This window comes from Sinohyriopsis cumingii, chromosome 14, assembly GCF_028554795.1.
Source record: "Sinohyriopsis cumingii isolate HCF-2022 chromosome 14, ASM2855479v2, whole genome shotgun sequence".
NCBI lineage: Eukaryota > Metazoa > Mollusca > Bivalvia > Unionida > Unionidae > Sinohyriopsis > Sinohyriopsis cumingii.
Window position 1 is genome coordinate 40,726,252 of NC_142974.1, and position 144,179 is coordinate 40,870,430.

A 144,179-nucleotide genomic window follows, 5' to 3' on the forward strand; every position below is an offset into this window, starting at 1 on the left:
AGGCGCGACTATTTCAGCCATTTATTTAATTTCCTTCGTCGTGTAGGTTTAAATTCAAGCCAGTTTCAGAAATCAAATATTTCTCAAAATTGTAGGAGCCGGTGGTGATCATTGTGTTTCAGGTCTAGTTCAACTTAATTTGAAAATAGCAGGAATACGCTTCTATCATTCATTCTATGTTGTGCCGGATTTACAACATTCAGTAATTTTGGGTATAGATTTTTTTATTAAATACAAAGCTGTCGTGAATCTAGATACACAAACACTCTCCTTGCTAGACGATTCAGTAACTATAATTTAATCCAAAATCAGACTGGTCTAGCACGCACCACGAAATTTGCGATCATTCAGCCTAACTCAATATGCACAATGGCAGTACGTATAAGTAAGATCCCAAAAGGAACATGTTTTACTTGAACCGTCTTGCACCATGCTAAACTCTACAATTCTTCCAGCTAGAACAATTTTGACAGTTGCCAAAAAGAACTTTGTACAAATAGTTAACCCTAGTCCAATGGTTATGCAAGTACGTGCCAATACCGTATTAGCATGTGTTGACGTTCTACACCCACAAACAATATTTAACATCAATGAGGACACTCTTGACAGGAATGACACACCTAACCTCAGGAATACACAATCTAGTCAACCACAAGAACCAATTAATTTTAATTTAAACTCTTCAGATTTGACAGAAAACCAAACACAGGAACTTCATTCATTTTTGAATCAACATAGGGATGCTTTTGCTGTTAACGTAGAGGAATTGGGAAGTACCACTTTATTCACCCATCGAATACAAACAGATGATCCCTTGCCGATTCGTTGTCAACCTTACCGTGCACACCGCATATCAATAAGGAAATTGATAAACAGGTAGTGGAATTATTAGAACATCAACTAATTGAATACAGTTCATGATATCTAGTTATCCATCCCCAGTCGTATTGGTCAAAAAGAAAAATGGTGACTATCGTTTTGCTATTGACTATAGGAAGCTTAATCCCACTCACGAAACATAAGAGCTCATTTATAACATCACGTGGTCTTTAGCAATGGAATGTAATGCTGTATGGACTTAGAAATGTACCCGCCACTTATTGTGTTCTTTTAAGTCATATTCTTAGGGATATACCATGATGACATTATCACTTTTTCCAATCCATTTGAAGACCACCTTAAACATCTTGAACTCATCTTTGATCGTTTACGTCAAACAAACTTAACACTCAAACCTTCAAAATGTGTATTTTCAGCATCAGAAGTTGTTTGTCTTGGTCATAAATTTTCAACAGAAGGAATCAAAGTAGATGAATTCAAAATAAATACAGTTACACAATTTCATGTTCCTAAAACACAGAAAGATGTCAGGAGTTTTCTAGGTTTGTGCAATTTATTACAGGAAATTTGTTCACGGTTATTCTACTATAGCAACACCATTTAATATATTGTTGAACAAAGACAGTTCATTCCTTTGGACTGATAAGTATCAAGAGGCATTTGAAACTCTTAAGACAGCTCTGACCTCATCACCTATTTTGGCTTATCCTGATTTTAACAAAACATTTTGGCTCAAATAAGATGCTAGTGGCACCGCTCTAGGGTATATTCTGTCTCAAATAGAGACAGATGACAAGGAACATGTGATTGCTAATGCTGGAAGAGCTTTAACAAACAATGAAAAGCATTGGTCAGTTACTGAACAAGAATGTTTAGCTGTTTTGGAGGGTATCCGAACATATAATGTTTACCTATCACATCAGAAATGACTGTCGTTACAGATCACAAAGTACTAGTGTGGCGTTAGACAGTTAAGTACACTTCAGATAGATTAATTCGTTGGTCACTTCGTTTGCAAGAATACGATTTCGAAATCGTATACACTCCGGGACATAGAACACAAATGCTGATGCACTTTCACGTCGACACTACGAACAAACTGATTACACCCACAGTGAAGCGGAGAAATCTCTAGATTACATAGACACGCATACCACTCAATCAGAGCCAGCTGCTCAGTCTAAAGGAAAAGAATTAACAGACATTACATTATACTACATTTGCGAAGATATCCAAATCATATATGTAGTACACACTAATGATATCAAATTCAGTGATCCTTCTTTAGAACTACCAGATATCGCTCAATATCAGCGTGAGTGCCTTGATTTCAAGGACATGTATGTTTACTTAGAGTAACGAATATTACCAGCAGAAGCTATTCCATATGAAGCAAGTCAGTATGAACGAATCAATGGTGTCTAACATCATTTTTTCTCCAGGACATAAAAACACAAATGATGATGCACTTTCACGTCGACACTATGAACAAACTGATTACACCCACAGTGAAGCGGAGAAATCCCCAGATTATATAGACACACAGACCACTCAATTAGAGCCAGTTGTTCAGGCTATAGGAAAAGAATTAACATAAATTACGTTATACTACACTAATGAAGATATCCAAATCCTATCTGCAGTATACACTAATGATATCACATTCAGTGATCCTTCTTTAGAACTACCAGATATCGTCTAACAGGCATTAAAAGAAGCATTTCACAGAACACGCAAACAATCGAATTCACGTCGCAAACGACTAGGTCGAATATTTCGTCATTGAATTCAATACGAAATTCAGAAGGGGAATTTCTTCGTAATTGGGAGAGATAATTCTGGTCCTTTCCGCCAATCCGTCAATTCCTCGTGCCTTCTATTTCTTTTTTCTTCTCTTTTCGACATATTTCAGACCTCTTTCTTTTTCTTTAAGGTATGGGTGGAGTGTGGATTTGGGTCGATGGGCTGCTTCTCCTGACTCTGAATTCAGGGTCTGCAGTGGACGAGCAAAGATTGAACAATGGAGTTATCTTCCAGTCTCTCCCACCCGTATATTGTTCAGCCGATCCGTTCATCCACACTTTTCAAATACGGCTTCCAGAGAACATTTCAGTCGAACATATAGAATATTGTGTTAAAGATGTAAATTATACCTACAAAAATTCCCTTCTTCAGCAATTAAATGCAATACGTCTTACAACGAATGCACAGTTTGACACAAAAATCTCCTTAATTAATGAGTTAATACCAGAAGGTGTTTTTCAACCTTCCAATGTGTCAAAAAGAGCAATTTTGCCTTTCATTGGTGAAATTGGTAAAAACCTATTTGGGTTGGTCACAACGGGAGACGTTGCCACATTAGCAAGTCACATACATATGCTGATGAGACAGAATAATAAAATTATAGGTGCTCTTGCTCGACATGGATGTGACTTTCCTCCTATATCTCACAATTCGATAATCGATTTAATATGTTAACAGCGATTGGTCGAAACTCGAAAACTCTTCCCCTCTTAGAGAAAGCGATGATTGAAAATGAAGAAAATATACGTCAATATGTAACTTAGGGGTATGTAATGGTCAACATGTCTTGCATACATAGATGAGATCATTTTTTTTCCAGGGCATTTGAAGACCACCTTAAACATCTTGAATTCATCTTTGATCGTTTACGTAAAGAAAAAAAAATTGACACGCAAACTTTCACAATGTGTATTTCCAGCATCTGAAGTTGTTTATCTTGGTCATAAATTTTCAACAGAAGGAATCAAAGTAGATGAATTCAAAATAAATACAGTTACACAATTACCTGTTCCTAAAACACAGAAAGATAGTCTCCTAGGGTTGTGCAATTATTACAGGAAATTTGTTCACGGTTATTCTACAATAGCAACACCATTAAATAAATTGTTGAACAAAGACAGTTCATTCCTTTGGACTGATAAGTGTCAAGAGGCATTTGAAACTCTTAAGACAGCTCTGACCGCATCACCTATTTTGGCTTATCCTGATTTTAACAAACCATTTAGTCTCACTTGTGATGCTAGCGGCACCGCTCTAGGGTATATTCTGTCTCAAATAGGGACAGATGACAAGGAACATGTGATTGCTAATGCTGGAAGAGCTTTAACAAACAATGAAAAGCATTGGTCAGTTACTGAACAAGAATGTTTAGCTGTTTTGGAGGGTATCTGAACATATAATGTTACCTATTACATCAGAAATGTACTGTCATTACAGATCACAAAGCACTAGTGTGGCTTAAGACAGTTAAACACGCTTCAAATAGATTAATTCGTTGGTCACTTCGTTTGCAAGAATACGATTTCGAAATCGTATACACTCCGAGACAACACAAATGCTGATGCACTTTCACGTCGACACTACGAACAAACTGATTACACCCACAGTGAAGCGGAGAAATCTCTAGATTACATAGACACGCATACCACTCAATCAGAGCCAGCTGTTCAGTCTATAGGAAAAGAATTAACAGACATTACATTATACTACATTTGCGAAGATATCCAAATCATATATGTAGTACACACTAATGATATCAAATTCAGTGATCCTTCTTTAGAACTACCAGATATCGCTCAATATCAGCGTGAGTGCCTTGATTTCAAGGACATGTATGTTTACTTAGAGTAAGGAATATTACCAGCAAAAGCTATTCCGTATGAAGCAAGTCAGTATGAACGAATCAATGGTGTCTTACATCATTTTTTCCAGCCTCGGACAAAACACAAAACTTCATCAGATCAACTCATAAAACAAGTTGCTCTACCAACAAACTTAAGACACGATGTCCTTCTGTCTTATCACACTTCAACGGCAGGTGGTTGTCATTTACGTGCCCAAAGAACATATCAAGCTATTAAGCAAAAATACTTTTGGCCTAAAATGTATCAAAATGTGTATAACTACATTATATAATGCTCTCAATGTCAACTCATTAAACGAGACTAAAATGCTCGAAAGGCCCCATTGCACCCATTTAAGATGTATTTTCTCGGTGGCACATTGACATTTTGTGCATGCCAACAAATAATGAAGGTTATCTTATTGGTGACAGACAGTTTGTCACATTGATGTGAAGCCTTTCCCTTGCGTTCTCAGACAACAACGGAAATAGCCACTGTTTTAAACAACGAAATGTCTCTATCCAATAATTTCATCAGAGCATCTTCTTATTTTTTTATTCCAGAGAAAATGATCACTTGAATTAAAAAAATTAAAGAAAAAAGATTTCATCCCGAAATAATACTGGATACAACATATAATACAACTTGATTGTTCTAGAACTTAACGCAAGAATGCAAAATCATTTCAATAGAAAAATTATATAGTTCTCTACTTGACTGAAGGTCACGATTAGCATTTTCTATATATATAAAAAAACACATATTACCGAGTATAAAATAACCCTTTGGAATGATCCTGATGTTCGCAAAATAAAAATATTAGTTATTATTAGAAACCTAATGCCGAAATTAATATAGAACCTGGACTATTTCAAGTACTCATAGAAATTTTAAAAACATTGACCCATACCAAAATAAACATGTTTACTTCTTCTTTTAATAGCGATTCTGATATTAAGCCGATACACAGAGAAAATATGTTAGCTCTGTATTAGTTACTTTCAAAAATAAAAATAAAAACAATTAATTCATGTCAAGTAGAAATGAACAAGGTCAATTGAAACACAATATTACATTACATTAGCTTGTAATGAAATTAATATTTCAAAGACCGAAACTAACAAACAATGCAAATTAAATATAAATTAAAAGAGGAGAGTCAGCAGGTGTTGACCACATACCAGCAGAGCTCATTCATGAAGGTGAACATATAGTCACAGTCCTAACAAAAACCAGCAACAAGATATGACAGACAGGGGAAATGCCCCACCACATGGACTTAATCTTTGATCACCATGTTCCCCAAGACATAGAACATCCAGCTGTGCCAAAACTACATAACCATCAGTCTGATCAGCCACCAAAGACTAAAGACTCAGACAGAGACATTATTGCTGAAGAGTAAGGCAGGTTTCCGAGCAAGAAGGAGCACCACATAACAAATCTTCAATATCAGAATTCTTTGCGAGAAATACCGTCAGCATTAGCAAAATCTCTACTGTTTCATTATAGATTTCGAGAAGGCATTTTATACGGCATGACATGCAACATTATTATCAGCAACGAGGAAGTACAATATCAGGTCAGTCATGTTGCGCGTTGATAGAACACCTCTTTGACAAACCACCAGTACTGTTCTCGTGAATGGCAGCAGACGTGATTGGTTCCAAAAAACAGTTGGAGCCAAACAGGGATGTATACTGTCACCTACACTCTTCAACACTTTCCTGGAAAGGCTCATGGGGGATGCCTTACAAGACCAAGAAGGCACTGTCAGTATCGAAGAAAGAATAATGAAGAACCTTCGTTTCTTTGGTTATATTGATGGCTTAGCATGAGATGAAAAAGAACTGGCTGCCTTGGTTGAGCGCCACGAATCAACCTCCACATCAAACGGTATGGAGATTAAAAACAATTTGATGTCAAACAACTCCAGTGGCACTAGTGCAGAAATAAAGATCTGTGGACGGAAGCTGGAAACAGTCACAAGCTTCAAGTACTTGGGATAAAATATCACAGGCGAGGGCACCTCTCGGATTTGTGAAAAAATAAACAACAACGCAAACTGAAGTAGTACGGTCAAGTCTCAAGATCATCTTCACTGTATATACATTATGATGATGCCTAATCATGATTTTGTATTATAATTTAAACGCGCACGATATTTATACATATCACTGTTCAAGTGGACATATCGATCTTATTACCAATATTTTGATCCATATAATGAAAATAGTCTAAAAAGATGGTATATGTCTCTGTTGTATGTTTATGTTTTGTTGTTCGTGATTGTATATTTTAAGAGTCATCTTTTCTTCTTCTAGGTAGTCTCTCGAGCCGAGGAAGACAATTTATGCGTTCTCATAGACGGTGAACGCGAATGTAGCTCCGAGGTCAAAAGTCTGATGCACAAAGGTGGTTGTAGGTGTGGAATGGGACACCGGTGGTTGGGGGTGGCTGTGATACAGCTCTGTGGAGTCTCTCACGAGCTGCAGTAAGACGCTGCCGGCGGTCAACCTCGAAGATGGAACAGGCTTTTGCTGGTCAGGCCTCGCCAGTGGCTAGTGACTGAGGCAGCGAGCTCGAGCTGGTGGGTTGATGGCCTGTTGGTCTGTCCATTTGATGTGCATCTTGAGATTGTATTTGTACCTCTTGCTAGGGCGGCCTTGATTTAAGTTGCCCTGAGCAAGCTCGCCAAAGAACAGTTGCTTTGGGATTCTTTTTTGATCCATGCGGCTGACATAGCCAGTCCACTGAGCCTGGGCCTGGATTACTTTGGCTTCGATGCTTGCTGTGATGGCTCTTTCAAGGACTTTCTGGTAAGTGATCCGCATGATGGATCTCAGAAAGTGCTGGTGGAATTCCTCCAACTGACTGAAATGCCTTCGGTAGATAGTCCAAGTATCACAGCCATACAAAAGATACGTGGAGACAACTGCATTGGACACTTTAATCTTTGTTGACAGGCGTACATCCTTGTGCTGCAAGACCTTAGATCGGAGTTGTACGAGTGCTTAAATGGCATTTTGGATCATCGCAGTGATCTCTTTGTCCAGGGAGCCATCACTGATAATTTTGCTGCCAAGGTATTTGAAACTGTCTACATTCTTCAGCTGAATTTCGCTAATGGTTATGCAGTGTGGTGAAGGAACATTGTTTGGGGCGGGCTGGAAGAGGACTTTTGTCTTTTCCAGCCTAATTGTGAGCCCAAATAGGTTGGAGGCTGGATAGAAAGTGTTCATGATTGCCTATATGTGAGTCTGTTCATGGGCCATCCGCTTTCCTTTCCCACCAAAGGTCATACATCTTGATGATTGTTCCTCTGAGCCTCAGTTTGATAGGATTTGAAGCGGTCTTTATTGGGGATGGGTTGTTTGTCATTATGCCAGTTCATGAATGAGTTGTTCTTTCAGGCAAACAGATCTTCAATGGCACCATTGTTCACGTCGAACCAGTCTTGATGGGTTGGCTTCTTGGGGCCCAGATTCGCCATAGCTGTTTCTCTTATCATGTCCCTGAGCTTGTTCCATTTCTTAGAGGTATTGCCACGTATAAGTTCATTGGTGGACAGCTTGTCATCTAGGCTCTTCTGGAAATTGAGCTGGGTGGAAGGCTGCTGAAGTTTGACAATGCTGAATGGTGTGCGCACAAGCTTAGGACGCCTTGGATGACGTGGGGCAATGCGCACCTTTAAGGTAGTTCGAACAAGTCTTTGATTTGTTCAGCATTCTGATTCTCGCATGGCCTTGATTATGAGGCCATCCTGGGCATCGCGCTGGCGGACTATTACATAGTCGATTAAGTGCCATTGGCGAGATCTGGTGTGCATTCATATGTTCCTGTGTTTGTTTGCCATTCTGAACAGTGGGTTTGTGAATAGGAGGTCAAATTCTTCGCATCTGCTGAGTAGAAGCAGGTTGTTGTTGTTCATCTTGCCGACACCGTGTTTTCGAAGCACACCTTTCCATCAACCATAATCGCATCCAACACAGGCGTTGGAGTATCCCAGTACTATGATCTTGTCGTCAGCTAGAACTGAGCTAAGTACAAAGCTGAGGTCCGTATAGAACTGCGCATGGTTTCCGCTGAGCTCGAGAGGGTTGGGGCGTATGTGCTTATGCTTGTTGCGTGGTGTTTGTGGTTGATAGGTAGTCGCAGTTTCATTATCCTCTCATTAATACCAAAAGGCAGGCCTGGAAGCTGATTCAGATGACTTGATTTGATAGCCAGGCCGATTATCCTCGTTTTGGGCTTTTCGTTTCCAGAAGAAGGTATAGCCGCTTGCTAGCTCAGTCAGAGAACACTCCTCTGCGAACATGGTTTCACTTAAGGATGCAATGTTGATTTTGGAGCGTAAAATCTCCTTAGCAACTATAGTCTGATAATACAAACCCGTTTGTTTGTATCCCCCCCCCCCGATTTAAATAATGGAAACGTTTAATGTGATAAAAAGTGCAAGGAACTTAGTCAATTCATTCACTGATTTATAGTTTTTAACCTGACTCTGAGTAGAGTGGACCTAACACCCCATCTTACGCGCGTTTCATGCTTAACGGAAGTTTTCAGTGTAATAGACGGACATGCTCGGATCCATTTCCAGTTTCTGGACAATTCCATTTTCAGCAAAGGGGTGTAATACGACTATAGATGTATGTATATAAATCGTCTGCTTCCGATATTTACAGTGTCGAATCAAGCAATGGAAAATAATGGCAACTACAAATTTGCTTTCATTGTGGATTTAACAAGCGGTTTAATTTATATGCTCATATATGCAGAGGGATATAATTCCAAATTCTCAACGTTATGTAACTTACGCAATTATTCTGCAGTTACTGAACATGATGAACTACGTCATTGTGTTGTCTGATGGAAATAAACTAGCCTATAGTGTACGCAGTATGGCGCCGTGTTAGTATGGAAAGTACGTTAAGCATGAAATGGTGCAAGGGATGCCAGCATTAATCCATTCTGCTCACAGTCAGGTTAGAAATTATAAATCAATGGTTCAATTGACTTAGTTCTGTGCACTTTTTTTATCACATTAAACGTTTTCGTTTTTGAAATCGGTGGGGGGGGGGTACAAGCAAACGGAAATGTAGAGTCAGACTATAGGGCTGTTCTCCTGTGAGGTCATGCTATGCTCTCTTTGTCCATGAGAGAACGGATATTCCATGCTCAAAAAGGAAGCATTTTCTTCGATAGTTTCTACCGTAGATATGGATGCTCTTGGCAGCCGTGGATAGCTGGCTAGATTTTGATAGGCAAACTATTTTTATGCCTCCTTTTCTATGCCCCTCCCTATGCTGGGTGAGTAGCGCTGTCCTGAGTCGCCCTGGATGCTGCCGAACTGATCTGTCTCCCTGGGTACAGAACAGAGCAACCACTTGTTCAAGGGCCGCCTACGCGCAAGTCTCTGACTACAACTTCTAGTGATCATCTCCACATATTGAGTCGCCAGTTGCCCATCGCCTTAGGACTTTGGTAGGGGCAGTTAAGGAACGACGAGTGTGATGATGACGAATGACAGGTGTTCAAGATAACCTGTGCGTGAAGGAGATTAAAGTGAAACAGCCTTTGCACAGAGACATACTCACTCTCTCATCCTTGGTAGTTGGAACTCAGTGGTACGAAGATTCGTCACGGTTGGGAACTACTTCGGCTGCATTGGATGGCCATGACGACTTCAGTGCCGTGTCATGCATTACAATCTCCACTAACCATTTGCAGATTTGCCTTCGTGGCCGTTGGTTCACTCATTTGATCTCTTCCGCCTAGTCAGTCGAAGCTGGCTTCAGATGAAAGGATAGACAAACTCCTAAGTCACCGAGGGTTTGAGGTGCGTCGGCTACCCTCAACCTGGTTTAGTCGGCCAGTCGACGCCTCTTGCTACAGCTGCTTGGAGCCACAGGTGAGAGCTGAGCGCCTGGTGGTGACCAAAGGTGGACAAGCTTCTCCCGAAGGAGCATGACATGCCCCCTTACCATATGTACTACACCTCCCAGAGCACCCGGAACACCACAGACATCTTGTCAACAGTATATTAAATAACTAAGTGTTTATCTTTCTATATTATATTTACAGATAATGTGTATACACGTGTACTTGGATCTGAGTTTAGGACATTGGTTTACCGCTCCGGAATTCATGGTCTACCTGATGTTTACCTTATTCTTTACTACACTTTAAGTGAAAGAATTGGATTTATTTATAACTTAGATTGTTCTTGAAATTAACCTTTGATCCTCATACTGGCCCTGGTCCTCTTATTGTGTCTTAGGTTTCTTAGTGTTTAACATTTTTTAACGTTATCGTGAATGTTTTTTCTTGTCTTAAGATCTGAAATGGAATCAGACGATTAGTTGTGTTCAGTTTTAATGTAAGATGATTCATTTATTGAAATTATTCATTGGAATTACAAAGTGCTCATTAATACCTTCGGACCAAATCAATATTTAATTATTGATAATTCGTTTAGAGACATTTTGGATTATATTATTGTGAAATATTAATACTGTTAAGCAGTACCACTATCCCGGGATATTGGTACAGCAATACATTCAAGATTGCAATTCATTCTGAACACTACTTTAATTAATTCAGAATACTCTACACTTTTGGACAAGTGATACAACTTTAAGGACTGTTTAAGGATTGAATTCACAATGCTGTAAGATCTTTTTAATTTTTACTTTGTATTGAAGGGTGTGTGTATGTGATTTGGGTTTTAACGTAGCTTTAACAATTTTTCAGTCATATCGCTACGATGTCTACAGTGTGGGGCAGTTCACAGTGATGCTTAGCATGACCTCCCGCAACCGAGGATTAAAGGGAAAAGATTACTTGTTGAAGTTTTCAAAACGTGTTGGTATTCGCTCTTTTCCGTTACTTAGTTTAATACCAAAGAATCGTAACGCAAGTTATCAAAGGACTGGACATATTAACATGAACAACAGATACCAAACGGATGATGTTACAAATGATATTACAGGCAAAATCTGGACAGGAAATAAGTAATGATAAAAGCTGGGTTTTTCAACTGAGTAAACCATTGACTACTAAGCGTGGATAGATATATTATCCCTTTAAACTCTGACTCATATTGACTAATTAGATTACGTAAACGCTACAACAAACCTGAAATAAGATCAAAAATAGAGTATACAAATGTATTTCTGTTGGAAATGTAAATAGTAGTACAGCACGAAATCCAACTTTGTAAAATACTCATATTGGTTTATTCTATGCCAAATTTAGAAAAGATATGTTGATAATTTTGAAGGTGATATATATGTGTGTGTGTGTGTGTGTGTGTGTGTATATATATATATATATATATATATATATATATATATATATATATATATATATCGCATTTATATTAAGGATCCACCAATTTAATATTTTAATTCTCTTTGGCAGAAGCCTGACACATTTTTGGTTAATTTCCTTCTTAAAATATCTTGCTCTGATTTATACCAAGATCACACCATATTTTGAGATCAAAAGAAAATCAGGTGACTAAGCAAAATCATAGACCTGTCCACTCTACACTCATTTAAATTACCAGTACCTTATACTAAATTACTAAATGAATTTGTTATGTATGCTTTAATTGTTTCATACGTCGTACTCTAAAAGCTGTAAGTAAAGTGTAATGATTTAGCTTATACTATCGGTGATATCTTGAAAAGCATCGTCTTGATAAAAATAGGAAGGGTTGATAATAAAGACAAATTTCATACGGAAAACAAGTGCGCCAATTAAAATAGCAGGATGATTCGCATTCTTATAAAGGAATACACATACTTAACACATATACTAGTAAGTAACTCAAGCGTGATATGGGGGGGGGGGAGTCGATTTTTTTTGTCGATACAGTTGCATTTGGCCGAATATGTTTTACAACACCGCATTTGGCCACCTCGAGTTGGCACACGTGGCACGAGGAAAACATACCATTAAAGGATCCTAAATATAGTTAATATTCACCATGAAATTGCGAACGATACGACATTTGCATATACAGATGTGTGTCTGTTAATATTATTAAGTCGTAACAAAGGTTCATATGGAATTTACGTATATTCCCCATTGACGGAAAGTACAAACGTATCGGTACAGGTAAAAAGTACCCTGGTACGTACCACCTGAAAAATAAAAAATTAAATAACGTTTGCGGGAAACGGGTACATCGTAATACTGAGCCCCCTGTGTGTGTGTGTGTGTGTGTGTGATTTAAATTCTGACGTATAAACTGTGATATATAATATTTCTTCGCGACCATTAGAGACCCTAAGTCGTCACATTTTGGAAGGTTTGGCTTTAAAATAAAAAAGTTACGAACGGAAATCCCTCTGATTGGACAGCTTCATATGCGGTTTCCGTTTATTGATTTTCTGTTTCATAACCATCAATTGTGTAATACTTTTGGTTTGATTCACGTATCCTAGCATTAATAACTAAAATATATCGTGGACACACATACTGCCAACATTAAACATATTCTTCAATTCTAAGTAAACCATAAGAATAACATGAAAAGAAGCAGAATTTACCGAAAATTGTTACAGTAAATATGGTACTGAATTATATAACCTCCATTCCGAGATAAAATAATTTTGATAAATTATGCAATATCAACGAGTTGTGCCCCCTGTTCCAGGCTGGTTCATCACTAACCAAATAAAAATGTTCTGATTTCCTAAAATGTTACTGAACCTTCTATAGCAGACGGTTCATAATGGCGAGCTCTAGAGGTGATCTTGAAGAGGAAGAGGAGCATTTTCGCTTCATCAATGAAAGAACCGTTGATGATATCTCCCTAGAAATTTTCTACAAACCCCACACTATCACTCTCCTGACAGTTTCTGTTCTTGGATTGCTGTACCTGGCTTTTACAAGGTAAACACCACATTTTCTCACAAGCACGTGACTTGTTATGATAAAGCGTCAATCAATCGATTATCTGGGTTTTTATTTGCATTGTTAGTTTAAATGTATTTCAGGATGTTGCTAGCAAGTGGCAGTATGTCTACAGCTATATATGTCATTTGTTGTTGCATTACATTTTGTAGAACAAGATATCAAGATAAAACTTAGGCTCTTAAAAGGCATGATGCCATTGAAATCAGCTGTGACCTCTGATTTACTGGCATAATGCTTTGACAGAGCTTATGCTTGTTTGGAGCGGTGGGGGGGGGGGGAGTTCTCAATGATTTTGAAAACATAAGAACATGACCTAATATTGCCCCCAAAATAAAACTTACATTTATTATTATTATTTTTATTTATTTATTTATTTTTGTTTTGTTTTTTATTTGGTGACTGGAATTTGAAAACGTAAAATAATAATAATAATAATGAGGACTTTCTGTAGCGCCTAATCTTTAGAAGCTCTAAGCGCTTTACAACATTAGACAACACCTATAACATAAAAAACATATAATGATATGATTACAAGAAACAAACGCAATGAAATTAGAAAACATTAAAAAACATGCTGAGAATAATTAAGGTAGGATACATTATTAGGTCTTTAAGTTTGTTCTTGCAGTCGAAATAAGTGAGTTTTGATAGCCCTCTTGAATGTGATCACTGTGTCTTGGTGTCTAAGTTCACAAGGCAATTCATTCCACATTGCTGGGCCCTGGTATGCAAAAGAATGCTGTCCATATGACTTTGTTTTCATACTTGGAATAATGAGTATATGATTGTTAGAAGAGGAGCGTAAGTATCTTGCTGGTGTGTAGACATGGGTGAGGTCGGATAGGTATGTTATTATAGAGTCCGACAGTGAAATGTAGTACAGAGAACAAATTTTGTGTTTGATTCTGGATCGAATGGATAGCCAGTTTAGGGTACAGAGCAGCGGGGAGGTGTGCTCTGATCGCGGTACTCTAAGTATGATCCAATCAGCTGTGTTTTGAAGTTTCTGGAGCAGATATTGAGATGAACCAGACGGAATTGAGTTACAATAGTCCAGTTTTGAAAGTACTAATGAACACACAAGTGTTTTAGTGGCATCAACTGAAAGATGTTTGCAAATTGAGCTGATGCGTCTCAGCTCAAGATATGCAGCCTTGCATATGTTCATGACATGTTGGTGCAATGTGAGAGTGCTGTCCAGAGTAACACCTATGTTTCGTACTGATTGTGTGAATTGAATGTTGGCTTTGCTAATATTTATTGTTTGAGGTAAACGATGTAAATGAGAATGTCTTTGTATTGTGCTCAGAATGGCCTCAGTTTTATCATCATTCATCTGCAGCTTGTTACATGTCATCCATGATTTCACATCAAAAATGCACTTCTCTACACCTTGGATGGTAGCATCAACTTCAGTTGGGTGGCTAGATTTGTATATTAGGGTGTCATCAGCATACAGTTGGTGAGACACTGGATGATGATCTATGACACTTGAGAGCGACTGAGTGTACAGAATGAAGAGAACATGTCCAACAACAGACCCCTGTGGAACACCACAACACAGATCAACTGGGCTGGAGTGTATTCCATTTGCAGATAACATTTGTGTCCTGTTGACCAAGTAGGACTTGAACCACGGTAAGGCTGTATCATGAATGCCAAATGCATGCTGGAGATGGTGAAGTAATATATCATGGTCTGTTGTGTGAAATGCATCAGACAAATCAAGGAGGGTGAGGACTGTAATCTTTCTGCTATTCAACGCAGAGAGAATGTCATTAACTACTTTTATAAGAGTAGTTTCAGTACTGTGGCAAGGGCGATATGCAGATTGTACATTGCTAAAAAGACTATTTGAATTTAGATGAGATACAAGCTGGGATAGAACAACCTTTTCTAAGATTTTTTATGTGAATGGGAGATTAAAAACTGGGCGGTAGTTCTTTAAATCTTTATGGTCTAGTGTTGGTTTCTTTAGCAGAGGCTTTACAGTGGCAGTTTTGAAAAATGATGGGAATTCCCCGGATGAGAGAGAGGTATTAATAACATCAGTTAGTGAAGGCAATACTGGATCTAAGCACTCAAGCAGCAGTGATGTTGGAATTGAATCAAGTTCATATGACTTTGGTGCACTCTTCATCAGGATTGTACGTACGAAATCCATAGAGACAGGTTCAAGTGCTGCTAATGGTTGCCGCTCAAATTCTGTATCCCAACTGTGTGGTGACGACGAGTCAATTGAAATTGTGGTGTCAAGCTTATCTCTAATGGTTTGTACTTTGTCACGGAAGAAATTTGCAAACATGTCCGGAAGGTCGACTGGAGAGAAGGTAGATGGAAGTGGTTTAGATTTGTTCCTTGACATTAGGTAATATTAATCTCGAAGAGCTCTTTGCAGCTGGAACTTTTCATGATCTTAGTAGTGTAGTGGGCTGATTTCGCTGCATGGACTAAATTTGTGACATTCTTCTTAGTGGCTTCATAGATATGCTTATAAATAGTGAGTCTGGTGGTAAACCAAAGCCTCTCAGCTTTACGGCTGTCTCTTTTAGCAGTGCGAAGCTGGTCCTTAATACTGCTATACCATGGAGAACACTTGATACTCTGCACTTGGTAGCTGGGGCATGTTTGTCAAGCAATGAACTGAGGCAGTTATCGAGTTGTTCAGCGGTAGAAGGTAAGTAAGTTATCTTGGATGTCGTGCATTAGTTTGGTTCTATTTATCATATGAAGGTTTCTCTTAGTAGCAGATAAAGGTGGAGGGTTAGGGACTGATTCATCAAGATGGCATATAATGCAGAGGTGATCTGATGCAAGGTCATGGGATACCAGGGAGGACCGTAGAATGTTATCATCAGGTCTATGAAGAATCCAGTCTAAAATGTGACCGTGTTTATGGGTGGGTTGGTTAACTGACTGTTTCAGGTTGAAAACATCAAAATGGTCCCCATCCCTAGCCTCAGAGCTTAGAGCTTCTGTAGATTAGGCACTATACAAAGTCCTCATTATTATTATTATTATTATTATGTCCCCCCCCCCATTTATACCTATGAACCATTATGGGATGTGGTGCCTTCCACCTCATTGACTTTGGTCTATTATGGCCCTATGGACTACTGGACCTTGCCATACCAATCAAAATGATGCTGCGGCTCGTGTCCCACCATCACCTCGCCAAGTGGTTTCCTTTCAGAAGGCTACAAGTGATACATCATTGGTGGTAGTCAGATGTTCCCATCTCCCCTGTGAGCCTCCTGACCAAACAGGGGCTGCAACACATGTTACTTTTATGTTCCACCATCAAGAGACATATCCTGCCACTTTCCAACTCAGATTGTCCTTGACTATGAGGTTGATGATTCTCTCTCAATCCTCGTTGACATGTTTGAGACAGAAGCTGTGGTAATGACACCTTCTCTCAGGCCCACTTCCTTGTCTCAGGTGGATTAGGAAGAAGAGGAGGTCTGGTCTTTAGATAAGGCAGTAAACAAGGTTTACCATTTGTTACACCCCCACCCACTCCTACTTGTGCCCCAGACCATGTGGCACACGGTACAAAAAGATCCTTTCCAATTTGGAAAGACCTCTGGGATATCACCGCAACCAGACCGATAAAATTTCCCTTCATCTACAATTGAGGAAATATCAAGCCGGTTTTTTCACAAGGCCAAAATGTTGCTCAACAACATAGTTGCTCAGTGTAGTAGTTCAAGCTTATAACAATGTAGTAGTTCAAGCTTATACCAATGTAGTAGTTCAAGCTAAAGCCATGGTAGTAGTTCAAGCTTATACCAATGTAATAGTTCAAGCTTATACCAGTGTAGTAGTTCAAGCTTATACCAATTTAGTAGTTCAAGCTTATACCATTGTAGTAGTTCAAGCTCATACCAATGTAGTAGTTCAAGCTTATACAGATAGTAATTCAAGCTTATACCAATGCAGTAGTTCAAGCTTATGACATTGTAGTAGTTCAAGCTGATACCAATGTAGTAGTTCAAGCTTATGACATTGTAGTAGTTCAAGCTTATACCAATGTAGTAGTTCAATCTTATACCAATGTAGTAGTTCCAGCTTATACCAATGTAGTAGTTCAAGCTAAAGCCATGGTAGTAGTTCAAGCTTATACCAATGCAGTAGTTCAAGCTTATGACATTGTAGTAGTTCAAGCTGATACCAATGTAGTAGTTCAAGCTTATGACATTGTAGTAGTTCAAGCTTATACCAATGTAGTAGTTCAATCTTATACCAATGTAGTAGTTCAAGCTTATACCAATGTAGTAGTTCAAGCTAAAGCCATGGTAGTAGTTCAAGCTTATACCAATGTAGTAGTTCAAGCTAAAGCCATGGTAGTAGTTCAAGCTTATACCAATGTAGTAGTTCAAGCTTATACCAATGTAGTAGTTCAAGCTTATACCAATGTAGTAGTTCAGGCTTATGACATTGTAGTAGTTCAAGCTCATACCAATGTAGTAGTTCAAGCTTATACCAAGCTAGTAGTTCAAGCTTATACCAGTGTAGTAGTTCAAGCTAATGCCATGGTAGTAGTTCAAGCTTATACCAATGTATTAGTTCAAGCTTATACCAATGCAGTAGTTCAAGCTTATGACATTGTAGTAGTTCAAGCTGATACCAATGTAGTAGTTCAAGCTTATACCAAGCTAGTAGTTCAAGCTTATACCAAAGTAGTAGTTCAAGCTAAAGCCATGGTAGTAGTTCAAGCTTATACCAATGTAGTAGTTCAAGCTTACACCAATGTAGTAGTTCAAGCTTACACCAATGTAGTAGTTCAAGCTTCATACCATTGTAGTAGTTCAAGCTTATACAGATAGTAGTTCAAGCTTATACCAATGCAGTAGTTCAAACTTATACCAAGCTAGTAGTTCAAGCTTACACCAATGTAGTAGTTCAAGCTTCATACCATTGTAGTAGTTCAAGCTGATACCATGGTAGTAGTTCAAGCTTATACCAGTGTAGTAGTTCAAGCTGATACCAATGTAGTAGTTCAAGCTTATACCAAGCTAGTAGTTCAAGCTTATAGCAATGTAGTAGTTCAAGCTTATACTAATTTAGTAGATCAAGCTTACACCAATGTAGTAGTTCAAGCTTATACCAATGTAGTAGTTCAAGCTGATACCAATGTAGTAGTTCAAGCTTATACCAATGTAGTAGTTCAAGCTTATACCAGTGTAGTAGTTCAAGCTTATGACATTGTAGTAGTTCAAGCTGATACCATTGTAGTAGTTCAAGCTTATACCAAGCTAGTAGTTCAAGCTTATACCAATGTAGTAGTTAAAGCTTCATACCATTGTAGTAGTTCAAGCTAATACCATGGTAGTAGTTCAAGCTTATACCAATGTAGTAGTTCAAGCTGATACCAGTGTAGTAGTTCAAGCTTATACCAATGTAGTAGTTCAAGCTTCATACCATTGTAGTAGTTCAAGCTAATACCATGGTAGTAGTTCAAGCTTATACCAGTGTAGTAGTTCAAGCTGATACCAGTGTAGTAGTTCAAGCTTATACCAATTTAGTAGATCAAGCTTATACCAATGTAGTAGTTCAGGCTTATACCAATATAGTAGTTCAAGCTGATACCAATGTAGTAGCTCAAGCTTATACCAATGTACTAGTTCAAGCTAATACCAGTGTAGTAGTTCAAGCTTATACCAATGTAGTAGTTCAAGCTGATACCAATGTAGTAGTTCAAGCTGATACCAATGTAGTAGTTCAAGCTTATACCAGTGTAGTAGTTCAAGCATATACCATTATGGTAGTTCAAGCTGATACCAAGGTTGTAGTTGAAGTTTATACCAATATAGTTGTTCAAGCTTATACCAGTGTAGTAATTCAACCTTATATCAAGCTAGTAGTTCAAGCTTATATCATTGTGGTAGTTTAGGCTGATAACAATGTAGTAGTTCAAGCTTATACCAAGGTAGTAGTTCAAGCTTATACCATTGTAGTAGTTCAAGCTTCTACCAAGGTAGTAGTTCAGGCTTATAACATTGTAGTAGTTCAAGCTTATACCAAGGTAGTACTTGATGCTTATACCAATGTGGTAGTTCAACCTTATACCAATGTAGTAGTTCAAGCTAATACCACTGTAGTAGTTTAAGCTTATACCAGTGTAGTAGTTCAAGCTTATACCAATGTAGTAGTTCAAGCTTATACCAATGTAGTACTTGATGCTTATACCAATGTGGTAGTTCAACCTTATACCAATGTAGTAGTTCAAGCTGATACCATGGTAGTTGTTCAAGCTTATACCAATGTAGTAGTTCAAGCTTATTGTGTTGTAGTAGTTCAGGCTCATACAATTGTAGTTAAAGCTTATACCAGTGTAGTAGTTCAAGCTTATAGCAATGTAGTAGTTGAATCTTATACCATTGTAGTAGTTCAAGCTGATACCATGTTAGTTGTTCAAGCTTATACCAGTGTAGTAGTTCAAGCTTATAGCATTGTAGTAGTTCAGGCTCATACATTTGTACTTAAAGCTTACATCAATGTAGTAGTTCAAGCTTATACCAAGCAGAGATCATGGAAATGCCTAATTACGCTTATTTGGCTGCCAATTTTTGATCTGGGATGCATAAAATCAGTGATGCGGGAGTCCTCCTTATGCATGTAATATGTGTGCGGCAAAATTCAAAGACTTGCCAGTCCTGCTTTGTGGGAAAATGTGTTGATCAGTTAGCTGTGCTGAACATTTAGAATGACAGAATTCAGTGACTGAAAGACCCCTTGATACATACATGTTGCCATTATAAGAGTAAATAAAAAGAACATGATGCAATAGCTGGGCAGCCAGTTCAAAGGCTTTGACTGGCGGCCAGGTGGGAAAATGTGCTGATATTTACAGTGATTGAATTCAGAGTTAGAAAGACCCAGAGACGTACATGTGGTCATTCATAAAAGTACATAAAATAAACAACTTTAGCTTTCGTTATTGTGTTCATTTCTGAATATATCGGAAAAAGTAGTGCACGAGAATCAAGACATGTTGAGACTTTAGACAAAATGCCATTCGAAAATTTGGAAAAATATTTTGGGGTTAAATGGCTAACTTACGAAGATTGTAACGAGGTTCAGAAGAGTGCTAAAGCTGCTAGAATTGATAGTTCAGATAGGACAGTAGCTAAGTGTAAGAAAGTATGTGATGCCTAGCTTAGTGTTTGGAATAAATCCTTACTGAGATTGACAAAATTCAGCATGACTCTGATGGACGAACGAGAGCTATTTAAGAGGTACATTGACTGACCATATTTTTTTTTAATGTCCATTGCCTTAACCCGGTTAGGTCTAGTGTTGTAGTGAAATGTATTCATCAAGGCATCATTAGCCAGGCCTATTTTTAATATCAATTACATTGACAAACAAACTCTTGCCCATTCACGAGCATTACCTTTTGATAGCTGATTGACCATTAACCCTTTTCCGAGTAAGGTAGCAACTATCAGTATCCTGCATGCTATCCTTTGATGATAAAACATACAAACATGTTTTTTTTTTAAGATCAGAATCAGTGATCTGGATATATATTAACTGCCTCTTATACACTATTTTGTCATAAAATTAGTTTTAAACTGTAAGTGAACCAGTAGACCTTACGGGAAATAATGGCGGACTTTGCTAAGTCTGGGATGTACCAGTTTATTAGATTGTCTGTTTTTATACATCATCGGGCAAATATTTTCAGAAAAATATACAAATCATTGAAAGCAAAGCCACGGTATTATTTTATTAAAGATTTAACTTTAAACTGCAAATTATGTAGGTCAGAAACATAGAGGACAATGCTATGTTGTGGAATTAGTGAGATGCACTTAAGATCTAAGCTGTTTTTCGACCTGACACGTATTTGCGAAATTACGGGTTAAAAACAGCAAATCAGATACTATTTAACCATTGCCTAAAATTACTACAAGGACGTAGATACATAAATAAACCATAAATTTGCAATCCTGTCAATGACTGTTGTAATGAAGCTATATTGAAATGAGTGATTACATTACGGAAACCTCTCCATCTAAAAATAGATGCACAAACGTCTGTGTTGATTCTATAGAAAAGAAGGGACTGCAACTTTTGATGGTGGGACTCCTATTTTTACCAAACTGGGAGTCCTGTACTCCATGTTTTAAAATCCTAGCGAGATGTCTTCCAAGGTAAAAGTTCAAGCTTATACCAATGTAGTAGTTCAAGCTTATACCAAGGTAGTGGTTTAAGCTTATACCAATGTAGTAGTTCAAGCTTATACCAAGCTAGTAGTTCAAGCTTATACCAAGCTAGTAGTTCAAGCTTATACCAAGCTAGTAGTTCAAGCTTATACCAATGTAGTAGTTCAAGCTAATACCATGGTAGTAGTTCAAGCTTATACCATGGTAGTAGTTCAAGCTTATACCAATGTAGTAGTTCAAGCTTATACCAAGCTAGTAGTTCAAGCTTATACCAATGTAGTAGTTCAAGCTTATACCAATGCAGTAGTTCAGGCTTATACCAATGTAGTAGTTTAAGCTTATACCAAGGTAGTGGTTCAGTCTCTTCACAATTGTTCATTTATACAACTCTATTTTTTAAAAACACTTCAGAAATGTTGTATTAGTACAAAAAGAAGTTACATCAGAATTGTTATATTTATACAACACTTAATAAACACTTAAGAATTGTTCTGTTTATACTACACTATTAATAAGCACTTTTCAGAATTGTTGTCTATGTAACACTGTTAACACATTAACCCCTTTAGCTTTTTGTCATTTTTGCCTGAAAATCTAGTAGGAAACACATTTTTGAAAGCTATTTCTGAATATACTCGAAACACCAAATACCCGGTCATCTTTCAATAACATACTGCCTAGTTGTGTTAGAAACAGTTTTTCGTTGGCTATTTGACTCGCGCATGATTAGAAGGGTAAGAGTTGAATTTTTTAATATTTTTTGCCTTTATTTTTGTATGGAGACCACTCTTTATTCCAAATGCCCATCTTATCCTACTTTTTGTAAAGGCTCATCTGTCTGTTTGCAGTTCATACCAGTTTGCCTTAGATCTCTGACCAAAAAGTCGAAAATCCATATACAAAATCGGATTCCAACCACGGGCGAATTTTGGGTAAAAAAAAGTCAGGTCCAAAAAGTGAGGTTTTTCTATCTGTATTTTGTAGTGCAACCAGATATTCCAGATTATTTGGTATCATTGTAGAGCTACATCTGTCTACCTTTCTATAATACCACCCACTTTAGTGTATCATGCATGACCATGATGTTACAGAGCTCGGCAGTATGCTACTACCTCCTGCCCCGTAAAGTCGTCACTTGGGGTTAATGTGTTAATAAACACTCTTCAGAATTGTTCCATTTATACAACACTTAAAAAACACTTTGTAATTTGTTTATTATTTATAGCCACTGCAACAATTTAATTTGAACTGAGGGCATTGTGAAATCAATTTATCCCATTGTAAAATAGCATGCTCTTTTCACTGGTTAACTTTGGGTCAGGCAATTCCTTGTAGTACTGTGTAGCTACTGGTAGCTCTATATGGATTTTCTGATAAAGTCACAAGGTTGATGATTAAGTTTGGTTCCAGCTGCTGCTTAGTTGTACATGTACCTTCATGCAATATTTAAGGTAATACCATGCCTAGACTTGGCCATCATCTGCATTGTCATCACACGGAATAACAGAATTGTTTCTTTTGTATGTGCATATACAAGGTTGGGGGACAAGATGAAAATTATCAGACAGAAACTGTTGGTTATCAAAGGTATTTTGTATAGGCCATGTCTGGTACATATATTTACAGTGATGAATTGCAGCAAAATTCCTCAAGATGTAGATACACTATGTGCCTGATGCTGTTTAAGACAATTCACCAAAATTAATGGACAGGTATTCTTTGAAAAATTTTGTGTTGTGTTTTGTTTTCAGCACTCATTAAGGCAAAATTAGTGCAGTTTTTGATCATGCATTGCTTGTTACAATTTAGTATTTTCATCAAATAGCTACTTTATAATTTACACTGTATTAAGCAGTTATGGTCAATAGGAAATTTGGGTAATTGCAAATGTGATCATTTGAACTAAATAGTTAAGGGAAGTTAAAATGTGTTTTTTAAAAGTATTCATTGTGACCAATATTCTTAAGTCACATGTTTGCTATGGGGATTTCTTTTTTGTTATACATGTAGTTTTTATTATATACTCATTTTTTTCTCCATTAACTTTACATTGTCAGAATTGTTCATTATTTTGTGATACTGAACACCTTAATAGTGCACACATGTGTGTCTAAAAATAGTATAGTATATTAGGAGCTACTTTGTAAACAAAACAGGTACACTGATGTAGTAGATGCTTTTGGTGTTAGTTTATTCAGTTTGTTTGTAGATGAACTCAGAAGCTGTTTCATCTGTTTGAAAGTAGAGATGATAAAGTGAACAATGTGGACAAGTTTACTGATTCACAAGTGAAACTTTTAAAGAAGCAAATGAATGAACATGATATTTGCAATGTCATCAACAAACGTGAGAGACACAGTATTGAAAATACCATTTTGGTCATTTAAATAGTTATCTAAGAGAAAGTTTGTAACTTTTCTTAAATGGAATGGTTCTGACTATGACCTGCCAGTGCTCTCTGGGGTATATAAAAATAACATAGAAATGAATATTGAGGTCAATGGCTGTCAGATATCTATCGGATACGTATCATAAGTAAAAGTACTAAATTTGAGGAAACAAAATGCAACTAAAGGTTTTGTAGAAAAGTAAGGGTCTTGGAGCCAATAAGCCAAAATGATGAAAATTCTTATTTCTGCTGGTCGAATGGTCTGTTGTACACCAGCTGCTTTGCAGTTTTCCATATTAACTCTTTTTTTTATTATATAGTGTTGTGGATTTGGGCTAGCGATAAATGCCATACATGCTATAACACAGCCGGAGTCTCAGCAAGCGATAAATGCCATACATGCTATATCACAGCCAGAGTCTCAGCAAGTGATAAATGCCATACATGCTATATCACAGCCGGAGTCTCAGCAAGCGATAAATGCCATACATGCTATATCACAGCCGGAGTCTCAGCAAGCGATAAATGCCATACATGCTATATCACAGCCAGAGTCTCAGCAAGCGATAAATGCCATACATGCTATATCACAGCCAGAGTCTCAGCAAGCAATAAATGCCATACATGCTATATCACAGCCAGAATCTCAGCAAGCGATAAATGCCATACATGCTATATCACAACCAGAGTCTCAGCAAGCGATAAATGCCATACATGCTATATCACAGCCAGAGTCTCAGCAAGCGATAAATGCCATACATGCTATATCACAGCCAGTCTCAGCAAGCAATAAATGCCATACATGCTATATCACAGCCAGAATCTCAGCAAGCGATAAATGCCATACATGCTATATCACAGCCAGAGTCTCAGCAAGCGATAAATGCCATACATGCTATATCACAGCCAGAGTCTCAGCAAGTGATAATGCTTATAATCTTCTTTAGCTGGTAATAAGAATGACAAATATGTACTTTTATTTTTGCATCTTGAATTTCCTCAAAATGTACATTTTCGGTTTTGGAAATTCAGATTACATGAGTTGTCTCACTTGTTCTAAAACTTGATTACATGCATGAAATTGTACCATAATTTTGACTACATTTCCAACTGCAATAACATTCTCCTAACTGCACACAAAATGAAATGAACGCAACATTCCATATTGTCTTTTTGGTAATTTAAATTGAAAGAGTTCATATTTTTTACATGTTATGATTCCAAACATTTAGTGACAATAGCCGATAAATAAATGACTTCAGGTTAATCTTGCAGTTTCTTTTATAAGACAACTGGATTTTATTGGCAATATAAACCATTGACCCAAATCACTACATGACAGTATCTCAGTATATAGTGTGTCATATTGCAATAAAATTAACACAGTGAAATAAATAAACAAAATCAATGGATCAAACATTCATCATTCATAATATAAATATATGTACTATAATAAGATGAAACACGTTGCAGATAAGATCCCAATGGCAGGGGGACACTGTGCCCCCCCCCCCCCCAACTTTGGGGTACAATTGCCACATTATGATTGTTTGCTTCAGTGTAAAATAATCTTTCTTGGACAGTTACATTAATGCAGTGTTTTGTCAAGTCTCAAGGGGCCCCGAGTGGCCAAGTGGTCTAAAGCGCTCACCGTTCCGGATCACTGCCATCTCACCTCTGTCTGCGTGGGTTCGAGTCCAAGGCTCGGCTAGCGTAGGTATGTGGGAAAGCCTGCCAGTAGCTTCTCGTGGGTCGGTGGTTCTTACCTGGGTTTTCCAGGGTTCTTCCTCCACCAGTTATACTGGCCGCCATGTATAGCCTATCTTGTGCTAACAAATGGCGTTAAACCCTAGAACAATAGAACAATCAAGTCTCAAGGAACTCTTGAATCATGTTTGAATATCTGGTTAACCTGAAATGAGCTGTCTTTTTCCATTCTTGATCATGTTCTCATTTCACTTTAGTGTGCATTCATCATCTACCATCATTTAACTTTAGAGTGCATTCATTATCTACCATCATTTAACTTAGTGTACATTCATTATCTACCATCATTTAACTTAGTGTGCATTCATTATCTACCATCGTTTAACTTTAGGGTGCATTCATTATCTACCATCGTTTAACTTTAGTGTGCATTCATTATCTACCATCATTTAACTTTAGTGTGCATTCATTTTCTTCCATCGTTTATTGTTAAATGCCTGTGTGTTCTAAATTACATTTCATTCCAAATCATTAAATGACAGTGTGTCTCTTAATCTTCAAAATAAATTGCACCTTCCTTGCCATAGGGTTGGAGATGTTACACTGATGCCCATCAGCCATGTAACACTTTACATTGCAACTTGGCCAACTACGATAAACTGAATATTTTCATCTGTCACACATTGTTTTAAAATAAATATTTATTTACAAGCATCAACAGAGACATGGATTAACATCCACTATGAAAGCTTTATGCATATTTTTCTTCTTTTTTTTTGTTTTCTTCTTTCTGATCAAATGCATATCGAGGGTGCTTTGGTTCAAGATGTGGGGGACACCATGATCTTACACTCATTGTGCAACACTGAAAACAGGAATAACATCAGCTGGAAGTGATATTATATACAGAGAAAACTCATTTGATACTTCTAATATATCCTGACAAACTTTCTCGTTAGAGAAGGCCACCTTCATTTGATCTACCACATAATTAACATTGCTTGAAAAATGGAACTTTTTTAACAATTGTCGGTAAACATAACAGACACATAGCTTACAAGTATTATTGCAGATGCTCATAATCCTGAGTTGGTCTTGTCTCAAGTAAAATTGGTTTCATTCTGCATGATTACAGTTAAAGAAATCATACCACATGTACTTTATTGCATAAAATTTGAAACCATCAGGTTAGATTGAATCTAAGCAGATCATGTTGGAATGAAATGTTTGAAGTAAATTTGAGCCGATCATGTTATTGGGATTAAATCTAAGCAGATCATTTTGGGAAAACAATATATATAGTTTGTATGGAAATAAACTTTTCAAGATAAGATTGTCCAAGTTTTTAAAATAAAGCCTACATGCACACTATGGTAAAGTGTCCCTTTAGAAAACAGGTTTTAATAACATCACTACATTACCTGCTACTAATGCATTGCTTTCCTTTTTTGGGACACTACTAGTCCCCAATCCATGGTAATATTCCCTCCTCCAATTAGTAATTGTTTGCCAGGAATTGAACAGAACGTGATACTAGTCCCACACCTTAGTCGTATCCAGCATACAAAATAAACTTTCTTTTTCCATGCACTGGTCATGTGACTTAGTAGCGAGGACAACTCCAGTGATTGCAAGGATGTTGTTGTTAAATATATGTTCAGTCACTCATTGACCTTTTTGAATTGCCTGTTTAGTCACTCTTTAACCTTTTTTGAATTTGTTGAATTAGTTTCTCCCCAGGCCTTGCATAATTGAGTCTTGTCTTGTGTTTTTCTTTTAGTATTTTGTGTTTTAGTGACTTGCTTAGTGAAGTAGTTCTTCTGTTATTTAATCCCCTTCTTAGTGTCAGGTTAAGTATCATATACCTTTTACTTGTTCTGGTTGTTTTATATTTTATGTTCTTTTATTTACCCTGTTGGATACTCAGCCCATCTTCCTAATGGAATACGTCTGTTAAAAAAATGTAGTGTGTGTATGGCTAATACTCATTTTAATTGGTTACAAGGATTTCCCTCCAGGTATGATGTCCTGTAGTCTTGGTAAAACTCAAAAGAGTAGGGGTTTGTTGGCTATGCCTGGTACGTTTCCCTTTGTGCCACATCACTGCACCTTTTCATTCAATGAAAGCAGCTCATATAAAAGGTAGCCACTTGAAATGTTGGAAACAAGAAGTAAACAATGTAACAATCAATTTTTTATCAAAAATTGATGCATGTGAAGAACAAGTTGGCATTATGAATTATTTTACAAAATGTAGGTGTCGTTGCGGGCCAAAGGGCAAAACTTAATGGGCTGCATACGGCCTGCTGGACATGTGTCAGATACCCCTAGACTATGTAGTCAGAATGGTATTATGTTCTGTTCAGTTCTGGGCCTCCAGTTACTAATTGAAAGAGGGAATATTAGCTTGGAATGAGGGCGTAGCTTCCCAACAAACAAACAAAAAGCAATGCAAAAGTACCTCTCCACCAACAAAACTACATATGTTTGTCAAATTTTAAGGGTCCATTTTCAACATGGCTACAAAGAATTCCTTGCCTGTAGTCAATTGGACCCTTGATAATAGTGTCCTGTAAATATTTATATGCAACATTCTTACATATTGCTTGACCGCTCTGGTGGCCTAGTGGTTAGAGTGTCCGCCTCGGATGCAGGATGTCGTGGGTTTGATCCCTGGCCAAGTCATACCAAAAACTTATTAAAATGGTACTAACAGCTGCCTCGCTTGGTGCTCAGCACTAGGAGGTTAGTGTTAGGACTGGTCGGCCAAGGCGTCAGGATAATGTGACTGGGTGGGTCATTATGCTACATGTCTGCGGAATGATGCCCCAGTGATAGTCATCACTATGAACTGCCATGCTGCAGTCATTGTAGCAGTATGAAATCTTTTTAAAGTGTCATTAAAAATCCAAACCACATAAACACACACAAATGAAACCTAGAGTCATATCAGCATATCCGCCTCAGTGTTTTTTTTTCTTCCCAGACATGGAATTTGTCAGAAGTTCACAAGTCTGGCAGCAAAGATTTGAATAACTACATACCATTATCTATCTTTGAGCTCTGTTCAAACTAAATGTACTTGAAAAACATGTTCTTGACAACTAAACTATAACTTAATTCATCAAAACCAATCCAGGTTCGTAGAAAACCACTCCTGTAAGACAGCCGGGATCTCCATGCTAGTTGATCTTACAAAAACTTTTGACCTTGTTGATTATGATCATGACCTTGCTGATCATGATATTCTTATTAATAAATTCAATATTTATCAGTGTATGATTCAATTATTGATTGCTTTTCATCATATCTAACAGTGAGAGAACAATTTGTCAAAATAAAGAAGAAACAATTAATTTATACATTGAGTACCACAGACATCAAATCTTGGGCCTATTTCTCATTTTTACTAATGATCTGCCACTGTATTTCATCTGTTGACTTGTATACAGATGAGAGTACTCTGTCAGATTTCAAACATCTACTGACTTGTATACAGATGACTGTACTCTGTCAGATTTCAAACATCTACTGACTTGTATACAGATGAGAGTACTCTCAGATTTCAAACATCTACTGACTTGTTTACAGATGACTGTACTCTGTCAGATTTCAAACATCTACTGACTTGTTTACAGATGACAGTACTCTGTCAGATTTCAAACATCTACTGACTTGTATACAGATGACAGTACTCTGTCAGATTTCAAACATCTATTGATTTCAAACAGCAAAAATCAGACCTAGAGGTTTCTTTTTAGATAGCCTTAGATTCCTGGCATAAGGAAAATAGCACGAAGATTAACACTGACAAGATGGACATATTAAAGATTAATACCCAGCGAAAGATAGGAATATTGGAAAATAACTTTTGGAATATTAGACAGAATAAAGTTTGTCTACAAATGATTTTACCATGGTAAAATCCTTGAGGTGATGGGTGACAACAATTTGCAATGGAGTGAATATATTCAAGTCATGTCTTAAAATCAGTTCATTTATGTGGTTATTTAGCTAGATAATGACACATCTACCAATTAAACATGGGTTAATATATTACAAAAGCACCATACACCCTTACCTAGACTATTATAATGTTATCTGGAGCTTGCATACTATCATGCAAGAAAATGCTGAAAACATATCCCAGATGTAATGAATGATATTAAAATGGGGACAAAAAGTGAATGAATATTTTTTTAGATGGCTAGACTGAGTGTCAGTATAGCTCATTGTATCTCAGGGATGCTAGGCAACCAGAAACACTCTGAATTTAAGATCAGTTTCAGCTAACCAGCATTCCATTTCAAAACCGAACAGAGAGCTCTTTGAGAACAGTTTTCAATATTTGGGGTCACAAATTTGGAACCGAATCCCGCAGGAAATGAGAATTCAAATTACAAATATAAATGTGTTTAATTATCATATTTATTGTATGAATAGTTGAACCTGTTTGATTTGACAAATATATTAGGCAAAACAAAAAGTGTTTCCTATTGCACTGGTTTTAAAGTTAGGGTAGGTAAGATTTTTTAAACATTGTATAAATTATAATGATTAGTATTAATGTGCTAAAGCCTTTAAGTACTGGGCAAAACCGGCCCAGTTAAGATGCAAACATTAATTTCAGGATTTTTCTTTTTATTTTAATTAAAATTTTAAAATTTTGTTTTTTACCCTGGGGGATAAAAGTGCATGTGTGTGAAGAAAAACAGGGATGGTCAGCCGACCAGAAACAATTTTATTTAAAGCACAAATTCCCAAAACTACTACTTCGTTGTCTTAATACATGTAGTATGAGCATTTTCTTTACATGTACAGTAGCTTTTTATTAATGCCTAATTATTATTATTATTATTATTATTATTATTACTTTATGGAGATATGGTATCCACACAATGGCTTAAATGAGGTAAAATTTAGCTTAGATCCCATCAGGATGGATAATGTTCACTCCCCCATGTGTGCACCCCATCTAGAAACTTATTGTCATCTTCCTATATATGTTTTCTCATTGTTCCAACCCTTAAAATGAATCAATACTTTCTACATAGCTTGGCTTGGGTATGCAAATAAACTGGATGTTCATTTGCATACCCAAGCCAAGCTATGTAGAAAGTATTGCCCATAGATCTTAGACACAATCACACTGATCTCATTCAAGAGTGCTATTAATTCATTCGGCCCCGGAGACTTTTTCACCAGCAATGGGGGTAGGAAACACATTTGGGGGGTTAATTCTTAATACATCCAATACATTGCTTCTAAAAGTTTTTCACTTACGCTGATGCCAAGTTGTGTTAGAAACGTTTTTCATTGGCTGTTTGATTTGCACATGTGCAGAAGGGTAAAAGTTGGAGTTCTATTTTTTTTAATTTTTTTTTTTGTCATTTATTTTTCTTTCTTACTGGACCCATCATTTTCGACTCCTGACCACTTACTCCCAACCCCCAACTTATCCTACTTTTTGCAAAGGTTCACCTGTCTTTGTGCAGTTCAGACCGGTCTGCCTTAGATCACAGGCCAGAAAGTCCAAAGGTACCAAGTCCATGTTATTATTATTATTATTATTATTATTATTCCACATATGCCACAGGGCCTGAAAATAGCATTTATCTGAGGTCGGGGATCTGCAGTTTTCTCTGTTGGACCCAAGAGATAAATTTATCAAGTCTGTTGAACCTACCACTTTTCCCAAAAATGGAAACCAAAAGTATTCCTCAGCAGTCTTATCTCACAACATATAGTACTCATGCTAGATGTAAGTATAAGCGGATTACGATATAACAATGTACTGTTAAGATGATTTGTCAATATGAACAAATAATTTGTTTATTTAACAATAGCTAAATTTCAGAACATTTTATATAAAGTTTGCAGCTTCCTTTCATGGGGCCTCTGAATTTCTCCACTCCAAACCAATGGATGTATAAACATATTTAAACAGTCAACAATCTTGCCAATAAAAAAATTGCCAAATGGTATATTTTGCTGCCAATAAGAAAAAAAATTGTAATTTGCGGCACTGGCGAAGCCCTGCATGATCCGCGAATAAACTTTTTACACGTTATTTTTTTGTACTTTTAAGAAGAAAAAACTATTGTTTTCATGTACGAGAAAAATTCGTAAAATTTAAGGAGTCATGCCATGATCGTCTTGTATTATTCTATTGATCTCTTCCCCAAAATGATAATAAACTTTTGACGTTTCTTTTGTACTTTTAAGAAAGAATTTTTTCGTGTACAAGAAAAATGCATGTTTATGAAATTTCAGGAGCCAATTGCCATGACCATGTTATATAAGAATTTGTGTTATAACGGAGCGTGTTATAGCAGGGTCACTATATATATATATATATATATATATATATATATATATATATATATATATATATATATATATATATAATATAGAGAGAGAGACAGAGAGAGAGAATACATGTAGATGAGAAAGGGTATGCAGATAAAGTTAGAAAAGCAAACACAGATATGAACATGGATAAATGGAATGGAAATAGAAAAGGGTTTCGAAATAGCTAGATGTTTAGGTAAAGGACCTTGAAATGAAAAATTAGACAACCAATAATGGCAGTGGTAATTTAATTTTAATTAAGTTTTAATTTAAAACTTATTTTTCCACTTAAGTTCACATGACAAAGTTTTATGTATCAATCCAACAAAAACAAACAAGGTAAAAACGAGTCCATCACTAAAACGTGTTATCGGTATTAATGATTTCCCATTGTTTTTTCTTCTCTGTGTTGCTGTGTTCACTTGCACCTGCTTTTGCTTCCACACTATCAATTTCCATCTTGTCATCATCAACTCAGGGAACATGTATCAAAATATTAGACATTACAAGCCTTCATTTGAAAGTGATTTGAGAACACTTGTTATACCTGTTTTGACATACTTAAGTCTTGCATAAAAGGTGCTCAGAAAATGGTATAAAACTTTTAACTTGTGTACAAAAGTAAAAACAATAACAAAAATAAACATGAAATGACCCTTTTCCAACACTGAGTTTAGTTGCATAGATTAGCAGGGGTAGGGAGCAAGAGGTGCATCTTGCACAGGCAGGTCTGGTTTTTGTTGTGTTTTTTTTTTTTCATAGATGTATGTTAGTGTTGTTAATCTGATCCCTAACATACAGCATAGATGCAAAACAAAAAACATCAATTTTGTGTCCTTTTTATTTGGCAATCTAATCCCTGATCTGGAATGATCGAGCTAGGAAAACAGCATCAGTCATTTGAAGTAGAAAGGAATATTTTTCACAGCAAGTCAGAATATCTTATTACACATTGTTTTCAGGCAGCAGTTCAATCAATATTTACCAAGTACAGCTGTGAAGATGTTCCCTCTAAACCTATCAAAAAATATTTGCTATGAACAGTCTAATTATATTCCTTTGAGAACATACTTACTTTGCCATAGCAAGAGCCTGGTCGATAAAGAGTGTAGATTGGGTAGTAGTTTGGCTGCTGGTGGTAAGTCATTCTTATGGACAAGATAATATTACAAATTTCAAGGCATCTGCTGGATATTGGTTTTCTTGTGGTTTTGTAGACTTAATGCCATTTTTCAGCACACTGTAGGCAATACCTGGTGACCAGTATATCTGCTAGGGAAATAACCAGAGCATAAACCCCAGGAAAAACCACCAACCTACAGGATTCTACTGGCAGCACATCAAAAGACGTGAGATGTCAGTGATCTGGAAAGGCAAGTGCCTTAGACAACTTGGTCACCCTAGGTCTTCTGTTGAATGTAATAGAGCTGGCCAAGCAAATCATGTATGTACATGTATGGTCTTGTATATTTTCACACCTATAATTTCTAGGTTTGGTACAGTTTGGTGTTTTGCATCACAGCAGTCATAAAGGTTATTGAGTGCCTGTCAGTTGGAGTTAAGTGACTTGCCCAATGAGAGCTGCAAACCTGAGTAATCCAATGGTAGGATTTGAACTCACATAGTTTTGGGTCACAAATCTAGCACACAAACCACTTTGCAACCATGGCTTGCATTAAAGTTTACAAATAAAAAGAATATATTTATCACTTGCCTGGTAATTAGCACAATTTTTTTTTACTGGTAACTTTTTAAATTATTTGACTGAGTTTAAATAAAATATAGTAGGGACTTTTTCTATGATTTAACTGTTTTCCAGTTTTCTAGTCTTGTACATCATAAGTCATATTAAATAGAATCCATATCTTCCAAAACGATACAAGCAGAATCTTTACAGCACACTCACCCCATGGTCTTATGGATATTAATAATAATAATAATAATAATAATAATAATAATGAGGACTTTGTATAGTGCCTATCCTTTAGAAGCACTAAGCTCTTTACACCATTAGACAACACCTATAAGATAAAAAACATATAATGATATGATTACAAAAACAAACACCTTGAAATTAGAAAACATTAAAAAAAAACATGCTGAGAATATATAAGGTAGGAAACATTATTAGATCTTAGTTTGTTCTTGCAGTCGAAATAAGTGAGTTTTAAGAGCCCTCTTGAATGTGATCACTGTGTCTTGGTGTCTAAGTTCAGTAGACAATTCATTCCACGTTGCTGGGCCCTGGTATGCAAAAGAACGCTGTCCATATGACTTTTGTTTTCATAGTGGGAATAATGAGTGTACGATTGTCAGAAGAGGAGCATAAGTATTTTGCTGGTGTGTACACACGGGTGAGGTCAGATAGGTATGTTGGACTAGAGTCCGACAGTGAAATGTAGCACAGAACAAATTTTGTGTTTGATTCTGGATTGAATGGATAGCCATTGTAGGGTACAGAGCAGCTGGGAGGTGTGCTCTGATCATGGTACTCTAAGTATGATCCGAGCAGCTGTGTTTTGAAGTTTCTGGACCAGATATTGAGATGAACCAGACAGAATTGAGTTACAATAATACAGTCTTGAAAGTACTAATGAACACACAAGTGTTTTAGTGCCATCAGCTGAAAGATATTTGTGAACTGAGTTGATGCCTCTCAGCTCAAGATATGCAGCCTTGCATATGTTCATGACATGTTGGTGCAATGTGAGAGTACTGTCCAGAGTAACACCTAGGTTTCATACTGATTGTGTGAATTTAATGTTGGTGCTGCTGATATTTATTGTTTGAGGTAAAGGATGTGAATGAGAAAGTCTTTGTGTTGTGATCAGAATGGCCTCAGTTTTATCATCATTCATCTGCAGCTTGTTACATGTCATCCATGATTTCACATCAGAAATGCACCTCTCTACACCTTGGATGGTAGCATCAACTTCAGTTGAGTGGCTAGATTTGTATATGTGGTGTCATTGGCGTACAATTGGTGAGACACCGGATAATGATCTATGACACCTGAGAGCGACTGAGTGTACAGAATGAAGAGAACAGCTCCAAGAACAGACCCCTGTGGAACATCACAACATTGATCAACTGGGCTGGAGTGTATTCCATTTGCAGATACAATTTGTGTCCTGTTGACCAAGTAGGGCTTGAACCACAGTAAGGCTGTATCATGAATGCCAAATGCATGCTGGAGACGGTGAAGTAATATATCATGGTCTATTGTGTCAAATGCTGCAGACAAATCAAGGAGGGTGAGGACTGTAATTTTTCCCCTATCCAACGCAGAGAGAATGTCATTAACTGCTCTTAGAAGAGTAGTTTCAGTACTGTGGCAAGGGCAATATGCAGATTGTACATTGCTGAAAAGACTGTTTGAATTTAGATGAGATACAAGCTGGGATAGAACAACCGTTTCTAAGATTTTTGATATGAATGGGAGATTAGAAACTGGGCGGTAGTTGTTTAAATCATTATGGTCTAGTGGTGGTTTCTTCAGCAGAGGCTTTACAGTGGCAGTTTTGAAAAATGATGGGAATTCCCCGGATGAGAGATAGGTATTAATAACATCAGTTAGTGAAGGCAATACTGGATCTTAGCACTCAGGCAGCACTGATCTTGGAAATGGATAAAGTTCACTTCACTTTGGTGCACTCTTCATCACGACTGTACATACTCAATCCATAGAGATAGATTCAAGTGCTGCTAATGCTTGCCAGTGAAATTCTATATCACAACTGTATGGTGGCATAAATTTTTAACAAAAATAATTTATTTGTGCATCTAATTGAGCTAGTTTATTTAGCCAAGTAACTGAAGTGCTTGTTAAAAAAAAATACCTACCTGCCTACCCTAATTTTAAAATGAGTGCAATTAAAAATACAGAAACAATTTTAAAACATTGTTGGCCTAACACAGCTTCTATGGCCACAATTTTCACCCATAGATAAAATGGCCCAAGAATATATTGGAGACTGAACTTTCTTTTAAGGCTCCCAAATGAAGTAGGATGAGAATATATCAAGGAGTTTAGGAAATGAAATTTCATGCAAATGAAATTCCCTATCAAACTCTTGATACAGCTGTCATCAGAAAAGTTACTGCTAAAATGAACCTGACAATAAAATTGGACTATTATTAAACTGTGAAAAAGACAAGGGCTGCCTGTATCATCCATCTTTCTTCATCTACAGTCGGATCTAACAGACAGCTCTAAACCACAAGAATCGTTTTTGACAGCGGAATGGAAAATTTAGCACCAGTGAGGTTTGAATGAAATCCTTGATCTCTCTCTGACTGCTTACTTTTGTCAAATCAAAATTCCATAAGTCAAATTATAAATTCAATACTCTTTAGAGTAATTGTAATGGCAATAGATTATACTTAGTAACTGTATCAAAACACAGAATAATTGGTTACCATTTATACTCACCTATAAGTTAGGTCCAACTATATAAACTGTATCTACTTGTACCTGCTGTCACACAATACACTGTATCTACTTGTATCTGCTGTCACACACAATGCACCTGCAGATATAGTCAATGCCTTTTTTTAGGAATAAAGAGTAGAACAAACAACACAGACCCTGATATTTTGGAATCTAAAATCAGGGTCTATAATGTTAGTCGTTATACCAGACTTATATGCCAGTATAGACATCAGCAGTTCATTCAATTGATCAGTAACCACTCAGGCGGCCTTGTAGTTAGAGCATCCGCCTCAGATGGGGGAAGTCATGGGTATGATCTCTGGCCAAGTCATGCCAAAGACTTACAAAAATGTTATTAACAGATGCCTTGCTTGGCACAATGCATCAAGAGGTTAGCGTTAGGACTGGTCGACCTGGTGTCGGGATAATGCGACTGGGTGGAACATCATGCTACGTGTCTGTGGCATGATGCCCCAGTGCTAGACATCATTATAAACTGTCACACTATAAATAACATAGGGATATGACTGAAAAATTGTTAAAGCTACGTTAAAAATCCAAATCACACATACACACGCAATTGATCAGGGCTCAGAAAGGAAGCGAGCAGGAATTTCGCTAGTTACAATTCAGAAATTGCTAGTAAAAAGAAACATTTTTTGTGAATGATATTTTATGCCCAAAAAAATTCAGAAAAAGACATATGCCAGTAGACACTGAAAATAGCCCAATATTTCAAGTTGAAAATATTGTAATTATCAAGATGCTGTCAGTAGTGATAAAAGTTAAATGAGATAGAATATAGTAGTGGTTAAAACAATGAAAAAAGTATGTCAGGCTGGATGCATATATGAAGTGTTAAATTTTGTCATTTCCATGTTTTTGTTGTAGCTGTGTGGGGTGGGTGACAGCTTAACATTGAGGAATTTGCTGGTAGAGCAAACAAACATCTAGGTTACATATTTTTTTAATTCAGAAAGCCCTCTCTAACCCTTTTCTGCCTCTGTATATATATCAGCCTAGCAGGCGCAGGAGACATCTTGATTCATATTTCTATAACTGGCTTGATTGTTTCTGGTACATAAATCTGTGTTTCCTACTTTAAACTAAATATTTGATATCTCAATAATGAGTTGTCTAGAAGTTGATTTAAAACATATAAATGATTATAATTTATCTAATCAGACTCACACTCACTTTCAACCTCTTCCTCAAAATATAAATGTTAAATATATGTAGTTTATGTGTAAGGGTTGGCAAAGAATGTCACAGTTCAAATTATAAATTATCTGTTTCTTTAAAATCTATATATATGATACTCTTGCTAATTAGAGAGACTTATTCTACTATCTTGTCTCTAATATCATCAGCATTTTCAAAATCTAAAACTAATTATAAGTCCTTTAAATAATCATTTAATTCATTTGCATAAACACAAATGACTGTTCTCACTTACATAGACCATAGAGCTAGGCCTGTTAAACCAAATGATAAAAGTTGGGATACAGAATTTGAGCGGCAACCATTAGCAGCATTTGAACCTGTCTCTGTGGACTTCGTACATACAATCCTGATGAGGAGTGCACCAAAGGCAAAATATGAACTTGTTTTTTCTCTTAAATAGTGCACTCCATAAGATCGTACCATATTTTAGAGAAAAACTTGTTCATATTTTTCCATACAAATGCAGTAGCCTAAAAATACATGGGATGGTTCATTATGAACCTAGATGAATTCATTGGGTCACATAGATGCATTGGCTTTGTGATCAGCTTTTTTTTAATTCCCTTATAGTTTCTATTTCCTGGACGGATTTTTGTCATGCTTTGGATAAATTATTATGAAGCTATGTCAATTAATGTGGTAACATGCATGCATATACTTTTGATCTTGAAGTCAAGGTCACAGTTGTGATTGAATCAGGTGATAAAGACAGCACAGTGTTTATAAGAGAACAATGTGCTCAACAATTGGGTCTTTCTTTTGTTTTCGGTGCAAGTGGCAAAAGAGTGACAGATTTTTTTTCTTTAAATATTTTCATATGGTGTTAATTGAAAGAACTGTGCCTGAAACTAAAAACTAAGAAGCAAAATGTAATAAGTATGAGAGAGGACATTGAAAGGAGAGAGACAGCTTGAGGTATGGTTAATGTCCAAGTTGTGTGATGTTTGTCTTTGTGCAAATCATAACTGCTTTTTCACATACCAACAATAAGCAATTTCAGAACTAGTAGAATATAATGACCATATAATATATACCGTAAGCTGTATTCAGCTCAAGGATTTTCTTGTCACTTCTGTCAAAGTCATTGGGATAAGAGAATCACACAGACAAAAGATTTGTATAGCTTTTATATATGCATGGTTTTAGTTGGTTATGAGGAAAATAATGTTCCAAAATAACAATTGGCCCATATCCTCAAACCATCAACTAAAAGTTATCATTTGTCTGTAGCATCATCAGGCTGTGGTAGTTAGGCCCCCGCCCCCAAACCAACCTGCAGTAGTGACACTCTGACCTAGGCAGCATAGTGGGTCAGTACAGATCTGGTAATTTAAGAACTTATGGGTTTCCATTTGCCTATATTTCCAAATCCCATGATGAATTTTATTAATACATTTAGTTGGGGTGAATCATTTTGAAACAAAAACAGTGCATTCTGACATGGACACCTTTGATTTTGGAGTCAAGATCACAGCTAGATCAAGTTTGCATTAGGTGTTGGTCAGTGTTTTTAAATTATTTGTATTTCTTAAACGCCATGATGATTGTATTTGATATGTATATGGAATGAATCATTATGAATCTTAAAGATTTTATTTTATATGTATATGGAATGAATCATTATGAATCTTCAGAATTTAATTTTTTATGTATATGGAATGAATCATTATGACCCTACAACATTTCATTCTGTATCAATGATCAGTCAGAGTCACACACATAATGATCATGTGTTCATTTCCATAAGGTCATCAAACAATCTAGGAAGTAGTTGCAGCCATACATATCAATATGATGTGTTTGGTGACTCACCTGTGGCAGAGCACACCACACATGTTATGACAGCAATGGTCAACTGTTACTTTGTCTCCTTCCACCACCATATTGTTTCACATGATTGAAAGTAGTTTGGAATATAGTTGTAAATGGTGACAAATTACATCATGTGTTATGCTGTGCTGATCCATCAACACAATTTCTTTCCCAATTCGTAGATTCCTATTTGTCTAGATAGTGAATTTTTCTTTAATTTAATTATTTATCCATATTTTTATGTATATTTAATTTGTATTTGTTATTTTTTTCTCAACGATTGTGCATAATTGTATTTTGGACTTGACCTTGTCCAAAATCAAGTTTTTGTTGTTCCTGACTAGAGACATTGATTATTTTTATTTTGGTAAACATAGTTAGTATTTCCCTTTGAGTGTGGGTAACAATATTAGGATCATTATCTTGGTCTGGGTCAAGGAATTTATGTTTATCATGTAATTTATTATAATTTGAGTAACAGACCTTGTCTAATTATAACTTGTATTGTTCTAGAAATAAACTTTCATTCAACAGTCTTCTGTCTTTTGTGTCAGTGTTTTATGTAATCTTATTAACTTGAAATTTATTTATTTTCTGCAGTAACATCTGAAGCAGAAATCAATCTTACTGTTGTGCTCAGTATTTCATTTTGGGTGGAATTTGTTTATTCAGATTATTTGTTCACTGGAAATACAAAGTGCTCTTAAATAATATTCTTTGACAAAAACATTAATTTTGAGTTGTAGTGAATTCAGACATGGTCATGGAATATATTATGATTAATTGGAAGACTGTTAGCACATCATCCTACTTTAGGGTACTGGTACATTAGTACATTCAAGACTGCAGGCACATCAGCATCTTCAGCGCTTGATCTTATTTTCGAACATCTTTGAAATTCAGTTAAATCAAATGGCAATAGCAGCTGCCTCACTCGGCACTCAACATTAAGACGATAGCATTAGGGCTGGTCAGCCTGATGTCAGGATAATGTGACTGGGTGGGACATCATACTACATGTCTGCGGCCTGATGCCCCAGTGCTAAGACATCACTATAAACTGGCACACTGCAGACATCATAGCAATATCACTGAAAAATTGTTAAAGCTATGCTAAAAATCCAAATCGCATTTTCAAATTTCCATACGAGTCGATACAGTACAGAGCAATGATAGGTTGTCATATACTATAAGATTGTAATATTTATCTTTATCAGTTTATTATCATGCTAATTCAGCCTTATTATGATTATTCTTTCCCCTTCCTCACCACCACCCACTTGACTGATTGGGCACTGTAATATGTACTTGTTTCTTTTCTTATTAGCCTGCACATCATGTGAAAGTCTTTATGCCTACAAAATGTAATGTGTGCAATTTTTTCCTTTCAGGGATGATGATGTTCAGGAAGACAATATCTGGACTGGAATGTGTCTAGTGGTCTTCTTCTTCTTGATCATCAGCATACTCGCATTTCCTAATGGTAAGAAGGAGTCCAGTTCCAAAGTATTATTGATTCTACTGAACATAGGACAACCATCAGAGATGAGAGGTTTATATGTAGCAATATTTTTCGTAACATAACTCTAGGAGTCTGAGTTTCCACTAACCCTTGCCACCCCATTTTTTATATTTGACATTTATGTTTGGGTGTAGCATCAGACTCAATTCCCTATCGAAAAGTTGGAATTCACCGACACCACTTGGTGTCGGCATAGGGTAGCCACTTACTAGCCGGTCTAGCAAACTAAAACGACCTTTCATCGAGATATACCAAGCATGAAATCAATATGAATATGATTTATTTTCTCAAAAATAGCGAATATAGCATTTGTTATATCTTTAATCCATTCAAAGATGAGATGAAATTTGTTCTGGAACTTGCCATTTGCATTCTGAGTCACATGACTACACAAATCTCACAACCTACATGTCAGTGACATCAGAGGTCTAATAACCTGACATAGAGCGTAGCGTTGATAGACAAGAAACTATTAATATTACTTGTCCGTTTACTGAACATATCATTTATATAGTTCGGCACAGAACCACTAGAAACTTTATACATAAATTTTGCCTTTCTTAAGCATATTCTTTTTTAGATAGTCATCATCTTCAAATCCTTCATACATTCATGACAACTTTTTTCTCATGGATAATTTTGATGGCTCATATTTTTGAAGTCTTTCCACTTTTAACAAATTTGTTTTAAAAGCATTACCCAGTATGGTGTTGCACTAGTCCAGAAGAGTTTGAATTTGCGTTTGTATAAACGTTTTAAGAAACTCTTATTATTAGAACTAAAACAAAATCAAGATACTCCATATCTGAAATGTAATTTAGAATTATAGGCCAGAAGAGCTTATGGGATAGTGCCTTGTTCTTTGTCCATCATGCGTCTATTAGCACAAGTTTATAACTGCTACTCCTCCTAAACTACTTAGAGAAGTGCCATGAAACTTAATTCACATTCATCCCAAGTTGGGCCTGAAAGAAAATTCTCTTACAGAAACATTCAGTATCTTCTCACTACAACTCCTGAATTAAATGACCGTATAGGCATGGGGTTATCACTAAAATGTTTATTATGGTGTCTAGTTTGTCCTAAGTCATCATTGTCATAATGGTGCTTATCTGACCTCAGATATGGTTGCCATGGTAGCCACCTTGAAATCTTACTATCACTACTTAACCAAGATGTATGATCATATCAATATGGGGTTTTCACCAAAGTATTTGTTATGGTGTCTGGCTGGTCTTAAATGACAAAGGATTTGTTATGGTGTCTGGTTGGTCCTAAATGACAAAGGACTTGTTATGGTATCTGGCTGGTCCTAATAATAATAATAATAATAATAATGACCTTATTTAAAAAGGGTAACACAATTAGCTAAAAACTAATCTACCTTGAGACCCTCATACAAAGGAATTTATTTATTTAAGCTGCATCTCTGAAGCCACTGGATATATTGGGTTTGGAAGAAGGAAATAGAGTGGGCATTTCTAATCTCAACTGGAATACTATTCCAGAGCAGAGTTCCAGAGTATTGGAAACTTTTTTTAAAATAACTCCTTATTTGGTTTGGGAATTTTATACTGTTTGGTAGACATGGATCGCAGGTTGGGAGTATTACCAGGTAGCCTATACTGGAATAGTGATTGTAAATATTCAGGAGCACTATTATGAGATATCCTGTACATTAATTTGGCTTTTCTCAAACAGATTCGGTCTTTAATAGGTAATACTTTTAACCTACCAGCTAAACTTTCCTTGCTTTCTTTCTGGATTGATATTAGCCCAAATGTTCTTTTTTGAAGATGTGCCAGCTTTGCTATGTTTTTATCATTTGAATTACCCCATACTGTACTACAGTAGTCCAAATAGGGTTGTATGTAACTGTTATAAAATAGTTTTTTGTGCCTATTAGGGAGAAAATGTCTTATCCTACTGAGAAGCCATAAACTTGAATTGACTTTTTTACTGATATGTTTGATATGTTCAGTCCATAATAGGTTATTATCTACCAGAACACTAAGTAGTCTATCATGAAAAACCATTTGCAGATTTGTATCCTTCCATGTCAGACATAGTTCATCACTATCAAGATTTGTCCATCTTTGCCGTGTTGAGATAAGTAATATTTTAGTTTTACCAGTATTTACCACCATGCCATTACATGTGCACCAGTTTTCCAGTTTGTTTAGGGCATTCTGTAAAGAAATTTCGAGTTCATGCTTTGTGTTTTGGATGTCTGACAGTGTTGTGTCATCTGCCTAGAGGTCTGTAGTAAAAGTGGTCGGTCATTAATAAATAAAATGAATAGTAATGGATCTAGAATTGAGCCTTGTGGTACTCCATATCTAATTGTTTCAGGTTCAGACAGAACATTATTTATGTAAACATGTTGTGTTCTCTCATTTAAGTAAGAAGTAAACCATCTAATTGTTCTTTCATCGCACTGGTAGATTTTCAGTTTCTTCAAAAGGATTTCATGATCCACCATGTCAAAAGCTTTCCTGAAATCTACAAATACAGTTCCTATTATTCTACCTTGGTCAAGTGCTTGAAGCCATTTATCAGTTAGGGAGATCAAGGCAGTCTCACAGGAATGGTTCTGTCTAAAGCCTGATTAATTAGGGTGTAACAGCAAGTGTTTGGTTAAATGTGACATGAATGAGTCATGGACATGTTTTTCAATCAATTTTGACAAGTTTGGTAGTATTGAGATTGGTCGGTAGTTATCAGCATCATCCTTAGAACCAGATTTGTGAATAGGAGTTACTTTTGCAGTTTTCCATATTTTGGGGACAGATGAGGTTGCAATACTTAAATTAATTATGAATGTTATGCTATCTACAATAGCAGAGGCAGAAAATTTAATGAGTTGTGGACCAATCTGATCAAGTCCTGTAGCTTTCTTGGTATCAAGTTCACTGAGACATTTTTTAACAAAGTTTTTTGACACTGGTGGGATAGAGAAACATACCTCCTTAGAGATTTTGCTGCTGCAGAACTTTTTCAGTTCATTAAAGTTGTTTTCTATCACTGGTTCTTTTAACTTTGTGGTAATGTTGGTGAAAAAATCATTGAAAACATTTGCAATGTCAGTTTCATCAGTGACTATGGCGTCATTTACCAGAAGTGAGTGAATTTTATTTGTCTGTTTTTTTGTGCATTCCTCCAGTGAGTTCATTGAAGATTTTCCAAATGGAGTTTGTGTTGTTCTTTTTGTTTTCAAGCAATGATTGATAATAAGTTTTTTTAGCTTTTTTAATCATACTTGTTATTTTATTTCTCCATACTTTATATTGTGCATGGTTTTCCATAGCCTTGAATTTGTCTTGTGTTTTCATAGCATCTAGGATTTCAGTAGTAAGCCAATTAGGTTGAATTTCAGTCTTTACTCGATGTACTTTCAGTGGTGCATGCCTAGATACTACATCCATGAATAAGTCAGTCCACACCCTCAGAGCTTCATCTATGTCATCCAAATTTTGAATCATATTCCATGGAATTTTATATAGGTCATTGAGAAATTGTTCTTCATTAAAAAATTTGAACGATCTGTAAGTGATCGTTTTATGTGTATTTTTCTTATTTTTCTTGCATTTAACCTTTCTTGTCAAAAAAGTAGGATAGTGGTCACTAAGACCAACATTCGGTACATTAACATAAGCGACATTGTCTGGTAGGTTGGTATAAATGTGATCAATAAGAGTGCTCGATTTTTCTGTTACCCTTGTAGGTTCATTTACCAGCTGGTCTAGGCCTAATGATTCAATAAATTCCATCCAGTTGTTCCTTATTTGAGTATTGAGAAGGTCCTTATTTATATCTCCGAGTATATATGTTTCTTTCTCCTGTGCAAGAACATTTTCCATTTGTTTCAAAAAGTTATCATTCCAAAATGCTTTGGAGGAAGGTGGCCTATAAATGAAACTAGCTAGGAATGATTTTGCATTATTTTGAAAAATTTCCACCCAGATACTCTCAATTTCATGTGACCCCAAGTCAAGCCGCCTTTTTACATTTACATCTTCCCTAATGTATACAACAAGACCCCCCCGCTGTCTCTCTGTCCCTACATAATGGTTTATTGTAGCCTTGACAGTGAAATAGATCATCATTGTGGTTAGCATTTAATTTGGTTTCAGTGAGTCCTAAAACATGTATATTATTTTCCTTGGAAGACAACATTAACTTAATCTGGTCTATCTTTCCCACTATACCTTGTACATTTAAGTGACCTTTGTTAAAATCTTTTTTATTTAGTTTCATATCAATTATATGTATGTCATCATGCAATGGGGTACTCACTGAGATTGTCTCCATACTACTTTTATCATTCTTACATCCTATTTCTATATTTAAATGTTCATATATATTAGCATCTTCAAAGTCACATAAAAACCCTGAAAATCCATTTACATTTGCATCTACAATAGTGTGCATTGCATAGTTAGAGTCAAGAGTCCCACTGTGTACATTTAGATTTTTTGTAAATGAAGCATTGGCATTCTCCTCTTTGCCAGCTTCCTAATATGTATACATTGATGGACAAAGTCTTTGTTTGTGTCCATATTTATGGCACCTGAAACACTTGATCTGTTTGCCATGATGGCATACCTGTGTCATGTGCCCAGTTTCTCCACAGTAGAGACAGCACTCTTCATTAAAGTGCCTGAAAATGGGGGCATACATGTTAATATTTTTCAGTAGTTGAGAGGTTCCTTTCCTGCTTAAATTAATTTTGTCTCTGTGGTAGAGACTTAGGTTGACATCCTGGTTCTGAAGAAAGAAAGACATGTATTGTGGAATGTACTGTAGGTTGAAGTCTTCACATAGGTCAATTATCAGATCATTGATTTCTTTGGCCTTGGTGTCCACACGAGGAGGTAGTCCTGATATCATTATTTTACATGTATTTGGGCCGCAATACCTAGCAGCATACAATAAACTTTCAAAATCTGTTCTGATTTGATTTAGTGACCTTCCCTCACAGGCATCATTTCCACCTACTAAAATAATTTGTTTGTATTTGGTTAGGTGACTGTTCATTATTCTGTCTGTGATGTTGTTGATTTTTGCACCTCTTAAGTCTGTACATCTGTTTTAAAAAGTCTTCTTGGTATTATACTTTTCAAAATTGAGGAGCCATTTAGAGTCCTATCTTTTCTGGCTTGTGATGTCGTGTGTTAGACTCTGGATTGTATTTCAGACACATATCTTGGAGGAAGGGATGCTGAAATTGGTGTTTCAGTTGTGTGAACCACTCATGTTGATTTTGACACATTTGTCTGAGCACTGGGAAATGCAGTTGTTGGTGAAGGTAACAGACTTGTCTGAACTGCGGTACATGGATGTACACGTATTGCTGCTGTTGCAGGTGCGACACATGACTGAGAGGTGGGTACTGTTGTTTGCAATGCAGGATTACTTTGGGCATCAGTTTTTATTTGCATGGTTATTTTACATTTTCTTTTGGCTGGTACTGGGATTGTGTGTCTGAGCATCTGATACTGTTGATATTTGGGAGTCTGTCTGAATTGCTGTTTCACATGAGGTTACTTGCTCATTAACCCTTCTCTGTGCTGATTTAATAGCATGTAACTGTAGTTTTAATTCTTTGATTTGGGCCTCCATATTCCTAATTGTTTTTTGATGTTCACACATGAAGAAATCATTAAGGTTTAAGCCATCACTGCTATGGTCATGATTTATGGAGTGTGTAATTGCCTGACACTCTAGAGGGGTGTTAATTTTATTGCCTGAGTCATTTAGGTCAAAGACTTTAGGAGCTGTTTCATGTTTGGTACTACATCTAGTTACTGGTGTAGATGTCAGCATATAACTGCCTTTAGCATGGGTATTCTCATCCTGTCTACATTTACAGATAATATGATCTAACCATGTGAGACTGATCAGCCCCTGTATATGTAAGACACATGTTGTTTTATACAATGTAGCTGTCACAGTGTTTTTCTCTTGTGTTCTATAGATAATACCATTTTGTACACTTGAACTGCATGAAGTCATGCAAGGTTCTGAATCCAGTATCTGTTTTATTAACTCCAACTTTTGTGGATCTATATTCACAGTGATACTATATTTATTATGTTTGACCCTCAGGAATTCTGGATAAATGTCAGCCATATTGGATAACTCCAAATCATCATCTGCACCATTGTTTTCATTTTTATTCTGAACATGACTTTCCTGTATGGGATTATCTGTGTGGCTCTGATCTTCAGGTATATCAGACATACTAAAGCCAGAGAATGATGCAGAAATGGTTGAGCTGAGTGTGTTGAGTAAGGAACCTACAAGGCTGGTATTTAAGTATGTTTCCATGATTCTGATATTTTCAGCTTGTTCATAACAGTGATAGCAAGTAAATCAAATCCTTATTTATGACTAGCACATATCCATAAACTTTTGAATGAAACTTGCATAATGTGTTTGAGTTGGTATCAACTGAAGTTCAGATATGGTAGGTGTAGTTCAGTTTCAAGTATATCCACTTTGGTAGCCATCTTGGATAACCAAAAATCCTTTGTTTTGAACGGGTTTCGAAATTCACTTAATACATGAACATGTGCACATAAAATTTCACTTACACTAACTTAATATTGTCATAAATCCACAGTATAAATTATGGCAACTGGTATTAGCATATTTAACACCAGTTTTTACACCAAGTTCATTGAATTGAGTAGAGCTGTGTTAAGACCAGATATACATGGCAGCCATCTTCGTCCTAAATGAATATAATGCCTATCTGGAATCCAGGATCACTCCACTGACAGCTTTCTTTATAATCTGGCATCCATTCATATGACAGTTTTCTGTATAATCTGGCATCCACTCCCATGACAGCTTTCTGTATAATCTGGCTTCCAGTATCACTCCCATGACAGCTTTCTGTATAATCTGGCATCCAGGATCACTCCCATGACGGCTTTCTTTATAATCTGGCATCCAGTATCACTCCCATGACAGCTTTCTGTATAATCTGGCATCAACTTCCCATGAAAGCTTTCTGTATAATCTGGCATCCACTCCGATGACAGCTTTCTGTATAATCTGGCATCCACTCTGATGACAGCTTTCTGTATAATCTTGCTGATAATACGGCTACTATTTCCTAAACCAAATGTCGTATTGACAAGGTATTTTCCACAAGGAACTTCTAGATTAAAATGCTGCAAATCTATTAGCCAATATGATACCATGAAAACCATCTTGAAAGCCTTAACACTACTTCTTTGTGGAACATGACGTTAGCAAGAGGTTTTCACCTGAACATTTTGTATAATATCTTGCTGGACCTGAATGAAAATGATGTAAATCCTATGTCCAGTATGGCTGCCATGACAGCCATCTTGAAAATAGCATAACAACCATCTTGACAATTTTGTAATTACTACTACCCCAGAATAAATGGATGTAATACAATTAATTTCCTATAGAAATTATAAGGGACTGTTTTGTGACAGGGAACTGTAATAAAGTGGAGTAGAATTTTCATTCTGAGTTAAAAAAAAATTAATTCGTGAAAGCTTTGAGTTTCTTTGACCAGAGTTTATTTATATGGTGTTCTGTCTGCCATCAATTACATATGCTTGTTCACACAACCATCTTAAAGTGTGTAAGCATTTCGTTTGCAGCTTGACATAGTCACAGTCCTGTAATGTTCACATTGTAAAAGAGGCCAAAAGTTAAATTCTGTGTTAATTTTTATTTTCTGCAAGTTATTTTTTGTTTCTTTAAGTTATTGCATATCAGTATGCCATTTTTCTACCTGTTTGAAATTATGTTGAAAGCCTTATCAAAATCTAGCTGAATTGTGCAGATTTCTAATCATAATCAGGCTTCCATCAAGTTTTAGCTCATCTGGGCCACAAACCAAGAGATCATATGGTAGTGCTGTTATTCTTGATAATCAAGCATCACTCATTCAGCCAGTTTGATTGATTAATCGAGTGTGACTTTTCATGATAGACTTTCCTTGCGTTACTGATACATTTATTAAATTATTCATTACTATTGAGTTGAAATAGCCCCCAAATATATCAGTTTAATAATACAGTTCTAGAAATGACACTATATAGACCATGCAAAAATTTTAACAATACAAAGAGTATTTAGTTTGATTGGTACTTTTTATCCACTTTTGAGACATATTGTAGCTTTGATATAACCAACCCGCTTTTTAATTGGCAAGCAGAAGTGAAAGTGAACATTTTGAATTTCCTGGAAGAAATGATAAAAGTGTGGGCTTACTTTGGCTTCCAGAAAAAGGGAGACAATCCAAACCTGTTAGAAGTGATTTGCAAGTTGTACAAAAAAGAAAATACATTGAATTTCATTGGTTAGTAAAAGACATGTTTTTACAATCTTGAACAAAAGTATTTTTATTTTTATTTTTTAATCTTTTCCTGGTGACTGCTCTGGTGGTCTAGTGGTTAGAGCATCACCTCAGATGGGGGAGGTCACAGGTTCGATCACAGGCTAAGTCATACCAAAAACTTATAAAATTGGTACTGACAGCTACCTTGCTTGGCATTCAGCATTAAGAGGTTAGTGTTAGGACTGGTCGACCTGGTGTCTAGATAATGTGACTGGGTGGGACATCTTGCTACGTGTCTGCAGCATGATGCCCCAGTGCTAGGCATCACTATAAAATGCCACATTGCAGACATCATAGCAATATGACTGAAACATTGTTAAAGCTACGTTAAAAATCCAAATCACATTTTCCTGGTGAGTATTGCCATATTATTTATTAAAAAGCAACAACATATATATAAATATTGTTTTGTATTATTGGCCACAAGTGTCAATCACAACACATTTACTTGCATTTTGATAAAGTGCCAACAGGAAGTGGAAGGGAAATTGAAACCGACATGTGTGTCGACAAAACATGGAGAATGCTTTGCCAAACTAATTAACTTGGTGTGGATTTACCATGATAAGTTTTTCAAGAAGATAATAATTTTCACAAAAAAATCAAGAAATTGTTGATTTGCACATCTAATCAAGCTGCTTTAGTGGTTTAGCCCAGTACTTGAAGTGCTTAGTAATATATATATATATATATATATATATATATATATATATATATATATATATATATATATATATACCTTCCCTAATTTTAAAAACAATGCATATTTTGTATGGCAAGCCATTTTAACTTTTTTTTGTGTGCACAGCTCCCCTCATTATAACTTGATTCTGGATATAACATGCTTCTGGATATAAAATGGTACTGATGTGGAATGCATGACCAAAATTAAATCATTATTATTATTTGAATTGGTTTATCAAATGTGTGACAAAATGGGTTGAAAGAAACAACATGGAGCTCAGTTCATTGTTGAAACATTTTCAAACAAGATTTGATGGTTCATTTTCTGTATTGTAGTTTAGTACAAACATGGTTTTCACTGCACACATTTGTGCAGAACAGTATTATATAATGAATCACAGTACAGTGAGAAATTTGTATGCATCAAACTATGGTATAGCAGGAATCCTTAAATTTTGTTCAACAGTGGATACACAAGGAAATAGTCACACTACTAAGATTCACACAGAACAGCTGCCATATATGTGAAGAAGAATTTCACATGTAAAATAATTTTGACTCGATTCTTTTATGTAAAAGAAACTGTATGTATGTTAATTAGTTTTCAAGATACATGAAAAAAATTATTTCCGTTTTATAATAAATTTCACATGTGAAAATTAATTTAACGTTACATGACGACAATAATGTGCACTATTACAAGCAAACACAATCTTTTTTTCACAATCTGTTATATATTTTACATTGGCTGTTGTACACCATAACGACAATAATGTGCACTATTACAAGCAAACAATCCTTTTTTCACAATCTGTTATATATTTTACATTGGCCGTTGTACACCATAACGACAATAATGTGCACTATTACAAGCAAACACAATCCTTTTTTCACAATCTGTTATATATTTTACATTGGCCATTGTACATATATTTAATGTCACAAAAAAACAATGGAAATCTGAAGGGATGAGCTTGAAAAAATACAGTGGTTATTGTTTTGCTTTAGTTTTAAATGTTTGCATGTACTGATTTACGCTTTTAGAATGTAACCATAACCATTTGTATGGCTGCTGGCCAAACGATGATGACCAGGGGATGACCAAGCAAGGCAGCATAACAGCCAGTAACTTTTAACGATATCAACCGTGCAACTGATGAAGAATTCACTGGCTGAGGACTGGTAGGAACATGGTGCTTGTATGAGAAGTTCAACATTCCTTTCCTATTCATTGTGTAATAGCTACATAAAATGATGATACAGGTCCAGGATGCATACCATCATTATCACGCAGCTTTTATTTCTACAACATACCTTCTTAAAGTGAAACAATTGTTGACGAACATCAAAACAGGCAGCTGAATTCTACAGTTTATTAGTTTCATGGTCAAAAGGTCAAAAGTTGTGATCAAGGTCACTGAAGAAAGAAAAATGGTTTCTGCAGATGAGAGGAGTCCTCATTCCGCAGTTACCAAACTTTGCGGATGGCTTGCACTAGGAACAAGGAAGAACAGTACTGATTTTGAGGTCAAAGGATTAAAGATCAGGGTCACTGGTTGAAAGAAGAAAATGGTTTCTGGACATTGCATTCTACATCACAAATGGGGAGGGAACTTGGTGGATTAATTGCAACTGCAGTAAGGTTGACACCTATTGAGTTTTGGGGTCAAAAGCAATGGTCATGGTCAGTGTGGCTGATAGAAGGAAAATCGTTACGCATGCTAACATCAGGTCTAAACCACAACCCTTTGCTAAACTTTATGGAGGGCTTGCATATATGATATGGAATAAGTCTCTTGATTTGGAAGTCAAAAGATAATTCTGTGTTAAAATAAAATGGGTTTTGCTGAATAACATTTATACGTGAGTAAGATCCTTGTTGAATAACATTTATACTTGAGTAAGATCCTTGACCCAACTTTATATGTGGCTTGCCCTTAGGGTCACATAACAACCTATAGATTGTTCGGTATTGAAGTTAGAAGTCCTGGTTATTGTGAGTCTAAATGGGATAAAATGGTTCTGAACAGTTACTTTAAAAGACTGCTTGCCTTGACCAGAGGTCAAGGTCATTGAGATATATTGGTCTGTAGTCCCCAGAGTTAACCATGCCCTACTAATTCCCTCATGGAGGACCATCATACAGGTGGTGGCTGTACAATGTGTCATTCATGGTAATGTTGATAATGTGGGTGAAAATTTTCTGAACTTGGTAATTCTTAATCTATAAATATATCATTTATTTTTGACAGATTATAAAAATTATTGTACATTGTAAAATAAAATTATTTCTAAGAAGAAGAAAAATTTGAATGTGGAAAAAAGAATTTCATGTACTGGGTAAAATATGTGGAAAAAAAATAATGTTAAAACAGTTTGCCACAGGCATGTGTCTGATTGACAGATTATTCATAAAGACATAAAGATAGACATATTTTGAAATATTAGTTCATTTGAAAGCAGAATATATAATTATTAATAAATATAAAGATATAATTTACTTTTATTTTCCTAGTGTTTCTTACTGAGGATTGTTACAGATTTAGTGTCCAATGTCAGCAAGCCTGAAACATTAACAGACACCATACATTTATTTTGAGTATTAAGGGGCATATTTACAGGGAGTTAACAGCAAAAGGACACAAAAGGCTGCTTGTAGCGAGCATTTCTTTGGGCCTAGAGTAAAATGAGTTATGGATTCATGCTTATATATTTCTGCTTTCAGGGCCATTCACCCGACCACATCCAGCAATATGGAGGATGGTGTTTGGTAAGCAAACTTCTAATGCTTATAAAAGTAAGTAGGGCTCCCCACCCAACCCCTCTCCACCCAGTCAACCACGTCAAGATATGGGAGCCCAGTACTAATCACTTTTTCTGTCTGACCATTGCATTAAAGTAAATATATGAATTTAGTTTTTAAAGTTACACCCCACATGGAATTCAAGTTATAGTGTGTTTGGCAGGGATGCATTTTAGTGACTTATCCCTATTCAACCCATCACTTCTTGAAAGCTACATGTAAAGTGTTTACAGAGTAACTGAGGATCTTCTACTGTGCTGTGTTTTATATTTATTACTAAAACTAATTTTGTAAGAATATGAAAAAGATTGACTTGATTCACATTCCATTAATACATTTTCTGCAGTGATATTTTTGTGTATTCAGTAATTGTATTTCAAAAGATGTGAATATTCTCAGGGACCCCGAGTGGCTGAGTGGTATAAAGCACTCACTGTTATGGATCACTGCCATCTCACCTCGTCTGCTTGGGTTTGAGTCTCAAAATTTCAGCCAATGTGGGTATGTGAGAAAACTTGCCAATAGTTTCTTGTGGGTTGGTGGTTCTTTCTGAGGTTTTCCTGGGTTCTTCCTCCACCACTGATACTGACTACAACAATGTGAATATTCTCCATGTATACTGACTGACTGCAGCAATAACATGAATATTCTCCATGTATACTGACTGACTGCAACAACAGCATGAATATTCTCCATGGATACTGACTGACTGCAACAACATGAATATTCTCCATGTATACTGACTGCAACAACAGTGTGAATATTCTCCATGGATACTGACTGACTGCAACAACATGATTAGTCTCCATGGATACTGACTGACTGCAACAACAATGTGAATATTCTCCATGGATACTGACTGACTACAACAATGTGAATATTCTCCATGGATACTGACTGACTGCAACAACAACATGATTAGTCTCCATGGATACTGACTGACTGCAACAACAACGTGAATATTCTCCGTGGACTGACTACAACAACATGAATATTCTCCATGGATACTGACTGAAAGTACTCAAAAATTAGGATAACAAATATTACATTTCATTGTATTCTTTATTGAGACTAACCTGATGTATATGGTCAAACAGTTACAGCCTCATTTTCACAAGAAGATTCAGGTTTAATAAATACCATCTGTACCTGCTTACAAGTCAAGTCCAGCTGCATATGGACCCTGATCTACTGTCACTGGTACATCAGGTTCTGTGTTGTTTGTATTATTACATCTGACAAATTGCATAGACTCAGATCCCAGGAACATTATGCGACAGCAGGCCTGGACCTGTGCAATTTGCAGTCAGACCTGACCTAAAAGTGAGTATGTACAGTAACGAAATAGAAATGTATCGAATATCTCAATCCCTTTCAAATCACAGCTGGCACTTTCCAAATAAATCAAGTCATTTGTGTCATGGAATAAAAGGAAGGAAAAGAAAGTTAATTAAATGTAACTAATATACTGATGACTGAATTGGTCCCTGAAATTTTGTAAAATACAATTATGATACAAATAAGAATCAAAATGACTGAATTGGTTTCGGAATTTGTAAAATATAATAATGCTAGGATTAAAATCAAGATGACTGAATTGGTTAATACAATAATGCCTTGAATAAAAAAGCAAAACGCAGTGAGCAGATGCAGTTTATTTTCATTAAATGATTTTGTTCTTTATATGTATTGGTTTTATATTATTAGTTCTTTATATGTATTGGTTTTATATTAATGGTTATTTATATAGATGTATTGGTTTTACATCATTGGTTCTTTATATGTATTGGTTTTACATGTTTTGTTTCTTTATATGTCTTGGTTTTAAATTATTGGTTCCTTATATGTATTGTTTTTATATTATAAATTTATTGGTTCTTTATATATATTGGTTTTACATGTATTGGTTCTTTATATGTATTGGTGTTACATGTTTTGATTCTTTATATGTATTGGTTTTACATGTTCTTTGCATGTATTGGTACTTTATATTATTGGTTTTACATTATTGATTCTTTATATGTAATAGTTCTTTTGACTGAGGTGGATACGAGTCGACAGCAACAAAATGCTAATGCCGCAGTGTAACATTTTGAAATATTTTAAGATTGGTTTTTAGAAACAAGCAACCTTGTTCCATAACAATATTTTGAACACAAGTTGTCCATGCAAGATATAGAATCTATCAAGATATCAATGTGGAGCAAGCCTGCTAAGTTTATAGTACAGCTCATGTGAGTGCTTGATTCTCCATGGTGGAGGTTGAGAAAGTGGAAAGGATTAAAGCTAAACCCTCTCCATCTCACAGTGGATACTGATGAAGTTGGTAGGGTTTCTTGCAGAAAAAAAGCTCTACCCACCATGCTTTCTTCTTAAATAAACTGGGATAAACACAATACTGCCGTACATATTAATACGGATGAATGGTAAGGCCATGTCCAGCTTTATCATCTGGGATCCAAATATAGTAGTTTGAATAATAATTTATTCTTTAATCATTTTTCCTACAAATGTTGTGGACATATTGAAACCCTTTCTGTTAAAATGTCAACAATGTACAACTCTAAAACAGCATGTTCTTTTCACCTTAATATTTCAACTTACAATCAAGACAGTATTTTTGGGCAGTTCCACGTACACTGATGAAATTAATATGCATATATTTAAGGCAGTATGGACCTTCATTAAATCATTCAAATGTTTTTCAGATTATTTCTCAGATCACAACCACACTTATCTTTTCTAAATTATCTCTCTGTTATGATCTCTGCAATAATTATTTATAATCAAATTAATTACATAAATATTGATATTTCATTATGAACTACCTTTGTGCTGTAAGTAGACAAATATTGATGGTTAGACTGCAGTTTTTAATAAACTTCAGCTTTCAACTGAAATCCTCTGATATTGCGTTGCTATGAATTATATGGGAAGATATTTTCTTGAATAGAGATTGTATATTAACAAACAGACATTCAAAGCTTTTTTCCCAGTCCTCTGTTCTGAATCAGGTACACACACACCTGCTCTCTTGTGAAATATGGACACCAAGTCAATACGTTATAGTAATCAGTTGCACCTAACATAAGAAACATTTGTAGTTCTACTGACTTTTAGTATGGCCACAATGGCCGCCATCTTGAAAATAGCAATAGCTGATTCGGAATGGTGACTTGATGTACACATTTATCCCATGGTCTACTTGGTACTAAATAAAAATGTTGCTGCTCAAACATCCAGTATGGTTGCCACAGAGGCCATCTTGAGGATCTTGTTATCTTTGCTTCTTCTGAATGGATCCTCATATCACTATGGGGTTTTCACTGAAAAAATCTGATGTCTTGATGGTCCTAAATGGAACTTTGCTTATCTGACACCCAGTTTGATTGCCACAATGGCTGTTCCTGAATAATAGGTGACAAAGTTATTACTACTCCTCCATAACTACTTGGAGGATTGCCATGAAACTTTACATACACATTCATCCCATGGTCCACTTGGTCCTGAATGAAAATGTTGCTACTTGGACATTCAATATGGTCACCACAGTGGCCATATTGAAAATAATGTTATTGCTACTCCTTCTACACCTTATCAACATAGGGTTGTCATTATAAAGAAATCCTTCTTGTGATGTTTTTGTGTGGTCCTAAATGAAACTTGTGCCAATCAGACATCATTATGGCCACAGTGGCTGCTATCTTGAAAATTGTTATGGCTGTTCCTGAATGGATGGTCAGACAAGTTTGTTATCACTACTCCTCCGTAACTACATGGAGGATTGCCATGAAACTTTACATACACAATCATCCCATGGACCACTTGGTCCAAAATGAAAATGTTCTGCTTGGACGTGCAGTATGGTCACCACATTGGCCATCATAAAAATCTTGTAACTGCTTCTTTAGAATGGATGTTCATAGCAACATGGGGTGGCCGAGTGGTCTAAAGCGCTCTCTGTTACGGATCACTGTCATCTCACCTCTGTCTGCATGGGTTTGAGTCTTGGATTTGGACAATGTTGGTACGTGAGAAAGCTTGCCAGTAGCTTCTCGTGGGTCTGTGGTTCTTTCCGGGGTTTTCCGGGTTCTTCCTCCACCATTAATACTGGCTGCCATGTATAGCCTATCATGTGCTGAAAAATGGTGTTAAGCCATACAACAACAACAACAGACAACATGGGGTTTTTGCTGATCTGGCATCCATTATGGCCACCCTGAAAAGCCATATTGAAAATCATTATTGCTGCTCCTGAATGAATGTTCATATAGGCATAGTGTTTGCACCAAAAGACTTCTTACAGTGTCTAGTTGACCCTGAACAAAGTTGGTGCTGATCTGACATCCATTATGGCCGCAGTGAAACCATTGTCAGAATTTGGTTACCGGTACTCATTCTGAATGAATGGTCACATCACTAAAAGGCTGCTTAATGATTTCTGGTTGCCCATAAATCAGAGTTATGCAGATCTGATGTCCAATATGGCCACCACAACAGGCATCCTGTAAATCTTATTATTGCTACTCCATCTTAATGAAAGTCATGTCTTGGTTACTCCTCTCCAGTGGATGGCTATATTAACATGTAGAATTAAGATACCTATCAGTATGAGGATATATAAAATAAAATATGGGAATATATCAGTCGACCAGTCAGTCTGAGAGTATATTGGTCAACCAGTCATGACATTAAAAAAAATGGTAAACAAGAACCTTATATTTTAATATAGTTTCACACAAAATAATATAGAAATGTAAAACTGAGAAAAAAATTTAATCTTGTTTAGAAATTGTAAATGCAATTTAGTTAAGAGTAGAGAATTTTATATAAATTTTAATGATATCACAAAGATTTATCTATTTAGCAAATCGTGAACAACTCATTTTAAATCATTGTAACAATCAATTCTAAAGTTTAGATGCAACCAGCGTTTTTATATCAAGTGATCTTTCTTTATATTATTATTCATCAAGTTCTTATCATCATTTTTCAGGTCTCAGTGTGTTTTACTTCATGATGCTACTGTTTGTCTTGTTCCAAAACCGCAGAGATGTTCGCAAAATGATTGAATGGCTCTATCCAGACCTACGTAATACCAGCCTGGTAGAAAAGGTAACATATTGTAAAATTTGATTTACAGTTTTTTTCTCATGCTTCTCTTACGAGACCCAATCCTAATTTCATCATCTGTTATGTAAGACCATTGAGTTTGAAACTTACCAAACATATAGGACCGTACTCTAATTTCATCATCGAACTTGAAAGGCCATTGATTTAGAAACACACCTATCATATAGAACTAGACCCAGTTTCATCATCAAATTTGAAATGCCATTGATTTGGAAACAAACCCATCATATGAGACCATTTTCTAATTTCACCAACATAAGTCATGAAATTAAATGTAGACTAAACATTTTATTGATTGTATATCATACTTAAATTTCAGCCAGTCTGGATCACTCAATTCCAGACATAAATTTCAGCCAGTATGGATCACTCAATTCCAGACATAAATTTCAGCCAGTCTGGATCACTCAATTCCAGACATAAATTTCAGCCAGTATGGATCACTCAATTCCAGACATAAATTTCAGCCAGTCTGATCACTCAATTCCAGACATAAATTTCAGCCAGTATGGATCACTCAATTCCAGACATAAATTTCAGCCAGTCTGGATCACTCAATTCCAGACATAAATTTCAGCCAGTCTGGAGCACTCAATTCCAGACATAAATTTCAGTCAGATTAGGTCATCTGATTCCAGACATAAATTGTTTTGGTGAAATCCAGGTCATAGCCTCACTACAGACTTCAGCTTTGTTGTAGAACAGAATGATCTCTTTTGAGAGAGCTATCCTGTCTTAAGAAACCATATTGTGTTGTAAAGGGATATCTCCAGGATGTTTACACAAGAGAAATTACCCCTCAGTCATTTTAGTATAGGGGTGGGGTAGATGGCTGGTTGGCATGATACAGTATTTGTGAATAGACCTTTATAGTATGTATTGATAAACATGAGTGATAAATGTCTTTTGAAGAATAAAAATACAGTTCTGTGTCATTATTACTGGCACAGTGGTAACAGTCATGCGTTATGACCATGACATCAAGTCATACGCAGTAGAACTGCATGTAACAGTTGTGTGTTACGACCATGACATCAAGTCATATACATTAGAACTACATGTAACAGTTGTGTGTTATGACTATGACATCAAGTCATATGCATTAGAACTGAATGTAGCAATTGCATGTTATGACTATGACATCAAGTCATATACATTAGAACTACATGTAACAATTGTGTGTTATGACTTAACATCAAGTCATATGCATTAGAACTGCATGTAACAATTGTGTGTTATGACCATGACATCAAGTCATATACATTAGAACTACATGTAACAATTGTGTGTTATGACTTAACATCAAGTCATATGCATTAGAACTGCATGTAACAATTGTGTGTTATGACTTAACATCAAGTCATATGCATTAGAACTGCATGTAACAATTGTGTGTTATGACCATGACATCAAGTCATATGCATTAGAACTACATGTAACAATTGTGTGTTATGACCATGACATCAAGTCATATACATTAGAACTACATGTAACAATTGTGTGTTATGACTTAACATCAAGTCATATACATTAGAACTACATGTAACAGTTGTGTGTTATGACTTAACATCAAGTCATATGCATTAGAACTACATGTAACAATTGTGTGTTATGACCATGACATCAAGTCATATACATTAGAACTACATGTAACAATTGTGTGTTATGACTTAACATCAAGTCATATACATTAGAACTACATGTAACAGTTGTGTGTTATGACTATGACATCAAGTCATATGCATTAGAACTGAATGTAGCAATTGCATGTTATGACTATGACATCAAGTCATATGCATTAGAACTACATGTAACAATTGTGTGTTATGACCATGACATCAAGTCATATACATTAGAACTACATGTAACAATTGTGTGTTATGACTTAACATCAAGTCATATGCATTAGAACTGCATGTAACAATTGTTTGTTATGACCATGACATCAAGTCGTATACATTAGAACTACATGTAACAATTGTGTGTTATGACTTAACATCAAGTCATATGCATTAGAACTGCATGTAACAATTGTTTGTTATGACCATGACATCAAGTCGTATACATTAGAACTACATGTAACAATTGTTTGTTATGACCATGACATCAAGTCGTATACATTAGAACTGCATGTAACAATTGTTTGTTATGACCATGACATCAAGTCGTATACATTAGAACTGCATGTAACAATTGTGTGTTATGACCATGACATCAAGTCGTATACATTAGAACTGCATGTAACTATTGTGTGTTATGACCATGACACCAGGGCATGTGAATTAGAACTGCATGTAACAATTGTGTGTTATGACTTAACATCAAGTTGTAATGCATTAGAACTGCATGTAATGACAGTGACATTAAAACCAGATGTTAGAATGGTATGTGCACCCTCTGACCATTGCACGACCTTGCCAAGTGCATTTTAATAACTAGATATCTGTCAAAGCATCTCATTTCTTCTTATTGCAAAATGTTGTTTTGTAAATGCTTGATTATGGAAGTCGTTAAAAAAGTTAAGCACTCTTATAATTGGATTGAGATTTTTAAATATTAATGTTACTGGTTTCATTACACTCATGGCAAATTGACTGCACAATTTTTGCAAAGGGGTTGGGTTTATTACATCTAGTTGAGATTTGCCTAAATTGTACTTCCTGTAGATAACACAGTTTGTAATGTATATACATTATTTCTTTATGTAATGTCTGCATTCCAGGTGTAGTAAAGCCCATGAAATAGCATGTGCTACCATGTGCTGTAGGGACTGTTTAAATATACCAGTAAAATGTGTTCTTCATCCTTTGAGTTGGAAGAAGACCATGACATTAATAACTGCTTTGCTTTTTGAGAGTACTTGAATGGCTGATCAATTCAACTTGTACTCTGAACTGTCTTTGGCACACTTGACAGATGATGCTGTTTGGGTTTGCTTGATATACAGTGGATGTTCTGCAGTTCTGAGATTTCTGCTGCTCGTGCTTCTTCACTATCTCTGCAGTTCTTTTTTGTTTATAATCTGTGGTTCCAGTATGGATGAGACTCCACCAGGTGGTGTGATCTTGTATGTGATCTTCCCAAGACTCAGGGTCAGCATTTCTTCTAATGCTCTGAGATGGCTTTCCCTACATGTCTGATGAACTGGTGATGTGGCCTACCAATCTCAACTGTGGTTTCATTAGCAGAATGTGGAATCTTGGAATGCCTGCCCATGTGAGAACCTCAGTGTCTGGGATCCTGTCCTGCCATTAGTTTCCTCAGGCAGTGCATGTGAAATCTGTACACTGTCCATATCAACATGTACCTGAACAAAATCACTAAAATTGTTGAAAGAGCTTGAAATCTAAAGTATCAGTGAGACATCTTTCCACTGTGTAAAAGGTGTTAGCTTTAGGTCAGATAGACTGATCAATGTAACCTTCAAAACTGTTGTGGTAAATCATTGACATATATCATATTCAGTTGTTTCTATACTGATAAGAATATAAAACATGAGTCATTGGCAGTATAACATAAAAATATGTCGGAAAAGTAATGTGCTAATCAAAAGCACTTGCTTGCCTCATGTGACATGAGATAACATCCATGTGATATCAAGTAGGAAACTTGAAATAGAAAAATCACACTGTCTGACCTGTCAATCATATACTGTCTGTCCTGATGCCTCATGCTATATCTTATCCATCTCATCCTCTCTTGTTATATTTTATCCATCTCGTCCCCTCATGTTATATCTTATCCATCTCGTCCCCTCATGTTATATCTTATCCATCTCGTCCCCTCATGTTATATATTATCTATCTTGTCCCCTCATGTTATATCTTATCCATCTCGTCCCCACATGTTATCCATCTCGTCCCCTCATGTTATATCATATTCATCTCATCCCCCTTGTTATATCTTATCCATCTCGTCCCCTCATGTTATATCTTATCCGTCTTGTCCCCTCATGTTATATCTTATCCATCTCCTCCCCACATGTTCTATCTTATCCATCTTGTCCCCTCATGTTCAATTGTATCTATCTTGTCCCCTCATGTTATATCTTATCCATCTCGTCCCCTCATGTTATATTGTATTTATTTTATCCACTCATACTGTATCTTATCCATCTCGTCCCCTCATGTTATATCTTATCCATCTTGTCCCCTCATGTTCTATCTTATCCATCTTGTCCCCTCATGTTATATCTTATCCATCTCGTCCCCTCATGTTATATCTTATCCATCTCGTCCCCTCTAGCTATATCTTATCCATCTCGTCCCCTCATGTTATATCTTAACCATCTCGTCCCCTCGTTATATCTTGTCCATCTTGTCCCCTCATGTTATATCTTATCCATCTCATCCCCTCATGTTATATCTTATCCATCTTGTCCCCTCTTGCTATATCTTATCCATCTCGTCCCCTCTTGTTATATCTTATCCATCTCGTCCCCTCATGTTATATCTTATCCATCTCGTCCGCTCTTGTTATATCTTATCCATCTCGTCCCCTCATGTTATATCATATCCATCTTATCCGCTCATGTTATATCTTATCCATCTTGTCCCCTCATTTTATATCTTATCCATCTCATCCCCTCATGTTATATATTATCTATCATGTCCCCTCATGTTATAGCTTATCCATCTCATCCCCTCTTGTTATATCTTATCCATCTTGTCCCCTCATGTTATATCTTGTCCATCTTGCCCCCTCATGTTATATATTATCTATCTTGTTCCCTCATGTTATATCTTATCCATCTCGTCCCCTCATGTTATATATTATCTGTCTTGTCCCCTCATGTTATATCTTATCCATCTCGTCCCCTCATGTTATATCTTATCCATCTTGTCCCGTCATGTTATATATTATCTATCTTGTCCCCTCATGTTACATCGTATCCATCTTATCTGCTCTTGTTATCTCTTATCCATCTCATCTTCTTGTTATATTTTATCCATCTCGCCCCCTCATGTTATATCTTATCCATCTCGTCCCCTCTTGTTATATCTTATCCATCTCATCCTGTCTTGTTATATTTTATCCATCTTGTCCCCTCATGTTATATCTTGTCCCCTCATGTTAGATCTTATCTGTCTCATCCCCTCATGTTATATCTTGTCCCCTCATGTTATATCTTATCCATCTTATCCCCTTATGTTATATATTATCTATCTTGTCCCCTCATGCTATATCTTGTCCATTTCTTCCCCTCATGTTATATCTTGTCCATCTCGTCCTCTGATGTTATATCTTATCCATCTCGTCCCCTCATGTTATATCTTATCCATCTCGTCCCCTCATGTTATATATTATCTGTCTTGTCCCCTCATGTTTTATCTTATCCGCTCTTGTTATATCTTATCCATCTCATCCTCTCTTGTTATATTTTATCCATCTCGTCCCCTCGTGCTATATCTTGTCCCCTCATGTTCTATCTTATCCATCTTGTCCCCTCATGTTATATCTTATCCATCTCGTCCCCTCATGTTATATCTTATCCATCTCGTCCCCTCTAGCTATATCTTATCCATCTCGTCCCCTCATGTTATATCTTAACCATCTCGTCCCCTCGTTATATCTTGTCCATCTTGTCCCCTCATGTTATATCTTATCCATCTCATCCCCTCATGTTATATCTTATCCATCTTGTCCCCTCTTGCTATATCTTATCCATCTCGTCCCCTCTTGTTATATCTTATCCATCTCGTCCCCTCATGTTATATCTTATCCATCTCGTCTGCTCTTGTTATATCTTATCCATCTCGTCCCCTCATGTTATATCATATCCATCTTATCCGCTCATGTTATATCTTATCCATCTTGTCCCCTCATGTTATATCTTATCCGTCTCATCCCCTCATGTTATATATTATCTATCGTGTCCCTTCATGTTATAGCTTATCCATCTCATCCCCTCTTGTTATATCTTATCCATCTTGTCCCCTCATGTTATATCTTGTCCATCTTGTCCCCTCATGTTATATATTATCTATCTTGTTCCCTCATGTTATATCTTATCCATCTCGTCCCCTCATGTTATATATTATCTGTCTTGTCCCCTCATGTTATATCTTATCCATCTCGTCCCCTCATGTTATATCTTATCCATCTTGTCCCGTCATGTTATATATTATCTATCTTGTCCCCTCATGTTACATCGTATCCATCTTATCTGCTCTTGTTATCTCTTATCCATCTCATCTTCTTGTTATATTTTATCCATCTCGCCCCCTCATGTTATATCTTATCCATCTCGTCCCCTCTTGTTATATCTTATCCATCTCATCCTGTCTTGTTATATTTTATCCATCTTGTCCCCTCATGTTATATCTTGTCCCCTCATGTTAGATCTTATCTGTCTCATCCCCTCATGTTATATCTTGTCCCCTCATGTTATATCTTATCCATCTCATCCCCTTATGTTATATATTATCTATCTTGTCCCCTCATGCTATATCTTGTCCATTTCTTCCCCTCATGTTATATCTTGTCCATCTCGTCCTCTGATGTTATATCTTATCCATCTCGTCCCCTCATGTTATATCTTATCCATCTCGTCCCCTCATGTTATATATTATCTATCTTGTCCCCTCATGTTTTATCTTATCCGCTCTTGTTATATCTTATCCATCTCATCCTCTCTTGTTATATTTTATCCATCTCGTCCCCTCGTGCTATATCTTGTCCCCTCATGTTATATGTTATCCCTCTCATCCCCTCTTGTTATATCTTATCCATCTCATCCTCTCTTGTTATATTTTATGCATCTCGTCCCCTCATGTTTTATCTTGTCCATCTTGTCCCCTCATGTTATATCTTATCCGTCTCGTCCCCTCATGTTATATATTATCTATCTTGTCCCCTCATGTTATATCTTATCCATCTCATCGCCTCATGTTATATCTTATCCATCTCATCCCCTCATGTTATATCTTATCCGTCTCGTCCCCTCATGTTATATATTATCTATCTTGTCCCCTCATGTTATATCTTATCCATCTCATCGCCTCACGTTATATCTTATCCATCTCATCCCCTCTTATTATATCTTATCCATCTCGTCCCCTCATGTTATATCTTATCCATCCCGTCCCCTCATGTTTTATCTTATCCGCTCTTGTTATATCTTATCCATCTCATCCTCTCTTGTCATATTTTATCCATCTCGTCCCCTCATGTTATATCTTGTCCATCTTGTCCCCTCATGTTATATCTTATCCGTCTCGTCCCCTCATGTTATATATTATCTATCTTGTCCCCTCATGTTATATCTTATCCATCTCATCCCCTCATGTTATATCTTGTCCCCTTATGTTATATCTTATCCATCTCGTCCTCTGATGTTATATCTTATCCATCTCGTCCCCTCTTTTTATATCTTATCCATCTCGTCCCCTCATGTTATATCTTATCCATCTCGTCCCCTCATGTTTTATCTTATCCGCTCTTGTTATATCTTATCCATCTCATCCTCTCTTGTCATATTTTATCCATCTCGTCCCCTCATGTTATATCTTGTCCATCTTGTCCCCTCATGTTATATCTTATCCGTCTCGTCCCTTAATGTTATATATTATCTATCTTGTCCCCTCATGTTATATCTTATCCATCTCATCCCCTCATGTTATATCTTGTCCCCTCATGTTATATCTTATCCATCTCGTCCTCTGATGTTATGTCTTATCCATCTCGTCCCCTCTTTTTATATCTTAACCATCTCGTCCCCTCATGTTATATCTTGTCCATCTTGTCCCCTCATGTTATATCTTATCCATCTCGCCCCCTCATCTTATCCGCTCTTGTTATATCTTATCCATCTCATCCTGTCTTGTTATATTTTATCCATCTCGTCCCCTCATGTTATATCTTATCCATCTTGTCCCCTCATGTTATATCTTATCCATCTCGTCCCCTCTTGTTATATCTTATCCATCTCATCCTCTCTTGTTATATTTTATCCATCTTGTCCCCTCATGTTATATCTTGTCCATCTTGTCCCCTCATGTTATATATTATCCGTCTCCTCATGTTATATATTATCTATCTTGTCCCCTCATGTTATATCTTATCCATCTCATCCCCATATGTTATATCTTGTCCATCTTGTCCCCTCATGTTATATCTTATCCATCTCGTCCCCTCATGTTATATCTTATCCATCTTGTCCCCTTATGTTATATCTTATCCATCTCGTACCCTGATGATTTATCTTATCCATCTCATCCCTTCATGTTATATCTTGTCCATCTTGTCCACTCATGTTATATATTATCTCTCTTGTACCCTCATGTTATATCTTATCCATCTCATCCCCACTTGTTATATTTTATCCATCTCATTCCCTCATGTTATATCTTGTCCATCTTGTCCTCTGATGTTATATCTTATCCATCTCATCCCCTCATGTTATATCTTCAGATTGCAAGGTAATTGTGGCTAAAGAAAGATGGGTTTTGCAGCATAACTTTAATGTAGAGTGTTAAAGTTCTGGACTTTGAATTAACACCATCTTGCCATTATTGTGATTGAGCACTTATAATATATACATGAATGCCTTATATTTAAGATAATAAGGAAGCCAATACTACATTTTCACTGTTAGGACTTTAATATTTACCAAAATCTTTTAATGTGTACATGATATATGCTAACCAAACAATGTCATTCACCAGTTTGAAACTAGACCAACACCAGAATTGATAAAGCAACTGTGGCCTTTTCCAGACTATGCGCAAATGTGTGGGAGAACTGAGGTATCACTCCACAACAAAAAAACTGAAGATCTACAAAGACACTGTGTTGTTGGCCCTGCTGTATGCATGTGAAACCTGGACAATGTACAGACACATTGCCAAGAAGCTGAACCATTTTCACATGGTCTACCTGAGAAAAATGATGAGGATAAGAAGGCAGGACAGGTTCTCACATGAACAGGCATTCCAGGCATCCACTATCGTCTGATTAAATCATATTTGAGATGGACAGGCCATGTCACCCTGATGTTTGAAGAGAGACTGCCAATAACGATCTTATAGGCCAGCTGAAGGAGTGAAATCTCAGGGTTTTCAAAAGAAGGAGTGAAATCACAGGGTGGTCAAAAGAAGAAGTGAAATCTCAGGGTGGTCAAAAGAAGGAGGGAAATCTCAGGGTGGTCAAAAGAAGGAGGGAAATCTTACGGTGGTCAAAAGAAATGCCACAAAGATTCCCTCAAGTCATCCTTGAAACACTTGCACAAAGACTCTGAGTCCTGGGAAGATCTCGCACAGGATCACGCCACCTGATGCAATTTTATTCATACTGGGGCTAGACTTTGAGGTAAATCGTGGAGGCAGTGCTGATGTGTGAGCAGTGTAAATTTTATAAGTGCAGCATGCCCTGTACTGATAAGGAAACCCACGTGGCATCAGCAGTCAAGGTTGCCACAGACAGTTCAAAGCATGAATTGGCCTGATCAACTAGTCACATACTCACATTAACAAACCTAATTAGTGATGTCCTAGTCATCTACAAACTCGTACAGGTACTTATATTAGCAAAGACGGAGGTCATGTTTGATGTTCCATGTTTTCTGGCCAAACGTTATTGAGTTATGGCTCCTGTGTGACTTAGAACTTTGCCCTTTTACTGCATCCTGTTGGATAGGTTATTTGTAGAACATTGAAACTTTGACTGTCTAATAAAACATAGCAAATAGTGTCAGAAGCAATTTTTATGGATTGATTTGATAATTGTGCTTTTGAATAAAGAAACCATGATGCTGCATTCCATGTGTCAACATAGTCTCACATGTGTGCATACATTTTTATTTATTTTGATCAAGTAACAACCATTATTACCTCAACAAATTAAAAATTTGCCTGTTGATGTTTTATTAAAATTTATGTCACTCAAATGAACTGAATTGATAATTCATAAAAAATGTTATGATGTTGCATAAATGTGAATTTATATCGTGTTTGGACATACTCTGACAAGAACCTTTTGAGTTAAGATTCTTTGATTTCATCAATTAGTACATGTATTTTTTTTATTAATTAGGAATATGCTATCAACTGCTCCCAGATAGATCTGTCTAGGATTTGGAGTCACTGTGATGTATTTGCCTTTGCTCATTTCGGTGGATGGGCCTTGAAAGCTCTTTTGATACGACATGCTGGAATACTGTGGACAATTAGTGTAATGTGGGAAGTGACTGAGGTATGCAGAAAAATAATAATACAGTAATTGAAACCTGATATTTAAGATGGCATGAATTAAATATCAGGATTTTTTCATACTGAATATTTGCAGATGATATCAATATGTATGTCTCAAATTGTTTAATATTTCTATTCTTCACATACTGTTTTGGGGAGTTTAAATGTGCGAATGCATGATGGGAACAGTTTAGTCTTCACTGGTGTTATACCCAAAGTTCAGGTGATTTATGGAAAATCATTTAAAACAAAGTGAGCTGTAATTAATGCTGACTGTTCAAACTGCTTTCCTGATTAATGGGTCATTCATTAAAACTACCAATTCACTGATTTGCATAACCCATTGCTACTTATTGATTTGCATAGTCAGTTGCTACACTATTTATTGATTTGCATAACCCATTGCTACACTACTCATTGATTTGCATTATCCATTGCCAGTATTCATTGATTTGCATAATCAATTGCTACACCATTTATTGCTTTGCATAACCCATTGCTACACTACTCATTCATTTGCATAATTCATTGCTACACTACTCATTGATTTGCATTATCCATTGCTACTATTCATTGATTTGCATAATCAATTGCTACACTATTCATTGATTTGCATAACCCATTGCTACACTATTCATTGATTTGCATAACCCATTGCTACACTACTCATTGATTTGCATTATCCATTGCTACTATTCATTGATTTGCGTAATCAATTGCTACACTATTCATTGATTTGCATAATCCATTGTTTCACTTTTCATTGATTTGCATAATTCATTGCTATTATTCATTGATTTGCATAATCCATTGCTATTCTATTCATTGGTTTGCATAATCCATTGCTACACTGTTTTCCTGCTGTGAATTATTTATTAATGCAGTAATCGAATTGAAGTAAAATAGCTTAATATTAAGTAATAATGAAGTGTTGGATATTTTGTTTTATGGTCTTCTATAGTTCTTTTTGAAATTGTTCTGTAATTTTTATATTGAAACAGGATCCATACTGATTTTAGAGAGGTTTGTCAGGAGATTATTTACTAAATTGATAGTCATAATTGGCTGGAAAAAAGTGACAAATGATCACAGAATTTTAATTGATGCACTTGTTTGTAGGTGATGTTTGCTCATCTGTTGCCAAACTTTGCTGAATGTTGGTGGGATTCGTGGGTGCTTGATGTGTTATTGTGTAATGGACTTGGCATTGTAGTGGGGATGTACATCTGTGACAAGTTGGAGATGAGGAACTATCACTGGGAGAGCATCAAGTGGGTATTTAAAGGACAGCAAAATTAATTTATTTACATGCAGGGCTGATAAAATGTCATAAAACAATGTAACAAGATAACCAGGTTGGATTTCGGATTCATAGAAGAACACTTTTGATAGTGATACAAATACAATGTTTAATGATGAATGACTTGAACGAGAAAAGAATTATGATTAATATGTGTGTGTAAGAGATCCAACAAATATTGGACAAATTAACACAATCCACACAAACCTAATGATGCAACAAATGTAAATACAAATAAATGACCTTACACAGTACAAGGACAGAGGTGAAGGATTCACAATAATTTCACACGACGAAAAGAACGATGTGTTTTTCTCAAATAGTAATAATGATGTACTTGACTCATAGTAAAATGTATTCACTCAAATAGTGAAAACATTAGGTATTTTACTCAAATAGTAAAAATAATGAAAACAAATTTGACAGATATCATACAAAATATCTTTACAATCCCCAAAACACTGGGTATTACAAACCCCAAAATTAGCCCATGACTTAAAGATTGCATGTATGGAGTTACACACTCTGTCACCAGCACACTTGGCAACCAGTTCTAATTCCCAACTAAACTGAATTCATTACCTTTGAATGCATCATCATCAGACTTGTTCGCAGAATTAAAATGGTAAAAAAAAAATGAGAGGGTAAAGTTTCTGAAAACAGTTCTTGTTTTTAAAAGTATAAGAGATGTTCAGTTCGGGTTTCTAACAGTATCAAAGGATATGTTCCTGAATACACAAGTAAATATTCTGCAAACTTCATCTCCCTTTAATCTATGATCGAATTTAAACATCAGTTTAAAACAACCCAAACCTTGCATTGAATAAATCAAAAGAGTTTACAGTATTCAGGGGCTAAAATAGGAAACTCATGTTCCTGATAATATTTGACCTGTTGAATCAGTTTAATCATTGTACATGCAGTATTTAAAATCTACAAAGTCATGAAAAAAGTACATTGATTGTGGGATTTATTGAAATATTTCTCTTCAAATTTATCACTTGTTTGTTTTGCATTTTTTATTTTAGGTTATTGATAAAAGTATTTATAAAAGGTCTTATAGAAGCTCAGTTTATGAATGTCTTGCTACTTTTGTACCTAATAATATTTTATGACAAAGTGTAATACTGGTACTTGTATAAACTTGACTATATAGCACACATGTACAGAACAGCCTAATGGTATATCTAAGCAGAACTGATCATTAACTCCTATGTATACATAAAGATCATCTTAGAGTCATATTTGGGGGCCCCGAGTGGTCTAACGCGCTTTCCATTACGGATCACTGCCATCTCTCCTCTGTCTGCGTGGGTTCGAGTCTTGGATTCAGACAATGTAGGTATGTGAGAAAGCTTGCCAGTAGCTTCTTGTGGGTCGGTGGTTCTTTCTGGGGTTTTCCCGGGTTCTTCCTCCACCATTAATACTAGCTGCCATGTATCTATCATGTGCTGAAAAATGGTGTTAAACCCTACAGCGACAACAAGAGTCATTTTCAAAACAGTTAATTGAGAGATGAAACAAAAATGTATATATGCAGTTAAATCCTCCCAATTTCATAATGTATTTAGTATGTACTTGTAAATGTGTTTGGTTGTTAATAGATTTTTTTGAGAGAGAGAGATTTTTTTTAGTTTAGTTTTTAGTAGATGATCCCCAAGGGGATTATTTGTATTTAACTAATTGAGTTGCCCTCTTTAAATAGATATGTTTCATAATAATAATAATAATATTATTATTATTATTGTTATTATTATTATGATATAGCAGACAAAAGATATTCTGCTGACATTACAGATTTTATTGGTATAAAAAGGAAGTGTTGACACTAAAGCCTACAATTTGCTGGCTCCATGATGCTCAAATAGGTTGGAAAACTTGGAGTCAGATGCCAAAATGCAAGCAAGATATCTGTCCAAGATGGTCAGGAAAATTAAGAACATATTGACTCAAAAAACCAGTAAATATTTTGTTTACTTGTGAAATTACTTAACATTCAAACAGAATATAAATGCTCTCCTTGAAATCATAGAAAATGATTTACTTAAACACATCGACACATGCTAAGAAATTTAAAAAATGACATTTTTCCAAAAAAGTGTCAAAAATTTGATTTTGGCTTTGGCCTGAATATCTTGTACAAAATTCCATTTGTCCACCACATTGACACATGTAAAATATTTGATTAAAGGATCATAAATATCACCAACAGTCAAGATTAATTTGTATTAAAATATGACTAAAAATTTTTTTAAATTATTCTTTTAAATGATGATGTCATTTTAATATCACTAAATTTGTAACAAGATTACTTGGGAATTTCTGTATGTTTCTTGCTGACAGAAACTACTGAAGTACTGGTACAGGTGTACAGGACACCTCTACTTACTATAATCATCAGACCTGTACATGTTTGGCCATTCATTGCCCTTAACACTATTAGTTACTTTTATTTGGGTAGGAGTGGGATGTAGAAAACACAAAAGTAGAACACTGTGACACATATTTCATGGTTAATTGTTTTGACATTTGTTTGGGATAGGCATCTTCAGATAATGACATCAGTACAAGGTTGCACAATGATCTATAAAAAAAATATTGACACTTGTGCATTCACATGTCAGACAATTCACTGAGCATCAAGGCAACAAGGGCAATAACTCTTACAATTGCCCACGAGACAGACATCATTTAACAAATCAACAATTTCACAAAAAGGTTTATGTGGTATTGAAAGAAAACAGAAAATGTTCATTTTTCATTTGCTGATAGAAAATTGATCACATTTGACTGATAGAAAATTGATCATGTTAGGATAGAAAATTGATCACATTTGACTGATAGAAAATTGATCACGTTAGGACAGAAAATTGATCACATTTGACTGATAGAAAATTGATCACATTAGGATAGAAAATTGATCACATTTGGCTGATAGAAAATTGATCACATTAACATTATCATGTATTATAGTTTCAATTGTATCATTGCCTTCAGACATTAAAGTATTTTCTATCACTTTTCCATAGGGACATACATTCTACAACAGGAAAGATCAGGAGAGCGCTGCTGCAGTTCACTCCAGCAAGGTAAGATGAATAATGAATATACAGGACAGGTAGTTGCAGAAAATTCACTTGTCCCACCTACAATTTCACATGACCCGAAATTTCAGTCTATTGCCAACATTTAGTGAGATATATATGTTGCAACCCATAGAAGAAGAAAATAGAACTAATGTACAACATATTAATTTTTGAAAGGGGCTTATTTTCTGTTTTTATTGTCAGAGGTATCTTGTAAATTACACTCTAGTACAGTAGCAGCCGAACTTGTATTAAGAATGGACAGGAATTTACTGTAATTCAGACTATCCAGAACATTACAGTTAGTTTAAGTACATGCATTAGACTAGTGACCCAGATGTAACACTTGTTATTCACAATTCTTTTCATTCATTTTTTAAAAACAATTTTATCCATTTTTCCATTCATCGTTATATCTGTCATTCAAACTTTTTTCTCAGGATCATTGACGTTATTATAATTTGTTACACTTGTTAGACTAGAGATCCAATTTCAGTAGTTTTTGTTTTTGGTTAGATGGGTGCTAAATCCTCCCTACATATGGCATGGTGTCCATTCCTTGTTACCAGCTATAGTGTGTATTACTAAAAACAGTAACAGACTTTATGCCATAATTAAAATTAGCAACAGATTACTATATTAAGGTGTTTTATTTCAAGAGAAGTAACTCATCTGTGGGTCAATGTTTTGACTAGATAGTAGTTTTTCTCTTGGACATTGTTCTACTGGTGGTGTTAACTAATGCAATAGAAAATGCTTTTAAAAGGAAATAAACTCTAAACTTTCAAATAAGGATGGCCCAGTATTTATGAAATTCAGAACATAAGTTTGATAATATATGAATTAAATCTTCCAAATGTCATGAATTTTTATTTATGAGCAAGATCATCTTAATGAAATTCAGCACAGAAGTAATTCTAATATTGCATGAAATATAATCAGGTTTACATTTCCATGTTTTCCAACCCATGCTGTATGCTATTTAGACTCACAGGGTTGAGTTCTTCCTCTTTCAAAATTTTGAAAGCTAAAGAAGTCATTAAGTTTCAGAATATATGATGCGTAGTTTCAGTTAAAGCATATTTTTAAAATGTGAAAAATAAAGCCCCTTAGGGATTGAAATATGTTTGGAGAAAATGTATAGCCACATTCTATCATAAGTAAGCTATGTGTAGTGTGGCAATTAACAATCAGAACTTCTTTACTAAGTCATGTTTATTTGTTTGCATGTATTTGCATTTTTTTTCTGATATTGATTTTAATTGAACATAAATATATTGTTAAATCCATGTTTAAGTTTTTAAATTTATTTGCAGAGAATTATTTAGACACATTTATTACAATCGATAGTCATAAATATTTTTTTAAGCTATTTTGATATTTTTGGCAAAATTAAATTTGAATTTTGTTAGTATTACCATTTTAATGTTTCTGAAAATTTGTCATTGTTTTCTTGTTACATGCATTGTGTATAATTTATGGTATTTCATACATTCTGCACCAATAAGACGTTAAAAAATTTGTATTCTGTATTTCGACTTTTTAAAAAAGCATGCTTTTCTCCTGAGACTACAAGTACAAAAAAAAACATGGCTTTATCTCACAAAACCCACTGAATTACAGTTTCAGTTTGTATGAAAAGCCATGTGACCTAGTAGACCACAAATTATTTTCATCTCTGAAGTTTATAATTTTCATGCATGAGAAAGAGACTTTTAATTACGTCTTTGTCCTGGAAGGAATTGTTAAAGGCCTGTAGCGAAATAGATATGCTATGTAATGCTTATTAGCTTTAGCAGGACCACATCGGTGTCTTTTTTTCTTTTGATATCAGCTATTGTTAAAACATTCTGAATGATTGTATATTTATTTTCGTATTTGAAATTGTATTGTCTCTGAAATTTAGCTGTGAGACAGGACAGGCTGAATTAATTTTAAAATTGTCTCCTTTCCAGCTGGACCCATGTGAGATGGCTTGATCCCTACTCGTCCTACATGAGATGTTTTGCTGTTGCTATTCTCATATTTGTGTGGCTGGTAGGACAAATCTTTTGGGGCTTTTTCACACACAAATTAAAGTGTCAAGATTTTTAACCATGTAGCACAGAGTTTTGCCTTGTGGCCACTTGGTTACAAGTTTTGTGGGGACATAACAAAAACATAGATTGACATAGTTCCAAAATCAAGGATCTCAATTGCAAGAATATTCTTAAAGAACAAAATATAAATTGTCTGAATTTCCATTTCTCTGAACTAAATGTTTAGGATACTTAATCACATATGGCTATTAAAAATGGCTGGGCATTCAAATTTGGAATGAAGCTAAATAAAATATGCTTTTTTAAATATGAAGTTATTATGCTTTTAAACTAAAATAGATGTTTGATTTAGCATGGACATGTATCATCAACACACACATGCCCATGTAATTAAAACCAAAAAGAATTTTAATGAAAAAAGCTATGTTTCTCTCTTTAAAATCCAAGTAACAGTGGAATACATTATTAACATGATGTTGACTATGCTGGTCATTGGAGGGTTCAAAAGTGATTATCATTAGTGATCATTGTTGCACTATTGAGAAACTGGATGGAAATGTTGTCCCAGTGTTCCTGAAAGACCTTGTTGAATTTTGATCAGGATTGAAAATGCTTTGTTTGTGTCTGCCTTGATGCAGTGTTTCATTACTATGGTGACAGATGTCATATAATCCAGGATGACTAATGTCAGATTTGGAGTTTACAGTAAAAGCCCTTGTTTCTACACTTCACAGAGTCAAACAGCGTCAATGAAGAGTTCTAAAATTTAGTTCTACTAGCTTTGTGGATGACTGATCCATTTAGTTCTACGAGCTTTGTGGATGACTGATCCATTTAGTTCTACTAGCTTTGTGGATGACTCATCCATTTAGTTCTGCTGGCTTTGTGAATGACTCATCCATTTAGTTCTGCTGGCTTTGTGGATGACTCATCCATCTAGTTCTACTAGCTTTGTGGTTGACTCATCCATTTAGTTCTACTAGCTCAATGGATGACTAATCCTTTTAGTTCTGCTAGCTTTGTGGATGACTCATCCATTTAGTTCTGCTGGCTTTGTGGATGACTCATCCATTTAGTTCTACTAGCTTTGTGGTTGACTCATCCATTTAGTTCTACTAGCTCAATGGATGACTAATCCTTTTAGTTCTGCTAGCTTTGTGGATGACTCTTCATTTAAATCTACTAGCTTTGTGGATGACTTATCCATTTAATTCTGCTAGCTTTGTGGATGACTCATCCATTTAGTTCTGCCAACTTTGTGGATGACTCATCCATTTAGTTCTACTAGCTTTGTGCATGACTCATCCATTTAATTCTGGCTTTGTGGATGACTCATCCATTCAGTTCTACTGGCTTTGTGGGTGACTAATCCATTTAGTTCTACTAGCTTTGTGGATGACTCATCCATTTAGTTCTGCTGACTTTGTGGATGACTCATCCATTTAGTTCTGCTGACTTTGTGGATGACTCATTCATTTAGTTCTACTGACTTTGTGGATGACTCATCCGTTTAGTTCTACTAGCTTTGTGGATGACTGATCCATTTATTTCTACTAGCTTTGTGGATGACTCATCCATTTAGTTCTGCTGGCTTTGTGGATGACTCATCCATTTAGTTCTACTAGCTTTGTGGATGACTCGTCTATTTAGTTCTACTGGTTTTGTGGATGACTCATCCATTTAGTTCTGCTGACTTTGTGGATGACTCATCCATTTAGTTCTGCTGACTTTGTGGATGACTCATCCATTCCTGAGCCTCAGCTGTGTTTCAGCATTTTGTGCTAAAAAATGAATCACATTTCTACATTGCTCCACTTTCAACTTTCAAAATAATGTGTGGATTGTACAACTTTGAGAAATCCCGGAATTTGAGTTTCCCATAAAATGTCCTTGAATTTATCCTAGAAAAGCCCTTGAATTTGTGAGGAAACTCCTTGAAGTTTTGTTTACTTAATTCCTTAATGTTATTTGAGTCATAAAAAAATGGTAAAACCAGACAAATATTGTTATTTATGTTTTTACAGATATAAAGATTATATATATACATAAAATGGGATAAAACAGATGCATGAAATGGTACATGACACATATAGTTACCATATGGAGTAGCTTCCCTTTTTGCTGTAGTGGTGTGTTAGTTTTTTTTCCAAAACATTAGTTGCATGTTCTCTTTTTCCTCTAGTTTTTTGTACATATTAATGCACAGAGTAACAATTTCCACAAGAAGAAACAAGCAACTGTCTAGAATGTTCAAGTCATGTACCTGCAATTGCATAAAACATCTGACATAAGAGAAACATTGCCACAAATCAAGACCTAAGCATTAATCTTAAAAATGCATGCTTCAACATTGCCACTGATCTAGCCATTATTTATTAATAGAACTAGCTTCAACATTGCCACTGATCTAGCCATTATTCATTAATAGAGTTAGCTTCAACATTGCCACTGATCTAGCCATTATTCATTAATAGAGCTAGGTTCAACATTGCCACTGATCTAGCCATTATTCATTAATAGAGCTAGCTTCAACATTGCCACTGATCTGGCCATTACTCATTAATAGAGCTAGCTTCAACATTGCCACTGATCTGGTCATTATTCATTAATAGAACTAGCTTCAACATTGCCACTGATCTAGCCATTATTCATTAAAGAACTAGCTTCAACATTGCCACTGATCTAGCCATTATTCATTAATAGAACTAGCTTCAACATTGCCACTGATCTAGCCATTATTCATTAATAGAGCTAGCTTCAACATTGCCACTGATCTAGCCATTATTCGTTAATAGAGCTAGCTTCAACATTGCCACTGATCTAGCCATTACTCATTAATAGAACTAGCTTAAACATTGCCATTGATCTTGCCATTATTCATTAATAGAGCTAGCTTCAACATTGCCACTGATCTAGCCATTATTCATTAATAGAACTAGCTTAAACATTGCCACTGATCAGGATCTGGTCATTAGTTATTAATAGATGTGGCTTAATCATTGCAACTGATCACGACTTTCCCAATATTCATTAATTAAGCTGGTTTAAACATTGCCACTGATCATAACCCATCCATTAATCATTAATTAAGCTGGCCTAAATATTGCCACTGATCATAACCCAGCCATTAATCATTAATTAAGCTGGTTTAAACATTGCCACTGATCACACGGACAACTCTGATGGCCTGTTGTTTACAATGTCCACCTTGGATGCGGTAGGTTGATGGTTTGAACCCCAGCTGAGTCATAATAAAGACTTATTTAAAAAAATGGCACTCACAGCTGCCTTACTTGGTGCTCAGCATTAAGAGTTTAGTGTTAGGACTGGTCAGCCTGGTGTCAGGGTAATGTGACTGGGTGAGACATGATGCCACATGTCTTCGGCATGATGCCCCAATGACAGACATCACTTTAAACTGTCACACAGTGGACATAGTAGTGATAAGACTGAAATTTATTTACAGCGACGTTAATATTCCAAAAACAGAAACACAATTGCCACTGATCAAACCTTGCCATTAATTGTTCATTAATCTGGCTTGAAAATTATCATGCAAGGCAATGAAGTGTAATAGCTTATGTTTCTTCAAGTTCCATCTCTGATTGACCAGACTTATAGCAAATTGAGCTGTTCCACTTCTGTACATTACCAATGCAAAATAGCTTAATGGGCTTTCCAACAATAATATTTAGAAGATTAGCTTTCACAGAATCACCCTTGTATTATCAATCAGTTTAGTAATCTTTGAAAAGATGTTTGTCTTATTGCCATTACTTTTTTAGTTGTCTTTATTGCCATTACTTTTTTAGTCGTTGCTTTAAGAACTGTGTAAAGTGCCCAGTGATGATAGTTTTCAGTGAATATTAAGTGAAGTGATGCAAATCATGACTGTTTACTGTTTAGCAGTTATAGGATAAATGTATATATCATAGCTTCAAGAAATGTCTTTTTCTCATTTTAAGTTTTCACAAGATTTACTGAAAAATTATGTGGGTTTTATTGTTAACATGACATGGTAGATGGATGCATAGGAGAAAAAACATTTGACAGGTTAATCAGACATCTAGTGCACTCCAGCTTAACATGAAGAAAGATGCCAATGATCCCATGGGTCGAAGTTATCAGATCATGTGCACTTTCAGAGGGCACTGCTTGTTTATTTGTTTATTTACTTAATGTTTATTTATTACATTAATACAGTTATGAACTTTTTACCTGCACTTCCTTTAAGTTATTTGACTGGTAGTTCTCTCTGATAATCAATTATTTTTAATTCTCATCATATGTTCTTATTCAGTGTAAAACCCAGATATGCTGGCACATTATGTGATGTCAAATCGGGGCAGTGTTGTTGTTTTTTCTCTAGTGATTAATCTTAACAAACAACACCTATAATCTGCTGGCACATTTTGTGATGTCAGCACATTGAGAGGTGTCAGTACATTGAGTGATGTCAAATCAGTACATATTTGTTCTGCTGATTAGTACTAATAAACAACAGCCTGAGCTGCTGGCACATTATGTAATATCAAATCAGAGTCAGTGTTTGTTCTACTGATTTGTCCTAACAAACAACAGCCTGAGCTGCTGGCACATTATGTAATATCAAATCAGAGTCGGTGTTTGTTCTACTGATTTGTCCTAACAAACAGTAGCCTGAGCTGCTGGCACATTAATAATAATAATAATAATAATGAGGACTTTGTATAGCACCTAATCTTTAGAAGCTTTACAACATTAGACAATACCTATAAGATAAAAAACATATAATAATATTATTACAAAAACAAACACCATGAAATTAGAAATATGTAATATCAAATCAGAGTCCGTGTTTGTTTTACTGATTCGTCCTAAAAAACTGCATAGACCCTAATCTGATGTCACATCATGCAATGTCATTATGGTCAGTGTGTTTGTTCTACTAATTAGTCCTAACAAATTGAAATGGAGCTAATCTGATGTCACATTATGCAACAAAAGATCTTAGACTTTACTGTTTACAGTTGGATCTAATTTGTAGGATATTTTATTATAGATCAACATGTCTTCTTAGTTTTGTTCTTACCTTGTGATCAGTGCAAAATGACATCTGTCAGTAATTTCCTATAGTCATTGTTCAGACATTCCTCAGGGCTTGTCATGTAATTATTGCACATTCTTTCTCATCCAACTTTAAAATTAGTATGTGATCTTGGGTTTGTTTGCCTTTGCTTTGTTCTTTTTTTTCAGACATCTGAATTGAACACATTCTTCCTGAAACATATATTTGAGATACCCCCAGCACACTCCATAAACATCATAAGATTATTCCTGATCAGTGTCATATCTGCCCCATCAATAAGGTGAGCTGCCTCACAGTGTCCGTCTCTCCCTCATATATGAATGTCTCTATTATTTATGAAGTTCTTATATATATATATATATATATATATATATACACACACACACATAAGAAAGCATATGTACATGTATTGAAAAGGATGAAAAGTATCTGGTTTATTAGCTACAATCTATGCAATAGATTTAAGAACAATTACATTTGAGGAAACCAAAAAAGGTTATAAGTTTGTAAGTTACTTGATTTAACAATAATTTGGGTCAAATTTGATTTTTTTGCATTGAGACAAAATTTGGAAGAGTTATATCCTCTTGTTGACTAGGAACATTGTTCTTCTGTTACATCATATTAATTTTGGGCATCTATGCCAAGGTTTGCACATACTTAGAAAACATGGAAATGCTAATTTCATGCCAGTCTTTGATGTGTATTTTGGGCATCTATGCCAAGGTTTGCACATACTTAGAAAACATGGAAATGCTAATTTCATGCCAGTCTTTGATGTGTTAAGTTACCAGCTCACAGACAGGCAATTCAGGATTTGAAACTGATAAACTTAAAACTACATGCATGATAGCTGTCATGTGATATGCAGTAAATACATCACACTGTTTTTTATAAGATTGACACGATTGCAACCCAAGGTTTGATTCTTTAATTAAAATTATATTGAGAAAATACTGTTAGAAGACACAAGATTTTGATTTCAGTTCAGTGTTTTATACTTAGAAATATCGGACACCTATGCATTTTGTGTTATTCCAACATATATAGAACATGTGTATTTATTGTTGTCCCTTAATACAGAACATGTGTATTTATTATTTTCCCTTAATACAGAACATGTGTATTTATTGTTGTCCCTTAATACAGAACATGTATATTTATTGTTGTCCCTTAATACAGAACATGTGTATTTATTGTTGTCCCTTAATACAGAACATGGTATGCAATAAGTGTTATACTGTAATATGCAGCAGATATGTATTTAGTGATATTTTGTAATATTTAAGAAAAATGATGTGCATTTAATACACTTGTTACACTTGCTATTGCTCTGTTTGAATCACTTAAATTTGTACAAAAATGGTAGGCCCCTTATTGTTGTGTTTGGCCCCTCCCCCCACCCCTTCATATTCAGTGAGGGCAAGTGTACCAAATCCTGTATGTAACTTCTTGGTAGCTAGGTGCTTGCCTATACAGATTATACACAAATCTGTGTGCAAACAAGTTCAAATCTCAGCTCAACCATTGTAAGTATGTGAAAAAAGCTTTCCATTAGCTTCCCGTACATCAGTGGTTCTTCTCGGTTTTACTTCTAGCGCATCCTGTGCTGAAGTAGAACATTGAACCCACAAAAACCAAAACTCATATTTAGATAAATACGTGCCATCTTGACTTGCTTATTTAGTCGTCCAACTGCAAACTGCACTGATTGAGATCTGCCATTGCATAATGCACCATCAGATCTGGGGACCTCGCAACTAGTTAAGACTAAATAGCAGAACAAACAACTTAGACTTTGATCTGCCTGTGCATTATGTGATGGCAGATCAGGGTCTATGTTATTTGGATTGGACTTACAAGTGAATATGTATGGTAAGTCTGATATTTGTCATCAAAATTTTATTTGAAATCAGGTTTAAATGATGATAATTAAATGTTTTGTTAAGTGAGGAAGACAAGAGTCTTATAAGACTGCACATTTCTTGTGTGTTGTATAAAACAATCTCAAATATTAAACTGTTTTATAACATGACATTAAATACAGTGAGTTTTTGTTTGAAACTTTCTAAAAAGTTTGTTTTGATAAGTTGAATGAATTGGAATGCCAGGTGTCTTTTATGCAACATTTGGCTTAATATAATGGATTTGTGCAAGCTCATGTGATATATGTTCCACAAACTAAATTTGCATTTATCTCTCTTTTCTTATTCAGGCAATATTTCATTTATGTGACAGACACGAGATGTAAAAGGGTCGGAACACAGTGTTGGATGTTCTGGTATGCAAAATTTTATCCTATTATTTTTTTTAAGATCAATAAGTATGCTACAATAAAAACAGTACAACCATTGAAATGGGATACCATCAAGAAATAGTTTGGGATAGCAGATATTGTAATGTAATGGTTTTAACTTAATTTGTAAATATAGTTATTTTTCTAAGTTTTGCAGTTAATATTTTGTGAGTCGGGTTGATTTTCCAAAGGTTTATTTTTAGCTCAACTGGGTATATATTATGAAAGCTTTTGGGATATCAACTTGGGTTTTCACCAGAGGAATTTTTATGATGTCTGCTTGGCTGTAAATAAAAACAGTGCCAATCTGAAATTCAGTAAGATCACTTTGGCAGCTATTGTGGCAAGCTTGTCACTGAATGGAAAGTTATATCACCATGTGGTTTTCATGATATCCAATTGGCCTTGAACTAAAATGTCCTTCTTAAAAATCTTGCTATTGTTATTTGTCCTAGATGTCAAAATATGATTTTCACCATGTGAGATCCAGTTGAAGCCAAGTGAAAGTAGAGCTTATATGACATTCAATATGGCAGCTATCTTAAAAATATAGTTGCTATTTCTTCTCAGTGGAAACTCATATCGACATTGGGTTTTCACCAAAAGGCTTGTTATCATATCTAGTTAGTTAAAAATGAAAATGGTGCTGATCTGACCTTGACCTCAGAGGTCATTATGGTGGTCATTGAAGATGCTTATATTGCTACTCCAAGATAGATGGTTGTATCGAAATGAGGTTTTCATCAAAGGAGTTGTGATGCTTATTTGGACCTAAATGAAAATGTGCAAATCCAGCATCCAATATGACCATTATGGTGTGGCCATTGATTGACTGATTGATTGATTGGATTTGCGTCACATGCACCCAGAAGGGCATGTGGCCAGCTTGAAAATCTTTTTATTTCTTCTTCTGTAAAATGGATGGTTATATTCACTTAGAGATGTGACCAGAAAACTTTCAATGATGTCTTATTGGTCCTAAATTTAAATTGTGCCCGTCTTATATCCATTATGTCTGCCCAGTTCCATGCAGTTATTGTTGTTGTTGTTTATGGCAAGGGTGACTGAGGTCATGGTGCGCTATGTGATGGAATTTATCAATCTCTGTTGTTCTGTTTCATTTTCAGCATTTGTAACATCCATCCACATTATAGTCAAATCCATCTTCGTCTGCTTCAATCACTGCTATTATTTCTTTTAACTTATTGTCATCTAATTGTTCAAAATGCTCCGCAGAAAATTGCAGTGAAAAATCACCGTAATCATCCATTTTGCACGACTATGTAGCACCAAGTTGTAAACTATGCATTTCAATCAAAGAATATTTGAAAAGGTATAAAAAAGGGTATAATTTTAATTGCTGGATAAAAAATTCAAAAGATGAAACAATTGTTTCACAATGACACGTCTGCAATGTTTATATTGCAGACAGTACAAAAACCATAAGTAGTCCCAGAATTTATTGATGTGTACACAATTCCAGATCAGTATCACATGACCATTCACAGCCAGTCGTATTGCAGAAAATATTTAATTTATAAATATTGGAATTACATGTATTTAGGTATGAGGTGGGGGAAAGAGCCACACCCCTCACACATTTATGCACCCAATTTATGCTAGTTAGTTCAGTGTTCAAGGGCAAAAAGGCCCATTCAGATTGTTTGCTGAATTAGAGGGAAATGAACCAGCACACTCCTTATGGTTCTGTATATTTGCAATATAAGATGTATGGTTTGATTGGACAATACCCTTATGAGTCACCCTAGTTCCATGCTTCACAAGGTACCTATTTACTAGACAAGTGGGAATCTACCCACACACTTGTCTTTGCTTGTCTGAGAACAGAAAGGTGGAAAAGTGCTTGGCTGGAGGCTCAAACATTGGCTGGAATGTTCCTGAAATGCCTGGGTGTACTGGAAATTAAATTCTGCCCAGTTATAAATTGTGGGCTGTTCCGTACTGTCAGTATGGAGTTTGCCTCCTTTGTAATTAGAGTCATGCATCATAGTTGCAAATTTTCCAACTTATATAATTCATAATTTGGAATTTTGTGTACAGTGCATACTTCTTAGGTTCTAATATTGTTTAAAAATTACAGGTCTAACTGACCATTTGAGTTTTGCTCTGCTTTGTTAGGTTTTATGGGTTTGCTGGAGCAGTGGATAAAGGATCATAGAAGGATATATTGGGGTTCTCAAAATCAGCATCATGACTAAAATGTATTTCACCAATCAAGTAAGGCTTCTTCTTTAGAAGGGCTTTTTGATGAGGATAATATGAAGACTGTCTTGAAATGATCATAAACTGCTTTCTTACTTGATCTCTTTGTTTTCCAGGATTAATCAGGTCGGCAACTGTCATATTCATTTGGTCATTGATTGTCAAACAGTCCTCAGGGTCTTCTTAGGCCCCAACCTATCTGAAGCATATTAGTGGTGCCATCATAACCAAACATTCTACATTTCCCTTCCATAATTGTCTAATGTTGACCACTTTGTGCCACTTGGCTTTGTTGCTTTGTCCTCCTTTATTTCCTCATAGAAGAGCCTTGTGATCATCTATGAATTGTTTCACAGATTTTTTCAATGCATAGTTCCATCAATCCCATCTGTATCCTTTGTCAATGAGGTATTTAGAGACTTGGCATAATTCACTTGAAGGTTCCTCTGATTCCTTTCTCCCTTTTATTTATTGGGGCTTTTGGTGAGGGGATTGGTGTAGTAGCTCTGGTTCTTGGTCTGGCTTGTGTTGTCCGTTATTTTTCATCACTCGGTTTCTTTCTTTCCACACTCCTTTCTATCATGCCTTGCTGCTTTGATGAAGTTGAGGGATGTGAGATGATATCAATGTAGTTATTGATATTGTTCCAGGAGGATGTATAAGGGATGGAACATCACCGGAGGGTTAGATCTAGTGGGTAGGGATTCCTTCGTCTCGGGTTCACTTGATGTCCATTGGGTTTGCGTTGAATGCTACTTCAGCTAACTCGGCAATCTTCTCCCTTACTTTTCCTGTCTTGCTCTTCTAGTCTCTTTAGTTATTTTTTTCCCAGATCAGGAGGAGTGTAGGTCTGTTCGCCTGAGCTCTTCAGCTCCAGCCTGAAGCTATTGAAGACCAAGATCTTTCAAGGCACTGAGAGCTTGAGCGGGTATTGATTCCATCACTGGTTCCATTATTACTTCTTTCGTGCTACAATGTTCACAGTAGACTGAATGACTCTGATAGTTTTGATTCCATATTATTATGGTGTAAACTCGGATAGTGTCGCAGAATGGATGAATGGGTGGTTGGAATGCCACTTATGAAGAACATAGAGACAGTGTTCACCAAAAAAATGATTAAATGTTTATGATGAATTTACACAAAATTATTGTATAATAATAAAAAGAAAACATAAGCAGTTAAACTGTTTTTAAATGTTATTCACTGTTTTGAAAGTTCTTAGGAGTACTTTGTGGTTCCGCCATATATAGTCCATCATGCACTGAAAAATGGTATGCACCTTATGACACTACATACTTTTATGTAACTTTTATACTTTTATATAACTACTGCATTTTATACTTGTATATATAACTACATTTTATGTTCATGATGGAGAACCTGGAACTTGTGTTGTTTAAAAGACATGAAGAATATACATGTATATAATTTACTTGTACAGCATCTCAGATAAATTTTCAATACATATGATCACACATTTATGTTAAGAAAGAATAAAACACAAAATGGGTATTATCAGTGTGTCAGTCTATGTGTCTTTTGGACTATTCCTAGTTTTTGTCACTGGCTGTCCTGTACCTGAACAAAGTATTCATATCATTGTGTCAGTGAATGTGACCTTTTGTCAATTCCTAATTCTTGTCACTATTTGACAAGTAGCTGAACATTGTAATACAATTTCACTTAAAGGTGTTGGAGGATATGTTCTTCTTGTTGTTGTTGTAGGGTTTAACGCCATTTTTCAACCCACGATAGGCTATACATGGCGGCCAGTATTAATGGTGGGGGAAAACCCAAGAAAGAACCACCGACCCACTGGGAGCTACTGGCAAGCTTTCTCACATACATTGGCTGAATCTGAGACTCGAACCCATGCAGACAGAGGTGAGATAGCAGTGATCGGTAACAGAGAGTACTTTAGACCACTCTGCCACTCAGGGCCTCCTGGTCATTGTGTCTTTTGGACTATTCCTTGCTTTTATTTTTAGTTGCATGTAACTGAATATTGTATTCACTTATACATGTCAAGGTGTCTTTTGGGTTATTGCTAATGTTTGTCACTGGCTGTCATGTACATGAATATCATATTCATATAAATGTGTCACTTAATGTCTTTTTGAATATTCCTAGCTTTTGTCACTAGCTGTCCTATACCTGAACATCTGATTCAATGACTAATGAAATGTTTTGTTTATGTGCTTGTCAATTTTAGTGCCATCACATTTACAGAGGCCATCATTTGTATCAAATTTGGATCTGAGTTGTTTAAACAGACAGAGGCCATGTATGTCATAGCATGGTTTGCATCACAGGTAAGAAAAACCGGTTTCAGGCTTGTTAGAACTTAGTATATTATTATTATATTTTCTGTGTGAATAATCACAAAACACAGCAGAACATTACTGTTTAACTGCAGACATCATGTGGGATCCAGTAAGAAATCTGCTACTGCAACTTGTTACACAAGACATTTTGCTAGCCAATATCTTTGAGTATAAAATAAAAAGAGAATTTGCTTGCTATGAGTGAACAGATATACTTAATCTTGTAGTTGAAAATACTAAAGTTTTTGTCCACTGTATGAAATTTATCCATTATTTACTTGTTTCAAGTTAATATCCTCTATATAGTAGTGGAAAAGTGAACATTTGTTTATGTCAATAATTCATAAATCCATAACCCAAGTATCTGTGGTAATGTTATCAATTTCTTTAATATAAATTAAATAAGATAAAGGTACTGGTGATCCCTGTTGTTCTTTGTCTACCTCACTCACTTTCTGACCTGGTATGGGCCATTGGGTCCCACTTCTTGTAATTGTGGAATGAACACTGGCATTCCAACATTGTCCCTAGCTTTCTAGGGGATTTTTAAAAGTGCAACACAAAATATTGGGTATTGATCAACAGAAGCCATACTACTGTGCTATGTTATGCCGTGGTAAATTATAGTACAGAAGCCATAATACTGTGCTGTGTTAGGCCGTGGTAAATTATAATACAGAAGCCATAATACTATGTTGTGTTAGGCCATGGTAAATTATAATACAGAAGCTCTAGTACTATGCTGTGTTAGGCCGTGGTAAATTATAATACAGAAGCTCTAGTACTATGCTGTGTTATGCCGTGGTAAATTATAATACAGAAGCCATAATACTATGCTGTGTTAGGCCATGGTAAATTATAATACAGAAGCCATAATACTGTGCTATGTTATGCTGTGGTAAATTATAATACAGAAGCCATAATACTGTGCTGTGTTAGGCCATGGTAAATTATAATACAGAAGCCATAATACTATGTTGTGTTAGGCCATGGTAAATTATAATACAGAAGCTCTAGTACTATGCTGTGTTAGGCCGTGGTAAATTATAATACAGAAGCCATAATACTGTGCTATGTTATGCCGTGGTAAATTATAATACAGAAGCCATAATACTGTGCTGTGTTAGGCCGTGGTAAATTATAATACTGAAGCCATAATACTGTGCTGTGTTAGGCCAAGTTGAATTGTAATACTGAAGCCATAATACTGTGCTGTGTTAGGCCGTGGTAAATTATAATACAGAAGTCATAATACTGTGCTGTGTTAGGCCGTGGTAAATTATAATATAGAAGCCATAATACTGTGCTGTATTAGGCCATGGTAAATTATAATACATAAGATAATAATACTGTGCTGTGTTAGGCCGTGGTAAATTATAATACAGAAGCCATAATACTGTGCTGTGTTAGGCCAGGTTGAATTATAATACTGAAGCCATAATACTGTGCTATGTTAGGCCATGGTAATTTATATTATTATATGCTCATTTTTTTCACTGTTAACTTTACATTGTCAGAATCATTCAATATTTCCCGATACTGAACACGCGCAACAATACACATATAGCATTCACGTGAATAAAGGAACTACTTTCTATTGTAAACAATGACGCAGACTCCAGCACTTTTGATTTGTAAACAAATCATATACACTCGCATAAGAGGCTGTTTACATTGTGGTTGTTTAAATTTGTTTCTGACAATGTAAAGTTAATGGGGAAAAAAATGAGCATATATTAATGATGCCATCATGTACATGCATAAAATTACAAGTGTTCTTGATGGAACATAATGCTACAAGGCCCTAAAGGGAAACACCTAAAAGCAGATGGACTGTCTTGCTTGGCTCTCAGCATTAAGAAGTTAGTGTTAGGACTGGTCTGTCTGGTGTCAGGATAATGTGACTGGATGGGACATCATCTACATGTTTGCAGCATGATGTCCCAGTGCTAGACATCACTATAAACTGCCACACTGCAGACATCGCAGTGAAGTCTAAAATTGTTAAATCTGTATTAAGAAATTAAATCCTACATACATAAATGGATTCAGCATGGATACATGGGAAAGCCTGCCAGTAGCTTCTCATGGGTTGGTGGTTCTTCCCTGTGTTTTCCAGGGTTCTTCCTCCACCAGTTATACTGACCATCATGTATAGCCTATCTTGTGCTGAAAAATGGCATTAAACCCTAGAACAACAACAACAACATACTACTTGGATTCATGAATGGATGGATGGATGGACCTGGGTAACACTATATGCTCTTCCAATATTCTTGTCCTGGCATGGAAAATAATGGATATAAAGGTTAAAGCTTTAAAGCTTTCCCAAGAAAGGCTGGAACTTTTTTTAGGAATTCATCGTGTCAAGTTAAAGACAGTGTGCGACTCTCACTGAGTGGGTTACAAAAGTACCACTGGATACTACCACAATAAGCAAAACACTGATTCAGCAGGACTCATTGAAACAAGGATCAACTTGAGCTATCAGTTAAAAGTATCTTTCCCAAGAGCACAACAGCATTAGCTAATATGGGTATCTACTATTCCTCCCTCCCATCTCCAACATATGCAAAATTACTAGTAAGAAATACATTTCTGCCATCTGTTCTCCTGTACATTTTGGATCCAATGTAATATATTTATGGTAAGTGCCTGTGGTAAATCCAATGTAGTATATTTATGGTAACAGTGCCTGTGATCATGTTGTTGTTGTTGTAGGGTTTAACGCCATTTTTCAGCACACGATAGGCTATACATGGCGGCCAGTATTAATGGTGGAGGAAGAACCCAGGAAAACCCCGGAAAGAACCACCAACCCACAAGAAGCTACTGGCAAGCTTTCTCACATAACCACGTTGTCTGAATCCGAGACTCGAACCCACGCAGACAGAGGTGAGATGGCAGTGATCCGTAACGGACAGCGCTTTAGACCACTCGGCCACTCGGGGCCCCTGTGATCATGTCATTGTGGTAAATCCAGTGTAGTTATTTATGGTAACAGTGCCTGTGATCATGTCATTGTGTATGGGAAAATATGAACTCATTTTGTCGGAAGGATATACTGCACTCCCAAGGTCGTGCAGTATTCCATCCCAAAACTTGTTCATATTTTCCCATACAAATGCAGTAACCTATAATTATTGATTCTGTCATATAATTTATTTATTCTGTTTATAGTTGATGATTCGATTCATCATTATCAATGCTGCATATAATTTATTTACTCTACAGTTGATGAGTAGTCATATATTTACTCTGTTTACAGTTGATGAGTAGTCATATATTTACTCAGTTTACAGTTGATGAATAGTCATATATTTACTCTGTTTACAGTTGATGAGTAGTCATATATTTACTCTGTTTACAGTTGATGAGTAGTCATATATTTACTCTGTTTACAGTTGAAGAATAGTCATATATTTACTCTGTTTACAGTTGATGAGTAGTCATATTTACTCTGTTTACAGTTGATGAGTAGTCATATATTTACTCAGTTTACAGTTGATGAATAGTCATATATTTACTCTGTTTACAGTTGATGAGCAGTCATATATTTACTCTGTTTACAGTTGATGAATAGTCATATATTTACTCTGTTTACAGTTGATGAGTAGTCATATATTTACTGTTTACAGTTGATGAGTAGTCATATTTACTCTGTTTACAGTTGATGAGTAGTCATATATTTACTCTGTTTACAGTTGATGAGTAGTCATATATTTACTCAGTTTACAGTTGATGAATAGTCATATATTTACTCAGTTTACAGTTGATGAATAGTCATATATTTACTCTGTTTACAGTTGATGAGTAGTCATATATTTACTCAGTTTGCAGTTGATGAATAGTCATATATTTACTCTATTTACAGTTGATTAGTCACATATTTACTCTATTAACAGTTGATGAGTAGCTTCCTGTGTGTCTACCTGTGTACTGTATATGCAAGAAGGTGGAAATGGAAGGTATGTTTGGCACAGCAAGTTACAAATTATGCAAAGAAGTATGATTTTAAAATTAAGCTTTACTTAATATAGGGTAAGAGTTAAAAGGGCAGAACTGATTCAGTGAAGTGTGGAGTAATCACTTACAGACACAAATGAAAATTTGCATCAGTGGACTTTGACATATTGGCATACATTTTAATAAACTGCCTTCCTTGGTACTATACATGCTAAATGGAGCAGCCCTCAATACCTTGGCAGATTCTTTACAGCACTTAATACAAAGAGGAATTTCTGATCTTTTTGATTCACACTGGGAACTAAATTGTGTGTTGTAATATTTTAGGGGTACTGTGCTGTACAGTCAGTTTGGTTCTTAACACTAATAGGATTATGTCACAACATCCATTTCTTGCTGCCATACAGTCAACAGTGGCAGATGTGGCACTTTATCCTAATGTAATTAAGACCAATTTTAGCAGGACTAGTCAGTCTACCAAGTTAACCGCTCTGTGTGCCTAGTAGTTAGAGTTCCACTTATGATTTGGGAGATTTTGGGATCAAAACCTAGTTAAGTCATACCAAAGATATAAGAATGGCACTCAGTTTTTATTGCCATCATTCTGTTAATGTCATTTATAGTAATGTCTGATGATTATCCTTTGTATTGACTTTGATTTCTGAAATATAGCTATATAGCTTTATGGATTTCAACTCGATTTGGCTTTCATTTTCACAATAGTAAGAACTTGAATGAGTTTTGTTTCAAGCATACCTTGATATTTGCATGAATTATTACTCCATATTTCCTGTCCGTATGAGTCTCAACCAAATTTATTATGCCGCTTTATATGTCTGGGAACTTTAATGATTTCACATTGCAGCATTCCTCAACATCATTAACAAGAGTAATGTCCCCTGTTTGCCCCCCACCCCCCACCAAACTTTGGTTTCTGTAGCATTACTTGACAAAGGATTGTTGGATTTAAAACATATTTTTGACAGGTAGTTGTATGTTGATGAGATCTTCAGCGAGTCTGATCTCCACAACAGCATTTATACTCTGATTACCCATTCTACTAGATTGACTGTCCACAACAACCTGTACACCCTGATTGACCATTCTTCCAGACTGACTGTCCACAACAACCTGTACACCCTGATTGACCATTCTTACAGACTGACTGTCCACAACAACCTGTACACCCTGATTGACCATTCTTCCAGACTGTCCACAACCTTTACACCCCGATTACCCATTCTTCTAGACTGACTGTCCTCAACAACATTTGCACCCTGATCGCCCAGTCTTCTAGACTGACTGTCCTTAACATTTACAACCTGATTGACCATTCTTCTAGACTGGCTGTCCACAGCAACCTTTACACCCCGGTTGACCATTCTTCCAGACTGACTGTCCACAACGTTTACACCCGATTACCCATTCTTCTAGACTGACTGTCCTTAACATTTACACCCTGGTTACCCATTCTTCTAGACTGACTGTCCACAACCTTTACACCCTGATTACCCATTCTTCTGACTGACTGTCCACAACAACCTTTACACCCTGATTGACCATTCTTCCAGACTGACTGCCCACAACAACCTTTACACCCTGATTGACCATTCTTCCAGACTGACTGTCCACAACCTTTACACCCCGATTACCCATTCTTCTAGACTGACTGTCCTTAACATTTACACCCTGATTGACCATTCTTCTAGACTGGCTGTCCACAACAGCCTTTACACCCTGATTGACCATTCTTCTAGACTGACTGTCCACAACATTTACACCCTGATTGACCATTCTTCTAGATTGGCTGTCCACAACATTTACACCCTGATTGACCATTTTTCTAGACTGACTCTCCACAACATTTACACCCTGATTGCCCAGTCTTCTGACTGACTGTCCATAACAACCTTTACACCCTGATTACCCATTCTTCTGACTGACTCTCCACAACCTTTACACCCTGATTACTCATTCTTCTAGACTGACTGTCTACAACAACCTTTACACCCTGATTACCCATTCCTCTAGACTGACTCTCCACAACATTTACACCCTGATTGACCATTTTTCTAGACTGACTCTCCACAACATTTACACCCTGTATGCCCAGTCTTCTGACTAACTGTCCATAACAACCTTTACACCCTGATTACCCATTCTTCTGACTGACTGTCCACAACAACCTTTATACCCTGATTGCTCAGTCTTCTAGACTGACTGTCCACAACCTTTACACCCTGACTGCTCAGTCTTCTGTACTGTCCACAACAACCTTTATACCCTGATTGCTCAGTCTTCTAGACTGACTGTCCACAACCTTTACACCCTGACTGCTCAGTCTTCTGTACTGTCCACAACAGCCTTTACACCCTGATTGACCATTCTTCTAGACTGACTGTCCACAACATTTACACCCTGATTGCCCATTCTTCTAGATTGGCTGTCCACAACATTTACACCCTGATTGACCATTTTTCTAGACTGACTCTCCACAACATTTACACCCTGATTGCCCAGTCTTCTGACTGACTGTCCATAACAACCTTTACACCCTGATTACCCATTCTTCTGACTGACTCTCCATAACCTTTACACCCTGATTACCCATTCTTCTAGACTGACTGTCTACAACAACCTTTACACCCTGATTACCCATTCTTCTAGACTGACTGTCCACAACATTTACACCCTGATTGACCATTTTTCTAGACTGACTCTCCACAACATTTACACCCTGATTGCCCAGTCTTCTGACTAACTGTCCATAACAACCTTTACACCCTGATTACCCATTCTTCTGACTGACTGTCCACAACAACCTTTATACTCTGATTGCTCAGTCTTCTAGACTGACTGTCCACAACCTTTACACCCTGACTGCTCAGTCTTCTGTACTGTCCACAACAGTCTTTACACCCTGTTTGACCATTCTTCTAGACTGACTGTCCACAACATTTACACCCTGATTGTCCAGTCTTCTAGACTGATTGTTCACAACATTTACACCCTGATTTCCCATTCTTCTAGACTGGCTGTCCACAGCAACATTTACAGCCTGATTGACCATTCTTCTAGACTGACTCTCCACAACATTTACACCCTGATTACCTATTCTTCTGACTGACTGTCCACAACAACATTTACACCCTGATTGACCATTCTTCTAGATAACCTTTACACCCTATTACCCATTCTTCTAGACTGACTGTCCACAACATTTACACCCTGATTGCCCATTCTTCTAGACTGGCTGTCTACAACAACATTTACACCCTGATTGACCATTCTTCTAGACTGACTCTCCACCACCTTTACACCCTAATTACCCATTCTTCTGACTGACTGTCCACAACAACAGTTACACCCTGATTTTCCATTCTTCTAAACTGTCCACAACAACCTTTACACCCTGATTGACCATTCTTCTAGACTGACTCTCCACAACCTTTACACCCCGATTACCCATTCTTCTAGACTGACTCTCCACAACATTTACACCCAGATTATCCATTCTTCTCGACTGACTGTCTACAGCAGCATGTACACACTGATTACCCATTCTTCCAGACTGACTGTCCACAACAACCTTTACACCCTGATTACCCATTCTTCTAGACTGACTGTCCACAACAACATTTACACTCTGCGTGCCCATTCTTCAAGACTGACTGTCCACAACATTACATACTGATTGCTTATTCTTCTAGACTGACTTGCCACAACAACATTGACACCTTGATTGACCATTATTGTTGCCTGGTTTTCCACAGTATAGCATTACTAAGGGATGCTAGATTTCAGTAAATGTCATACACCTTCATAATGGTCAGTCATTGAAGTAATTACAATCAAGTTTTCTATGTAAACATTGAAAGAGCTATTGCCCCTGAATATCCATTTTCCCAACTTTGATTGATCCTTGTTCCTCTTTGTAGAACCCAATCAAGCTGATTGATGTGAGCAGTGCTCTTTTTTATTCACTTAGTGCTGATAGCTGTATTTTTTAAAATAGTTAAAAATTCTTGAAATTTTATATAAAGTAGAGAAAACTTTTTGATATCTCATTTTCATTAGAATGAAAAGAAGATTTAAGTATTGTATTCAAAAGTCATAATTTATATTTTCCTTTTATCTCATTTATCATTTTATCTCATTTATCCTTTCCTTCTGTCTTATTATGCTTTCCTTTTTCTTTTTTTCAGATGTTTGATGATTTACTGGATGAAAAATTCTTCAGAGATAAACACCTACAAAAAAAGCTGGAGGACAGCATTGAGAGAACATCAGCACAGGAGCTAAAACATGGAAATAAATGTTTAGCAGAGAGGAATGGGTCTATTCTGCGGCAAAAGGGAAAACATTATGCCAACGGCCACTTATGAATCAAGGTGCCCCTTGTTAGAGTGGCAAATCTACCATTGGAAATAATATGAGCAAGATTATGAATAGATGCCACACCGTTTTATCTTTGCAATCTTTCTTTATCATTCTGTGCTGAAGTTCAAGACTAATGAGTACCATTTATTGTGGCAATGTTTCATATAAATTACGGTATACTAAAAAGTTCTCACTCTGGTAGAAGAGAATGCATGTGCTTCTCATTTATAAAAAAATATGAATTGTATTGTACCTCACATTGATTCATTATCATAATAATTGTTATTATAATTATTACATGACTGACTTTCAGAACCCTAATTTCTTCACATTTAATGGTTTGGTAAGGATGGATATAATTTTCATTACATGTTCGTATGAAATTATTGCAATATCAACTGTACATTACTAAAAAATGGAAGTTATCTCAGTATCAATTTTGCATTACTAAAAAAGGTGAATTATCACAGTATCAGTCATGCTTTACTAAAAAAAAGAGGAATTATCATGCAGTACTGAAGAAGGGGAATTATCTTATTGTCACTCATGTGTTACTGAGGAAGCAAATTCTTGTCATAATTTATCTTTTTCTAAATCGCATGTTTCAACATTTTTATCCATTTGAAATTTCACATTTTCTTGTGAATTTTTATTCATCTTGGTCATTTAGGACTAAAAAATATATCAGATATTTGCAAAATAATTCCACATGAAATCTTTGACCAATGCAAAAGAAATTTGGTAGGTCTATTTTCATAGTGCAGAGTTTGAAATGCCTGGACTCCCATTTAAAGAGAGATGTTGATTCCTGCCCTCCATAGAGTAACCAATAAAGTTCTCCATCTTTCTGATTGATATTGCTAATAGAGAGCTCTAGATTAGATTCGATGATTTCTGATACTGAACACGATTTATGCTGCTGTCAGTTTTGTGGAAGTGTTTATACACTAGGTCTGCGTCTTGTCATGGACATACCTTGGGTGTTCTTTTGTTCTCACTTGGAATTAACTTTTAATCTCAAAAGCATGTTGTTTGCCACAGAGATGACAGATGAGTAAGTAGATGAGATTGCATGTAGCACAGTAATCTCTTAACTTTGAACTATATTTTAGGTTTGTAAGATTCTAGATATTTGGGTTTATTTTAAAAATCCTAACCACACACACACACACATCATATACCATGATGTGGACTTTCTGCATCAGGATTGCTACACATCAAAAATGAACCATCATTGTGTCTTGTGTGAAACAATGTATAAACATCGTCAATCTCTGGAGTGACACAAATATTATAAATATAAGTTTACTATTTTCTTGCCAGCTTTGTCAAAAATATACAAAAGAAAGGAAGATGTCAAAAATAAATCAGGAGCATAAACATCACAATTTAATGGTTGCCTCTTGAACCCCAAATTTGAATTATTGGGAATACAGATTCAGTTTATGATCCATTCCAATTACATCCTACTGTGTCTGATATTTCAGAAACATTACAAATCATCCTTAATGAAATATTCCTTTTTGAGGTCATGATGAGTCCTCATTGTATTCGAACTTGATGCCCGTCATTTTACCCAGTTTGGTCTGTGTCTTCCCTTGACAATGCCTGTCTTTGCATTTACCCAGTTTGGTATGTGTCGGGAAACAGATCAAGGATTTCTTAAATGATGTTTTAGTTTGTCGATTCATTAATCTTGTGGACAGTCTCATGATCCCACTGGATTGATATGAAATAAACAATGTGATACCTGTGGGACACAAAAAGAACCACAAGCTAATATCATACCATGGTGGGTCTATGTTTTACAATTCAAACTTTAACTGTGTTTATTCACACAATACAGGATAACCAGTTCCTTTAACTATAAAATCAATATTCCAAAAGAAGTTCTAGCCACACTAATTCCTACCCATAATTTGTTTAACTTAAGTTGAACCCTGCTGCATGAAACAATATGTTTGTTCAGAACTGGCTGCATTAAACATTTAAGTCACAAACCTACACTGGCCACAACAGTATGTTATGATAATACAACCCCACTAAAATTGGAGACAGCAAATGTTACATGACCCAAAATATGGGTTGCACCACAGCCACCTATGGGTCAAGACATGATGATGAGTTCAAGAATGAAGACCAATTCCCTCTGATGAGCTGCAAAGGTAACAGAACTAGTCAGGGACCAGGGGTGACTAGACCACCCCAGCAGATGGGCGGCAACACCTCCAGATACTTTCAAGTAGTACCATGTTTTTGCATAGAACAGTTGACATTTTCATTCCATTGATATTATAATTTTAAGTTTGATAGTTTATGGGGAGATTTTGAATGCTGACTTTTGTGGAGTAATCAGTTATGGCATAGGGTCTTACAAACTCAGAGGTCGTTTTAATTGTTTTTCATTATCAGGCTTTTTTACGAAAGTATCTGATGTACAGAATTTGAACAAATGTCACAGTAATTTTTTAGATCTGAAAGTTTTGAATTGTTTTGACCTGAAACAGCTTCTTTAAATCAGCTAGATTATAGATATGGAATAGTCTTTCTTACATTCTAAATCCAAGTCATAGCTAATCATAATCTAAGAACTTTGTTGGTTTTGATTTGGATTGGTGTTTTTTGGCACAGTAACACATGGAGGAAAGTGCCTTGACCAAAGACTTGCTACAGTAGCTGACCCAGGCTGTTCCAGTGGTAGGATTTAAACCAACATCTTTTCTGTTGTGAGTCAGGCATGCTACCCACTGAGAAGCCACCTCTTAATCTTATACCTACAAGTGTAATGCACAACCCTTGTTGTAAATAGTGTCACACATGTGTAGATATGGTAAGGGTTATGAGTTACATGTGTAGATATGGTAAGAGCTTTGTGTTACATGTGTAGATATGGTAAGAACTTTGTGTTACATATATAGATATCGTAAGGGTTATGTGTTACATGTGTAGATATGGTAAGAGCTTTATGTTACATGTGTTGATATGGTGTGATATATTTCAGTGTTTTTTGTGGGGGTTTTTCCTATTTAGGAGAGGTAGGATCAACATAAGAAATTAAGAGTGCATGCATTTCAATTATGGCAGAAGCCTAGTCTTGAGTTACTTTCAACACCTATCATTTTATAAGAATTTCTCATCTTTGTCATATCTTCGTCATAGAACTGTTGAGGTAATGATCTCCGTTAAGGTTCAAATCTACATTGATTGTAAACTTCTCTTTGTTTAAATAACTTGTTTTATCACATGAGCTCATACTTCCTTGCATATATTGATATTGTATCACAGTCAGTTGTCATTACCCATTTCACTAGACAATCTTGTTGCTTAGAAGGGGTGTTGAGAAAATTGGAAACTTGATATGAATGTATATTGATGTTTTACAAAGAATATATGCAGTGTATAGAGGTATTCATATTTTGTGGGTTATGTTAGATGTATTGTTGTGTTTAATTTCTTCTTTGTTGATATTCACACATTTACAGTATTTCGCCATAATTGTGTATCTGTTCTCTTGCATATTTTTCCAAAATGTCTTACTCAACATGTGTACATTATTTATTGCGAAAATTGTTACAGAAAAATAACACCAAGATTTATGTCTACCTTAGGTAAATTTGCAAAGTTCATGACAATTCCATAGATTTTTACATTAACCATAACTTTTCAACAAAACAGTAAATGACATATTGAGATATCATTTATCAATTTCAATCACAGTTTTTAATGTTAACCTAACAGTTGCCTATTTCTTGCCTCTGTATAAGACAAAGACGGGATTCAGAACTGCCAGCACACTGAAAGTGGGTGTCCTAAAATTATTTGGTTTATGTCAGTTTTACAGTATTTACAGTATATATGAAGATGGTAAAGATTTAAGACTGAACAACTAAAATGCGGGCATACCTAAATGGTAAACATTTTAATTTTATATTTTGACTAAAGTGAAAAGCATTATAGAAGTGGACATATTGCATAAATTGATAGTACTATATTTCTTAAGTAGAATGTATGCCAGCTTGAATCTCAGTGTTGTACACCAGCTTGAATATGTCAGTGTTGTATGCCGGCTTGAATCTGTCAGTGTTATATATCAGCTTGAATCTGTCAGTGTTGTATGCCAGCTTGAATCTGTCAGTGTTGTATAGCAGCTTGAATCTGTCAGTGTTGTGTGCCAGCTTGAATCTGTTGGTGTTGTGCACCAGCTTGAATCTGTTGGTGTTGTACAGCAGCTTGAATCTGTTAGTGCTGTACACCAGCTTCAATCTGTCAGTGTTGTATACCAGCTTGAATCTGTCAGACTGAGTGTTGTATGCCAGCTTGAATCTGTCATTGTTGTATAACAGCTTGAATCTGTTAGTGTTGTATACCAGCTTGAATCTGTCAGTGTTGTATACGAGCTTTAACCTGTCAGTGTTGTATACCAGCTTGATTTACATTAAAGCCTGTCATCAGTTTATTAACTTTATTGGACTTCTTGCGATTGAACATTTGTTAAAATTATGATTCGTTGTATGAATATTTGCATACGATTATAACCCTCAAGTATCATTGGAAATTGCTTGATCTGTATACCCCCAACCATCTGTGCTAACCAAGACCAGTGTCTCTCACCTATATATTGCCCTTGCTTTGCTGCAGTTGATATTTATGTATCCCATTCCTTGCAAGTTATCGAGGCAGAGGTGTATAATGTAGACTAAGTATAGTATTTGGAAATATATTGTGGAAAATTATAATACAGACTGTGTATGTGACATGATTGTGTAAAATGCTGAAATAGTTGGGTTATCAGGACCCATTAGGACAGGTGGGTTGTGCTGGTTGTGTAGTTAACTTATAAACTTATGCAGTCTAGTAATATATGGGGGGGGGGGGCATTTCTTGGGTCATTACGATCAAACAACAGTGTTTTACTCATCTAGTTATATGCTTTGTGATTTATAAATGTTTTGAGATTTTTTTGTGTATGTAAAAGCAATGCATTTAAAGTGGACATTAGTAATGTAAAGAGACTGTATTTTGATGACTTACATTAATAGTGAAGATTGTTTTTTTTAAGCAGTATTATATTGATTTATGTACAGTAAATATGCATTATTTCTACATAGTCACTGCATTATTGTAGATGGTGTGTGTCCATGCATCATTTCCATGCTTTGATTTTTTTTTGCATAGACTGACTTATTGGCATACAGTGAGTTATGTTAGTACACAGTGGCTATGTATTATTTGTACTCAGTCTGATATTAGTGCACAGTGACTATTATTAATACTGTGACTGTTGGATGTGTTCTTTGTACACAGTGACTCTGAATTATTAGTATCTGTGTTATTAGTGCACAGTGAGTGTTATTTGTGCACAGTGATGTATTAATACACATTGGCTCCAAATTATTAGTACACAGTGTTATTAATATACAGTGAGTGTTATTTGTACAGTTACTGTTATTAATACACATTGGCTGTAAATTATTAGTACACAGTGTTATTAATATACAGTGAGTGTTGTTTGTACAGTTACTGTTATTAATACACATTAGCTCTAAATTATTAGTACACAACATGTTACTAATACACAGTGACCGCTATTCCTGCTCAGTGACCATTATTAATGCAGAGTGAATTTTATTAGGAGACAGTGGATCTGCATTATTTGTATGCTGCAACTATATGTTATTTGTACACAGTGACTTTCTTAATAATACTACATGTTGTTATGCAGCCATCTTGAGTCAGGCATTGTCTGTCTTTCGTTCATTATCATTTACCTTTGAGGTCAATAATGTTCATTAACATTTACATATAAAGCCTATAATGTTGTAATGGTTGGAAGGAGTTATCACAAAACTGAGTGGCTATCAAAACTAGAATGCTGCAATCCAAAGCATTGCCTTCTGCCTGTAAGTCAGGATGATCATCAGGACTATGGAATATGCAGTTCTGTGTCTTACATCCTAGTTTGAGAAATAACTTTGAAGCCATTGATATTTTGACAGCGCTTTGTCCATATCCACACATTATCATACTGTAGTGAGAATCCCAAACTGTCTTGCCAATTGCAGTACTGTTGTTTTTTGTTGTGTTGTATTGTTTCTTATTTTATTAGTTCATTTTGTGACCAGAGTTCCGGAGTTTATATACAGTCTGATCTCATTTGTCTTCCATCCATTGTATGAGAATCACTTTTCAGTGATGCTACAAATTGGAAACCATTTCTGAACTGTATCCTTTTATTTAACAAGCAGCTTTAGCTAAAGTTTTATTACTGTGTTGAATAAAAGATAGTTTGGCTAACTTTCTTTATTACCTTCAAAATTAGCACAAAATCCTATGCTTCTAGTGCACATATAATTGGGAAAATAAAAAGATTTGTTCTCCTATCCTAATTTCCTTTGTTCAAGTTTATTTTAAGTTACAAATTGTATCAGGAAAGTTTCATTCATAGAATAGAAAGATACACAGTGGAATTCCATCAGTCTCCTGGCAAATATTCTATTTTTCCATTTTCATTTTGGGGGAATTTCAACTTTTTAAACAAAAACAGGACATACAGTTTAAGTTTGTCAGAGAAAGGGAATCTCAGAAGATCGTTTGAATCTGTTATAAATATTTACTGTATTTATTCATACAGAATAATGGGTATAGTTTATTTTTGCTTATTTTAGGTTGTACAGTTTTTTCAATTAAGATGAAAAGATAGGTAAGCATCAATATTAATAAAATTTTCTTTGTGCTTAAAATCAGTATAATCTAAAAGCTTAAAAACAAATTAATTGCCACTTTTTATGACATAATGGCAGCAAAAATATTAAAGTGTATCGTGTGCAACCTTAACTTTAGATGCTGGCAGCTGACTCCAAAAGATTGTTCTTTTTTCCATTTCAACATTGTATCTTTCTTTGTATATTGTTGGCTTGACTTAATCCTGTAGTTTTAATATTGAGCTTGCTGTTTTAAAAGAAAATGAGAAAGTTGGATATTGGAATATATTTGACACATTTTGAAAGTTATTATTAATGTCGTTTTTAATAGTTTAAAATAATGTACTAGTCATTCGTCTGCTGTTTAGAAGAAAAAGTTTAATCGATTAATCACTGCATATCTGACAAAATACATGTAAATATGATATTTGTTTATCTTTGCATTTCAGTGAGTCATTGCATATTGGTTAATTGCTCTAAAGTTCCTGAATATACGATAGCCACTTTATAATGATGTTACAATCATGGATTTCATTTAATTCTTCAGTTGTTATTGATCATGACTAGTTGAATTAGTTCACCTCAGTTTAGTTGACTAATGAGAACCAACTACAATGGGATTTCACACCAATAGCTTGTTGGTTTTTGGTTTTATCTCAACTAGGCTAAAGACCATGCAAGCTTGCAGTATTGGCCAATTTAGCTTACTTAGCCCAAATACCATGTAAACTTGCAATATTGCCCTATGATCCACTATGAACTACCCCTTATGCATCCATCAGGAACCTTCTCAACAACCATAAAAGTGAAACAAACAATTTCTTCAGAATTTGGAAGATAGCATCCTGGCAGAAAGGATTTTAACCTTGTACAAATACTGCGTCTGTCATAAGATGGCCACCAGTATTGAAAAAAGACAAATCTATAAATGTTTTCTCTTGAATAATTGTTCACCAAAAATGGACCAGGTTGAACAGAAAGCATCCTAACATGACGGGCATTCAACTTTGTACAAGTGATGCCTGCCTATCACCATATATAAACACATTACTAAAAATATAAAAACCATAAAACAACTTCTTCTCAAACACTGCTTGATAGAATTTATACCAGCTTAATATCAAGCAGCTTGGACTTTCAGGTTTGCACAAAATTATGATGACAGGAGTGATACTGATCAGCCATCAAATATGGTCCCAGGACTGAAAATATGGAAATCATTTTATAACTTCTAAAAATCTGTTTAACAGAATTGGACTAAATTTTGTAGAAAGGATATGTACATGTCTTTTAATTCAAAACTTACAATTCTTACTTTATACTTTAAAGAAAGCTATTTGCATAAGAATTGTATTGTTCTTGGCAAGTCTTCTGAACAGCACTGGAGATTTTCAGTGTTAAACAGGTGACAGCAGTATAGAGAATCATATTGTTTTGAAAGAAGAAATACAGATTCAAAATTGATGCATATTCTATTTCGAGATGAGTATATATGTAACTATAGTAAATTATTTATATCATTCTAAATACAATAAAATTGCCATATTCACATTGAACAGATTATAAAATACATTACAAGATCTTTGCATAAATAAAATATAGTATTGTTGGTATCAGTTTTTTGGATATTTTTGCGCAAAATGTTTCTGTACTAAGATGTGTAGATGGCTAATAGCCTCTTCATTCTGTAATCAGTGGGTGCCCGTTTGTCTTAATTATGTAATCCTTGTAGATGGCAGATGGAGTTGTCTTCATCCTTTAATCTTTGTAAATTGCAGGTGATACGTTTTTGTCTTTATTCTTTAATTGTTGTAGATGCAGATTGTTTCCTTTTGTTTCCATTCTTTAATCTTTGTACTTGGCTAATTATATCCATATATCTTTGTTCTTTAATCCTTGCGAATTCCAGGTGAGATCCTTTTGTCTTCATTCTTTAATCTTTGTAGATGGCACGTGGTGTTCTTTTGTCTACATTATTTGATCTTTGTAAATGGCAGGTGATTTCATTTTTTTTTATATTCTTATACTTTAATCTTTGTAGGTATCAAATGGTGTTCTTTTGTCTTCACTCTTTAATCTTTGTATATGGCCAATAATATCCTTTTGTCTTTACTCTTTAAGCTTTGTAAATTGCAGGTGGTATCATTTGTGTTCATTCTTGAATCGTTGTAAATTGCAGGTGGTATCCTTTTGTCTTCATTCTTAAATCTTTTAAATGATTGATATTATTCTTTTGTCGCTTGATTCTTTGTACATGGCCAATGCTGTCCCTTTGTCTTCATTTTTTGATATTCATATATGGCTAAAGGTCTCCATTTGTTTTCATTCTTTAATTGTAGATATCAGATGGTGAGCTTTTGTCTTCATTCCTTAATCTTTATAAATAGAAAATGGCCTCTTTTTTTGTTCATTCTTTAATATTTGTACAGGACTGATGGCCTCTTTATTTTGATTATTTACTCTTTATTCATTGGCCCCATAAATTTGTGTTTTCTAACAACCATGAACTCCACATAACTTGGTAGTGCGCAAATAAAAATGTCTTAAAAGTTGTAATTATAAAATGTAATCAACCTCCGATAGGTTGACAGACTTTTTATAATTGGGATGCTACAGTAAAATTGTTGTAGACCTAATCTCATTGAAAATCCGTATATTTATTTAACCTTCAGAAAATATGTTAATCAAGAATACAAAATATTTAATCTGACATATCTTAAGATATTTTAACATGTTCATAATCAATTTAAATTAGTGACATGATTTGTACTTTGGATGTACTTGTACACAGAATGAACATTTTGTACATATTCAGTTGAAATTAGTGACATGATTTGTACTTGTACACAGAATGAACATTTTGTACATATTCAATTCGAGTCAGAATACATTTTGATAGGTATATAATTTATTAACTGGAATTTCTTAGTACCACAGAACTAATCAAGTGTAATGGGGATATTTCTTAGAACTACAGAGCAAATCGAGTACATTAGGGTTATTTCTTGGAACTACAGAGCAAATCGAGTACATTAGGGTTATTTCTTGGAACTACACAGCTAATCAAATAAACTGGTGATATTTCTGAATACTACAGAACTAAAATGAGTGTTTCAGAAAAATTAACTCATATTTCTTTATTACTGAATATATATAGATCAGTTAAGTCAATAATTAATTCAGGATCTGTTGTGTCAATAATTAATTCAAGTTCTGTTGTGTCAGTTATTGATTCAAGTTCTGTTGTGTCTATAATTAATTCCAGATCTGTTGTGTCGCTTATTAACTCAAGATCTGTTGTGTCGCTTATTTACTCAAGATCTGATGTGTCGCTTACTAACTCGAGATATGTTGTGTCACTGATTAATTTGATGTTATTTGTATCATATTAACTTAAGATTAGTTGTGTCAGAGATTAGTGCAAGATTAGTTGTCACTGATTAACTCCAGATTATGTCGCTGACTAACTCCATATTAATTGTGGCAATGATTAACTCTGGGTTCGTTGTGTCACTGATTAACTCCAGATTAGTTTAGTCACTGATTAACTCTGGATTAGTTTTGTCACTGATTTACTCTGGATTAGTTGTGTCACTGATTAACTCCATATTGGTTGTGTCACAGATTAACTCCAGATTAGTTGTGTAACAGATTAGTGTCACTGATATTCACAAAATAGACACTTGAGAAGTGCATTTTAGCATTTTATTGTAAACTTTATGTGCATTTAAATGTGTACATGTACATAATCTGTGAAATATGTGAGAGAAATACTGTATATTTTAAAACTTCTGCGTATTTTCAATTTTGCATTTTATACAAAGGGTCACAGATTGCAGAACGTTTTCTTACAGAAATTGAATCACTGGAAAAAGAGATAATATATTGAAGATCTCAGATTTTTATGTCCGTTAATATTTCAGAATGAAACAGTTTGGAAATATTTATCAGTGTATCTGTGGCATTGATGATAATAATTGTTAATTCATTGATAAACACATTGTTTCACTAGCCAGACCCAATTTTCCTACACGATGGAATGAACAGGACTCATCCCCCATATTTCTTACTTACAAAGATGTGATACAAATATGTTTAGCAAATCTCTCATGAATTAAAATTTTCATTAATTGAGATCCATTTGCTTTACATTTTTTCTGGTCATACTTGTATAATTGTGCTTTTTCATTATGTTTTCAGATTTTATGCTTGGCATAATTTCACGAATATTAATTAAAAAGATGGTACATTCAAAATATTTTATATGTATAAAGCTTATTTGAACGCTTTGAGAAGAAGTTAAAAACGTGTATTGAAGTTGTCTGAGGGACATTGAATTCCTTTGTTTTGGTGTACTTGATTTAATGCATGTGTGATGTGCTTTTTCAGAAATAGACTTTTTTATAGTTATTAATACCTTAAGTATCTAGTCAGTGGTAACATGAACATTAATAACGTGTTCAAACAGTAGTTTAAAATACATTCCACGAATGTGTAGTGTTTTTTATATACTATTTTCAGTCATATTGTAATTTTAGTCATTTGCATGATTTCCTTGCATTTCAAATAAAGCATTGTTGCTCAAGGAATTGGCCCATTTTTTATTTCCAAAAACACATACATGGTCATCTTTTAAAACACAATTTTCAGTTGTCATAGGAAACAAGACAAAGCAGGGAGTTGCTTTTCTTTACCACCATGATACATGTCGCTAACCTGTAGCCTGTGTAAAGAGTTGACCACCCTGCATAGTGCTCCTGTAAAACTATCCATAAGCTACTTCCTATACAGATAATAGTCACTGAGACAATTAAAACGTAAGATTTTCAGAGGTAAACAGCCGTACTTTCATGCGATACTTCACTGACAATAACTAGGGCGATACCATATTACGTCTTTTGGTCACTGCTCTAAAATTGCCAATTAGTAGTGTAGTGGGGCGATATAGCGACAATGGAAATCAGTCAAAAAGGTTGTGGGCCTGTATAGCGACATTTTCCCCGACCCCCTGGGACTGTGTAGCGCCAAAAGGTTGGGACTGTATACGGACAATAGGAATGGAACAGGTGGGAAACGTTACGGTACTGGACAGTGGCAACAATGTTGCAAGGGGCTGACCTCAATCGGACCAAACAGCAAACAGTGACAGCAGGGAAATAAAAAAAAAGCTAGAACGCTTGGCGGGACAGGACATAGAACTGGATAGAGATAGAGATAGACATAAAATAAAAATAAACTTTACGCAAGAGAACAAATCTTTTCAAGACAGTGGAATGGCCCTGAAAAGGGCCCTTGTGTTTCTTTTTCTTCTGATTTCTGCCTTGTCTTTTTCTTTGCCACCAGCACCTTATCTCCCTACAACATTCTTTTTCTTCTCCTATTTATCCTTCTCTTCCTTCTATCTCATTTTTTTTTCTCTTTTCATTCTCCACTTTTTTAATCTTAACATTCCATTCTCTCGTCCTGACTTTGTCTTCTATATTTACATTTTCTTCTTTAATCATTTCTCAGAGTTGTTCCTTCGCCTTTTTAAATTATTGATTTCCGTTTTCAAAATGTGTAAACCATAGGCACCATTCTCTATGGTATCCACGACTCCTGCAACTTCAACATCTTGCCCATATGTTTGCTGGCCATTTTCAGGGGTTATTCGAGGTTGGATGGCTCAAATGACTGATCGGTCATTTCAATTATACGGGCGTGGGTTGCATGCTTTGCATATGCCACTGTCGACAGCATATTGCGGTATATCAATTTTACTGAGGTCGACAGAGCGTTCTATGTCATTGATCATGATATTAAATAGGGCTTAATACGCTTCCTTAGAGGGTGCCATTTTCTAGTTCGTATTCTTCTGAATATTGATCACCTATTCTAGTTCTAATATGTCTATCTTTTAAGAAAGGTTTGATCCATTTATGCATGTGGCCGTTGATTCCATAGTGGCTCAATTTGGCGATGAGACCATCAGTCCAAGCTCGATCAAATGCTTTCTCAAGGTCTAGAAATATTGCTATGAGATGTGGATCGCACTTTCGTTTAGCATTGAAAGTTGGTTTAATGAGTGATTTGAGCCTACTAGTTGGTCCAGGGTAGATCTTTTATTGCGAAAGTCACTGTTTTTTTGTTGTTGTTGTTGAGAGAAGATTGTTACTTTCGAGGTGATGTTTAAGTCTAGTGTTTATCGTTGTCTCCATCACCTTACATGTAGTGTCGGTGAGGGAGATTTGCCTGTAGGATGATAGTTATGTGGGACTTTACCAGATTTTTGAATCAGAATAACTATAGCTTGTTTCCATTTTTGTGGTATTTGTCTTGTCTGCCATGATTGATTAATCATGTTTAGTATGATTTCTTCAATATTGGGTGGAACGTTTTTGTATATTTTTGATACATTTATTTTAGACTCTTAACGCTGCCAAAATGTCTAAGAATACCGACATCGTTTGACTTTCACTGACCACCTTCTTTCCTAGACATTGTTTCTTCTCTGCTACTTGTTCTTCCTGTCGTTTCCTTCTTGTCTCTTCTTCTTCTCGCTGTCTCTGTTGAATGAGAAAAGCTTGTTCTTCTTCTTTCTGTCTCTTTAAATAACTGGACGTGTGGTACGGAAGGAGAAGGTGGCGAAAGTGCTGGTACCGGAACAAATTCTAGCGAAGATGAGAGAAAATACACTAATACCCAATTAAAATCGGTCTCTTCTGGAAGTAGGTCCGTGCTGACTTTGGTAGCCGCTCTATACCATCGCATTTCTTTTCAACGGCTGGTGCACCTCAATTAAGTCTTCTTAGTTTCCGTCATGTTCTAACTCAGTCGCATGGATTCACTGTGCACAGACGCCAGTGCATCTATATAGGGAATGTGACGTCACAGGTAGCTCTCTTCGGATTGGAAGACAGACTCCACACTGTGACTGAATTTTGTAACGCGTGTTAGGATTGGTGGAAAAAACTCAATCCGTTTCGATCCGCTCTTCCACTATGAATAACCCCGGTTCACTTCATTCACTTCACCTATTCTCGTCACATGATGTGGACTAACGTTGAATTGTCTACCCACCTATCGTCGACGCTGTTCCGCACTTATTTACTCATGTATATCAAGTCATCATAGACAATCATCCGGATCATCAAGACGAGCGTTTGAAAAAGGATATATGTGGAGAGACAATGTTGTCTGAAAAGAGTCCTCATCTACGGTCCAGAAGTCAGAAGATGTTTGAGGACGATAAGAAAAAACATATGCGATGCCCTCTGTGTTAACGGAAAGGTGTCACTCCTCTTTCTCGAAAAGATGTATCATCTTGCCTACTAAAAATTATGTCTGTGTCTATCCAGTTTATGTCCCTTCCCGCCAAGCGTTCTAGTTTTTTCCCCGCTCTCACTGTGATATTTGGCCCGATTGAGGTCAACCCCTTGCAACATTGTTGCCAGTGTCCAGTACCGTGGCGTCACCAACCTGTACAATTCCTATTGTCCGTATTTTGACCTAACCTTTTGTTGCTATAAATCTTGTCGCTATACTGGCCCAGGGTGTGCCTAAAAAGGTTGTCGCTATACAGGCCTACGACCTTTTTGACTGCGATTTCCATGGTCGCTCTATCGCCCCACTACTCCCGTTAGACTAATTTACATAAGTGAAATATACTAAGTTTGAAGTTAGGTAAATCAAACGGATGAATGTTGAAGAAAAACATTATTGTACCGCCTTGCCTTGACTGAGCATATTTAAGTCGTCTGTTTTTAAAAGCATTGACAAGTGTTTGATCAGTGGTAATGTTTTTGTGAAGTTGGATATTACTTCTTATATACATCGCATGAATATTTGAGTAAATGGAATAAAGAAGTTCATTTTTAATGGTAACTATCCAAATGCAGCTGTGGTTCAAGAAAGGGTAAGCTATCTGTATAGTAAACAAATCCCAGAGTTCCTGGATTTACTTCTAACTCAAAATGGCTTAGACGTATCTATTGTCAAAAATCAAAAACTTCTCGGTATCTACATTGATCAACACCTCAGCTGGAATGCGCATATCGATCACTTACATGCAATGGTAGTCAAAAGAATAACTCTATTAAAATTGCTTTCAAAATTTCTACCTCCACAATCACTTGAAATTTATTTTTCGGGTTATATACTACCACTGATAGATTACGGCTGTACCATATGGGGAAACACATCAAATTATAATCTGTCCAGAATTGATAGACTCCAGAAAAGAGCAGCCCGAATAATACTGAAACCTCCTGTTATGACTCCCTCAAATGTTTTGTTTTCACGTCTGAAATGGCTACCTATACAAAAAGGTATTCTTTATTTTAAAGGAATCATGACATACAAGTCTTTAAACGGTCTTTCTCCAGATTATATCTCTAACATAATTGAACTAAGATCATCGAATACTGAGCGTAATCTCCGATCGACGACAAACAACGATCTCTAGATTCCTTGGTCGAAAACAAATCATTGCAAAAGCTCATTTTCTGTATCAGCACCTACTGTATGGAATTCCTTACCAGTGAGGATACGTAATTCAACTTCCCTTGCTTTTTTTAAAATATCATTAAAGAAATTCCTTCTAGACCAGCTGGAATAACATATAAAATGCTCTGAGTAGAAAACTTTAAAATCATATCCATAATTGATATATATTTGTATGTTTCCCAGTATAGTCACACATAGTCATTCATGTCAAATATGTATGAATGAATGTGCGACGATACATGGTTATGTGCATGATCTTCTATTTTTTAAATTTTTTTATTACGAAAACTGAGAACCACATGGTAGATGGGTCAGCCATGACCAAATGTGTTATCCTCGTTAAAGATAGTTTATTATTATTATTATTGACGCGATTGACTTTGTGACGCGCTGCAGTATGACAGCTATCGCCATAGCAACACCACCCGGCATTAGAATAATGCACGAATGCAAATTCCAATCCCAAAAGACACTAATATGTTTAAATAATCGTCAACCATGTCTCAAAAGCTAAATAATTTCAAAACCGTCATTTGCAGCTGAACTTTATTCAGAATTTCATCATCATATTGAACATAGCGATGCAGATGCAGAAAGATCATTTTATATATGCTGAGGAAAATTCAACGTCTTTGGAAATATTTTAACAACAGTACCACCCAGATAGAAACAAGACATAACGGTGAATTTAGTCTGATTTTGTAGTGTTATTTGCCTATGTCAAGAAGTATTCCTACAAACCGTCCAAACAATGCCCTGACCGTGCGTACGTAATCCTTTTATTTAAGTTCTTTGTGTACATAATAACACAGCGCTATGTGTGTATAGGTGCTCGAGACCTTTGTGCTTACAAAGATAAGAAAAGGCTAAATAGCGCCGTATACGTGGCATATTCATGGTCCATTGAGCTTGTTATACACCCTTTACAGTATTGATTTTTATATTCTCATATTGCAATACATGTCCTTAATACCTTTGGGTGATAAGGAGTATTGGCTGAAATATCGATATATGAAATTCGTTTAATCGTTTGAATTGAATACGATTACTTTTTAAAAGTCAGTCATGTATGCATGAACGTACGTACGAACACAAATACATATACATCTATCCATACAGTCACGCGAATAGGCAGATATGCATGTCCATGCTATGCTACTGTAATACAGCAATACTATTTGCTTAGTAATAATGTGACCATACATACCTTAACTGTAACGTTTGTTATAATTAATATTCTAATTAGTTTTCCCAAAGAGGGTCAAAATCAGAATTATTCCCATCACATAATGGACACTCATATCTCATAACATTTTCTTAAATTAAGCCTTTTCACTGCTCTTTAGAAATTTTAAATCCCAAACCACATTTATATGTTTAAGTATTTTTGGTTACGTGGGTGGATACCTGGAACAAAACTAGATTGATTATTGACTCTAATGTACAAGCATCGATAACGATATATAGGCAGGAACATGTATCATTTGAGCGTGAAAAGACTTTTATGATATTTAAGACTGGTACCCATCCACTTTGAAAGATTGTAATGTGGGGTTTTGTTTGGTTTGTATGAGGATGAAAAGAGTTCGGAAACCATGATAAACATGTACAGGTAAGGCCAGGTAAGACTTAATTGATTTCATATTGTATATCACATCTTAAATCACATGGTAAGAATCTATTTTACATGGTAATTCTCTTTATGTTAGACGGATTGCATTAACATTTTGTAAAGAAATAAAGCTTTCTATACATACATGATCTGTTCATAAGCTAAACTATAGAAGCGATTACTCGATGCATATGATATTGTTCCATTGTCCAACCTACTAACAGAACACAAATTTGTATTCCTTAAATTGATTTTATACAAGAAAGTGTTGAAGGATAAATATCCACGCTGTATCTTGGATTGAAAATCTTTTAAATTATTAGATAGCGCTGATTTGATATAACTATAAGTAAATATCTGCCCGATTATTTCTTTACACTGAATTTAGTGCTATTCACTATAACAACGTTTAATGAATGCATTGTTATTCACTATATGAACTTTACACTGAATGATTGTTATTCACCATATCAACTTTTCATTGAATACGATAGTATTCACTTCACTCTATCTACTTTTCACTGAATGCAGTGTTATTCGCTATGTCAACTTTTCATCCAATGCAATGTTATTTTACTATATCGACTTTTTCACACTGGAATTGCAATGCAATTTCTGTAGAATAAGAATTATATGCACACAATTTCTTTTATTTTTAATACATTGAAATTTCTACTACCTTTGCATATCGGTTGCACTTCTTTCTCAATGTTAATCTTTTGCATTTTCTATCCAAATATATTTATTCTTTGAAATTTATTGCTGAGCTGAAACACAACTCGTTATAACATGTTGTCTCCTGCACTGATTAACTAGAACATTGGTCCTTTTATAACTTGAGTGAAGCATTAAACTGTTATCAGAAAGTGATAAATTAAAACGAAAAATATGGTCCAAAAATATACTGCCGAATTTTCCACTTCACATTGAATTCTCTCTCTCTCTCTCTCTCTCTCTCCAAGTATGAGTTTTGCTACCAAATTGTTCACTAGCACAGAAATAAGACTTAAAAATCATATATTTTCATATTTCTTACTGGTATAGATTTGGTACATTGTTAAGACATTATGGTCTGAAACTTAGTAACAGAAAGAAGAAAGACCAGTAAGTTTTGTAAAACGCAACACATAATTTAATCTTTCAAGTGCTACGTGTTTAGGCCCTAAAAAACAGTAACAAGGAAAAGGTTGTTGTAGTTGTTGTTGGGTTTAACGCCATTTTTCAGCACACTATAGGCTATACATGGCGGCCAGTATTAATGGTGGAGGAAGAATCCGGGACCAAAATGTGGTAACTGCACAAGCTGGTCATGCATCAGGGAATTCTTTTTCAACTGGATCGACTTTCTGATCCAAACATGGCTTGTCAGTTACAAGTCGATTTACCACAACCTTGTCTCCAGCTAGGTCGTTGCCTAGTAATAAATGAATGCCCTCAACGGGTAAAACAAATACTAGTCCGACTGTCACGGGTCCTGAAACTTAAGTCTGATGACAAATTTACATAATGGAGTGGAACATTAACGATGCTACACTCTACTCCCTGAATAAAAACACTTTCATTAGAAGAAGACTTCTCAGAAAAAGGCAAAGTACCTGACTCAATAAAAGACTATGAGAAGCTCTTGTGTCCCTTAAAATTTTAATAAGGATATGATTGGTCAAATTACCGAAGAGTGATATAGAACCATTCGAGATGAATGCATCATAATTCTCCATAATAAAATCATACTGGTCTTTTTTAGACCCAACAAATGTATTGCTTTCAATACATGACCGTGACCTTGACCTCTTAGAAATAAAAGCATTTGGAATAGGTCTGTCTTGATTCTGATGCCTATTTTTCAATCAATCGCAATCAGAAATAACGTGTCCTTTCTTCTTGCAATGGGTACACGTAGGAAGAGACATGGATCTTTGATCAAGCTTATCTGAAGCTTGATTTAAGAAGTTGTTTCAGATTAAGTTTTAGAAGAGCTTGTACTAGGCTGAAATACGTTTCTGACAGAAGACTGCTGAGTGGACGTCCTATTTACAAAAGAAACTTTATGAGCTAAAGCATATTCGTCAGCGGCACGAGCAGCATTTTCCAAGGTTTCGACCTTATGCTCATCAAAATAAATTTCAGTTCTTAAAATCTTCAAGTAATACAACATGTTTGAGACTTTCACAATCTTTATCAACTTTCTCGGCTAAGCACCATCTATCAAATAACTACTCTTTTTCTCTTCCAAATTCGACATGAGTTTGTAAAGCTTCTTTTTTTATTGTTTCTGAATTTTTGCGGTAAGCTTCAAGGACTAACTCATAACCCCTTAAGATACATTCCTTCGTCAAATCAAAGTCAGCACTCTGCTGTACTGACAGGGATGCATAAATATCTCAGGCTTTGCCAAAAACGGTGCACTGTAATACTTGAGTCCAATGCTCCCTTGGCCATTTCAACTTTTCAGCAACTTTTCCAAAATAAGGAAAATATTTGTCTACATCTTTTTCTCTAAAAGGAAGCACCAACCTAGAGTTCTCTGTAACATCAAAACTTGAATTTGTTTCTAAAATAGGAAAGTGATTTTCAATTGCCAGTTCTAGTTTGATTATTCTAACTTGATATTCCCTCTCTTCCTTCTATCTTTGCATTTGCATTTGCTTTTCATCTTTATCTTTCTGTAACTGCATTTGCGTCTCTTTTCTCCTCTTTCTTTAACTGCATTTGTTCTTTCTGTAACTGTATTTGTTCTTTTTGTAACTGCAATTGTCTTTCTCTCTCTTTCTTCGATTGTAAATGCATTTGCTCTTTCTCCTTTTCCAGTTTCATTTGTTCTTTCTCTTTCTCCAATTGCAAATGCAACTGCATTTGTTTTTCCTCTTTATCTTTCCGAAGTTCCAGCTTCCTTATCTATAATTCCATCTTGTATTTTAATTGTAACTCCTTTACTTTTATGTCAGTCTGATACAGACTTACCGATCAAAAGCAATGCACGTTTATCCAAAACGTTTCTACCAAATACTGGACAAACACATTTTTTATTTCTTGCTTCGTTAAACAAGCTTTTGCCTCAGAAAGATTATATTTTATGGCAAGTTGAATCAATTCATCTTTTTGCAAAAGGACTAATTGTTCCTGGGTAGGACTTGAAAGAAACATTTCCACTTTCATGACATTGTAGATAAAGCTTGCTGATTTCACTAAAGATTTCAAAAATATAAAATAATTTTTAGGATTTAAAAACAATTCAATAACATGGGGAATTCAAACTTTACAAACAAAGTTTCCTGAAATATGTTAGGCAAAATTCATATTTCCCAAGGACAAGCAATCCACTTTTCTTTTGTTATGTGTTTAGGATCTCATAAACAGTAATAAAGAAAATGTGAAGACAATAAGCTTTGTAAAATTTAACAAATAATTTATTTCCCAAGATAAAAGGTAAACATGGGAAAAAGAACTTACGCTTTTAAGAATCAAATCCTAAAATAATCCAAGAATAAAAAATTAGAAGTCCTATTAATAAAATGTTCTAATGAATTTGAGTTCGAATCCCGACGAAAGCCAAAATGGAAGATAGTGACGTATACTGTAGTCAGTATAGCAATGAAGTGTCAACAGTTCTTTGTTGAACCACTAATAATAATATTCCGGTGTTTCAATTGCGAATAAAATTTCAATAAATGTCTTTGTCCATGAATTCTGTATGAGCACTTAAATATTCCTAGGGAAAACAATTAATCTCTTACTATCCAAATAATTTGAAGAAAAATTAAAGTAACTGGTCAGAACAGAAAAAAAGCACCACCTTGACGTCGAAGTATTTTGAAGCCCAATTGGATAATTCATTTCAAGAAAACGATTGTACAGTCTAAGTAAGACGCAAAATAGATACCCGTATAAGAGTCACGTGATCACTTTCTAGAACACGATTGAAGCTTCTAATGCTTAGCATCACGTACATCCGGTCAGCCTCGAATGAATTTTTAAAAAATAATTAAAAGTTGTTTACTCCAGCTCTGAATCAAAGCCAGGAACTAAGTCAGCATTAAGATACAAAGCTCCAATAATAGATGTTTACAGAAAACAGACAGGTCAAACTAATTTCTGGAAAATATTAAATTCAAGTAAACAAAATTACATTACTTTAATATGTAATGGAATAAAAGAAATAAAGCTAACAAACAAACAATTAAATGAAATCAAATCTAAATTAAATCTAATATACATAACACAAGTTATAAAATGAAACTTTAAGAGGAACTTAAAGTTTTATGAATTAAATCCTAAATAATCCTCAACGTTCCATCACATGTCCAAAAGAACAGTGTTCTGAATAAATTCAGGGTCCTGAATGTACTGATACATCAATATCCTTGAATGTACTGAAGTGCCAACATTGTTAAATATATCACATTGGCATTGCCCAGAATGTTTTTGAATTAATTCATAATAATAACAAATTGTTCCTTTATTCAGAGAGTCATATCAGCACTTTGTAATTCCAATGAATAATTTAAATAAATGATTCCTCTCAACTTAAATCTAATCATAATAATAAATACACCATCTGCGGAATGATATTAAGACAAGAGCAAGAATATGAATTAGCAAATATGAACAGTTGTTAAATACTTTCTTCATATACAACTCCACGACTCTCTTACGAACCTATGTCACCATTCATCATATGACTTATTTCACAATACGTGACTTATGTCAAAATATAACCCACCTGAACTATGTCGCAATACTCAACTATCCAAGCAGAAAATTACCCCAGACTTATAAGCAGGGTCATTATCAGGGCCAAGTTTAAATCTAGTTAAAACTTACTTATAGCTCTATCTAAAATTTGAATCTACAGTCATGTACCAGTAGTCAAATACTCAATACATATATATACACAGCAACATGATAGTTTCTTTCTTCTATATTTCAAGGATATTTATTTGTAGTTTAACTTCATCTGTCTGTATTTATACTGTAACCATATTTATCTTCAGTGTAACCATTTTTCTCTTATTTTCTTTGGATTAATCTTAATTTCCATATATATTTATATTGTGCACCACTCTGGGTATCGTCGACCGAACAGAACTTTGTATGGTAGGAAATAGTTTTCCTGAAATGATTGACCTTAGAATAACTCCCGAGATCGCGGTGTAAAATAGACCCGATATGCCTTCAAGGATGTAGTAAGATGCTGACTTAGAGTAGAATACTATGAGCCTTCCCGGATGTAGAAAGAAACAGATGTAGAATGACTATATACGCCTTCCGGTGTGCATTAAGAAACGGATGTAGAATATACTCTACACGCCTTCCCGTGTGCAGTAAGAAACGGATATGGAATAGAGCTTATACTTATTAGGTGGCAGCGTCTGTTTTGTAAATTGGCCCTGGCAAATTTCTTAACTTAAAGCTGTGTTGTGACTTTTTCAGCTATTATTGTTTACTATGTAAAGTTATGAATATATTTGTGAACTAGGTGTTCCGGGCTTGTGTTGTCAGGCATGTACACTTTAGTTACTCTGCAGTATGTTGATAGTGAAATACCAATAGTTGGCCAGGAAGAAGAGCTAGCCTCCCATAGCAGTAGACACGTGGGTTTGGGGAAGCAGAATATCTCAAAAACGGCTTGGATGACAACTATTGTCAGTTGCATTAGCCTCTTAAGTACACACTGTTTTCCAGAATTGTCATCTAGAAAAGGGCATGTGTTTGCACTGTGAGAATCACATGGTGTCAAAAATGACATTCGGACATGAAAATTGCAGGTAGAGATTATGGATTGGGGTGCATAAGCTTCTGCTATGAACTGCCATTGACTTCTTTGGTCAAGTGGATACAATTCTTATGCTTTGTTATAATATAGGTATCCAAAAAATATGGACCTTTTTGACATCACTTGTGTATTTGATTTTTATTTTTTAAGTTTTATACTAGGTCGCTGATTGTGGCATTACATTTGTATATAAAAACTGGCCCCTGCCCCTTTAGCGAATATAGAAATAGGCGGATGTAGAATACTCTTTACGCCTTCCCGGATGTAGAATAGACTCTATACGCCTTCCTGGAAGTAGAATAAACCCTATACACTCTCTCAAATGTAGTAAGAGACGGATGTAGGGTGGACCCTATACGCTGTCCCGGATGTCGTAAGAGACGGACGTAGAGTGGACCCTATACGCTTTCCCAGATGTAGTAAGAGACGGACGTAGAGTGGAACCTATACGCTTTCCCAGATGTAGTAAGAGACGGACGTAGAGTGGACCCTATACGCTTTCCCGGATGTAGCAAGAGACGGACGTAGAGTGGACCCTATACGGTTTCCCGGATGTAGTAAGAGACGGACGTAGAGCGGACCCTATACGCTTTCCCGGATGTAGTAAGAGACGGACGTAGACTGTACCCTACACGCTTTCCCGGATATAGTAAGAGACGGACGTAGAGTGGACCCTATACGCTTTCCCGGATATAAGAGAGACAGCTGTAGAATAGACCAATATGATTTTCTAAATGTAGTTAGAGGCGATTAATCAACATAGGAGCTGCGCTGACTCAGCGGTTAGAGTGCCTGACTAATGATCTTAAAGTTGTGTTTTCTCTTCCTACCATTCATCGTCTTAAGCCATGGGAGATAATCTGCCACGCTTCTTTATTCCCAGTGGCTGTAGGTACCAAGATTTCCTCGTTTCTCATCAATAATCATAGGCAATTTGAATCAATCAGTGACAGCGACATAAAAAATCTTCTAAGCATTGTGACCCGACATGACCTTTTACGCTGTTAAAATAAGCCAATCAAAGTTTCTCTTTCCAGCATGTTTGATAAAACAGAACTCTTTAATTTAGATGTTGGAGACTGTTAATTTTTTTTATTGATGACGTATTTATCTTCATAGGGACTCATGAAAAAGAGGAAATCTCCACACAGGCGAGGAACGTATTGTCTCCCTTGGCTTGCAAAACTGCCCGGGATTGGATCAGCTGTGTTCGTGGGCAAGATGAAGTACTCTAACTTGCTTCGGAACTGAATAGCATTCGAACAAAACCAACTTAACATCAGCCAGTTATTAGAAGGAAATTTCTCTTTAAAGACATTCTTTATTTTATAGAAGTGCAGGACGTAATTTTATCCTGGAGACTACACAATGATATGAATGGGGCCGGTACAGGTTGAACCCGAGAACACCGTAAGTTACATCGTGTGTTGCACTTAACGTAGATCGGTTGCCTTGTCATCAAGAAATAATTTTCCTTCATGCATGTAATAGCAGTAGCTTATTTCATTTCAAAGTTTTTGCTTAATCAGTTATCATTTGTGAATTGAATTTAATCAACTCTCGAGCGATTTGGTCATATCGATTGCTTTTTTTTTTTATTCTGGGTTACTCATACTTTGGTTTATAATGTAACCTATTCACAACTGGATAATGATTTCTCGGTTGTCTTTTTAATGTGTACTGGTATATCGATTTCGACCTAGAGTTGAACGGTCGTCGTTTTCGTTGCTAGAATGTCTTTCTAAAGTGTACTGGTACAATGATATCAGCTGATAGTTGTCAAGTTTTCGTTACCATGTTTTGAACTAATAATTAAGGACTTGTGTCTAATCCTTGCGCTAGTTTCACTGAAAACAGAATAGGGTAAACTAGTTAAGGAAGACAAGTGATCAATGAAGGTAAGATTTTCTGATATCTTAGAGAGTAAATTATGAATAAAATACTGTAGATCACACATGCTGACTGGCTTTTTATAAATGGAGAATTTATACACTACTCGTGGCAGAGTGATAATAAGGCAACGTTGGTGTCCCTCTTGGACAGCTGTAACTTACCTTTGTATTCCAAATTTGTACCCATTTCAGTAAACAAAATGGAAAGTTCTCATGTTATTAGCTAGTGTGTGCAAATCAGAGTTATATGTAAACAACACACAAACACACACATACATTCGTACGTACGTACGTACGTACGTACATACATACATACATACATACATACATTAGAATGTAAAGCCAGTTTTAGTCGCCTGTCACTAGCCAAGCCAAAAATAAACCAGCGAGATTGCGTTTACTACATTCTCATATAGAGGTACGTCCTCGTGAACCGTGATTACGCATCTAAAATCACACTTTTCACAATTCATGTAATATTCTCGTGTTCTCTCAAAACTTACGGTTGGAAAAAAATATTTTTGTGCAAGCTGAGTTGCTATGGTAGCTATAAATAAGCTGCATGCTTGCATGAATCGGACTCAAAGTGTTCATGTAAACATGTCTATGCGTTTATCTGGGGGTAGTCCGATAAATCAACTACCCCCCCCCCCATCTGTGTTGATACTGATGGACGATATGTGGGTCTGATGTGACCTGTTCATTAAAATGTGCAATTTTGCTGCATGCAAATCTTTCCAGAACAGGGGCCCCGAGTGGCCGAGTGGTCTAAAGCGCTCTCCGTTACGGATCACTGCCATCTCACCTCTGTCTGCGTGGGTTCGAGTCTCGGATTCAGCCAATGTGGGTATGTGAGAAAGCTTGCCAGTAGCTTCTCTTGGGTCGGTAGTTCTTTCTGGGGTTTTCCCGGATTCTAACTCCACCATTAATACTGGCCGGCATGTATAGCCTATCGTGTGCTGAAAAATGGGGTTAAACCCTACAACAGCAACAACAACATACCGGTAATTGGTAACAGCCACATCAAGCGCGAAATTTAAAATGGCCACATGACAGTTGGTTGTGCTATTCCAGGTGAATTTACAAGTCAACAAACATATTATATGCTCCGGAAAAATAATGTACATGTCACCAAAAGAACTCTACAGCCGACCGTAGCTGCATTGCCACGAGAAATACCAGTAAGTGTATAAAATGTACATCGATGTGTGCTGCCAAATTTGAATGCAGATAATTGCAGCTTTTAATGAATAGGTGATATCAGCCCCTCACCCGAAAACCAACATCATCATGAGTGAAGGGCTGTTGTTGTTGTTGTTGTTGTTTAACGCCATTTTCAGCACAAGATAGGCTATACATGGCACTAGTATAATTGGTGGAGGAAGAACCCTGGAAAACCCGGGAAGAACCACCGACCCACGAGAATTTACTGGCAGGCTTTCTCACGTAACCACGTTAGCCGAGCCTGAGACTCGAACTCACTCAGACAGAGTTGAGATGGCAGTGATCCGTAACGGTGAGCGCTTTAGACCACTCGGCCACTCGGGGCCCCTAGTGAAGTGTTGATTTATAGACCTAATCTGGGGGATACAAACAGATCTATAATGCGTTCCCGAATATAAATAAATGCATACATTCTGTTCGGCTGGACATTGATAGCTTAGTTATTATTGGTTGTTGCTGCTGTAGGGTTTAACGCCATTTTCAGCACACGATAGGCTATACATGCCGGCCAGTATTAACGGTGGAGAAAGAACCCGGGAAAACCCCATAAAGAACCACCGACCCAAGAGAAGCTACTGGCAAGCTTTCTCACATACCAACATTGGCTGAATCCGAGACTCGAACCTACGCAGACAGAGGTGAGATGGCAGTGATCCGTAACGGAGAGCGCTTTAGACCACTCGGCCACTCGGGGCCCCCAGTTGTTATTGGATGTGTTGATTGTGCCTGAATGTAGTCTGACCTAATGTTGCAAAAGTTAAAAGTTAACTTACGACGGTAGGGTTTTTATTCAGCCAAAAAAAACACAAAAAAAACAAAAAAAACCACAAATACAACAAAAAAAAACTACTGAAGATTTTTAACGTAACCAGAATGACATTTAAATCCCATCAAAACGTTTACGGTATGAGAAGAAATGTAATGCAACTTGAGTTCTGTCTAGTGAAGTGCAAATGTACATGTAAAATAGTATAGTCATGAAATACATTGATCAAGTTACCGTTTATGTTGAATGGGTTCAATATACGCATACCTGGTTTTGAATTGCACGTGAACTGCTCTAAATATTCAATGTTCAGAGAACAAGGAAAGTTTTATAGGAACGTTCGATTTTAACTGTGACGTATTTAATCAAGTATTTTTAATGGACCTTCACAAATATAGTTACGAATGACAATATGGTCGGAGCAAGTACCCACAAACGAAGCCCCTTTATTGATTTGGTAAGAACTCCTTCGATGAGAGACTTTAAAAAAATTCCAAGCATGCAGTCTTAATGAGAAAAATTCAAACGTCAAGTTGCTTAAATTATGTTACAGTTGTAGACAGTAAAAGATAAAGTTTAGAAAAGCAAATCGTTAAAATAATGTCTCAAAGTTTTTGTTGTATAGACGGCCAGGCTTTAGCATTTTATTTCTTGAGAAAATTCATTTTCACTTACAAAGTCGAAATACGCATTCTTTGAATCAACTAAACACGTAGCATGCATCTGTAGTCTGATTTAATAGTGTGTGTGTGTGTTTGTGTGTGTGTGTGTGTGAGAGAGAGAGAGAGAGAGAGAGAGAGAGGTCCGAGTTTGTAAGGTGAATGAACATGTGATAAAATTACATTAAGAAACGAAATGCAGTTTTGACATATATTCAGGTACATTGTCAAATTGAATAAAATTGTTCGCTAGATAACGTAACCTTTAGTATAATATAATGCAACACCTATATAATTAACTAGTTCAAACCTCATGTGCATAAGGCTTTAGCAACGAGGATAATCCGATATAATCGCTTGGTGTCTTATCTGGGTTATTGTGATTTTAGGTCACGGATTAATGCCACGTTACCAGCAAATCTCTCGATAATAAAATTCAACTTGAAACAAGCACTTATTTCAGCCGAAATCTCTTATCTGGAAATTTGTATTCCTGTATTATTTGCCAGTCTACACTGTTCGCCAAATATTACACTCCTTAACCAGCCATGGTGATTTTATTTTTTTCATACTAATGGCAGAAAAAAAAACATTCTTTTTACAGTGGTGTGTGTGTGTGTGATGTGATTTGGATTTTTTAAACTTAGCTTTAAAAAAAATTCAGTCATATCACTACGATGTATGTAGTGTGGCAGTTTATAGTGATGTCTAGCACTGGGGCATAATGCCGCAGACATGTAGCATGATGTCCCACCCAGTCACATTATCCTGACACCAGGCCAACCAGTCCTAACACTAACTTTTTAATGCTGAGCGCCAAGCGAGGCAGCTTTTAGTACCATTTTTATAAGTCTTTGATATTCTTATGCCGGCCAGTCTTCTTCCCGAGTGGCCGAGTAGTCTAAAGCACTAAGCGTTCCTGATCACTACCATCTCACCTCTGCGTGAGTTCGAGTCTCAAGCTCGTTATTGTTGTAGGGTTTAACACCATTTTTCAGTACCGATAGGCTATACACGGCGGCCAGTATTAATGGTCGAGGAAGAACCCGGGAAAGAACCACCGACCCATGAGAAGCTACTGGCAAGCTTTCTCACATACCCACATTAGCCTAATCCGAGACTACTGGCCTGCCTAGTTTGACGTATAGATCACAGTGGCCTGAATATATGAAATTAAAGTCTAATGTTTATGAGGATGTATTCCTTTATCATGCTTTAAATATGTGCCTTAAATATTCAATGTTTAAAATCAACCTTATCTATTAAAATGTTTTAAATGAAATTTTCATATTTAAATGCTTCAAATTAGCCTTACATATTAAATATTACAAAAGTACATATTAAATATTTTAAATGAACCTTAAATTTTAAATATTATTAAAGTACAGGTTAGTACAGATTCACGAACCCGTGTCAATGAAGCAAAACTTAAAATGTAATGTAGTAATGTTCTTAAAGGATCAGGAAGACGATACTTTTAAAGTCTAAAATGTCAATGGAAATGGCGAGACGTCCATGCATGTGCGACTGAAATGAGTCACGCCTTTATCTAGAGTATAAATACAAGTTACAGTAAAATATAATGTACTGTTTATTTCGATCTCTTAAATGGTCGACGTCTTTGGTAGCTTTTGCATTGCCGCCAGTTAGTTGCATAGGCCAGCTAAAGAAGCCGTTTGTAGCAATATACTCGTACTTTTATATGATTTCTCAGGCGTAGCTGCAGTATTTATTACTTTTCCATTTCCGCACAGTGTATATCGCGTGTGGACCTAATTTTCGAACTGATATTTATTATCATTGCACTGCTTTGTAAACACAATACAATCAATGAGTTGCAAGTGGCAACCACAGTAAGGCAAGTCTCTAATTGATCAACTTAAAGGGAAGTCTTACGTTACTCTGTATTGGTTACACTAGTATTCTGTAGGAACATGCATACTTTTCTTGTGTATACTATCACAAAATCTAGAAAAGCCTAAGAAGAATTCCTTCGGTGAGTTCTCTCTGTCTCTGTCTGTCTGTCTGTCTGTCTGTCTCTCTCTCTCTCTCTCTCTCATAAGGGAACCGGAACAAACTATAACCAACAGGAACGTAGCAAAAACGAATATAAATAGCAACATGAATTTGTTCGTTGTTCTCATGTGCCAAATTTCAAAATTAGTCCAACTCGGGTTCATGGGGCACTGTAAGGGAGTCCATCTACTTTGAAAATGCATTTAAGTAACCCTGGGTTAGTCTAAGCCTCTAAGGTGTTACTTTTATGATCGGGACGTATATACTGTATAAATCGTGCATATATATGTATCGGTATAACAAAGATGTACATGTGGGTATCGGTATAACAATTATTCGTAAACAAGTATATGAGTGAGGTAACCTTCGTGAACAAGTGAAATCGGTATTTAAAATGGACGTGGACACAATACACATCAGAGTTTAACTTTAATGGTATAATATTCGATCTATCGTAGTTAGATGTAACAGTGGAAACCTCGATCTATCATAGCTACATGTAATAGTGGAAATCTCAATCTATCATAGTTACATGTAATAGTGGAAATCTCGATCTATATCATAGCTGCATGTAATGGCGGAAATCTGGATCTATCATAGCTACATGTAATAGTGAAAATCTCGATCGATATCATAGCTGCATCTAAAACCAGTACAGTCATAAGTAATTTGGAGGGTGAGTAATTTTAGTAATTTATGTTCTGAAGCACTTGTGAAAGCGGGGCAGATTTAAGGTGACGACATATCTCTATGCTGTTTTCATGTCATGTGATAAAAATGTGCCCATGTAAACGAATTTGTATAGAAAATAAGGCGCAGTATGTAATGCGATTTTTAATGTGGCCTAAATACGATGTCTGCAGTGTGGCAGTTAGTAGTGCGGTTTTGAATTGGCAGCATGCTTCAAACATGCATGATGTCTCACACAGTCACATTATCCTGACACTATACCGACCAGTCCCAACACTAACCTATTAATGCTGAGTGCCTAGAGAGGCAGCTGTGCCCATTTTAATAAGTCTTTGGTATGCCTTGGCCGGGGTTCGGACCCGCGATCTCCCGCATCCGAGGCGGAAGCTCTAACTACAAGGCCATCGGAGGGGTCCAGTATGTAATGCCATCCATATACACACATACTGGCCTGTGTAGTATGTAGAGCCATCCACGTGCACACGTACTGATCTGTGTAGTATGTATTGCCACTGATGTGCACACGTACTGATCTGTGAAGTATGTAATTCCACCAATGTGAACACGTACTGACCATTGTAGTAAGTCACCCATTTGAACACGTACTGACCCGTGTAAGATTTAATGACACTGGTGTGCACACCTACTCGCCTGTGCAGTATGTAATCCCACCAATGTAAACACGTACTGACCCGTGTAGTGTGTAATGTCACCGATGTGAACACGTTCTGACCAGTGTACGATTTAATGTCAATCTTATGCACATATATTGGCCCGTGTAGTATGTAATGTCACCCATGTGCAGGCGTACTTGTATGCTAAGTCTCTAATGCCACCCATGTTAACATGTACAGATAGTAATACCACCCTTGTGTATACGTACTGACCTGTGTTGTGTTGATTGACCTCTTTCACACAGACTGAGAAAGGTACTATGAGGCGCCGTAGTGGACAAAAGCTGGTCTAATGACAAAGTTGCAGTAGACATTTCGATGTCGTTTGTCGAGAAATCCAATAATACATGTTGGATCAAATTGCATTTCCTTAAAGTTCTATTTTCTAGATCGAGATTTTAGATTTTATATGTTGAATTTTACAGTGGTGGTTTAAAGTTCTATTTCCTGTTACAGTGTATGTTTTGAATTACACAGCGGTAGTTGAAATTTCAAAGTAATATGTCGAGAATTCCTAATTCACACGTTGAATGTAACTGTTTGTGATGAAAGTTCCATTTCATACGGAGAGTATTTAGATTTCATCTCTTAAATTTCACAGTAACGAGAAGCAGTCTCCTTATTTAAAAATAATGCGGTCCGTTCACGAGAGCGACCTCTAGCGAAGAAATTCATAGTAATTCTCGACCTGTGAATGATAACTTTCAAACTGTAAATGCACGAAATGTAATGGCGCATTATAAATGAATACACGAATAATGTATCTTAATACTCGATATTATTTTGACTTGTTAAAGTGGACATTCTGTAACGATACTTTTAACATCAACAAATCATTTAACCATATAAAAATAACAATTCTGACAAGCACAATAAAATGTCCAATCACCGGTGTAATTCAACAGATACAATCTAAAAACTCAACATATGAAATGGAACTTTCAGCACCATCAATGTGATTCAACATGTTAATTTGAAACTCTCGACATATGACATTAAAATGTCTACACCCGCCGTGTAATTCAGAAGATACAATATAAAAACTCAACAATCGACTTATAATTTTCAATCAGCGCTGTGTAATTCAACAGATGAAATCTAAATACTCAACATATGAAATGTAACTTTCAACATAACTCAGTGAACCAATACGTAAATTAGGAATTCTCATCCTGTTACATTTAAATTTCAACCATCGCCGTGTAATTCAAACGACACAATCTAAAACATCGACATAGAAAATATAACTTTCGACCACTATTGTTCAATTCAACAGGTACAATCTAAAATCCCGACCTAGAAAATGGAACTTCAGGGACAAGCATTTTTGATACAACAAGTGAAATTGGAATTCTGGACAGGTGACATTAAAATTTCGACGGCAACATTCTGATTGGACCAGCTTTTTTCCGCTACGGCACCTCATAAGGTACTAAACAGCTGACTCGCTTGGCGCTCAGCATTATGAGGTTAGTGTTAGGACTGGTCGGCTTGGTGTCAGGATAGTGTGACTGGTGAGACATCATGTTACACGTCTGCGGCACGATGCACCAGTGCTAGACATCAGTATAAACTGCCACACTGCATACATCGTAGCGATATAACTGAAAAATTGTTAAAGCTACATTAAAAATCCAAGTCACACACACACACACACACACACACACACACACACACACAGAGAGCTGTAGTTTCCCATACTTTTGGTTAAAATCACCAGGAAACAACGAGTACATATGTTTAATTAATTACACCGGGGGAAAAAAGGAATAATTTTGTGGAAATCATTACATTGAGAAATAATGAGTAATTATGTTGAGTTTATTACACCGTGAAATAAGGAGTAATAACGTTGAGTTTATTACACCGGGAAAGAAGGAGTAATACTGTTGAGTTTATTACACCGGGAAAGAAGGAGTAATTATGTTGAGTTGATTACACAGGGAACTAAGGAGTAATTATGTTGAGTTATTACACCGGGAAATAAGGAATAATGATGTTACGTTTATTACACCGCGAAATAAGGAGTAATAATGTTCAGTTTATTACACCAGAAAACACAGTTGTAATAATGTTGAATTTATTACACCAGAAAACACAACTGTGGCCAAACAACAACTAGGGATCTTATTTATGACCATATACATGAAGGTGTCGTCTGTAATTCTGAAATGGAAAACTGAAATTCTGAAAAAAACTGTTGTTGGGTATTAACGTATTCCTCAAATTATATTAAAATGTTGGCTATGTTACGATTTACGTTACTGATAAGGCGAAGAGGTGATGCGGAAGTATGAGATTTTGTAAATCAGATGGAATAATTGTAATATAATAATATTTAGGACCATGGGAACATAATTGTCTAAAACAGATGGAAAACTATTATTATTATACTATTCCGGATTTAATGCTTTAGTAATACAAGTCATATTATTTTCAAATACCTTATTAAAGGGTTAAATTAGTTCCCACTTGTCAGGGTTGGGGATATCGTATACCCTTCGAATGTTCGTCCATCCATTCACTGTACCTAATAACACAGTGTAAACCACATTGGGAAAATGGCTGTGGTGGTAGGGTCTGTGATGGGTTTTAGGTTTTTGGCACCGGAGTCACTCTCCAGGCAGGTGGTAGGCTCAGGTGTGGGCGGAGATAAAAGGTATATAACACAAGGCATTGGGAGTTAGCAAAGGCAAGCTATTGAATTGGTTCTAGTCACTTCTTCTACATCCGACTTCTACAACGCATTCTGTTATTAATTAGGATTAAAGCACGTGCCATTCTACGTATGCTGCATTTTTCAAATTCTGTTGGACTATATCTCTTCATACATCCTTCAATGACACACGTTATTGCATTGTTTTTTCCCGGATACCCGTGCAACTCTGGATTTTTAACAAATGTAAACATACGATTAACCGTACTTATCATATCCCCACCGCACTCTCAAGAACTGGGCCAATGCTATTTACTGTCATCTGAAAATAGATGTATCCGGCATTACCGTGAATATTTGGATTAATAATTACGTTCTTGTTTTGTTAAAATGCAACGGTTGTGCTTGCAATTATTTTTTTTTAAAAAAAAAGGTGTTTTGCACCTCAGAATAAAATGTCTACCATTTCTCAATCCTCATGTAACGGCCCCTTCTCAAAATGATCAGCCTATGTTGACGATTCATCTCATAACGTCAAAACAGGCAACAATTTTATCATATTACCTTAAATAAACTAAGTGAAAAATAAACTGTTGCAAATGCATTGGTTAATGTGTCTTTTTTTTTTAGAAGAACTATGTTGTAATTGGCTCGCTAATAAAATATATCTTATTTTTCATATTTTCCAGTGTGGTTGTAGCTTGTTGAAAAATGGCTTACTCATTTCTCGGACCCGAGTCTCCTCGACCCTTTTCAGTAATATCTGAGAGTTACCAACATAAATTTATTCTACCGAAGTTTCCGGACATCGATATGTACTGCTTTGGAGAAGAATATGAAGACAAATTATTTGAATTCATTCACAAATACCTGGATTTGGAAACAATGGACAGATTTTGCTATGTAGGTGACGTAAAAGGAAGTATTGCGGACAAACTGAAAGAGCGTTTCTGCTTAATAGAGCCGGTACTTACCATTATTCCCGGACACTATAGTTACGTTGAAACAGATACACAAAAGATGCTCTCGATTCGTATTGCACATGTTGGAGCAGAAGAGTATTTCCGGTCCCAGGCTTTGCTGAAGCCAGAAAAACGACAGATTTTCGACAAGATTATTCTTAAAGACGCCATTAGATATTTTCAAAACCCGACAGAGTTGTACGAAAATATGATGAAATGCATGAGCAAAGATAGCCGTTTGCTTATTGTACATAGACCCAGCAACGTCAACACGCTCCCCATTTTTAGGAATGCAAAAGAGAGATTGGAGAACAACGAAACTCCATATACGGACATAATTAAAGATCTTCATTCGTGTAATCTAGATGTCCAATGGGAAATCGAGGCCTTGCCAGTGCTCATGCCAAAACGGAAGTGGTTTTCAATGCTGAGAGGGAAATTCCCGCCTCAAATAGAGATAATGAGTGACTCTGAGATAGTCTCAGGGGTGCGGGAACTCACTGAAGGGATACTTAAGTACGAGGGAGAGATGGTCGAATTTACTGACCGTCTTTTATTCATCACTGTCACCCCGACGCGAGCAAAGTCAGGAATGGCGAAAGTCAGGCGGTATAGTGCACCGGACTATGAGTCCTCCCAAGCCGCAAATTTAAAGTATTCAATGGCGGTTACACCAGAACTACGACAGTATGTCGTAACACCGGGGCGGGAAGCAAAGAAAGAAAGTGGAGGATTTCCTTGGGGATAAAGGACATCATATTCGTTTAACAATAACTTACTGCACATAAAGCCGCTCTATATTTGTTTTATTTGTATCAGAATTAGAACTTTACAATTATTCTTTCAAGTCAACTTTAAGACTGCCTGATTCATATGGTTTTGTTCTATGTTAAGTACATAGTCTGCTTCTTAGGTAGCTGTGGAGTTTTCATATTTGTGCGACAGAAGATATGCTGAAACTTTTAAAGACCGAAATCTTTTAGGGACCAGAACCAATTTTCGGGTTTTGAGGGTCTTCAATTATTAGGTTCTGTGTATTTACGTTGCAGTTAGAAGAATCCTTTCATATACAAGTAAATGTTGATATATATCGTGACAATACGTCAATAGCAGTCAGACACTTAAAAAGGTATATCTACCGATACATCAATAGTTTGTCAGATTTATAACGGTGAATATATATATATATATATATATATATATATATATATATATATATATATATATATATATATATATATATATATATACGATAATAGGAGGTTCATTTTATCTCGGTTTTTTTTTTGTTGGGTTTTATTTTCTCGGCATGGCTTTGAAGACCAAAGTCTTGCCAAAACCCTGTACATTTCTGTTTTATGGGGTTTATATTGTAAAATTGACATTTGGATCAATAATTTCTTTTCGGTTTTCAGAGTAGAAGGTTTTCGGTTTAATGTGTTATAACTCACTGAATCCAAGGCGGACTAATTCCTGGCCAGAAACTAAATTCGGATTTAAAGGGATATTAGTTACCTGATGTTTCAGTCTTGAAAAGTTTTTCACTGCAATGGTTTAACAACAACAAATGAAAATTAGGTTTTCTACTTATTCTGTGCTTGAAATAAATGCTGTAATACAGAAAGATGCAGTCTTGCATACTGGATCTTTCCTAACCTTGTTCTAAGCACTTCCCACGCTCATTTCCTTAAGAAAAGTTTTCCATATGCATCGGAAAATACACAATATTACCGACTTATTATATTAAGCTAAATGAAAGACAAGTATAAAATTGAATAAAAGCAGAGTGGAAGTTTCTGAGATATTTTCATTTAAAGTTACTATAAATTTCTTATACTTTACTCGAGATCGTGGAGCAGTTTTCCAATGTTGACCTACCACCTTATGTAAGATGACACCAACTACTAACACCATACCCGAGCGTCCGCCTCGGATGCGGAAGGTCGAGGGTTCGATCCCCAGCCTAGTCATACCAAAGACTTACAAAAATGGTACTGACAGCTACCCCGATTGGCGCTCAGCATTAAGAGGTTAGTGTTAGGACCGGTCAGCCTGGTGTCAGGATAATGTGACCGTGTGGAACATCATGCTACATGTCTGCGGCATGATGCCCCAGTGCTAGACATCACTATAAACTGCCACACTGCAGATATAGTAGCGACATGGCTGAAATTTTTTTTAAAGCTACGTTAAAAATCAAGAATCGCACTCACACACTAACACCATACCCACACCGATAGACCTTCTGTTATCCCTCGGTAGTTAAGTAGGTATCGGTTTAATAATTTTACCTTTCATACAAATAAAATTGAACAGCAAAATTCGGAAAAGAACTGTATCTCAAATTAATGCTCACAAGGAAATCTTGTAGACGTAACCAAGTGCAACTTTTCTTATGCCGAATCGTTGTCTGACAGCTGGATGTGTGGAATTGTTCACTGTGTGTCTAACTGCCACTACTTGTATGCAGAATCGTTGTCTGACAGCTGGATGTGTGGAATTGTTCACTGTGTGTCTAACTGCCACTACTTGTATGCAGAATCGTTGTCTGACAGCTGGATGTGTGGAATTGTTCACTGTGTGTCTTATTGCCACTACTTGTATGCAGAATCGTTGTCTGACAGCTGGATGTGTGGAATTGTTCACTGTGTGTCTAATTGCCACTACTTGTATGCAGAATCGTTGTCTGACAGCTGGATGTGTGGAATTGTTCAGTGTGTGTTTAATTGCCACTACTTGTATGCAGAATCGTTGTCTGACAGCTGGATGTGTGGAATTGTTCACTGTGTGTCTAACTGCCACTACTTGTATGCAGAATCGTTGTCTGACAGCTGGATGTGTGGAATTGTTCACTGTGTGTTTAATTGCCACTACTCGTATGCAGAATCATTGTCTGACAGCTGGATTTGTGGAATTGTTCACTATGTGTCTTATTGCCACTACTGGTATGCAGAATCGTTGTCTGACAGCTGGATGTGTGGAATTGTTCACTGTGTGTCTAACTGCCACTACTTGTATGCAGAATCGTTGTCTGACAGCTGGATGTGTGGAATTGTTCACTGTGTGACTTATTGCCACTACTTGTATGCAGAATCGTTGTCTGACAGGTGGATGTGTGGAATTGTTCACTGTGTGTCTAACTGCCACTACTTGTATGCAGAATGGTTGTCTGACAGCTGGATGTGTGGAATTGTTCACTGTGTGTCTAATTGCCACTACTTGTATGCAGAATCGTTGTCTGACAGCTGGATGTGTGGAATTGTTCAGTGTGTGTTTAATTGCCACTACTTGTATGCAGAATCGTTGTCTGACAGCTGGATGTGTGGAATTGTTCAGTGTGTGTTTAATTGCCACTACTTGTATGCAGAATCGTTGTCTGACAGCTGGATGTGTGGAATTGTTCAGTGTGTGTTTAATTGCCACTACTTTTATGCAGAATCGTTGTCTGACAGCTGGATGTGTGGAATTGTTCACTGTGTGTCTAACTGCCACTAGTTGTATGCAGAATCGTTGTCTGACAGCTGGATGTGTGGAACTGTTCACTGTGTGTCTAATTGCCACTACTTGTATGCAGAATCGTTGTCTGACAGCTGGATGTGTGGAATTGTTCAGTGTGTGTTTAATTGCCACTACTTGTATGCAGAATCGTTGTCTGACAGCTGGATGTGTGGAATTGTTCACTGTGTGTCTAACTGCCACTACTTGTATGCAGAATCATTGTCTGACAGCTGGATGTGTGGAATTGTTCAGTGTGTGTTTAATTGCCAATACTCTTTTGTTGAATCAGTATCAAATAACAATATATATGGAATTGTTCAGTGTGTGGCTAAGTACCACTACTTGTGGAACAGTTTTCCAATTTTGACCTACCACCTCATGTAAGATGACACCAACTACTAACACAATACCTGAGCGTCCGCCTCGGATGCGGAAGTTCGTGGGTTCGATCCCTGGCCGAGTCATACCAGTCATTATGCAGAATCGATGTCTGTCAGCCATATGTTTGGAATTATTCAGTGTGTCTCTAAGTGCCACTACTCTTTGGTTGAATTTTTACGAGACTGATTGTCTCATAAACTCTTAGTCAAGCTGTTTCCATGACCGGAGAGAGAGAGAGAGAGAGAGAGAGAGAGAGAGAGAGAGAGTTTAAGCTCTCTTGAAAGAGGTGTCACTTTGACAACAAAGATATGGTTACATCTGGGAAAAATGGCGATTCAGGAGGTACTTCAGGATGCTGTAACGAGGATGACCTTTCCACCCACTTATAATAAGCATGACCTTTTCCACCCACTCATAATAAGCACGACCTTTCCTATGCACGCACACTAGGCATGACCTTTTCCACCCACTTATAATAAGCATGATCTTTTCCACCCACTTATAATAAGCATGACCTTTCCTATGCACGCATACTAGGCATGACCTTTTCCACCCACTTATAATAAGCATGACCTTTTCCACCCACTTATAATAAGAATGACCTTTCCACCCACTTATAATAAGCATGACCTTTTCCACCCACTTATAAGAAGGATGACCTTTTCCACCCACTTATAATAAGCATGACCTTTTCCACCCACTTATAATAAGCATGACCTTTTCCACCCACTTATAATAAGCATGACCTTTTCCACCCACTTATAATAAGCATGACCTTTTCCACCCACTTATAAGAAGGATGACCTTTTCCACCCACTTATAATAAGCATGACCTTTGCCACCCACTTATAAGAAGGATGACCTTTTCCACCCACTTATAATAAGCATGACCTTTTCCACCCACTTATAATAAGCATGACCTTTGCCACCCACTTATAAGAAGGATGACCTTTTCCACCCACTTATAATAAGCATGACCTTTTCCACCCACTTATGATAAGCATGACCTTTCCACCCACTTATAATAAGCATGACCTTTCCACCCACTTATAAGAAGGATGACCTATCCCAGTCACTGGTAATATATATAGCTTATCACAGCCACAGATTGAGGCCAAACTATTAGGGTTCCTTGAACCCATAAAAGCCTGGGAGAGGTGGCACCATTCCCTTCCCCAGGAACAACTAGCAGACTGCGGTGCAGTCAGAAAAAAGTGGCACATGCATAATTGTGCGCACGCCGCTATAATTAAACTCAACAACAACAACTTAAAATAAGTACAGTAGATTTGACAAGCACTAATTAAGTTTTATATTCTGGCGACAGTTTAAATATTCCGTCAACTTATTTTAATTATGTTTGATAAAGCGATTGTTTTTCGTGTTAAGAAACGTTATCGTTAGAAATATTATGTTTCAGAATGACCCCATCTTATGTTTCATAAATGTAAAAGCCGCAGTTTGATTGGTGAATCAAAAGGTCGGCTTAAAATCGCCTTTGCATCGGTGTCATTCAGCTCTCCATTATGTGGGAGACAGATTTTAATCCACTGTAGAGCTAGTTGTATTTAGCAAGGGAAATAAATCATACACGATTGTATATTATCTGCATTGATTTCGCGCAAAGCAACTCCAAAGCTTCTTATTATACTTGTTTCTGATCTATCTAGTGGTATCAATAGAATGCAACTTGGTAATTTGTAAAGATTCTTGAATTTATATTCGGCTTACTCATTTATACTAATTACTAGAGTTACTCTAGAGTTACCAAATGATTTCTCCAGATTTGCTACCAATTGCCAGACTAGAATAATGTAAAACTAATTGATGATAATTTGAACTCGTGAGTCAAAACATTTCCGTATTCCTCTTTTGCACAAAACAATTACATTTACTTCCTTCTCTTTTACTTAACATTAAACGGCTTTTACAAAACTTGCATAATTAAAAAAAAACTCAAAAAAAAATGATTTATACCAGCCCGTCCGTACAAAATACAATGGTTAACATACAAAATAATATAGCATAAAACACAACGCAAACACCGGACAACACTGATCTTTGGCACGGATCACTTCTGTAAACAAAACTCTTAAGACCAGCCAAGGTCCAAGAATATGTAAACACTAGTTAGGATGGTGTACATACCCTAGAACAAAATTTAATAAAATCCAAATTATTAAAACTGATACAATAAAATACATATTGGGGAAAAACATAATCACATAAACACTTTAACTTTAGACACTAGAGGGGATCTCCTCTTGATGCAGGCCTGAGAGGGACCACGACAATAAAATTTAAGGACTTGCACATCTTCAGCTGCAGAGGTATGTGAATTATTAATATATTGCGTATAAGTTATAACTATTGTACTACCGCGTTTATTTTTGTATATTTGCTATGTAGCTTCGGTTTACGTAGTGTAATGCAAATATTTTATATCCTGGTTTGTGACTTAGCAAGGGATTTATATTATCAGTATAAAGCTGCATTTTTAAGAAACGTTTAATATCGTAGGATTCTTGTCGGGCACGGTTCGGTTTACTTCCAAACCTGTTTATTGTTTTGTAATTGTCCCGATAATGTAATCTGCATAACTTACCGTATATAACGTTATTACGTTTTATCATATATGCCCGTGTCATGCATATTAAAGTGTTAGTTGTATTTTGAGCTGACCAGAGTGACCCGGGTGACCAGAGCGATCCGATTTATCGGAGTGATCGGATTCGTCGTGGTACAAGCTGTGGAACTAACCATAGGAATTGGCCGTATCAGCTATGAAGCTGAACCATAGCAGCCGTAGAGGTGAATAAACAGTGTTGCTGGTCGGGTAGCAGGTGATCGGGCGTTACTGATCGAGATTGGTGGGCGCTGATTGCTTGATTGATCAACCTGGAATACTAATGGCTTGATTAGCCAGTGTGACTGGTAACCATGTATGCTGATGACGGAGTGTATAACTCCGTACATGCAATCTTTTAGCCGTGGGCTAATTTTTGGAATTTGTAAAACCCAGTGTGTTTTTGGGACTGTGAAGATAATTTGTATATCTGTCCCTTTTTGTCTGCATAATTTCATTATTTGAGTGAATACAATTTATTGTACATTTTACTATATGAGCAAAATACTATTTTTCTTTACTATCTGAGTAAAAATCATATCATTATTTCGTTGTGAAATCATTGTGAATTATTCACCCCTTGTGCCTCTACTGTGTACAGCCATTTATTCGTATTTTCGTTATAAAGCCCGTGGTAATTGATCCAATATTTCGATCATATACACGCACACATTAATGATAATTAATTGCTCATTCAAGTCGTTCATTATTAAACACTGTATTTGTATCACCATCAAAAGTGTTCTGTTGTAAATCCGAAATTTCACCCGGTTATCTTGTTACAAAACCCATGAAATTCGCCGATACCTCTTCCACCTATATAAAGTGACTTTTAATTGCACATCAGGCTCTGCTAAACAAACAATCTACCCAGTCTGTGCTAAATAATCAAGGTCCCAAGTGATTTAAAATTTCCTTCAAGACACAGTTCCTCTAATCTGTTACACAATCGTACAGCAACTAGTATACCACTCTTTCTGCGTTTATGTCCAATAATCTTAAACTTTTTAAGCCACCTATACGTATAATACATGATGCTGATGCACAGATTAAATACTTCTTTGGTAAAAGTAACACATAAGGCCAAATGTTTTTCTTCTGATTCGTTGTAGAATTTTTTTTATTTCTTCTCACGATCGGATAGTGTGCATGCCATAGTTATCTGCTGGTGCCAAAAAACTTCTCTTAACTAACTTATGCTGCTCCGTGTACTATATTCCCTAATGACATCCTCATTAGAGTATTCGCTGCTTACTTCATCCACACTGGATGGCCAACTCAAATTCAGTGCATTCCTATTTTCCTTTACAATATCATATTTGAAAAATCGTTACATCTTTTGTAACTCTCTGACAAACCTGTATGATGCATTTAAACAAAACAGAGAGAGATTCGTTCTGAAACGTTATAAACACACCATTGCTCTAGTAATATATTCTTAGAATTGGATATGCTCATAAATTATTTCAAAATACTATATGCATCAATCTGTAAATTTTTAGGCAGTTATAAAATATAACGCGGAGTTTTTTAAACATGGTTACACAATATTATCAGTGAAATATTATAAACATACTATAGTGGTGATCAATAATCAGGAATGGAATCTCAACATATGTACTATAATCGCAGTCAGTAAGATAAGTCTGATTATCTGTGGAGTCTCTTTCACATCCAATGCGCACATGTAGGAAATCACTAAGGTAAACATACTTGAGCACATTAGTAAGATAGGGGCATTTCATTTCGTAAAATCATTACAATAAATGCCGCCCATACGTAAGCACAAGCTAGGTGTTTCTTTGTTTCCAACAAAATCATGAAAGCAAACAGTTGCAGATAACCCTTGGTCCATCTTAACAAATCAATATCAACCACATCAACTAGCCGTAATTCAGTGACGAGGCGTAGTTGATTTGTTGCCGGTATAATTTTGTAATTATTATCGTTTATGACGATTGAGGTAAAGTTAGTAATATCATGTCATCTCAGATATATATATATATATATATATATATATATATATATATATATATATATATATATATATATATATATATATATATATATATATATATGTGTGTGTGTGTGTGTGTGTGTGTGTGTCTCAGGGATCGATAACGATAAATGCAATAAACTGACAACGAACAGTGCAAAAATAGTATCTAATTAGCTTGAGCGCTTTCGACTCTAAATGAGTCTTTTTCAAAGACAAATACAAAACAGAGACACGACAAGCAAGAAAACAAAGAGAAAAACCGTCGAAGAAAACAAACCTTTACATTACTATTTCTACAGGGATACAAGCTTGACATTTGTTTGTGTTTCAGCAAGTTTACTTCGGCTATTCTGGACAAAAAAAAACTGCCTGTCTGTTGTTTATCCATTCAGCAAAGACCCATCCGCGTAAAGTTCAAAAAAGGAATTCTTCAACTTGGACGACGGGGCAGATACCCCGATGTCTGTTTTGCAATCCGTCAGTGATGTCACAACCGACTTACAGGCAATTACAGGCTTGGTGACAATGTAACGCAGACAGTCGCAAGTAAGTGTTAGATTCATCAAGGCAGTTTTCAAGAAACCAGACCGTATCAAATCAGATCTGAGAAATTCAAAATCTAAGGTGGAGTATAAACTAGCAAACGTTTATGTTCGAACTAAATCTATTTATCAATCAGTACATGTGTGAACCTCGCCATTGGCGAATCATAAAGAAGTTGATAGCCATTAGACTGTACCCCTAGTGGCATAAGTTGCACGCTCGTTAAAGGCGTGAAGGAAATTCATGCTAAAATTCTAAGTTTAGGTTTGCGAACATAGGCTTCTTGATGTAACATATCTTCGCCTGAATATGTCATACTTTCTTAAATAGGTGTTGTAAGAGTGATACATTATTACGTACAGTTAGTTTATTAGAAATTGGATCTTCCACGTAAAGCTGAATTATCAACATATCGTAACGTAGCGTAGCGTATTACAAATAATTAAATTGCAAACTTAACGTATGTAGATTGCTGGACTGGAATTGAAGTGGATTGTGTAATTTGCTACTATGTTGTATTGTAATGCATAGTATAATTTATTAGATAACTGTGTTAGAACTTGTACGTGCTTTATCAGTATATGAATATATAGATTGTGAATTATGCAGAGTATTTGTATAGTTGTATGTGCCTTTTATAATTCGTAGGGTAGGAAATGCATATGATTGCTATTGATGATAATAGTTTACTATATCAAGAAATTAACAATTAAGGATGTGTATGCTTTTATTAGAAATCATTAAGAACGTTATTATAGAACAAAGTGTGCATTGAATATTTAGATGTGAGCGCGTGAGTTGTCCTGTTAATTTGTTCGCCTTTATTCTGATGAGAAGTTTATGAAAGTGTGGTGAAGGTTCCTCAGACTAGAATAAGGAGACACGAATATACGTCCCTACTAATTCTACAGGAAGCTTTCGGAGTGGGTGTTAGGGTTCGTCACCCAAGGATCTGAGACGAGGAAAGAGACGTGGCGAGCACGTGGTAGGTGTTTATAGTAACGTCAGCAGTTTGTGTGGAGGTACAGTGCCGAAGGAGCTCGCGATAGAAAATATCGAAAGTGCCAGAGGAACGTACCCGGAAGTGCCAGGAAAGCACGTTGTCAATGGTGCCGGAGGTACCAAAGAGAGACAAGAGGCATGCACTGATTAGTAGAAGATTCAAAAGGATACCACTGAAAGGAAACACTCTCACTTAAGACCTTTAAGTTCAAGTGATGACATAATAATTGACAACTGCTAATATGTCATTGATTCTTTTTGTTCGAAAGAAATTGCGATTGAGAAATTTGTCGATGCAATTAAGTAATATATTTAGTATATTTTATTAAATTGTGGTTCTTTTCACCTTGAGTGATTTATATATTGTCGGTATCGCTGAGCTACATACTTTCAATTATCCACATTTCTCTGGTATTAGAAATGGTACCGTAGGAAGTGTGCGCAGTGAGGCAGTTTATAGTGATGTATTGTATGTTCGCTGTATCATTGATATACCATAATACGTAAGAATTATTTATTGAAAGTAAACATGATTCGCTGAGTTTCCTTTTAATGAAAAATTTATACAACGAGTGGATTATCAAAGATGATATAAATATGTTTCATTTCTAGCAAATACAAATACACATACTTACATCTGCAACGCCGTTAAGATTGAATACAGGCAGATGTGCATTGAAAATATGAATGAACTCTTCAAATCACTGCCCAGTGTATCCGCTACAAATTATAGTTCTTTACCTTTTGCGGTTATCACAATACTCTTTGTAACTTGATAATCGGCTTTATTCTTGTTTAATTTTTTATTTATGACTGTTCACTTATAATGATAATAATAATAATAATAATAATAATAATAATAATAATAATAATAATAATGACTTTGTACAAAGCATAATCTTTAGAAGCTCTAAGCGCTTTACATTAGACAACACTAATAACATAAAAACATTTATAATGATATAATTACAAACAACAAACACCATGAAATTAGAAAACATAAAAAACATGCTGAAAATATGTAAGGTAGGAAAAATTATTAGGTTTTTAGGTTTGTTGTTGCTGTCGAAATAAGTGAGTTTTAAGAAGCACTCTTGAATGGGATCACTGTTTCTTTGTGTCGAAATTCAGTGGGCGATTCATTACATGTTGGTTGGCCGTGGTATGCAAAAAAAAAAACGTTGTCCATATGACTTCGTTTTCATAGTGGGAATAAGGAGTATACGATTGTCAGAAGAGGATCGTAAGTATCCTGCTGGTGTGTACACATGGTTGAGGTCAGATAGGTATGTTGGAATGGAGTCCGTCAGTGAAACCTAGCACAGAGAACACATTTTGTGTTTGATTCTGGATGGAATGGATAGCCAGTGTAGGGTACAGAGCAGCGGAGAGGTGTGCTCCGATATGATCCTAACAGATGTGTTTTGATTTTTTTTGAAGTTTCAGGAGTAGATATTGAGATGAACCAGGCACAACTGAGTTACAATAGTCCAGTCTTAAAAGTACTAATGAACACACAAGTGTTTTAGTGGCATCAACTGAAAGATATTTGCGAATGGAGCTGATGTGTCTTGGCTCAATATATGCAGCCTTGCATATGTTCATGACATGCTGGTGCAATGTGAGAGTAATGTCCATAGCAAGACCTAGGTTTCGTCCTGACTGTATGAATTTAATGTTGGTGATATTTATTGTTTGAGGTAAAGGATGTGAATGAGAAAGTCTTTGTGTTGTGATCAGAATGGCTTCAGTTTTATCATCATTCGTCTGCAACTTGTTACATGTCATCCATGATTTCACATCAGAATTGCTCCTCTCTACACCTTGCATGGTAGCATCAACTTCAGTAAAGTGGCTAGATTTGTATATTTGGGTGCCATCAGCGTACAATTGGTGAGACAGTGCATGATGATCTATGAAACTTGAGAGCGACTGAGTGTACAGAATGAAGAGAATGGGTCCAAGAAAAGAGGCCCGTGGAACACCACAACATAGATTAACTGGGCTGGAGTGTATTCCGTTTGCAGATACAATTTGTTTCCTGTTGACCAAGTAGGATTTGAACCACAGTAAGGCTGTATTATAAATGCCAAAATATATGTTGAAGACGATAAAATAATATATCATGGTCTATTGTGTCAAATGCTGCAGACAAATCAACGAGGGTGAGGACTGTAATCTATCCGCTATCCAAAGCAGAGAGAATGTCATTAACTACTTTTAGAAGAGTAGTTTCAGTTCTGTGGCAAGGGCGATATGCAGGCTGTACATTGTTAAAAAGACTTTGAATTCAGATGAGATACAAATTGGGATAGAACAACCTTTTCTAAGATTTTTTTATATGAATGGGAGATTAGAAACTGGACGGTAGTTCTTTAAATCATTATTGTCGAGTGTTGGTTTCTTCAGCAGAGGCTTTACAATGGCAGTTTTGAAAACTGATAGGAATTCCCCGGATGAGAGAGAGGTATTAATAACATCAGCTAGTGAAGGCAATACTGGATCTAAGCACTCAAGCAGCAGTGATGTTGGAATTGGATCAAGTTCGCATGACTTTGGTGCACTATTCATCACGAATGTACTTCCTAAATGCATAGAGACAGGTTCAAATGTTGCTAATGGTTGCCGCTGAAATACTGTATCCCAACTGCATGGTGACGACAAAATTGTGTTGTCAAGCTTATCTCTAATGGTTTGTAATTTGTCATGGAATGCATTTGCAAATAGTTCAGGAAGGTTCACATGACAGAAGGAAGTTGGAAGTGGTGTACATTGGTTCCTTGATATTAGCTTGTTAGTAATCTCGAAGAGCTCTTTGCAGCTGCGACTTTCCATGATCTTCGTAGTGTAGTGGGCTGATTTCGCTGTATGAACAATGTCTGTGACATTCTTCTTAGCAGCTTCATAGAGTTGCTTATGAATAGTTGGTTTGGTGGAAAGCCAACGCCTCTCAGCTTTACGGCGGTCTCTTTTAGCAGTGCGAAGCTGGTCCCTGACACTGCTATACCATGGAGAACACTTGATACTCTGCACTTGGTTGCTGGGGCATGTTTGTCGAGCAATGAACGCAAGCAATTATCGAGTTGTTTTGCTGTACGAGGAAAGCAAGTTGTTAGGTTTGATTGTAAGCCATGCATTAGTTTGGTTTTATTTATCATACGGAGGTTTCTCTTAGCAGCAAATAAAGGTGGAGGGTTAGGGATTGATACGTCAAAATGACATATAATGCAGAGGTGATCTGATGCAAGTTATTGGGATACCAGAGTGGACCGTAAAATATTATCATTAGGTCGAACAAAAGTTTTCATCTTGCAAAGTTCATCAATCATGCTGACTGATCATTTGTAATCTGTTGCTTTTTCTTGAACATACTAGGACTTTGCATACATTGGCTTATGATGTTCTAACGTGAAGGAAAAGAGGATATGACATCATTTATATGAAAGTCTAAACTTCCATGGCACTGCTATTCATATCTTGACGCTGGGCATTGGTTGATTTTTACAATTTGATTGGATGACCATATTTAAACGTACACTTCTTACAGAGCTAGTGCCCATACAAATATATACATCTTATCTAACGAAAACTACAGTGAAGTACAAAGATACCGTTTGGCCATTTGTTCTGTCTCTGAAATACATGGTAACTTATTCTGTAATAAATGCTTATAATGTGATGTTTATAAAATAACAGTATCGTATTACAGTTTTCTCCGAAAAACTTGTTAGCTTATTTCAATGTTGACAATTATATGCTTACATTACTCACGTTAGACACATTGTAAAGTTAATATTAGTGTTATTAATGACAAAGCTCATACGTGCTGTTCAAAAAATTACATCTCTTGTTTGATTTTACTGACTTTCTGTGATGTAAATAAAATCTGTTTAAATAAAATTGAAATATAAATATGACTATGACAGATTCTACTGCAAAAAAATTACTTTATTTTCTTTCATTTAATTATGAATGAATGTTTGTACACACGCCAAGGTTTCCTGGCAAATAAGGTCTGTTGTTGGTGTAAACCTCGCTCAAGATTGCATACAGTTCCGGATCTCTTTCTCTAATGTGTTGCCTTTCCTCCGCCTCTGACCGACAAAGTGACAGACCGCATCTAAAATGTTTTTAAAAAAATGTAAACAGCAAACTGAATCCATTGCAAAGTTAGTTCAAGCTATATGTAAACTGCACCCCACCCCCGCCCTTGCAGGAAACACTTTTGAAAACCTGAGGTAATTTGAACTCCTTCAGTTCAAAAACGCTTATTTCGTTATGAACTTATTGTCCTTTTAAAGTCTTTCTGACAGATTTTTAAGATTCTGAGGCACTAGGTGATTTTCACTCAAAAAGGTAAACGGGTTATGCCAACAACGAAAATTTTACAACTTATTTTTGGTGGAGAAAATTTATTTTCCTTGAGAGCGGAGAGGGCGGTTGGTGGTGGAGGGGATGATCAGAACTATTATTCTTATCAAAGCTGCTCTACACTGTTCAAATGTTTGAGTCATATGGTATTGCAGATAGAGCAACTAGCGAATCCGTCAGCTTTGGATAATTGACCATATACCGTTTATTTGATTCCTATGCAATATTTTTTACTTCACATTTCATCACAATCGATTTGTTTAAGTAAACATTCAAAATGTTCCCGTGTGGCCGAGTGGTCTAAATTGCTCGGCTTTACTAATTTTTGTCATCTCACCTCTGTCGGTGTGGGATCGAGTCTCGGATCCTGACTCTTGATAATCTTCGAGGCGACGCTGAAAAAACGACCAGGCTACATCGAAGTTGTGACTGAAATCATCACTGGGTTTGGATCTGATCCACGCGTGGATGCTGTTGTGTTTCTGACCAAATAAATGTTGAGAGCTTTGATGGATGTGTGGGCAATTTGTTGTGTTGATAAGTATGACGTGGAAAGTGCATTCTGTGTTTAGTTATTACGAAGCTAAACCGAAGAAAGAGGTGCTCGTTTACCGCGAAAGCGGTTTCGTGACACCACTTTGTCCATGCACTCGTGATCGTTTTTGTTGGCCTCGTCGTCCTCCTTTCGACCAAACCATCGTCGTTTAACCTAGCACGTTCTCACGATGACATCCATGAGG

The 144,179-nt window shown here is 36.0% G+C and overlaps 3 protein-coding genes across 7 annotated transcripts in view; 2 read left to right on the forward strand and 1 right to left on the reverse strand.

Moving 5' to 3' along the window:
- The first annotated feature begins 13,225 nt into the window (after positions 1-13,225).
- LOC149783618 (phosphatidylserine synthase 1-like) lies at positions 13,226-106,200 on the forward strand. Its single transcript, XM_089931869.1, has 13 exons — positions 13,226-13,391; positions 40,896-40,987; positions 52,825-52,869; positions 57,899-58,017; positions 68,068-68,226; positions 69,345-69,496; positions 72,555-72,614; positions 74,567-74,648; positions 79,886-79,998; positions 81,934-81,999; positions 86,453-86,552; positions 90,470-90,532; positions 94,736-106,200. The coding sequence occupies exons 1-13, from the start codon at positions 13,231-13,233 to the stop codon at positions 94,913-94,915; spliced, it is 1,392 nt and encodes a 463-aa protein (XP_089787995.1). The 5' UTR covers positions 13,226-13,230; the 3' UTR covers positions 94,916-106,200.
- Positions 106,201-118,601: 12,401 nt separating this feature from the next.
- On the forward strand, positions 118,602-130,816 carry LOC149783619 (uncharacterized). Of its 5 annotated transcripts, none has more exons than XM_089931871.1 (2): positions 118,602-118,890; positions 128,747-130,816. In XM_089931871.1, the coding sequence occupies exon 2, from the start codon at positions 128,769-128,771 to the stop codon at positions 129,765-129,767; it is 999 nt and encodes a 332-aa protein (XP_089787997.1). In that variant the 5' UTR covers positions 118,602-118,890; positions 128,747-128,768; the 3' UTR covers positions 129,768-130,816. The 5 variants fall into 5 exon arrangements, with proteins under 5 accessions (XP_089787997.1, XP_089787998.1, XP_089787996.1 ...); XM_089931872.1 differs by lacking the exon at positions 118,602-118,890 and adding an exon at positions 119,207-119,378; XM_089931870.1 differs by lacking the exon at positions 118,602-118,890 and adding an exon at positions 123,852-124,017.
- An 11,816-nt stretch (positions 130,817-142,632) lies between these two features.
- The window catches only part of LOC149783620 (uncharacterized), a 25,150-nt gene continuing 23,603 nt past the window's right edge, over positions 142,633-144,179 (reverse strand). The window contains exons 7-8 of the mRNA XM_089933147.1: positions 143,059-143,188; positions 142,633-142,701 (exon numbers count right to left, since the gene is read on the reverse strand). Of these exons, the coding sequence (XP_089789273.1) occupies positions 142,648-142,701; positions 143,059-143,188 (184 nt within the window). The 3' untranslated portion in view covers positions 142,633-142,647. The remainder of the gene's footprint in view (positions 142,702-143,058; positions 143,189-144,179) is intronic.

What these genes read in the sequence shown, in the direction of transcription:
- LOC149783619 (XM_089931871.1), top strand. Translation starts at nt 128,769, where the DNA reads ATGGCTTACTCATTTCTCGGACCCGAGTCTCCTCGACCCTTTTCAGTA.
- LOC149783618 (XM_089931869.1), top strand. Translation starts at nt 13,231, where the DNA reads ATGGCGAGCTCTAGAGGTGATCTTGAAGAGGAAGAGGAGCATTTTCGC. An exon ending in CTGTACCTGGCTTTTACAAG is followed by an intron (nt 13,392 to 40,895) that starts GTAAACACCACA and finishes TTTTCCTTTCAG; the next exon opens with GGATGATGATGTTCAGGAAG. An exon ending in CTGCAGTTCACTCCAGCAAG is followed by an intron (nt 72,615 to 74,566) that starts GTAAGATGAATA and finishes TCTCCTTTCCAG; the next exon opens with CTGGACCCATGTGAGATGGC.